General features: G+C 40.2%; 1 protein-coding gene across 3 annotated transcripts; it reads right to left on the bottom strand.

The window, feature by feature from the left end:
- Window positions 1-20,005: 20,005 nt before the first annotated feature.
- On the bottom strand, window positions 20,006-98,661 carry MKX (mohawk homeobox). Of its 3 annotated transcripts, none has more exons than XM_008002636.3 (7): window positions 94,594-98,656; window positions 92,103-92,372; window positions 90,219-90,378; window positions 84,031-84,184; window positions 83,267-83,602; window positions 22,625-22,658; window positions 20,006-22,519 (listed from the first exon to the last, which is right to left on the bottom strand). In XM_008002636.3, exons 2-7 carry the CDS (start codon window positions 92,288-92,290, stop codon window positions 22,333-22,335), a joined length of 1,059 nt encoding a protein of 352 aa, XP_008000827.1. In that variant the 5' UTR covers window positions 92,291-92,372; window positions 94,594-98,656; the 3' UTR covers window positions 20,006-22,332. The 3 variants fall into 3 exon arrangements, with proteins under 3 accessions (XP_008000827.1, XP_008000828.1, XP_037839347.1); XM_008002637.3 differs by lacking the exon at window positions 94,594-98,656 and adding an exon at window positions 93,334-93,449; XM_037983419.2 differs by lacking the exons at window positions 20,006-22,519; window positions 22,625-22,658 and adding an exon at window positions 35,968-36,300 and having other exon boundaries at window positions 94,594-98,661.
- Window positions 98,662-124,409: the final 25,748 nt, after the last annotated feature.

Consider the following 124,409-nt stretch of genomic DNA (forward strand, 5'->3'; position numbering starts at 1 on the left):
TTTAAAAGGAATGTGAAATTTAAATAATAAAATACAGAGATATAGAAATATATTATATATTTTTCTGAGATTTTTGATCTCTCAATCTGCATCCATTCTTCAGGTTATAGCATTTGGAGCAACGACAACAAAAAAAGGAGTTTGCTTTTGTTGGGACATAAAGGTCTTCATCCTCATCGTCTTCATGTTAAGTAGGCTGAGTAGGAGGAGGAAGAGGAGGAGCTGGTCTTGCTTGCTCAAGGGGTGGCAGAGGCAGAAGAAAATCCAATTGCAAGTGGACCTCCACAGTTCAAGCCTGTGTTGTTCAAGGGTCAACTGCAGAGTGTTTTCAGTATTCTTTGCCACTTATATTGTACACTGTGGAGTTTATAAAGTAATGGAAGATCGTTAGTTTGAACATCAGTATATCTAGCTCAGCCAGCATCCTTACATTTCGTAGGTAGCTGCTGCACTCCAGAGCCAGGTAGATCAAGCAGATTTTTCACAGATATCTCAAACTCATCAAGTTCAAAAATGAAACCACCCTTACCCTACTGGTTTGCAATTGACGTTCACTACTTCAGTTCTCCTCTCACTCTTCCAGTCACCCGAGTCAGAAAGGCCTCAGTATGGCCCTCTTTCTCTCCCTGACACCCATACCCAGTCAGCCACCAAGTGCTGTCATTTCTCCTAAGCCATTCGTCCTCTTCTCTCTGTCCCCTCTGCCATCACCTAGTCTGGGATGTCTTTGTCCCTAGCCTTGACTATAGCCACAGCTTTCCAGTATTTGGACTGGCTTCCCTTTTACTTACTGTAGCCAGGGTAATTTCTTGCTAAAAGACAAATGGGATGCTGTGACACGTGTTCGCTGGGTGCCCCTTCCCTCAGCCTAGAGTGTGGTTGAGTTGGCATGCAAGGCCCTCTGTAATCTGGTGCCACAGCTCCCAGATCTCTCAAAACACTCCCAACCTTGTTCTCAACTCTCCACCCACTCCCTGCCATGCAGGCTGTATGTGCACCTGGCTTTCTTCCACTTCCAGACCTCTGCTCGTGCTCTTCCTTCTACCTTAGAGGCCCTTCCCTGCACCTCTCTTGTCTGACATTAGCCCTACTCACTCCTGTCACCTCCTGAGCTCAGGCCCCCTCTTAGATATACCCACACAAGAAGCCTCCTTGGACCACTGCCACCCCTAGGTGGGAAGACGTGCCCCTCCTCCCTGCACAGAGAGGGTCTCAAACTCCATCAATGTCTGCTGGGTCCAAGTGTGAGGACAGATGATGAGACAGAGAGGCGACACCCTCTTAGAGGACTTTCAGCCATTGTAAGGGAGGCTTGAACCACAGGTCCAGACGAAGAAACCCCCTAGCAGTGCTGGGGGATGAGGCCTCCTCAGCAGGAGTAAGCATCTTCTTTCAACACGTCATCTTTTAGGAGGATAGGTCAGGGTAAAGCGCGGGGTTCCAGGAGCCCTGCCAGGCAGTGGTCAGTGCTGGGCTTTTGGAAGTTTCTTAGGCAGCAACATCAGGAAGGAGGCCAAGCAAAGAGAGGCTGACTGGGGGGAGGCTGGGTGGAGGGGCTGGCAGGGTGGTTATGTTGGGGGAGGCTGGGTGGGGAGGCTCGGGGGGAGGCTGGTTGTGGGGGGAGCTGCCCCTGGAGAGGCAGAGGCAGTGGGGCCATGATGATGCAGTCACAGGCCCAGGAGGAGGATCAGTGAGAGCAGCTGGCACTGGAAGGGCAGCTTCCCCTAAAGCAGAGAGGAGATGTGCTGCCAGGGAACCCCCAACTTCCTACCTCATTCCTCTAGTTAATGGATTGCACCTGCTTAGGAATGGCAGGCACCTTCTGAGGGGCATTGGAGAGGCATTCTGTTGTTACAAACACCAGGGCTTCAGTCTACGTCCCATTGCTTGCTGCACAGAAAGCCAATCACGGAGACAATGAGTACTGCCATGGAAGAAGGCTTTTTTGGGTGACAACAGTCAGAGAAATCAGAGCAAAATCTCAAACCCCTCCCTCCCTGCAGATGGAAGTTAAGGGTTTATATAGCTGGGAAGGACAACAAGAAGGGTGAGGAAGAGGAGGTGGTCATCAGGCAGCAGGTGGTCAAGTGAGGGGTCTATCTCATCATAACCACATGTGGGAAAACAGGCATTAGGGATGGTGTCTGTTCTCACTCTGCTGATAAAGACATACCCGAGACTGGGTCATTTATACAGAAAAGAGGTTTAATGGACTCGGTTCCACGTGGCTGGGGAGGCCTCACAATCATGGTGGAAGGCAAGGAGGAGCAAGTCACGTTCACATGGATGATGGTAGGCAAAGAGACAGAGCTTGTGCAAGGAAACTCCTGCTTATAAAACCATCAGATCTTGTGAGACTTATTCACTGTCATGAGAACAGCATGGGAAAGACCTGCCCCCATGATTCAATTACCTCCTACTGGGTCCCTCCTACAGCACGTGGGAATTCAAGATGAGATTTGGGTGGGGACACAGCCAAACCGTGTCAGGTGGGTAAGGAAGAGGAGTGGCCAAGAAGCAGCAGCAGGTGCATCTCATTGTGCAAATGTAAGTTTCTCAAGCTTCAGTTCTATGGGCATTCAGCTTGTTGGAAAATTGGGCTGGTTTCACTTTCAGCCCAAATACTAGGCCAGTAGAGAACACTGATTGTTCACAGAAGAGTGGAGAGGAAGCGAGTCCAGCAAGCCAGCACGATGGAGGTGGCTCCCCTCTGCTTCTCCTCCTCTGCTCTCTCCCTGCTCTGTGTCCCAGGCTCCCTGGCCCGTTGGAGGCTGAGGGTGGGAGGGAGGGAGAAGCCAGGACATTCCCTCTCTTTATCGGAAGGCTCCTTGGGCAGTGGCCATGTCTCCTTCATGGCTCCAGTTCCCTAAGTGTTACCTCTCCCTCTGTGGTCTCAGCTCCCTGAGGCCCGCCCATGGGGGTCCCAGCTTCTTCACGGTGTCCTGGCTCCTGGTCTGTCTCTCCAGTCCTCAACATCCTTGTTTGACCTCTCATCTCCTCCATCACGTCTGCGACCAACTCTCTGTACGTAGCTTCCCAGTTTCGACTATCTAGTGTGTTTTGTTTTCCTGACTCTACTCTGATTCATACAGGTCCTAGGAACAAACTGTAATGTAAGGAGGAAAATATAATACTTAAAAGGCAATGGGAACACGCTTTTGTAAAAGATTTGTTGCATAAAAAAGAAGTCAATTTTAGACAGCATCTGCTATGGGCTCTTACTAACATTTAAGAAAACATGTGGTCTATGAAATAGGATTGAAATGTCACCAAACTGAGATTTTAAAAAATATATTAAATGGAACAAGGAAGGAATACTACAAAATACAAGACGAAATAAAAGATTTGAATTAATATCTCAGAAAACCACGGTAGTAATATGGGGCCTGGTGCAGTGGCTCACGCCTGTAATCCCAGCACTTTGGGAGGCCAAAGCAAGAGGATCACTTGAGGTCAGGAGTTCACAACCAGCCTGGGCAACATGGTGAAACCCAGTCTCTACTAAAAATACAAAAATTAGCTGGGCATGGTGGTGTGCAACTGTAATCCCAGCTATTCAGGAACTTGAGGCAGGAGAATCGCTTGAACCTGGGAGGAGGGATTGCACCACTGCACTCCAGCCTGGGAGACAGAGTGAGACTCCATCTCAAAAAAAAAAAAAAAAAAGAAAAGAAAACTATGTTAGTAAAATGGAAGACAAGCTTAAGAAGTTTTTCCAGAATGAAGAGAAAAGGGAAAAAAATATTCTGAGGGAAGAAGATCATTTTGGAGGTCATCTATGTAAACTTAGTACAAAGTTCTATATTTTGATAAATGAAAGATGGAAGATTTATTATGAAGCCAAGGGAACTTTAAGGAAAAATCAGTTGAATTTTAAGCAAAAGATTTATAAATATATGTCATAGCTCGTATCAGAAATTGTGAAAACCAGTTGTGACTCAGCTTCACCTGAGAACTGTTCAACAAACAAACAAACATTTCCTCAGTCTTATCCTCAGAGATTTTACTGAGTAGGTCTGGGACAAGAAATGAGAGTTTATGTTTTAAACAATTATCTCAGTTCATTTTGACAAAGGTGATTGGGACCAGGGTTTTAGAACTTCTGGTTTTTAACAGTAAAGTTAAAGTACTACGCCACCTGGTGGCAGCATACCCCACTTGCAGATTCTGTGCGTGTGTGTGTGCGTGTGTGTGTGTGTGTGTGTGTGTGTGTGAGAGACACAGAGAGAGAGAGAGAGAGAGAGAGAGAGAGAGAGAGAGGGAGATGGATGGGTTTACTGGCTACAACAGTACATGATTTCTTTTAACTGAGTTAATTCTCTTGAGCAAAAATTAACTGACTGCAAATGTTTTGGAAAGGAAGATGGAGACCATTAAGTGAATTGAGCAGGGAAAGGCCAAAGAAATACCAACTTCCATCACGAAATAAGACCAAGACACTAAAGTTAGCATTAGAAGGATATTCTCCTTTTCCATTCCTGAGTTACTTCACTTAGAATAATAGTCTCCAATCTCATCTAGTCACTGCACAAATCACCACAAAAGAACTTAATCATGTCACCAAACACGACCTGTTCCCCAATAACCTATGGAAATAAAAAGCAAAAAATGGGGCGGGGGGATTCTCCTTTTCGAGAGAAACTCCAAGTCTGTTCTTACCACAGTCTCTCCTCTGTAGGGTCATGCTGGTGGCTTCAAGGACACATGCATCCTAAGACACTCAGACCTAAACCCCGGCAAAGAAATTATTCCATTGGCTAGGTGAAGAAAATTAAGCACAGATGGAGATAACCAGAGGGGAATACATTCTGAAAATATTAAAAATATAGGTGGTCTGCCTTGCAAGGTAGAGCTTGCAGTACAAAGGTCACATCTCCAGGTGGACTCAGGTAGCAAATCCAGTCTTGTTTTGCAGCTTCCTTTTCTAGGTGTCAGTTTGAAAGTGCCGTATTTCACATCCGCTATTCAAGGGTGATCCCCCAGACATTAGATTCCGTGATGTCTGACCAAGAAAAGCAGAGCCCTCCTTCATGCCTGCCTGGGTCCCCGCTCTGGGTTCCAATCTCCTTTTTGAGCTTTGAACTTCTCTCCTAAAGAAGTTGGTCCAGGAGGCCGGGCGCGGTGGCTCAAGCCTGTAATCCCAGCACTTTGGGAGGCCGAGACGGGCGGATCACGAGGTCAGGAGATCGAGACCATCCTGGCTAACACGGTGAAACCCCGTCTCTACTAAAAATACAAAAAAAACCTAGCCGGGTGAGGTGGCGGGCGCCTGTAGTCCCAGCTACTTGGGAGGCTGAGGCAGGTGAATGGCGTAAACCTGGGAGGCGGAGCTTGCAGTGAGCTGAGATCCGGCCACTGCACTCCAGCCTGGGTGACAGAGCTAGACTCCGTCTCAAAAAAAAAAAAAAAAAAAAAAAAGAAGTTGGTCCAGGAATCAATCACACGGTCTTTCCAGAGAGACTTTGCCTACCATTGGGAGATGCAGTCTGACCTTTGTAGCTTCAGCAGTGAAACCATATTGAAACATGACACAATGCTATTTTCATTCTGCAGGTTACCCAAATACGGTAGAGAGGAGTTGCCATAAGAACGTTTTTACATCTGGGATCCTGGTTTTGCTTTTTTGAGCTTTTTGTTTGTTTTTAGTACAAGAGCTCTGATTTCAACTTGGAGACAAATGATCAAGAAGCTACATAAAGAGGAAAAGGGAGAGAGAGGAAAGGGAAGATACAGGGTCAGGAGAAAAGATTTAAAAGGGAGTAAGAAAGTAAAACAGGCGTGGGGGCTGGGTGGAGATGTAATGTGCCTGTGTAGCTTATTTCTGGGAATAATAATGGCAGAAAAGAAAGTGAAGTGTAATTCCAGAGACTTTAGTGCTGAACACTTTCATCGAACAGCGCAGTGCAGGAAACAGCCAGCCAGCTCCGTTCTGTTTTAATGTGATCAAGAGCCTTCCCTCTGGGATGAGATGCTAAATCCACTGGCTCTTTTCTGAAAGGCCTTAATGAGCCAGCTTAAAGCTGAGGTTGTTTCTCCATTGGTCAATGGCAAAAATATGGAAAATTCCAGACAGCGGATAAATAAAAACCTCCCAATGTATTTGGCTTTGGATTGCATGATATACGATGGCCTGGTTTTCAGTAGCAAATTTCCATCCTAATGATGTTTTTCTTAAGCTAATAAGCAGTACCCCTCCATGCTCCTGCCTGACCCTGGCTGCTCAGCCCACTCTGCCTCCTAAGCTTGGCCACTTTGTTTCTCTCCACCTTCACCTGCTCGTGTGAAAGTTCCTCTGATAATTTTTTTTTTGGCGTTTGTTTGAGAAGGAGTCTCTCTCTGTCTCCCAGGCTGGAGTGCAGTGGTGCGATTTCAGCTCACTGCCACCTCTGCCTCCCAGGTGATTCTCCTGCCTCAGCCTCCCAAGTAGCTGGGATTATAGGCATTCACCACCATGCTCCGCTAATTTTTTGTATTTTTAGTAGAGATGGGGTTTCACCATGTTGGCCAGGCTGGTCTCAAACTCCTGACATCAGGTGATCCAGCCACTCACAGGCATGAGCCGCCGCACCCGGCCTCCTCTGATAATTCTTAGCGAATTTGAGCAGATGCATGCAATTATATTCCACTTCTCCAGAGTTCGTGGAGCTCAGCACTGGAGCCTGGAATGATTCGTCATGACTAGGTAATATCACTTGTATTTAGTAACTATATTGGCATCCTGGTTTTCTCTTGCTATACTAGCGTAACAAATGCTGTTGCTGAAAATCAATTTCATGAGGGCAAATTCACTAAAAATCAGTTTGCTTAATGACCAAATTCCGGAATTAATGTGGAATTCCCCCCAATTTTTGGTGTTATCTTGGACTCTGCCCACCTCTATCCTGGACTGCCATTTAGTATACAAATGGGTGGCTTTGCTTCAACTCCACAACACAGCCTAATGTCTTTTCTACTCTGGCTGTTGCCCCTGCCCTGGCATTTGCCTTCACCCGGGCATTTGCTTTGCCCTACCTCTGCTGCATTTAGGGAAAGGACTAACCTTTCCTTCATTTATTTGTTTATTTTTTATTTTTTGATACAGAGTCTCTTTCTGTCGCCCAGACTGGAGTGCAATGGTGTGATCTTGGCCCGCTGCAACCTCTGCCTCCCAGTTTCAAGCGATTCTCCTGCCTCAGCCTCCTGAGTAGCGGGGACTGCAGGCGCCTGCCACAATGCCCAGCAAATTTTTGTATTTTTGGTAGAGATGGGTTTCACCATGTTGGCCAGCCTGGTCTCGAACTCCTGATCTCAAGTGATCCACCCGCCTTGGCCTCCCAAAGTGCTGGGATTACAGGCATGGGCGTGCCAGACCTAATCTTTCCTTTAAACACTACTTAACGCTTCTCCATTTTTGCGGATTGGTGCCATGAGCTGCTCCTGCCCATCCCTGCCTTTACCAGGGTCCTATACCTGCCCCTTACTTCTGGTGGTGAAGCTAAAGAAAACTGTTCTACCTGGTTTGAGGGCTTTAGGGCTGGGCCAGGGGTCAAAGTGGTCACCAGCCCAATTGATGGTTTGGCATGCTGGTTCCAGAGATTTGGCCTGTTTTCCGCACAGGCAGTGGGGCCCAGGCTGTGGCTGACCACGTAGTCCAGGTGCTGTTTTGTTGCTCAGGAAGGGCTGCAGAGTGGGAGGAGCTGTGGGCTCTGCCCTGAAGGACTTTGTGGCAGCACAGAAGTGGTGAGTGTGCTTTGTTAAATCTCAGCAGGTGTTAGCAGGAATGGTCATACTCTGCCTGGCAACATTCAGACTCAGAAGTGAGACAGGGGCCGGACACGGTGGCTCATGCCTGTAATCCTGGCACTTTAGGAAGCCGAGACAGGAGGATCACTTGATCCCAGGAGATCTAGACCAGCCTGGGCAATGCAACAAGACTCTATGTCTACAAAAACATACGGAAAAATTAGCCTGGCATGGTGGTGCATGCATGTAGTCCTAGCTACTTGGGAAGCTGACACGAGAGGATCGCTTGAGCCTGGGAGGTTGAGGCTGCAGTGAGCTGTGATGGCGCCACTGCACTCCAGCAGGGGTGACAGAGTGAGACTGTCTCTAAAGAAAAAAAAAAAAAAAGAAGAAGCGAGGCAGGGGAGGAGGATCTGAGAACAATGGAGGAACGAGTCAGAGGAACGTGGGGTGAGACTGTTCAGGGAGGGAGAGAAGGAGGAGAGCAGAATGGAGCAACTTCAGAGGGTGAAGAAGATAATGAGTTGGACTGTGACCCACTGAGGGAGAGTCAAGGGTCTCAGCATTCTGAACGACTGGGATCCCACAGCAGGGCCCCAGGATGCTCATTTACTCACTGCATCCCAGAAGGTAAGTCTGGAGGAATCAAAAGTCCTAAAGTTACTTCTTGACAATTTTTTTTCAAAGTAAGACATTACTTTACTAAAATAAACCATTTTAACTAATTTTAAGTGTGCAATTTACTGGCATTAATTGCATTCATAATGTTGTGCAACCATCAGCACTATCTATTTCTACAACTTTTTATTATCCCAAACAGAAACTCAGCAACCATGAAGCAATCACTCCCCATTCCTCCTCCCCCAGCTCCTGGTATACTTGAATCTACTTCCTGTCTCTATGAATTTGCCTATGCTAGTTACTTCATCTAAGTGGGATTATAAGACGTCTATCATTTTGTTTGGCTTATGTCCCTTAGCACAATATCTTCACGGTTCATCCATGTGGTCACTTGTATCTGAATTCCGTTCTTTTTTATGTCTCAGTAATATTTGACTTTACTTTTATTTTATTTTATTTTTTTGAGACAGAGTCTTGCTCTGTCACCCAGGCTAGAGTGCAGTGGCATGATCTCGGCTCACTGCAACCTCCACCTCCCGGGTTCAAGAAATCCTCCTGCCTCAGCCTCCCGAGAAGTTGGGACTACAGGTGTGTGCCACCATGCCCAGCTAATTTTTGTATTTTTAGTAGAGATGGGGTTTTGCTCTGTTGCCTAGGGTGGTCTTGAATGCCTGACCTCAAGTGATTCGCCTGCCTCTGCCTCCCAAAGTGCTGGGTTTACAGGCATGAGCCACCGCACGCGGCCAACATCTTTTTTTTAAACCACTGGATTTCCCCTACTTTGGATATCTTTGCAAAAACTCAGAATACCTGATAAGACGCATGAAGCTATGCATGTAATTGAAGCATTTGTTTTAAGACCAAAGGGTTGGTGAAGGAGCAGATGCCTAAGCAGCTCAGGCTGGGGTAGAAAAAAGCTTCTACCTTAACAGATCCATTCTTGGTTTCCAAGGAGGTCTCTACCCACTCGACAACTGACCACATTTGACCTTTTGAGCTTGGGCAAACTTGGAAGAATGCGCTGGCAGGGAGTTAACTATATGGAGAAAGATGACTCAGGATCCATTTTCATCCTTGCCTACCATACCTTAAAGGAAAAGAAATTTTCCTAATTGTGGTTATTTACAGCAGTGTAAATCAAGCAAATGCCATGAAGTGCCAATAAAAATTTTTTAAAAATCAGCCTTAAATAGCTAAACTCTCAACAGCAGCTCATAAAGTGAGGCTTGGCAGTTGTTAGGTAGTTATGGTTAAGTTGACAGTCCTTTGGGGAATTAAGATATCCAAAAAGCAGAGGTAGTTAAGACTATAGTGATAAATGGTTGAGCTTGTTGGTTGAAGAGATTTTATAGCACACAGTTAAGCTGAAGGCCTGTGAGAAAGTGAACAGGAAATAGAGGTTATCACTTCATAGCTATTCCCTTCATTATTGACCTCAGGGGGGGTATTGTGACATACCAGGAAAGTCATGACTGAGGCTGTTTGAAGAAAGAAATCATTTGAAGGTAACATGATAGTGTCAGGTCAAAAAAAAAAAAAAAAAAAGAGAGAAAGTGTTAAGAATTGTAGAAATCTAGCAAAGAAAGTAAAAAAAAAAGTCAGAACTGGATTTTTTTTTTTTTTTCTTTTTTTTTTAAATGAGACACAATCTCGCTCTGTTGCCCAGGCTGGAGTGCAGTGGCCGGATCTCAGCTTACTGCAAGCTCCGCCTCCAGGGTTCACGCCATTCTCCTGCCTCAGCCTCCCAAGTAGCTGGGACTACAGGCGCCCGCCACCTCGCCCGGCTAGTTTTTTGTATTTTTTAAGTAGAGACGGGGTTTCACCGTGTTAGCCAGGATGGTCTCGATCTCCTGACCTTGTGATCCGCCCGCCTCGGCCTCCCAAAGTGCTGGAATTACAGGCTTGAGCCACCGCGCCCGGCCCAGAACTGGAATTTTTAAGACCAGAATAAAGAAAAATAATAAGACTATAATTTGCCCCAAGACTTCTGGTAGGGGACGATAGCATAAAGTTATACTTACCTTATGCCCTTTGCTAGAGCCTTCCACAAGCACAACAAGAAGAAAAACAGAGGGCAAAGTTTTATCTTTGATGAAACTTGGTTGAGACCCAACTACAGCATAAGAAGAGTATCTATACCAGGCAGTGAAACTTTGACTCACTTGAGAGAGAACGTAAGAGTTGGCACATGCCTTTCTACATCTCAAGAAGCGCATAGATTGCTCTAAAAGTAAGTTAAACAAAATCCTAAAATATTCAACTAATAATCCCTGACTTAGAAAGACAAGGACTTGAGTCATGAGTAGACCACAGGAAAAGGGATAAATCCCAATGGGAGTTTAATTTCATAACATGGAATTGGAAGGAAAAGTGGAGCTGAAAGGCTTATTTTTTTCTATCCTCAAAATTGACTAGAAGTGAGGCGGGCTTGAAACAACAGAAAAAACAGTAATCAGATTTGCAATTGCTGAACTGAGTCACGTGAACAAAGAAATAATCTGTGAGAACTACCACACTTCACTGTAAGCCTCTTTAATTCCTGCCTGGGAGATCTGCCCAGCCTGGAGAGGGGAGGTCTATCCTCATGCAGAGACAGAGATTTGCTAAGAAATATGAGCATGGTGTTGTTCTAAGTCCTACCATGGACACTGTGCCCTTCCCACCCCCACAACTATTTTTAAGCAAAGGGTGCTAGTAAGTATAAAGGGTGAAAAGTGAGACTTGAATGTTATTCTCAAGGAGGAGAAGAGCAAACATAACAAAGAAAAAGCAAATGAAGAACCTGCATGAAGAGCAATTCTCCAAGAAAGAGGAAAATTGCTGACAGATATCACTCTATATACTCCAAAAAGTTAAAGACGAAATAGATTTTGAAAAGCAAGCTCGAAGAGGGAATGAAAGAGAGAACAAGCACGGAGGGGAGAATAACAACAGTGAGCCTCCTAAGGACAAGGAAGAAATGGAAGATAATAAACAAACAAAGCCAAAGCAAAATCAAGATACATGAAAATAATACCATGAAAATGTGATACTGCTAAAAATAAGTATGAGAGAGGCAGGAGATTGATCGAGAGAGAATTGTACTGCACTTTTTGTTCACATTATTGAACACCCAACACTTTTAGCAAAGTGCCTGGCAAATGTAGGTATGCAATAAGTAACAGTTGAATAAACAAATAAAGCAATTGGCAACTTTGAGAAAACTAACAGAAAAAAAGGAACTTAGGAAATAATTTAGATCTAATAATTTTTTTCCTGAAATTTAGATATAACAATTTTTTTTTCCAGATTTCAGTCTGTAGATCCGTGACATATCCTGTGTACGTGAGTGAACTTTAGGTATAAATAAGGAATTGTATATGCCCTCAGGCAAAGCAAAGACAAAAACAAAATCAAAGCCAAAACAACCCAGCAGACAATGTATCAGGCTGAGGTCAGAATTTGCCACAGCAACATTCAGTTCGTTGTGGAGCGATGACAAGAGTTCTGAAAGCAAAAGTAAAAGCTCAGACTTCGATACCTAGTTATCAGGAATATATAAGGGAAAAGAAGACAGCTTCAACCTGGGGAATACAACATCCACATGATAAACTTTAAAAACAAAATTAATGATAACATCCATCTAATCAAAAGAAAAATCAAAACAGAGCCCTCAAGAAGGGGAAGCAGCTTATGGAAATATTCTCAACAAGCATCAAACCTATTTCAGTAACTGTAAGAGTTATAGTTTCAGATAATAATTTAAGTAGCATAAATGCTGACAATGTAAAATTAACAAGAAAGTGTTAAAAATGACATGAGAATAGAGGAAGTATCAAAGTTCTAGTTACGTCACCTTTCATATTGAGGATTCAAGGTTTGTAGCTTAAGAAATTGAGATTGGGAAAATGGCCACCTTTGTGTGCCTCGACTGCCTTGCCTCTCAAACCCAGCTCCAATTCAACTACCTCAGGGAAGCTGCTCTTGAAATTGTTAGGCAGAGCTTGTGGAGTTGAACCAAGGACTTGGCTCTGCAAGGAAAGATGTAGGAGAAAGGAGAAGAGGGAGAGAGGGACAGAGATCATTTGTTAGTTTCCCTCTGTCAACTCTAGAACCTGGATTGCTGTAGAGGAGAACCCCAAAATGGGCATCAAGTTGTAAGTTCTTAGAAAAAGCATGGCTTGTGAAAATACAGAGGCCTCTGAGAAGAAGGCAGCACTAGACCGTGTGAAGTCTTGGCCCTCAAAGGGCTGTGGGGTTGCTGAGCAATTGGCCAAGTTCTTCTTCCATTTGCAGTTCTGCAGCCTGGAGAGCAGAAGGGATATGTCTTGGTGCCTTAACAAGGGAGTACAGCTTGTCAGCTGGTCTATCTCCTGATCACAAGGGCTGAAAGTGTCTGCCCCATCCCTTAACTCAGAGGATTTCCACTGCTTAAGATGGACTTAAGTTTCAAATTGAAGAAAGTCTTGTGCATGCAATGAAAAATGGTGATTGAGCAGCCGAAGAGAGAAATAAAACACAATATCCCAGATAGGCAGTTTCTACTGAAACGGAACCATTGGAGAAGAACTATTACAACTTGACCATAAATAATTAATCAAACAAATGCATTTAAGGAGATTCAGTTGCAGCAGGATATTTTTCTGGAAGATGCTTGCTATCACACACACACACACACACACACACACACACACACACACACACCTGACAAAGGATTCGTATCCAGAATGTATTAAAGAGCACTTAAAAATAAGTAAGTAAAGAACAAACAACCCAATGCAAGAGTGGGGAAAAATCTTGTACAGTCACTGATGTAAATCCAAATAGTCAGTATTTATCAAAGAACACACATTGGGGAAATGATAATTATCCAGAATATATAAGTAACTCAAGCAACTCAACGGCAAAAAAAAAAAAAAGAAAAAGAAAAAGAAAAAGAAAAATGAAATAAAATAAAATAATCTGATTTCAAAGGGGACAAAAGACTTTAAAAGACAGTTCTCAAAACAAAACCTAAACATGGCCAATAGGGATATAGAAAAATGCCCAACATCACTAATTATCAAGGAAATGCAAATCAAAACCACAATGAGATACCACTTAACTCCAGTTAAAATGACTATTATCAAAAACACAAAAGAAAACGAGTGTTGGTGAGGATGTAGAGACAAGAGACACTTACGCATTGTTGGTGAAATTATAAATTAGTACAGCTATTATGGAGAACAGGATGAAGCTTCCTCAGAAAATTAAAAACAGAACTACCGTGTGATCCAGCAATCCCACTACTGAGTATATATCCGATGGAAATAAAATCAGTATATCAAAAAGATAGCTGCACTTCCATGTTTATTTAACACTAATTATAATAGCCAAGATATGGAATCAAACTGTGTCCAACAATAAGTGGATGGACAAAGAAAATGTAAGATATATATATTTATACACACACACACACACACACACACATACACACACACAATTCAGCCATAAAAAAGAATGAAATCCTGTCATTTGCTGCAACATAGATGAACCTGGAAGACACCATATTAAGTGAAATAAGACAGGCACAGAAAGACATGATTTCATTCATATATGAAGTCCATTTTTAAAAATGTTGATATCATAGAAACAGAGAGTGGAACAGTAGTTACCAGAGACTGGAGAGGGAAGGGGGAAAGAAGAGGCTGGTCAGAGGTTGGTCACTGGGTACAAAGTGACAATTAGGAGGAATAACTTCTGGTATTTGATTGCACAGGAGGGTAACATGCTTAACAGTAAGGTATTGCATGTTACAAAATAGCTAGAAGAGAGGCTTTTGAATGTTCTCACCACAAAGAAATGATAAATGCATGAAGTGATGGATACACTAACTACCCTTATTAAATCATTCTACAACATACATACATCGAAACATCAAGCTGTATCCCATAAATCTGTACAATTATAATGTATCAATTAAAAAAAACTTGAGGCTGGGCACAGTGGCTCATGACTACAATCCAATCACTTTGAGAGGCCAAGACAGGTGGATTGTTTGAGAACACAAGCTCAAGACCAGCCTGGGTAACATGGCAAAAACCTGACTCTACAAAAAATAAAAAAAAAATTGTAGTCCCAGCTATTTAGGAGGGTGATGGGGGAGGATCACCTGAGCTTGGGAGGTTGAGGCAGTGAGCTGTGACTGTGCCACTGCACTCCAGCATGGGTGACATAGTAAGTCCCTGTCTCAAAGAAAAAAAAAAAAACTTGAACAGGTACTGCCACAATATCCAAATATGACATATTAAAATCACTAATTAAATATCAATTAAATATTCATATTAAACAATATCAGTTCTTAATGTTAAATCATAAGATGCCTCTACAAATCTACTATAAAAGCTAAAACATTAACATCTGAAAATACCAAAATTAGCAAGTCTATGGAGCAACTAGGTCTCTCATATCTTGCTTTGGAGATGTAAACTGGTGTTACCAGCATGGAAAACTGTTTGATAATATCCACTACAACTGAACGTAACTCAAAAAGTCTAGCTCCAGTTTACCAGAAATGCATACATAAATTTACCCAAAGAAACATACGAGAATGTTTATAGAAGTGTTATTCATTATAGCCCCCCAAATGGAAAACCCACATGTCCATCAACAGGAGGTTGTATAAATAATTTGTTTTATATTCACATAATGATGCAATTATATATAGCAATAAAGAGGAATGGATGCTACAAGAATGAATTCATGCAACAAGATGGATGAATCTCAGAAATATAATATTGATCAAAAAGATAGAAATACGAATGTAACTCTATGATTCAATTTACTTTAATTTCACAACTAGGCAGAAGTCAGAAAAATAGTTACATCTGGGATAGGAGCTTCTGGAACACTTATAATGGTCCTAATCTTGATCTGGGTTTTGCTTTCACAATTATATTCTCTAGGTTAAAATTTGTTGAGTTGTACATTTATGGCTTGCAAATTTTTTACATTATAATTTAATAAAAAATGTTTAGGAAAATATTCAACATCCATTTACAATAAAATATTTTAGTCAATCCAGAATGAAATAATATTGTCTTAAAATATGAAAAAGAATAATTCTCAAATCAATATCCATTACAGCATAAATATTTAAACACTAGAAGTGATCTCATTAAAGTAAGGAAAAACACAAGAGAGCTTACCATCTCTGTCATTAAAAATTGTTCTGGAAATACCAGTCAATACCACAAGGAAAGGAAAGGAAAGGAATAGGGTATAAATATTAGAAAAGGATCAGTAAATTTTCATTATTTGGAAATAACATGACGGTATACCTCAAAGTCCAAGTGAAATATTTGGAATATTAATTTTTAAAAAAGAATCCTAATTAAGTGTCTGGCTAACAGAAGTAATATTAAAAAACCAATAGCTTGTCTGCAAACAAATGATAATTAAGATTAAACAAAAATGGAAAAACTACACTGACAGATGCAAGACAAAAATAAACACCAATGAATGAGATTAATGAGAAATAGGAAACAAAACTAAAACTCTACTGAGATCAAATGAAAGAAGAAAACTGAATAATGCAACTCAGCATTGCAAAGTATAAACTCATCTATATATTCATGAACTCCACAAATGCCAACATTATTTTGGGGGCAGTAGGGATTTGATAATATAATGTATCATGTATATCCTTAAAAGATGTAGAAAGAGCCAGGAAAATTCTGAGGAAGAATGATATTGAACGATTTATACTCAGTACTATGGTAAGGGCCTGAGGAGGGCTCAAAAGCAAATACTGAGATCAGTGGATTATCCAGTAAACAGTTTTGAGACAGCCAGCTAGGTTGTCTTTTGCTGGGAGGATCAAAGAGAGAGCCAGATACCTAGCTTACTTCTTAGCCAAAATAAATCGCCAATGGATACAAGATTTAAATATACAAAAATAAATAATAAAACTGATGGTAGAAAACATGGATGAATCTTCTTACAATTTTGGCACTAACTATATGCCAGGTAGCATTGTAAGTACTTTATATATAATTAATTTAATCCTCACAACACTAAGAAGTAGATATTATTATCAATCATCTTTTACAGATGAGGAAACTGAGACATAGATGGGTTAAGTGTGTTGTGCAAGGTAATAGAGCCAGTAAGCACAAGAGAAGTGACTTGAACCTCAGCAGTCTGGTTCCAGAGTGTATGCTCTGGGTTACCACAGGACACTGCCTCTATGATGGCCAAATAGATGCAGTAGCATCCTATGTACCCTAAATATACACACAGACGAGGCTCAACCTTCCGAATTTCAAAATACGGTAAGTGAAGTTAAAAAAAACCCTAGCAAAGTGGGAAAACACTTATAGCATATATTACAGACAAGGTACCAAATTTTCTTTAATATACGAATAACTCATACAAATTACTTACGAATGGACAAGTAAAGGTAAAAACGAAAGAAAAAGAAAAACATGAACAATCAGTTTACTGAAAAGAAATACCAATAAGCTTATGTGCAGTGCCACTCATCTTAAACAAGCACAAGTTAAAACAATGTTGAGACATCATTTTTATCAAACACATTGTCAACTATTGAAAAGTTTACTACTACTCAATGTTTTGACCAGGTTGAGGGAAAACAGGCATACCCTGTTGTTGGAAGTGTAAACTGGTAGAATTTAAAAATACTAATTTGGTAACATTCATCAAAAAATTTAATGTGCTTATCTTTTGACCCATTAATTCCACTTCTAGCTATCTATTCCATAGATGTATAAGTGTCTGAAGACACATAGGCATAAGAATGTTCATTGAATCATTTTTCTTGTTTGTTTGTGGTTTTTCTTTTTCGTAGTTTTTTGTTTGCTTGTTTGTTTGTTTTCTTTTTTGTTTGAGACAGAGTCTCACTCTGTCACCCAGGCTGGAGTGCAGTGGTGTAAGCTCACTGCAACCTCCGCCTCCAGGGTTTGAGCGATTCTCCTGTCTCAGTCTCCCGAGTAGCTGGGACTACAGGCGCCTGCCACCACACCTGGCTAATTTTTTGTACTTTTAGTAGAGATGGGGTTTCACTATGTTGGCCAGGCTGGCCTTGAACTCCTGGACCTTAAATGATCCACCGCCTCAGCCTCCCAAAGTGCTGGGATTACAGGTGTGAGCCACTGTGCCCGACCTGAATCATTGTTATCAGTGCTACTTAATGTAAATCAACTACATTGTTAAGAGCACTGTACATTCAGCTGACTTTTTTTTTTTCTTATAGAAAGACTTTCTTGATGAAGAAAGAAATCCATTTTGGTGCAAGCGCCTTATTCCAGTGTGAAACAGCACTTTGAGTAGCACTAGTTTATAATAATTAAAAATTCAAAATAACCCAAAAGTTCATCAGTGGGCTATCTGCTAAATAAATTATAATAGATCCAAAAATAGTAGATCCTCATGTAGGTGCTTTTTCTCTTTACCCTTCTATACTGTTTACATTTTTCTGCAATTAGCATAAATTACATCTATAATTTTTTAAAACACTTGTAATTAAAAATTTAAATTTTATTCAAAAGTCAAGAATATCTGTCAGATTAGACTCAGTGTAGGTCAAATTTCCAGAAACTGGCTTTGGGTTACAATTTGTTGTAGAAGACCTAGTGAGACCATCTTACATGGGGTGAATTCCCATGGAGTCATTTGTGCAAAATGTAAAAACACCTCAGCATTTTGTTTTGTTTCCAAACTCAGAAATCTGTTTTTCCTCGCCTTGAGAGAAAAAGTTTATTGTGGCCAATTCACTCTTCTCCCAAACCAAAGTTTTAATCCATCTCTGAGATGGGTCTCAAAGCTCGGAGTGGTGAAGTCAGGATTCTATTCCCACAGTGTGGCAATCTATCTTCTAATTCTAATCATAATGGTTACAAAGAAGAACAGGACTGGCTGGGCGTGGTGGTTCACGCCTGTAATCCAAGCACTTTGAGAGGTCGAAGCGGGTGGATCACCTGAGGTCAGGAGTTCGAGACCAGCCTGGCCAACATGGTGAAACCCTATGTCTACTAAAAATAAAAAATCAGCCAGGTGTGGTGGCACACACCTGTGGTCCCAGCTACTTGGGAGGCTGAGGCAGGGGAATTGTTTGAACCCAGGGGGCAGAGGTTGCAGTGAGCCGAGATCGCCCCACTGCACTCCATAAGCCTAGGTGACAGAGTAAGGCTCTGTCTCAAGAAAAAAAAAAAAAAAAAAGAACAGGACCAAGAAATTCTTAGTGCTCACAAGGACCCAATGTTGGTGACCCTAACACATATTTGAGAGAGTCTAGGGGTCCTATATGCTTCATGGAAACCACAGTTTATAGTGCCAAAAAGTGTGAGACATGAGGCCTTTCAGAGCTGTGTGGAATACGGTCATAATCGCAAGTATTTGTACAGTGCCATGCAGTTTGTAAAGTGCTTTCATATCGACTGCCTCATTGACTCCCCACAACAGATCGTTGGAGTAGGTAAATTTCACAGATCTAATTTTATAGGTGCAAACAATAGGTATAGAAAGAAGGCTTATGCTGATTCCCCAAAGGTACTAAGAAGTGAAGTAGCAAAGCCAGAGCATGCCGGCCCAGGTTCTTACCACCACAACACACTGCCTTCCAAGGCATGACTTGCCTATGCCATCCCTGGCAGGACAGCCTGGGGGGCTTGCTCTTCTTCTCTGTGTTTATTTGCATGCTGTGACACCACTGAGCTGGATAAGTTTGAATGCAGGCTGTGGCTATTGCCACTGTTTGTTAAACATTGCTACTTGGAGCAGACAGAGAACACAGGCAGCAGCTTGAGTTTTTCTTAGCCATCTTCAACAGTATCAAGCAGGACAAATAGAGGGAAAGCAATTCTTGGTTATCCCAAAGAAGGACGCGACCGCATATATCGTGTTTTCTGCTGGAATGTCTGTTCTGCCTTAACTTTGCAACGCTTTATGCTTTTTGCCTGGAAATTCAAAGTGACGATGCTAAACTAATCTTCCTTGAAGGCCTTTCTAACTCTGATACCAACTTTCACCATTGCACAGCAGCTTTTCTTGTCAGGCATCTCTCCCTCTCCACAGCTGTTCGTTAAACTACCCGTGTCTTATGTTGCATTTATTTTAAATATTTCTACTTTCTTGTGCATAAAGCCTGGATAGAGGAATTGTAACCACATAATAATATGTTCCAGTTACCAAGCACCTATTATTGGACAGACACTGGTAGGCACTTTATGTATTGTATTTTATCTCAATCTTATTGCAAACTCTAGAAGGTATAGCTCCTTACTCCCACTTTGCAGATGAAGAAACTAGATAAGAATGACTAAGTAGTAAGGGACAAAGCTGAGATTCAAAGGTAGTTCTGTCTAGCTTCAAAGCCAAGGTTTTTTCTCCAGTGCAGAGCACGCCACAAATACTGCTAATTGTATTAGTGAGGGAAAGAAGGTATTATGTGAAAATGCTCATTTTAAAGTTACGTATTTTAATAGTCAGCATCACACTCCCTTTTTGTCTTTAAAAGCTAGATTGGTGGCCTAAGGTGATGAAATTCAAACCTAATACAAATGCAGCACTCCCATATCATATCCCTTAACAGACTAAGGAGAATTGCTGCATATAATGGGCCCGTCTGTTCTACTGCTTCATCTACCTGCTCAGCTCTCAAAGGAAAACAAAATCCATACGATCATTGAGGTCTAGAAATTAACTTTTATTTTAAATCTGTCAAGAACTCCTGGCAGTTATTAATTTTATTAAAATGATTACATATGGCAAAACAAAGAATAGAGGTAATTCTATTTCTCTACAACATAAATTATGAGTTAGATTTTCAGCTGCCGGCTCAGCATTGTTCAAGATTCTTTTAAAGGACTGGGGGGATTTTAATATCCAGAAAATGTTAAAGCAGCAAAAGAAAAAATAAATTAAAAAGTCATTGCAATTGGAGATATTACCAAGGATGTGCTTATTATAAAGTCTTCTTGACATGTTAATTATAAAATCTTCCAACCTTTGGTATTAAAAAAAAATCATGTGAATAGTTGTCCTATATTGCCTTGTCATCTATAATTTATAACAGAGAAGAAATTTGCTGATTTTTTAAAAAAGACGGCAAACATGAATCATGACTCATTCAAATAAAATACAACCAGCATTCATTCATCTAACTGAAATATGTCAAAACAAAAACACTTTTATTAACATATTTAATACCAGAATAACTTATAATAGTATGAAAAAGAGTGAAGTATTTGTCTTTAGTTTTCATTGACATGCTCACATTTTGGCAAAATTGTTTTGTAAAGATTCCAAAGTTTGTATCAGAGATCTCTAACTATTTAAGGATGCAAACAAACCAAAAGAACTCATACTTCATCTGATCATACAGTCATAACTTATATATTTTGCTTTGCGCTTACTGTTACTGCAAACAGCAATTTAGAAAACAAAGTAAAAATATATATATACACAAAATATTTTTATATCAAATTATCTTCATTACACTAAATAAATCCAATCCCCAAATGCTATGTTACATGAAAAAGTGTCCTACAATTTATATCAAGACTGATACTGTCCGTCAACTAGAGCAGCCTTTGGTTTTAAAAGCATTTTGCAAAATAAAGAAAAATGTCACCACTTGGCTACACTATTGACCCTCATTCACACTGACAAAAATGCTTTCCAGTTTAAAAAAAAAAATAGATTACATACCCAGAAAAAAAAATCCCATCATAAAAGAGTCAAACCGTTTTTACTTCTCTGTAGCACATACCCTCTGTTATATTTGGCATTTCCACTGTTTATTCAAGTTTCAAGTCTTCCCAAGCTGATTAGAATATTATTGTTTAGTTGAGAAAGATAGTCTTCTTTCTTGATATTGATTATTCTCACTCAATGGTAGTCTAATTTAGAAACAAAATGTTTTCTTTCAATGCACGATTTCACTTCACTTTTACATTAATGTCCAACTTGGCAAAATTCAAACTGTTCAATGTTTTGTTTTCCATATGTTTTAAATTTAAAAATCAATTTTCTTTCATTCTCTTGTTCTCGCTGCAATACAAATTGTCCGTCAGCAATTGTAATTTGAAATGAATCAAATAAAAGATTTTTAGTCATACCATATGAACACAGTTTCCATCACAAAAAGACAGTGAGCTCTAATGCAAACAGGATTATGTTTTAAAACTACAGGTTTAGTTTTACACAGGAAAATTTTGAGTTATTTATATAATAAAGTTTTTTTTTTTTTTTTTTAAACTTCAGCAGAACTTGAGAAAAAAATCCAGATTAATTCTAAAGGGCTTTGTGGTACTTTCCAACAGTGCTTGAAAAAAAGTTTTCCTGATCACCATGTATTCATTGAAATTTTAAATTACCTTGAAGGAATCACTTCTTAAATGTACAACGTTATGTGGATCGCTGCACCTTGAATTTTGGAAGTTTGTAACATATCAGATATGCAGGCAAGATACATGCATAAAAGTCTCACTGTCACTCTGAAAAGCACATTGAACAATTTTCAATACTGTAGACTTTTTTTAAAAGGAAGATTTCATTTGGGCTGAACAGATATCCAAGTTTTAACTTGTGAATTATTGAATGTATTTCAAGGGCTTTCAGCGATTCTGGTTTCAGTCCTGGAATGATTAGGTCCGTCTGGAATGATGCACACAGGCTAATAAGCATATGGCGTTGGCATTTTGAGGCATAGCTGTTCAACTATGCCCACGTTGGAGCTTATTTTTGGGAAGCAAGGCACTTACTGTAATGGTAATGCAGACATTTTATGCATAGTTTGAGTAACATAAAATAAGTTAATATTTTTGATTAAAATGAGTTTTTTATAATTTATATGTCTTTTACGGAAGCAACTAAATGATATATTTGGGATAATTAAAAATAAGAAGAGGTTTGGGAGAGAGTCATTTTCATCCCTGCTTCGGCTCTTAGGATGAGGGTTGACGAAAACACTGGAAAGAACATCCATTGGATCTGAAAAGCAACAAGCTCTTAAAACTGCTGCACCAGCGGCACTTTGACAGTCTTTACTTCTGCTATATGGGACGACTTCTGGATGATGCAGCTGGTAGTTCCCTGCAGTTTGTCCTTTCCCTGTGCAAGATTTGTTAAGGCCATAGCTGCGTTGATCTCCTTCCAATACGTGTCATCTTTGCTCGGTCCCTTTCTGTTAGCTGCACTGGAGTTAAGCAAAACAGAAAGTAAACGATCAAACTCACTGCAGTTTGCATTGAAAATGTCATCGCTGAAAAGCAGGCACGGCCAATGGGAACATTTTGCTCACCTGTCACCCTTATTGGATCCGTTTTCCAGAGTGTCTGTAAAGAAAAGCAAAATTTCAGTTATTTTTATTTTTTTCCTTTCTTTTCTCATCTCAGGAGTTTCATCACTAATGACCAGAAGTAAAAGTTCTTCAGGAAATACGGTTGAAAATTAGTTAGCTTTTAATAAAGATAAAGCAGTTTATATTAAGATGAAAAAAATTGCAAAGGGGCAGAAATAAGATGACAGTGGGTAGTAAAGAATAAAAGGGAGCTCTCATAGCTATACAATAATCTGAAGTTATTTACTCTGAGAAATTGGGGCCTTTTGGATCAGGAGACAAGCAGCATAAGGAAAAGAGTGCTGACTGTGCCTGGGGCCAGGTTCTGGCCTTGCCCTACTACCCACCTGCAGTGTAACTTGGGGGCAGATTATGACCTCCCACAATGTCTGGGATTCAGTTCTCTAACTATCAAATCAGGGAGTTTTGGCTGGGCACAGTGGCTCATATCTGTAACCCCAGTACTTTGGGAGGCCAAGGCAGGGGGATTGCTTGAGCCTAGGAATTCAAGACCAGCCTGTGCTACGTCGTGAGATCTCATCTCTACTAAAAATAAAAATAAAAATAGCTGGGTACGGTGGGTGTTCACCTGTATTCCCAGTTACTCAGGAGGCTGAGGTGGGAGGATGGCTTGAGCTCAGGGGGTTGAAGCTGCAGTAAGCAGGGATTGTGCCACTGCACTCCAGCCTGGGCAATAAAGCAAGACCCTGTCTCTAAGAAAATTAAAATAAAAAACTGGGGGTTCTAGGCAAACTTGGGGGTGCTTCTGGCTCAATGATTCTATAATTTCATGGTTATCAAATTTTCTTTTTTCTTTTTTTTTTTTTTTGAGGAGGAGGCTTGCTGTGTTGCCCAGGCTAGAGTGCAATGGTGTGATCTCGGCTCACTGCAACTTCCACTTCCCGGGTTCAAGCAATTCTCCTGCCTCAGGCTCCTGAGTAGCTGGGATTACAGGTACCTGCCACCATGCCTGGCTAATTTTCGTATTTTTAGTAGAGACAGGGTTTCACCATGATAGTCAGGCTGATCTTGAACTCCTGACCTTGTGATCTGCCTGCCTCGACCTCCCACAGTGCTGGGATTACAGGTGTGAGCCACCGTGCCTGGCCAGTTATCACACATTTATTTCAGACAAAGGATGGGCAAATAGTTCCCTCTGCTAGTTAGCAAATGAGTAACAGACTCAATGGTGATAGCAATACAGGATTTCCTGGCATATTTATTAGAAGAAACAGGCACCAGTCCTCAATTTCCAAAAGAACGCCTCCTCCTGCTGCTGCAGGAAATGAAAGGATGCTAGCTTTTGCTTCTACACTCACATCTTTGGTTTAGATTTGCTGCTTCACTCAGAACACGAATGTCTCTCAACACCACATAAATATAAAGAACCCACAAAAATGGGTTCTCGAGCTCCTTAGGCTAAAATTAGAATCTGGTATGAGTAACACAAAAATTTCCCTACTGAAGGGAAAGATGTAGGGGGGTGGTAGATAGGCTACTGGCATGGCGTCCTAGCAAAGGAGTAGGGTTGAGACTCCAAAACCAAACAGTGGGTAAGCCCCTCTTCATCACCATCATCATCCACAACAATAATCAATATTACTGGGGAGCTACTGCACGTGGCACTGTGCTCCACACAGGAAACTTGGAAGATGCAAGGCCCTCTGCTAGTTCTATGGCCTTTACAAAACTGTCTTTTCCTGCCCTTAGTCCTCACCCTTCCTTTTACCCCACCTCCCGTCCCCGCCAACCCAATATTTCTCACAATTCCTTTTTCTCTACACTGCTTAAGGATAGTTAGGAAATGCATCCTAATGTCCAATTCTGAGCTCTAAGAGAGTCACAGAACTAGAAGAGGTTTGAGAAGAATAACGTCAACACGGTTGTCATATAGTCTAAGCAGGGCAAAATTTCCCAGGGAAGAGGTGGTCAAGAGAAAACAAATGACATGACCATGAGGCAGCCAAGCTTCAATACCCTGTCTGAAGGAAAAGAATGGGGAAAGCCTGCTGACATATCCTGAGTTCAGCCTTAAGGTGTAGACGACGAGACAATCATGGGTCACTCTGAGCTCTTTTCACAACCCTTCACCTAAGGAACTTAAATAAACAAGGCAAACAAATAAAACAAAAGCATTTAGTGAACAAATGGCAAGGTGGTTGTGAAGAACACATGAGATCATGTGTGTCTGGCCCAGAATGGAACAACGAGTGTTAGTTCCCTTGGTCTCCTTTCACTGACTACTCAGGCGGCATTTTATAAGGTTTTAGGGATCCTTTGGGGGAAATAATTGGATCTGTGAACAGTTAGATCGTTACCTTCTGCAGTTCTGCCAGCTTCTGGCTCTTACAGGGTCAGCCTGGATGCTTAGCTATACCTCTGCTACTTTCCATAGTTTTGCAATTATAAAGTAATTCATGTAAATGCAGGAAAAGAATGATCATTTGTAATTTACAGAACTCTGATACTACTGATTTACAGATCATTTACTATGTGCCAGGCACAATTCTGAGCACTTCGTGGCCTAATTTATTTACGATTACTGACTTTGTGTGTGGATAGCAAGTCTCCACGGTATCTGTGAAGTCGTTTTTTATCGAGTTCTATTCTCCTATCTGTAAATCTTCACTCAGTGAGGACAGAGACAAGGTGCTACCAGAACAGAGGACAAGTCAAGGCTTTCGTCTGGGAGAAGGAAAGCCAGCAAATTGCACATTTCACAGAGGAAAAAAAAAATGAGTTAGGCCTTTGCTCCATTTTGCCCACAAATCGCAACAATTCTGTTGCCAAAGTGAAGCAATAGGTTATGGAGATATTTATTCAATGGAAAGACTTGGCAAAAGCAGAGTAAGTTCCATGAGGCTTAAATAACGTTAGGGAAATAACAAAACATAATTTAGAGAAGACTATGTAACTGACGCTCTGGCTCCCAGATGAAGCCATCTCACATAGGCGGAGACCAGAACCCGGTTCCCTACCTGAACTGTCAACCTCAGAGTGGTTACTGCACACACAAGAAGAAAGCCTGTGCCTATCAAATACGTTATGGGTTACAGAACCTGTCAGTGCATCAATGCCATCAATGTATGGAGCCTGCACGTGGAAGGAGAAGATGTAATTCATGGCTCAGGTCCACGGAGAGCCTCTATTTAGGATGAGGAGTTGACTTCATGTCTTCCAGCATCGTGAGCGCCTGGCTGTGGCTAGCACTCCGTGTGGCTGACTCCTTGGACTTGTTCCACTGAGAAACATGTTTACTACAGCCAACTGTGAAATTATAAAATTCTGCTTACTCTTTGGGTGTATGTGTTTGACACTTTGGTGCCTATGAAAATACCTTTGAAGTGCAAAAACGTAGACTCAAATCCCCGTGCAGGTATTCTTAATTAGGTTTTACAAATCTCAGCAATGTACTACACAGGATTCAATACACTGAATTCTGTATTTTATTTTTCAGGCAGATGGGCACATTCAAAGTCACTAGGTATAGATTGGGTTCCTTTCCAGTAACAGAAGAAAATTGTTTTACATCACACACCGGGGCCTTTCGGGAGGTGGGGAGCTGGGGGAGGGAAAGCATTAAGAGAAATGCCTAATGTCAATGACAGGTTGATGAGTGTAGCAAACCAACATGGCACATGTATACCTACGTAACAAACCTGCACGTTGTGCACATGTACCCTAGAACATAAAGAATAATACAATAAAAAAAGAATTTCTATTTAAAAAAAAGTAATGGAGAATAGAGACGTGTTGCTTCTCTATCAGTAGTCAGTGTGAACACTGCATACAACAAAGCTCAATCTCAAAGACCGAAATCCACCAGGAAAAGCTGCTTACCACCACTTGGGAAGTGCGGGGGGTGGGCAGTCTCTGTGCCCAAAGTGCTTTTAGTTCAAAAAATGAATTGATGTTAGAAGGGCACGCTTTTCCTGAGGCTGTTACTGGTGGGCTGCCCAGTGTCACTTGGGTATTTTGTAGTCCAAGAGCCACCTCCTGTGGAGTAATGTGTGCTGGTTCCCAGAAAAGCCAAACCGGCAAAAGGAAGATAGCAAACAGAGCCCTTTGACTCTGAAACATTTGTGCTTTTTTTTTAGGAAAGCAAGGACTCGAAAGATCTGGGAGACTGGGGAGAATTTTTTTTTTTTCTATTTGTTGTGCTAAGATGAAATCTGGAGAAATGTCGCAGTTTTTAGCGAACTGATATCATTTGAGGGGAATTCAGAAAATTTACAATCTTCTCATTATACTAACTGGCTGTATTAATGTTGTAATTTTTTTTTTCTTATGCTCTTTCCCTTTGAAGTAAAAACTTATCAGCTCTTCTCTGGCTCAAGTGTGCTGTGTCTTGTGTCTTTTCAGCTCATGGTCAGTATTTGAGGTGCAGTGGGTCTGTGTACCCCACCCCTGGTGGTCATGGGGGTCCTGACACGTCTGTCCACTGCTGACAGGTGGTCTCACCGGCTCCACTCGAGAAGTGGCACCTAGTAGCTCTAGAAACAATCAGACAGGAGAGGGAAGGATCGTGCATGTTGCTGAAAGAGGGAAAATGCAAGTTGGAGCTAGCTCCTGGTATGTAGACTCTTGAGAGCAGTTCATTAGCATGCACAGACTGAGGGTCTGACTGCCCCACATTTGGCTCGGCTGTATCTCTTACTCTGCAAGTAGCTTGGCTCAGCCTCTCCAAAGTCTGAGCTAAAATGCCTCTTTAGATTCCAAGGTTCCAAAAATCAGCTACGCTGTCAATTACCATAAAAGCAACTGGTTGGCAGGAACGGCTTATTGAACCAGCCAAAAGAGCGTGTTTTAAGACGAAGAAAGAAAAGAAAAGAAAAAAAAAGAGGTGTGTAGTTAGGAAAATCTTGGATGCTGCAAAACCCAAACCATGTTGAAACTTAAAGTGGGGCTATCCTCAGTTTGGACATGTGTTTCCTTCTACAGTTAAGTAGAGAAAAAAATTATACATAAAACCCAGTTCCAATGCAACTCGAGATATCTAAGCAAAAAGCTCTGCGGCCAACTGTAAAAAATGCAACTCAGAAGCACATCAATTTTGATATATATTCCCGATGTTATATTTGTAGCCATAAAAAGAGACAAAAATGTGGCCAAATCTTTTTCTCTGAGGTTTTTAAAAAATTTAATAAATAGGCCCTAAAGGGAAAAATGTTTTTGTGTCACATATGCCACTGAAATGTAAATAAAATGAGGCGAGATTAAGAATTCAGGTTTTTAAATTAAACAATCAAAAAATTATATATGTTTCCCTAAATTAAAATGGAGGAAGTAGAAGAAAAAAAACTTTTGAGATCACGGAAAGGGAAGTAAATGAGTCAGTGAGAAATCATTACTGAAATAGCTCAGCCAAGGGGGAAAACAAAGACAGTCCACTAGGATTATTTGAGTGGGAAGAAGAAGCCACTCATATTTTAAAACAATAAAAGAAGGTACAGTTGTGCACCACCTAACGATAATTCGGTCAGTGACAAACCAGACATATGACAGTGGCCCAGAAGATTAAATGGAGCTAAAAAATTCCTGTCACCTAGTGACATCATAATGTGGTCGTGCCACACATTGCTCATGTGTTTGTGGTGATGCTGGTGTAAAGAAACCTACTGAGGCCGGGCGCAGTGGCTCACGCCTGTAATCCCAGCACTCTGGGAGACTGAGGCGGGTGGATCACTTGAGTTGAGGAGTTCAAGACCAGCGTGGCCAACAGGGTGAAACCCTGTCTCTACTAAAAAATACAAAAACTTAGCCAAGCATGGTGTTGCATGCCTGTAATCCCAGCTACTCAGGAGGCTGAGGTGGGAGAATCGCTGGAACCCAGGAGGTGGAGGTCGCAGTGAGCCAAGATCTCGCCATTGCACTCCAGTCTGGTGACGCAGCAGGATGCCATTGCAAAACAAACAAACAAACAACAACACCTACTGACCTGCTAAATGTATAAAGTATACCACATAAATTATGTACAGTACATAATACTTGATAATAATAAATGACTATGTTACTGGGTTTATGTATTTACTATATATTTTATTATTATTTGAGAGTGTGCTCCTTCAACTTATATTTCAAAAGTTAACTGTAGCCGGGCATGGTGGCTCATGCCTGTAATCCTAGCACTTTGGGAGGCCGAGGTGGGCGAATCACTTGAGGCCAGGAGTTCAAAACCAATCTGGTCAACATGGTGAAACCCCATCTCTACTAAAAATACAAAAAAATTAGCTGGGTGTGGTGGTGGGTGCCTGTAATCCCAGCTACTTGGGAGTCTGAGGCGGAAGAATTGCTTGAACCCAGGAGGCAGAGGTTGCAGTGAGCCGAGATTGCGCCATTGCACTCCAGCCTGGGCGACAGAGTAAGACTACGTCTCAAAAAAAAAAAAAAAAAAGGTTAACTGTAAAACAGCCTCAGGCAGGCCCTTCAGGAGGAATTCCAGAAGAAGGCATTGCTATTATTGGAGATGACAGCTTCATGCATGTTATCGCCCCTGAAGACATGGAGGTGGAAGACAGTGATATTGACGAGCCTTACCCTGGGCAGGCCTAGGCTAATGTGTGTGTTTGTGGCTTAGTTTTTAACAAAAGTGTTTAGAAAGTAAAAATAAGAAATGAAAAATTTTAATAACAGGAAAAAGTTTACAGAATAGGATATAAAGAAAATATTTTCATACAGCTGTCCAATGTGTTTGTGTTTTAAGCTAAGTGTTATTACAAAAGAGTCAAAACGTTTTTTTAAAAAGCTTATAAAGTAAAAAGTAACAGTAAGCTAAGATTAATTTATTATAGAAGAAAAAAATTTTTAAATAAATTTAGGGTGGCCTAAGTGTTGAGTGTTTATAAAGTCTACAGTAATGTAGAGTAACGTCCTAGGCCTTCACATTCACTCACCACTCACTCACTCACTCACCCAAAGCAACTTCCAGCCGTGCAAGCTCCGTTCATGGTAAGTGCCTTATACAAGTGCATAATTTTTTTATTTTTTACCAGCAGTCCTAAACCTTTTTGGCACCACGGCCTGGTTTTGTGGAAGACCATTTTCCCACAGACCAGGGAGGGAGGCAGTTTCAGGATAAAACTGTTCTACCTCGGATCATCAGGCATTAGTTAGATTCTCATAAGAAGCGCACAACCAACCAGGTGCAGTGGCTCGTGCTTGTAATCCCAGCACTGTGGGAGGCCGAGGAGGGTGGATCACAAGGTCAGGAGTGTGAGACCAGCCTGGCCAACACAGTGAAACCCCATCTCTACTAACAATACAAAAATTAGCTGGGTGTGGTGGCAGGCACCTGTAATCCCAGCTACTTGGGAGGCTGAGGCAGGAGAATCGCTTGAATCTGGGAGGTGGAGGTGGCAGTTAGCCAATATCTCATCGCACCACTGCACTCCAGCCTGGGCAACAGAGCTAGATTCAGTCTCAAAAAAACAAAAAAAGAAAAGAAAAAAAAGAAAGAGAAGTGCACAACTACACCCGCAGTTCACAATAGGGTTCGCGCTCCTGTGAGAATCTAACACCAGCGCTGATCTGACAGGAGGTGGAGCTCAGATGGTAATGTAAGCGATGGAGAGCAGCTGTAAATACAGATAAAGCTGCTTATGCAGCTCCTGCTATGGAGCCTGGACTGCTACCGGTCTGTGGCCTAGGGTTGAGGGGCCCCTGTTTTATACCATATTTTACTATGTCTTTCCTATGTGAAGGTATGTTTAGATACATATATATATATATATATTTTTTTTACTTCATTGTACTACTTTTCTACCCTTTGAGAAAACCCAATTAATACGTAAAACATTTCTTCTAGTGAGTAGGAATTACTTTCTATATTTTTAAAGTATTCATTATTATAAGATTCCCAAAGGAAATCAGGTCCCATTTCTGTTAACTTTTTTTTTTTAAATTGTACTTTAAGTTCTAGGGTACATGTGCACAACGTGCAGGTTTGTTACATATGTATACATGTGGCATGTTGGTGTGCTGCACCCATTAACTCGTCATTTACATTAGGTATATCTCCTAATGCAATCCCTCCCCCCTCCCCCCTCCCCACAATAGGATCCAGTGTGTGATGTTCCCCACCCTGTGTCCAAGTTATCTCATTGTTCAATTCCCACCTATGAGTGAGAACATGCAGTATTTGGTTTTCTGTTCTTGTGATAGTTTGCTGAGAATGATGGTTTCCAGCTGCATCCATGTCCCTACAAAGGACACGAACTCACCCTTTTTTATGGCTGCATAGTATTCCATGGTGTATATGTGCCACATTTTCTTAATCCAGTCTGTCACTGATGGACATTTGGGTTGATTCCAAGTCTTTGCTATTGTGAATAGTGCCGCAATAAACATACGTGTGCATGTGCCTTTATAGCAGCATGATTTATAATCCTTTGAGTATATACCCAGTAATGGGATGGCTGGATCAAATGGTATTTCTAGTTCTAGATCCTTGAGGAATCGCCACACTGTTTTCCACAATGGTTGAACTAGTTTACAGTCCCACCAACAGTGTAAAAGTGTTCCTATTTCTCCACATCCTCTCCAGCACCTGTTGTTTCCTGATTTTTTAATGATTGCCATTCTAACTGGTGTGAGACAGTATCTCATTGTGGTTTTGGTTTGCCATCTCTGATGGCGAGAGATGATGAGCATTTTTTCCTGTGTCTGTTGGCTGTATGAATGTCTTCTTTTGAGAAGTGTCTGTTCATATCTTTTGCCCACTTTTTGATGGGGTTGTTTTTTTCTTGTAAATTTGATTGAGTTCTTTATAGGTTCTGGATATTAGCCCTTTGTCAGATGAGTAGATGCCAAAATTTTCTCCCATTCTGTAGGTTGCCTGTTCACTCTGATGGTAGTTTCTTTTAGATACATATTTTTAATGCTTACCATTGGCTCTGATTGCCTACAGTAGTCAGTATAGTAATCTACTGTACAGGTTTGTAGTCTAGGATACATTGTAGTCTAGGATACTGCCTGATGATACATTTGCATTTCTTAGAGCACATCCCTGTTGTTAAGCAACACATGACTATATTCACCTTGCTCATGAGGCCTGGCCTAGTGCCCTTGCAGAGCAATTAAAAATCTGGGGCCTGTGATAATGATCCAAAGCAAGTCAGAGCTCCAGATGCTTGAAAACTGTGCTTCTGCACACCTGTTAAGTTTGGGGACCATTACTTTGATAGCAGGTGTGCAGAACCTGCGTCTAGTGTGTTATTGACATCAGAAATCCAGAGAGCCTCTGTGGGTACCAGATCAGTTTCTGGAGTTATTCACATACTTGGAACAACTGAGGATAAGAACAAGACTCTGGTGAGTACGGCAGGTATAAAACCTCACTGAAGATTCTAAAATACCAATTGCTGTGAAGTTGCAGTGCCTTACCAAATGACCCCCAGGGCTCACAAGCAATCCCCAGGGCTCCCTGCTCACATGGCTACAGTCTCCATCTCTACTTTTCCATACCTGGAGACTGAAGCTGGGCTTCCACACCCCTCTACAAATTGGTTCTACAGTGACTATACAGTTCTTTCTTTTTACAAATAGCATTCATTGGTTGGATACAGCAGCTTATGCTTGTAATCCTAGCACTTTGGGAGACTGAGGCGGGAGGATTGCTTGAGCCCAAGAGTTTGAGACCAGCCTGGGCAACATATATGGTGAGACTTTGTGTCTATTAAAATTTTTTAAAATTAGCCAGGCATGGTGGTGTGTGTCTGTAGTCCCAGCTACTCAAAAGGCCGAGGTGGGAGGATCACTTGAGCCTAGGAGGTCAAGGCTGCAGTGAGCTGAGATTATGCCACTGCACTCAGACCTGGGTGACAGAGTGAGACCCTGTCAAAAAAAAAAAACCATATATATATATACACACACACACACACACACACTCACAGAAATATATAGCATTTGTTGTTTTTTTAAAATAAGAAAGTAATACACCTTCCCTGCAGAAAATCTAAGAAAAAGTGTAAAATAGAAAATAAGGGACAATCAGGGATAATTAATATTAACATTTGGATATATGGCCTTCCAAACAAGTATTATACACATTTTTAAAAATGGCATCATTCTGGACACATGTTACAACCTGCTACTGAACTTCCATGTTCACTTTACCTTCTGTTAATAAATAAGACAGTAATTTACCCTTTGGCCTTTCCCAATGTGGCAGTGGGTTTTGCCTGTAAAATAGAAACAGCCTGAAAGAATTCAAAATCCAGCTCCATCCAACTTAAACTTGAATATTAAGCAGTGCAAATGTTGCAAGAAGGAGTTATCTTTAAAATAATCAGGGACTGGTTTTGTAGAAGACAGTTTTTTCACAGAGCGGGGAGTGGGGGGTTTGAGATGAAAAGGTTCCACCTCAGATCATCAGGCATTAGTTAGATTCTCGTAAGGAGTTCACAACCTACATCCCTTGTATGCACAGTTCACAATAGGGTTCATGCTCCTATGAGAATCTAATGCTGCTGCTAATATTTATTGTATGCTTATTCTTACGCCAGGCACTATGCCAGAAACTCTACAAATGTTATCTGATTAAATGCCTGCAATGACCCTGTGTGATAGCACCACCACCCTTATTTACAAATGACACTGTAGCTTAGAGGGGTCCCGGAACTTGCACCTTTGCAAGCTGTGAGACTCAGCGCAAGGTCCCCTGGCCCTGAAGGTCTTGTTTTTAACCCCTGCATGGCACTATCCAAGTAACCTCTGTCAATAAAGCCACCTGCAAAGACAGTGGCAAGACTTAATGCATCGTATACATAGAAAGCCTATGGCAGTAGAACCTATTAAAAACGGATTACACTTCTCTGTACTTTTTGCTAGGATTTTAGACCACAAAGAGACCAAAACCAGATTTTTTTCTTCTTATGATTTAATATGTAATATCAAGGAATCTGTCCAAATTGTAGAATAGGGAATTCAAGTAAGTTGTCTTGAGATCTTCTTTATACTTTCAGTAGAGTGATTTCTTTTGGATTTTTATTTTGTTTTGCTTTGCTTTTTGTTTGTTTGTTTGTTTGTTTGTTTTTGAGACGGAGTCTTGCTCTGTCTCCCAGGCTGGAGTGCAGGGGCGTGATCTTGGCTCACTGCAACCTCTGCCTCCCGGGTTCACACCATTCTCCTGCCTCAGCCTCCTGAGTAGCTGGGACTACAGGCGCCCGCCACCACGCCCGGCTAATTTTTTTTGTATTTTTAGTAGAGACGGGGTTTCACTGTGTTAGCCAGGATGGTCTCGACCTTCTGACCTCGTGATCCGCCTGCCTTGGCCTCCCAAAGTGCTGGGATTACCGGCGTGAGCCACTGCGCCCGGCCCAGTAGAGTGATTTCTAATCGATGTGTGTGTGATATCCCTATAACTACTTCTCTATAGCCCTGAGTGAATGACTGCTAAACAGTTCCTAGGCGTCACTTTTAGAGGAAAAGTGCTGTGTCACTTTTACAGGAAATTTTTGTGGTTATCCTCTCTTTGGGACAGTTAGAGCTTTTGAATGAGTAAAGATAAATCATTCTAAGTGATATTTGCCAGAAAAGGAAGTAAAGGAAAACCACCCAACAACCCATAACACTTATTTGTTGATGACCAGACTGCTTCTACTAGTCCCGCTGACCAAAGTGAGTTTGACTCTAAAACTCTGGCATGACAGGAAGAGACTGCAACTAAAGCCTGGTGAAAGTCAAGGCTACTGAAGATAAAAGAGTTATTGGAAGCCTGGATTTTGTGGGTCTGGAGATAAGAGAGCTTTGAAAGCTTTCTAAGTGGTGAGAAGTGAATAATGAATAATAGATAAATAAAATGAAACCCACCCCATATTCATGGATGGACTTAGTATTTTTTTCTTCTTGTAATAGACTAGCTGAATTAGTTATCCTGGGGGTATAAAGAATGAGAGGCGTCTAAAATTATTTCAAAATTTGAAGAAAGAAAGAGAGAGAGAGAGAGAGAAAGAAAGAAAAAAAGAAAGAAAGAAAGAAGAGAAGAGAAAAAGAAAAGAAAAGAATAGAATAGAAAAGTCTTTTCTTTCTTCTGAGACTGTCTTACTCGGTCACTCAGGCTGGAGTGCAGTGGCACGATCTCGGCTCACTGCAACCTCCTCCTCCCGGGTTCAAACAATTCTCCTGCCTCAGCTTCCCGAGTAGCTGGGATTATAGGCGCCCGCCACCATGCCTGGCTAATTTTTGTATTTTTAGTAGAGATGGGGTTTCATTACATTGGCCAGGCTGGTCTCAAACTCTCAACCTCAGGTGATCCGCCCACTTTGGCCTCCCAAAGTGTTGGGATTATTGGCATGAGCCACCGCGCCCGGCCAACTCTTTTCCAAAAATAAAGCCAATGTTGCCTCCAGCCATGACTTCCATATTCTGGCCAGAGATTCTTTTCCTTTCTGCCACGGCTTATGTGGGCTGGCCCCTCTTGATGGCTAATGACACCCAGATGTCCTGGATCCACAGGGTCCTTACCTTCAACTGCCTTTTTGTCAATGCATAGTCCCCTCAACTAGCTACTGCCAGAAAATAAAAATTGAAAGCCACACCTGTCTTTTTTTCTTTTTCTTTCTTTCTTTTTTTTTTTTTTTTGAAACGGAGTCTCGCTCTGTCGTCCAGGCTGGAGTGCAGTGGCACGATCTTGGTTCACTGCAACCTCCACTTCCTGGGTTCAAGTAATTCTCCTGCCTCAGCCTCCTAAGTAGCTGGAATTACAGGCGTGCACCACCACGCCCAGCTATTTTTTGTATTTTTAGTAGAAACAGGGTTTCACCATGTTGTTCAGGCTGGTCTCAAACACCTGACCTAGTGATCCACCAGCCTCGGCCTCCCAAAGTGCTGGGATTACAGGCATGAGCCATTGCGCCCAGCCCACACCTCTCTATTTTGAACCAATAGTGAAGAGCTCCCTGGTTAAGATGGGGCTATTTCATCTCTCAAAGCTCTCAGGCTAGGTTATAATTCCATTAATAACAACGATAGGACATCTTTCTTTCTGCAGGAGTACCAATGCTTTGGGTAGACCTGTGAAAGTGCTGCTTGGCTCCTTATGTTAGGGAGCTACTGCCCTGGCTGGTGGCTCTTTAGTCATTTCCTGATGTTTCTTTTTTCTGGTAAAATGCACAGCTCTTCTGGCCTCATCAGTCTGGGCCAGTGGAGGTGCAGGAAGTGGGACTTGTAACTTAAAAGTAGCTGTTCAGAATAAACAGAACACCACCCAATGATCATGTTTCAATTCACTTTTAATCTTTTTCACTAAGCACATTAAATATTCTTGATGCTAAGTCATTCAGCATAGTCCCATCTTCCAAGATTGCTCCTCTGTGATCTCAAAGGCTCCATCTTCCCCAAGTTTAAAACGTTCAGCCTGAAATTTCACTTTGAAGATTTGAATGTAGTCTATGGGGAGGCCAGGGTCGGCGGGGGTTCAGAAAGGGGATCTGGAAATGTTAAGTATTCTCGTTTCTATTCTTGGCTCTTGGTATTCTCCACGAGGGTGGTCTGGAGAGAGCCTTAGAGGCCGTGTAGTGTAATGGTCAGAGCCCAGACTCTAGACCTAGACAGCATGAGCTGCACCTCTGCTCTCTCACTTAACATCCGCGTGCCAAGCTGGCCAGCTGCTTGACTTCTCTGTGTTTCATCTTTATCACCTATTAAACGAGGATAATAGTACCGGAGTCATAGGGTAGTTATGTGGACCACATGAGTTCATATTTTCTAAAACACTTAGAAGAGAGCTTGAGCACATATAGCAAGCACTATAGAAGTCCTTGTTAAAAAAAAGAAAAAGTTTACCTCCCTTCTCACTTTAATTTTCTACATCTAGAAAATGGAATTAAATGCAGTCACCAGAAAAATTAGTGTTATTCGATGATTTAATATGAAAACCATTTTGTAAGGAGAAAATATTTTAACTCTGGGCAAAAGCCCGTCAGCTCAGATTAATGGATTAAGTGTGCAGAATCTATCATCTTCAAAGACAAAAATGGCTTTTCTGATGGTCCTTTGTGCCAAAACGCCACACCATGCCAAGACAAAGAGACCTGGAGCCACATTAAAGAATATCTATTAGCTTTAAGTATCTAATGGATTTTGTTACTTCATTTTCTCAGGGGGAATATTGGAGATGTTACCCAAAGTGTTTCATCCATGAAACCTAGATTTCCAGCCAAAGTCTCAGAAAATGAACTCCTAACGATACATGAATAAGTTCTGTGTGTGCTTATATGTTGCAAAGAGCATTAATTGTTTATAAAAGCACTCCTTTTTACATGCAGGTTGGGCTACTAGTTCTGAAACCTAAATGCATTTATAGTGCTTCTTAGCTAAACCTTAATTTTATCCCCACTTCTTAATATTGATATTCATTCTTTCAGTTCTATAGCACAAGGTTTATTTCTCCCAAGATTCACTTTACAGTTACCACACTGCCGTTTTGGAAGGGTTGACTTGTTAATAAATATACAGCTGAGTGGTGTTAGGCTACAAAGGACTAATATGACTTCAGCAAAAAAAAAAAAAAAAAAAAAAAAGACTCTTTAAACGGAAAAAATGTGCATTCATGATCTGGAAAGTCTGGCTCCTCCATCTATTTTCAAACTCCTCAGTATCTCTAAAAAACCATCAAAAAGTATTTTTCCTTTGATACATGAACTGTAGTGTATCTTTGAATTGGCTCATATTATTGCCATGCTTTACAAATTCTTCAAATTACCGTCTCCAGAAATGACACTTCAGACTAGGAGATCTCCGTGTTAAACCTGTCTGAATGATTAACACCAGAAATGACACAATGAGAGAGGTGACGCTCACAAACTTCTTGGCTCTTTCACAAGATCAGCAAATGGCACTTTCTCTACTCACTGTTCATCTGCTGTATTTACTACTAGAAAAAAACCCCCACATTTTAGATATAAGATGAATACTATTACCAGTCTTTCTTCTACATTTCAAATATGCTTCAATGTTCTTAATAAACTTAAACCTTAAAACTGTACTTGGCATGTCAGTGTTCTAGGTTCACACATTTCTATGTTTAAAGGTTCTGCAATTTTCTGCTTTTAATTTAGGAACAGTATTTAAAGCCTAAACTAGGGTGGAGGTATACTTTGAAATGAAAATGGGGAAGATTTCTGCTGATGGTATTGAAGGGCATAAGTTAAAAAAGAACTGTGAATAAAGGCGGGGTAAAAGTCCTTGTCCGTGGGAAGGTGGCTGGAGCTAGGTTACAGAGCACCCCTAGTCTAGCGGTCCTCCCATGACCCCTTTTGACCAAAAGAACACTAAATAACTCTTCTCCACTTTAAATCTTGCTGAGAGATCTACTCTAAATTTTGCCCAGGGATATACATCCCAAACCAAGAAGCAATGTAACCTCCAAAAAAAAAAAAAGGAAGAGACTGGTCACCTCTACTTTTCAATGAGAACCACTCTGCTCCTAGAGAAAGATTCCCTGCCAAGGAGAACCAGTTCTGGCTGAAGGAAGCCACGTGTGGGTGACTGCGGACAGCTCTTGCTAACTGGAAGCATCTGATTATGTACCTTTCCTATTAATCTATTAAATATACACTTACTAAATTTCAATGGCATACAGATCCTTTTTCTACGATTACCACCTAAACAGAATACAAGAGATTGCTAGAAAAAAGTTAACTGATAAATTGCTTAAACCTAATAAGTCGGTTGGGCGTGGTGGCTCACACCTGTAATCCCAGCACTTTGGGAGGCTGAGGCCAGCAGATCACGACGAGGTCAGGAGTTCAAGACCAGACTGACCAACATGGTGAAACCCCATCTCTACTAAAAACACAAAAATTAGCCGGGTGTGGTGGCATGCACCTGTAATCCCAGCTACTCAGGAGGCTGAGGCCGGAGATTCGTTTGAACCTGGGAGGCGGAGGTTGCAGTGAGCCGAGATTGTGCCACTACACTCCAGCCTGGGCAACAGAGCGAGATTCCATCTCAAAAAACAAAAACAAAAACAAAACCCTAACAAGTTGATCTTTTGGGAGGAAAATAAAAAAGCATTTCATAGATCCAAAACCACCTGCTCATACAGTATTTGTCTGAGGCACTGGATTCATCCTAGGCCCATGGGAACATAGTGGACTCACTAAGTACATGACCTTGGACGAGTTATTTACGCACACTATATCTAGGTTTCTCCACCTATAAAATGGGGATCACTGTAACACCTACTTCATACGGTTGCTGTGAGAATAAAATGAGGTATTAAATGGAAAGCTCTTGACACAGTGCCCAGCACATAGGAAGGGCTGTGGCACTATGCTTCCTCACTTGAAGAAGTCAGGGTGCAAATCATCGTTTGTTAGCCAAGGGGCCACTCCAAGCTCCACAAAGGTACTAAGCCCCCTACTGGGTCTCTCCTGTCATACCTTAGGCCTTGATATAGTTCGCCTGTGTTCCCAAATCTCATCTTGAATTGTAATCCCCATAATCCCCACATGTCGAGGGAGGGATCCAGTGAGAGGCGATCAGATCATGGGGGTGGTTTCCCCCATGCTGTTCTCGTCATAGTGAGGGAACTCTCATGAAATCTGATAGTTTCATAAGGCAGTTTTCCCTGCTCTTGCTCCCTCTTCTCTCTCCTGCCGCCTTATGAAGAAGGTGCCTGCTTCTCCTTCCGCCATGATTGTAAATTTCCTGAGGCCTCCCCTGCTACACAGAACTGTGAGTCAATTAAACCTCGTTTGTTTATAAATGACCCAGTCTCAGGTAGTATCTTCATAGGAGTGTGCGAATGGACTAATACAGGCCTCTTACTCATTTTCTTAGGATGCTCTAGAGAAGAGAATAAAATTCTCTGGGGAAGTCTTCAAAGGGGAAGGTTCCTGGATCCCATCTCTGAGATTGTGTTCAGGTAGGTCATGGCTATGGCACTTGAACAAGCTCCTCAGGTGTTCTGATGCTGACGATGAAGGGGCTGCCCTATGAGAACTATGGTGTGAGGCATTAGAAATGGACTGTTTTAGTAAAGAACCATGCTGGAATTCCTGGTGTTCACTCAAGTATAGCAGCACAAGGCACTCTTACCTTGTCATAGTAAAATATATATACATATTATTGGATTTCTAATATTCCAGCAAGGGTCAACCAGCCATCTTAAGCCTGTATTGAATGAACCAAGATTTTTTTTGTAATAATTTCAATGACTATTTTAAATTCAGGAGGTACATATGCAGGTTTGTTACACAGGTATATTGTGTGATGCTAAGGTTTGGGGTATGAATGATCCCGTCACTCAGATAGTGAGCACAGAACCCAATAGGCAGCTTTTTAGCCTTTGCCCTCCCTCACTCCACCTTTTTGGAGTCTCCAGTGCTTATTGTTTCCTTCTTTGTGTCTATGTGTACTCAATGCTTAGCTCTCATGTATAAATGAGAACATGTGGTATTTGATTTTTTGTTCCTGTGTTAATTTACTTAGGATAATGGCCTCCAGCTGCATCCATGTTGCTGCAAAGGACATAACTTAACTCTTTTTTATGACTGTGTAGTGTTCCATTGTGTATATGTACCTCACTTTCTTTATCCAATCCACTATTGATGGACATCTGGGTTGATTTAATGTCTTTGCTATTGTGAATAATGCTGTGATTAATACACAGATGCATTTGTCTTTTTGGTAGAATGATTTATTTCCCTTTGGCTGTATACCCCAGTAATGGGATTGCTGGGCTTAATGGTAATTCTGTTTTAATAAACCAAGTTCTTGATTCTAATTTAATATGAATAGCAGACACAACACTTTTATAAGAAAATATCACTCAGAAATCGGTAACTCCAACTTCAAAAATACTATTTATTGTTTATCTTTGCTTAAATATGGATATAATACCTCTAAAAATGCTTTTTGTCAGGTAAGGTGGTAAAACATCTCACTTTACTTGCATTACTTTTGCCCAGTTCTTGCAAGTTTTACTATGCTATGACATATAAATCAAGGAGAATTATTACTAATACACACTTGAGAACAAAGGAATCCAAGATTTTCATTGTGATGTATTACAAGATACTTCAGAATATGCAAATCATCCTCCTTCTTCTAACTGAAATAGCCATGGTAATGATATACTGTCATGAGATCTGTGTTTTCTGTTTTGAAAATAAACATGTTGGCCCAGTGCAAAATTGCTGTGCTGGTAGGGCCTTTTATTTTTATAAGTCGTTGACTTTTTTTCTTAATCTTTCCTTTGGGAAAATAAGGTGACAAATAGTATTCCACATTGGGTCATCAAAAACTAATTATTCAACCTAACATAGAATTTCTTTCTAGGGTAGGATAATAAGCTTTTATAAACTAAGGTGAACTTAGTTTCTGCTGCTCTTGGAATATTTTATTCAGGCCTGCCTCAAAAAGAACAGAGCATTGTTTTATTATACACTGACATAGTGATGAGGTTTTACGAACAGAGTATTTGGTTATTTTTAGTCTGTTATTTCTAGGGCAGCCCTGCGAGGTAGCTAGAGCTACATGGTCTCTAAAGAGGAACAGGGACTGGGGTAGAGATCCACCAGGCAAACAGCTTGGCAACTGCTCGACCAAAACCACTGAGGCAGAGAACAGAGGTTAGGATCCTGGATTGAATTGTGATGGAGGATAGAGAGGGTCCTATCTAGGCCTGCTGATGGCTTTGCTTTTGAACAGCTGCAGAATGTCATAGCATCAGCTTCTGGAACCATAGGGCTGAAAAGGACTAAACTTCTAACGTTGGCCATCTCAAAGGCACCTATATGTCTAGGGACAGAGCCTGAGATCTGAGAACAACTCTTGACTGTGTGTATGCTGAGAGATGAGCTGGGCTTGTGCCTCCCCCAGAGTCTGTGGGGTCATTCTGTGCTGAGACGACTACTCCCAAGGGCCAAAAATTAAACGTAGCAGGTCTAAAACAATGAGGATCTATACTACAGAGTTAAGAAGTGTAATATGCAGGAGAGGAATTTTTGTGGGCATCACCAGACATTCAAACTACAGTACTTAAGCATGAATCAAAGAAGTTATAAAGAAAGAAAGGGAAAGAGAGAGAGAACAAACACCACGATGATCTTACATTCAAAAATATCCCCAAGCAAGAACTGAATGACTACCAGGAAAAGGCAAGAGCAAGTAGAATACACAGAAAACTTTTTGCAAGGCCATTTCATGGAAATTTAAGTACAAAAGAATGGCATGTTCACATGATTCAAATGTATTTAAATGCCAATCGACCATACATATTGCATTACAGATGTCACATATTGTTATAAGTAAATAAGACACCTATAAATAAAAAAGAAAACATATTTTAGTCACTAAAAGTTACTGATTTAGAGAAATGGCCAATGAATCTAATACTTCTGGGGGATTAAAAGCAATTTTCTGCTTTCTTATCTTTTCTCCTCTTTGTTATATCTTTTGATGACTCATATGGTTTGGCTGTGTCCCCACCTAAATCTCATCTTGAATTGTAGCTCCCACAGTTCCCATGTGTCATGAGAGGGACCTGGCGGGAGGTAATTGAATCATGGGGGCGGGTCTTTACCATACTGTTCTCATAGTAGTGAACAAGTCTCACAAGAGTTGATGATTTCACGAGGGGTTTCCCCTTTCGCTTGGCTCTCATCTTCTTTTGCCTGCTGCCATGAAAATGTGCCTTTTGCCTTTTGCCATGATTGTGAGGCCTCTCCAGCCATGTGGAACTGTGAGTCCATCAAACCTCTTTCTGTTGATAAATCACACAGTCTTGGGTATGTCTTTATCAGCAGCAAGAAAATGGACTAATACAATGATTATAGAGAGAAACGTAATATTTTAACGACCACTAACATACTCTTACCAATTTAAAAATAAACAACAGAAACAGAGAGAAAGGCAGAAAGCTGTACAAAAGAGAAAAGGAAGCAAACACGACATTTCCAGGACAAACCAGATCCATTTATCTATACCTTTTGGGTTTGGTTTTGGAATATACTACACATACTCCAAAGTGCTTTAAAAATTAAATCTCCAGGCCAGGCGTGGTGGCTCATGCCTGTAATCCCAGCACTTTGGGAGGCTGAGGCAGGCGGATCATGAGGTCAGGCGATTGAGACCATCCTGGTTAACATGGTGAAACCCCGTCTCTACTGGAAAAAAAAAAAAAAAAAAAAAGATGTGGTGGCAGGTGCCTGTAGTCCCAGCTACTCGGGAGGCTGAGGCAGGAGAATGGCATGAACCCAGGAGGCGGAGCTTGCAGTGAGCCGAGATCATGCCACTGCACTCCAGCCTGGGCAACAGAGTGAGACTCTGTCTCAAAAAAAAAAAAAAAGTTTAATCTCCCAATTCTAAATTCTCTCCAGGCATCCAGAAGTAGATAGTGAATGAGCAATGAGAAACAGATAGTAGTTACTGCCTTGAATCAAAGGATCATACAAAAAGCCTGGCACTCCTACACAAGAGTAAACAGACTACATAGTTTCATCATAGAAGCACAAACAAATTGCCCTCTTTTTTTTTTTTTTTTTTTTAACAACAGCCAGGAAAACCCTCCATTCCTTGCAAGAGTCCCAAGCTCCTGCAGGTGTGTGGTAGTTCTAGTTACTTTTCCACCACTCAGAAGGTGGAAGCAAGAGAGGTTGTTATAGCCCAGCCTTGCATTCAAGGGCAGAAGGTTTCTCACAGGAAACCAGGAACTGTGAGGACCTCTGAGCCTCAAAAGGTGCCCCAGCACCATTGCTCCTGACATCCTCTATTATTTTCAGTGTCTGCCCAGTTAGACCCCTCCCAGTTAATGACCAGCAGTAGTGTGCCACTGTCTGTGTTGCATGTGGTTTGCACATGAGTCCCAACCCAAGGGAGCTGAAGATGTCAACTGAACATACAAGGAGAAACGCTCCTTCCCAGGCCACCCACAGTGGAAGCTGAAAACAAGGCATGACACAACACACAGGAACAAGCGAGCCACTGTCGCAGTCCTCTGGGCAATGTTAATTATACCGCCCACAGCACAAGACAAGAATAGGAGATAAGAAAGCATAAATGCTCGGTAAGGCTTAACAGAAAAGAAAAGAATCTCATATTTTCCAGCACTCAGTAACTAGTTCTATTATCCAGCCAATTTTCAGCTTAATTTAGGAGGTTTATAAAAATCATCCTACAAGATAGATGGTTTGTTAGGCAACTTAATATATAGACTCTTATTTGGACAGGAAGATGCACATAAAATGAAAACTATTTTCAATGTGAAAGGAGCAAGGAGTCTGTATTTGTGTTGACTTTTAGGAGCTCATGGAGAAGAATAAAGACAGGAGAGATGAGGGATGAAGAAGGGCCCTACTAAAGGTAAAAATGCATTTAATTAATTATTCACATGACTAATCATAATGATAATAAAGAAAATAGAAAAAGCAGAAAGTGGGCCAGAGTTGGAAAAAGATGATTATTTTTATACTGAAGAAGAAAAGGGTAATGAGAGTTGTGTGGGACAAGGGCTGGAAGCATGTATCAAAAGGTTACTTTAGAACTGGGAGTTTATGATTAATTGAAGAAGTATTCAAATGGAAATTCCACACTAACTTTAGTAGTTATAAAGGCACACAGAAAAGTAATAACCTATTAGCTATTTGAATTCCTAAAGCGGCTCTCTCGTAGGATTCATGCCTTTTTTGTCATTGTTGTTTATCTTGAATTAAACACACCTGTTTACTGCTAATCAGTACAAATTTAACCACACTCTATTCCTCGAACATTAAGTTGAACTGGAAAGGTAATAGATTTGGGACCTCAGAGACTAGGGTTTGAATCCCAGTTCTGCTGGGATTTTATTCAAAAAGGTTTGGGGCAAGTTACTTAATCTCTCTGAGTCTTTTTTTTTTCTCATCTGTAAAATAGATATAAGAGTAGCAAACAGTTGGGACTCTTGTGAAAATTAGAAGTAGTCACTGTCAGACACCAGGTACCCAGTAACGTTCAATGAGCTGCAGCAATAATTACTCCACAATTGCAAATACTGTTTTTGTAGTGACAGCAAACTTTTAAGATTTATCTTGAAATGGAACAGAAAACAAGTAACGCAACAATCCAGAATAGTTTTTGTATTTGAATCACCTAAGCTGGGTCAAGGGCAGTTATGTTATGTCTATGATTGATGGTCGAGTGTGGAATATTATCAAAAGAGCACAAGCTGCATATTACAAAGATTCCAGTTTTAGAGACTCCTTGGAGAAGGTCACTTAAATTGGTTACTAGCCATAATATGCAAAACGTTAGGATGGAATCTTCACCGAGAGTGAGAACGTGCGTACCAAGGCTAATTCCAAAATTATGTCAGCAGCTAGTCTTCTGCTCTTCTCTTTTAGAGCTGGTGCATGAACTAGCATCATATGTATATCACCCACTCAATCATATAGGTATGTGACAGTGTTTTACTCTTAGTGGCTTGGAGAAAAGTTTTAAATGTAGAGGTTCTTACTCAAGAAGAGTATGGCATTTGAATGTGGGGGACACCTTTGGAAATTCCCAATTTTTAAAAGCTACTTCTCTAATCTGTTAGTAAGAATTTTCTGTGAGGATCTAACTGTTATACCCATCCTTTTCACAACTGTTATACCTATCCTTTTCACAAAGTGACCACGTGTTACCTAAAAGACTTGAACTGTATCACTGCTTCATCCTTAACCAGTATACTTGGTATCCTCAAATTCTCAGATTTACTGCTGCAAGAATGTATATACGTTTTCAAATAATCCTGGTATTTTACAAATAGGCAGACAATCCCAAACCTTCTTCGCCCTGCCTTGCTGAATGGGAAGAATATTCGATTTTCCTTGGAATTATTGTTGTCATCCTTCGATGCCTGGCATTTTGATAGGGAACATGTAATCACATTACAATGTATCTGAAGTTATTCAAATGAAAACCAAATTATCTTTTTGTGAGTGTTGTATGGAAAACTATACTTTGCATGCAGAATATTGCCTCTTTCTCCCCCTTTTTGATATAACAAAGGGCCAGGACACCTTAATATAACCTGTGATGATAATAACAGTATTTAGTGAGTGTTTTTCAAGTCACAAACCTGCAACTTACCTCATTTCTTTTTTGTGCACACTTACATTATTTTCAAAACAATCCCCAATTTATAATGTGGAAATCGAACCTCAGAAAAGCCCATTGACAGGTCCAAGGCCAAATTGTTAGTCAACAATAGGGCTATCACTAGAAGTCAGATCTTCTCATTTCAAGTACAACAGAATTTGCTCTTCTCCATACTGTCTTTGTTTACTTATTCACAGGTTCATTGGTTTATTCAGCAAACATTTACTGAATGTGTACTGTATACCGAGCACTGTGACAGGCCCTCAAAATACAAATTGCAAATGGATCTCATCACAAAGAAACTCACTTTGTGATGAATGAAAGGCAATAGCTCATTGTCGTAAGTATGGTGGGAACAGAGGCAGGATGGAGCAATGGCAGGGATAAGGAGGCAGTGGTCATGAAAATTGCTCTAAAGAAGATGACACCAGTGGGGCAGCAGGGAAGAGACTCCAGGCAGTTGCTTCCAGCAGCAGGCAGCCTGCCTTGGTCTTGCCAGTGTTCCCAACCAAGGTTATCATTATCTGAGTGCTAAGACATGGAAAAGATGGGGATGCCTCAGCCTAAGGTCAAGGTGAACAGGAGTTACTGAGATGAACAGATGGAGAGGAGCAGCCCAAGGAGAGGGACGAGCTGTATGAAAGTGCAATGTCTTGACTCCTCTGGGAAAGTGTTTGAGTTTTTATTTGAGCTGAAAAGAATGAAGAATATGAAAGGACAGCTGGAAAATGAACCAAGAGAGATCAGCAGAGACCAGACATTGAGGGGTTTGTGGTTCTGTGTGCCAAGATAAGGAAAGTGAACTCTATCCTGACAGGCACGGGGAGTCACTCGCTAATATTTAAATAAGAGGATCAGATTTGGATGTTGGAAAGATTCTTCTTGCCCTAGTGGAAGACCAGATTGAAGGAGCCAGGTGGGATCATGGCAGGAGCCCAAGGGAGACGTGAGGAGTCCTGGGGATTAAGGGAGTAGCCAGGGGGGATGGAAAGGCAAAATTCGAGAGATATTTACAGGAGAGACTTGCGGACTGACCACATGGAGTTGGGGGAATGGGAGCTGGGAGTCTGAAATGTTTCTCAGATTTCTGCCTTGGGTGACTGGGTGGTTGGCAATGGCATTGTCTGAGGAAGAGGGGCAAGGAAGAAGGCCAAGCTTCGCTTTGAAGGATGCAGGACATAAAGTGTTTGATTTGGATGTGTTGAGAGTATGTGGTGTCTTCAGGACCTTCCTGTGGAGCTGTTGATGTACTCAGAGATGTCTGATGCAGCTCTTTGCAAAAAGAAAACCATGATGCGAAATTACTTAGCAACATATTTGGAAAGACAAGGTGTTTTGATATTTTCTCCTCAATGCATTCCTTTTAATGTGGAAAGTCAGTCGCATATAGAAAAAAAGAGGTATGTAAATCAATCAATCAATAAGAGTTTTATATAAATCTAACTACAGTATAATATCTTACCACATAGATCAAAATATTTTTCCATATGCTCAGCTAATATTATTCAACATGTGATTTTTAAAAAGTGTAAAATGCCAAAGTCTTGAAAGATGAATTATTTAAAAATATTTATTAGTCACACATCCTTAATACATACTCTATTTACTCTCAGAAAGAAATGTACACCCAAAGGGTGAAGCAGAAAGTAATAGTTTCCTTAAGTGAAGAAACAGAAAGAACAGAGGATCTGTCTGGCGAGCTGCCAGTCAGAGAATATTGAAAAGCTAGAAGTCTCAAGGCAAATCTCTACTAATCCATCTTTTACCAAAGTTCTCACTTAAAGTCCCACCTTTTGACATGAAATATTTAATAGGAGTTTTATTTTAGCCACAAAGTGCCCTTAAAAATTTAATATTGGACTCCATACTAGACTAAAAGAAGGAGGTATTCAGTGACTGAAAAGACACATGTATGTTAAAAAGAAAAGGAGAAGAAAAAAAGGGACTTGTGGAAAGCGCAGAGAAGTTAATGAGAATTTCTATTGAAAACCAAAAGTCGCACGTTGTGCACATGTACCCTACAACTTAAAGTATAATAATAATAAATAAATTAAAAAAAAAAAAAAAAAGAAAACCAAAAGTCAATGACAACATAAAGCTCCTTTCCTATTGAGGACAGATGCTTCATGAAGAATGAATACATCGATAAAGTTCACTTGCTATTGGCATATGGAACCACAGTTGTAATCTGTCGAAATGGCACAAAGACAAAAAATTTTTTTTAAAAACCCACAAAATGCAAATAAACAGCAACAAAAAAGGCTTTCTTATAGAAAGAAACTCCATTTAATTGGCTTCCACATGCGCCTTTCTAGTTTAAATTCAGCTCCCTGACATGGGAATAACTCCCTCAGAAAGATGGTCTTTGGGGTGCATGCGTGATGTTCATTTGTCTTTCATCTAAAAATTAGAACGTAACAAGCTTCTAATCATCACTTGTTAATTTGAAACAAAAAAAAATTCTTCTTTCCATGGAAAGCAGATTGTAGTAAGAAGTCAGCATTCTTCAAGGTCATATGCTATTGGCAAAGCTCAGAAAAACCTTGTAGTCCAACTTGCTTATGTTCAGCTGTGTTTACTTAGACTTAACTTGACAAAGTCTGCCTCTGATTATAGAGAGCAGTCATCTGCCCGCAGATAAATAGATGTTACACAAACTTTTGGAGGGAATGACATTTGGCCTCCATAATTCTGGAATAATTTACTATGTACCCTCAACTTAAAACAACAAAATGGTTCACAATATGTTTTTGGGATTGAAACATAAATATTTCATTTTACAAAGGGAGCAGTCTCCATGACCTTTATGGATTTTAGATGATTTACTAACAAAGTATGGTATTACTTTGGAAGGTGTGGAGTAGCCCTAAAACAGGCAGTTTCAGGCAACATTTATTTCAGTCTTTTCAATAACCATCAAGATTTCAAGGAATTTCTGTAAACAAACTGTCACTTAAAGAAAATAACTTTCCATCAATTTTTGCAACAAGTCTCCAAAGAGAACATGCATATAAAAATAAGAGTTAACTAAATTATTTCCAGAGACTACATCTTGGAGTAATGTTTACACTATCGGTAAAAAGCAAAAGCTCAATGTTTTACCACTGTATCTTACACTAAATGCAAAATTGTGCCTTTGGAGTAATGTAAACCATTTCCGTTGAATAGAGCCTGTTCCTCATTACCCAAGAATCGATTCTGGCCCTTCATGCTTTCTTTGCTTGCTGTTATAGCTACATAACAAAAGATAGACATACTTTCCTCTTTAAACTAAGAGTGTTTCAAAGGTGGAAGTACTTATTATATTCCCCAGTGATCAATCAATAAACCGATCAATCAACAGATTTTCATTGCATTTCGTTAACAGCTAGTAATACAGTAGTGAATAAGAGGAAGGTGGTTTGTGTCCTCTGAAGTTTACTTAATGAGAAAAATCATCCATTAAGCACATACTCTCATTTCCTAGGTTGTTCATTTTAATTTATACAATAATAAAATATTTTCCCCTACCACAATTAACACATTGTCTTCCCTGACTCCTGTTCTATAATTTTTTAAAAATTTTTAATTTTTGTGGGTACATAGTAGGTGTATATACCTATCTTATTATTGAATAAACTTAGGGATGAAGCCCTTCATTTGAAGTAGTGGTCTGTTAAGGTAGCCACAAATAATTTCCTAGGCTGGATGCCTCTAGCAGTTCAGGCTATGTCTACAAAGGGGTTAAGTTTTTAATGGATTCACTTAATTGTTTCTATTTTGACTTTTATTCTAATTTACTAAATCTGCTTTGATAAGCACTCTGTGAAGTTAGCTAACATAAACGATGGCACTGCTACTGTTGGTACAATTGCTACTTAATGTTTTAACAAGCAAGGGTTTTCAAAGGACTTTCCCTCTAAAGAACTGAAGCAGTGCACATCACGGCATACAGCACATTCTCACGAGATTTTACCTCATTATGTTTGAGCTTTGAGAGTCACAAAAGATGATTTTATATATATGTGTATAAGATTATAAAATATAACAGATTTTGCTATATATAATATATATAAAATACATAAGTATATAAGCTTATATTATATATAAAAGATGTATAAATATATAATATATAAAAGATATATTATATATCTAATATCTTTATATGTTTATTTAGATATATAGATATAAAATAATGTAATAATTTTATATTATAAATACATTTATACATATATAAAATCATTGTTTTAATATTTAAATAATTAATAATATATTTATATATTATATATTGATATGTTATTTTATATTTATATTTATATTATATATAGCACATTTATATAATATAATACATGGAATTATATATTATATAGAAATTATAATATAAATATATAATATAAAAAGTTTACAGAGTTATTTTGTGTGTAAACACACAAAATACACACACACAAAAAAATATATACACACACACAAAAAAAGAAGGAAAATGTTTTCAAATGTGCTTTCCTTTAAGGTCAGTAAACGAATCCACAGCCCATCTGGAGACTAGAATGTCCTCCTCCTACCAATCTCCAGGAGAGAATACATTAAGACCTCATTAACTTTCAATGCAAAACTGATCTCCACTCCTTCCACAAAGGGCAAATTCCTCCTATTCAAAGTTAGCTGTAGAACTGAATCCAGGAAAATGAGGGAGTACGAAACTCTCTTCTGACGCCAGGCATGGACAAAGCCAGAAGCATCTCCCAAAGCCACTGATAGGCCAGGAAGCCAAGGGAAAAGGCGGCTGCTGCTGGAAAAACAACTTTCCCAGCTGGATGCGAGGTCCTAAGAGAGAGAGCTGTCTAAATAGGAAGGTTAGTGGTGTTAGGAAACACAGGGACATACCAATGACCACACATATTACTTTTCAAGCTAGATGCCTGCATGGGAGGTGCAGGGTGGGGGCAGTTGACATGTAACTAAAACCCTTGAAGGAGTGAAGCCACTTGCTGGGTGGTTTCTTACAAAGGAAAAGCAAATTTGCAAATTTTATCAGATTGGACCAGGACATAAAACTATGCACAGAAACTAGTTATGGAAGCTCATTTTTCAAAAGGAATACAAACATCTTACATACCGAAGTTATTATACATTCAGTCAAGGCTATCAGGCGGCAGTGTTGTGTCTAAGGGTGAAAGAAGAACCACTGTCCTATCTCTAGACATGCAGTTCATTCTCGACCAAATTTAACGCAAGAGAAGGAAAGAGAAGGAAATTTAATGCAGGATCACAGATCAGAATTAGTTTGCAGAAGACTTACAGCTGAATCAAACTTGCATGGCCTCCTCAGTGTTAACCAAAGTGGATCGGTGGGCGGGGGTGAGGGAAGTTTTTCACAACCAAAAATCTCGAAAAATCTGCTATATTTTCTGGTTTCATTTTTCCCAGAACTGAAACACCACAAAATAACAACATGCCAGTGCACTCACTTCCAGCTCAGTCAGGAAGTGCCGAGGTACATAAACATTTTTTATTTCACTTTTTTACAAGAAGGTGACCAACATTTTCTTAGGCTTCCAAAAAGCTTCAGGTTTGGAATACATTTTGGTTAAATGTCAGCAAAGGAATTTGCTCATCGTTCAAAAAACACTTTTCCTTTCCAGCCTTGGAGTATATGTAGAAAATGGAATTACAAAAAGGCGCAGGACCACAAAGGGAAGTTCAGTTTTATAATTCCTAAAAGAGTGCTGTAGAAAAGCATTCTCTGTAGGAGGAAATGGGAATAACAAGGAACTCTTATATAGCACATTTACTAAGTGCTTTCTCCATCGTTATCATATTGGAACCTTGAAACAACCCTGGGAGGTAGGTATTTGTATTGCCTTCTTCATTTTATAGAGATGAATGTAAATCAGAGAAGTTAAATGTTTCACCTAATGTTTTTCAGTGAGTGGCAGAGAGAAAAATTGGAACCCAGGTCCTCCAAGTCTAAAACCATAATCTGAGCAGGCATTGATTGAAACCCAAAGGCCAGCAACTTACATAACACCACTAAGGTCAATGGAAATATAATTCAATGTAATAAGCTAGAGAAAGACATCTATGGCAAAAAAAAAAAAAAAAAAAAAAAAAAAAAAAAAAAAAAAAAAAAATCAAAGAGGTGGTAAAATCATCACTCTTTGCAAATATGATTGTATTGCTAGAAAACATAGAAAAATCAACTAAAAGACTTCCAAGCTGGCAGGGCTTGGTGGCTCACAACTGTAATCCCAAAACTTTTGGAGGCTGCAGGCGGGCGGATCACTTGAGGTCAGGAGTTCATTACCAGCCTGGCCAACATGGTGAAACTCCATCTCTACTAAAAAATACAAAAATTATCCAGGCATGGTGGTATGCACCTGTAATCCCAACTACTCAGGAGGCTGAGGCAGGAGAATCACTTGAACCCAGGAGACGGAGGTTTCGGTGAGCTGACATCGCACCACTGCTCTCCAGCCTGGGTGACAGAGCAAGACTGTGTATCAGAAAAAAAAAAAGACTACCAAAATGATAAGCAGATTTGTGAGGATAGTAAAATACAAGAAAACACAGAAAAATAAACTAAAAGACTACCAAAGTGATAAGCAAATTTATGATGGTAGCAGAATACAATATTAATATACAGAAATGTGAAAATGCGATGGAAGAAAGGACCCACTTATAACAATCAAACAGATAAAATACATAGGGATCATTTTATGAGAAATGTTCAAGGCCAATTTAGAACATCTTAAAACCCTATTAAAAGTGACACAGACATACCAAGTGTTTGGATAAGAGGATTCTACATCCTAGAAATATTGATTTTTCTATAATTACTTTGTAAATGTAACACAATTTCATTAAAAATAACAGAAGGATTTTTTAAATAGACAAGTTGTCCCTAAAGTTAATATGCAAAAATAAGCAAGACTGGTTAGAAAAACTATGAAAAAAGAACAATGAGAAAGAATAAGCACAACTAGACATTAAACATATTCTAAAACCTCCATAATTAAAACTGCATAGGACAGAAACATGAGTAAAAAGAAAAATTAATAGAAGAGAGTAGAAAGACAAGACTAACTCAATTTAAAAGACGATATTTCCAATAAGGGAGGACAAGAAAGATTGGCCAATAAATGGTGTTAGAATAATTGGGTGACTGTGTGGAAAAAAATAAAGTTGGACATTTTTGTCACACCGTATTATACTATACCTCAAACTAAGATATTCCAAATTGATGAAAGATGTGAAGTGAAAATTGAGACCATAGAAATCCTTGAAGAAAACTTACAATACTCCCTTTAAAATTTTAAAATGAGGAAGTTCTCACTATCACTTAAATTCTAGAAGCTATAAAAAATAATCAGTGTAATGACATTTCAAAATGGCTACATAAGGAAAAAAATCTTCATTAAAATAAATATATACAATGATATATAACTAACTTGGGCAAAATATTTGTTAATGAATATTAAAGGCTCATCTCCCTCCATAAAGAGCTGTTCAAATTAATAAAACATTATCCATGAGAGTCCTTATCAAAAGCAGTATGAATATGTGTGCACAGGAAAATGGAATTATGAACGACCCTTAAACATATAGAGATGCTCAGACTCATTGTTTACCAATCAGAGGGATAAAATAATTAATGAGTTTCATGACACTGCATCTAGAGGCTGTAAGGAAACAAGGATTCTCACTCTTAGAGTGCAAACTGATTCCGAACCTACAGAGAGCGATTTGGAATTGGGATTGAATGCTACACGGCTGTAAGAAAAAGAATGTGAATACTCTCCATGTGCTATTATGGAAACATCTCTAGCATACATTATTAAATTTAAAATCTCAAAGTAAAGGGATATATACCTGTTTTTTTTGTTTGTTTTGTACAGAGTGACTCTCACTCTGTCACCCAAGCTGGAGTGCAGTGGCACGGTCATACCTCACTGCAGACTCAAACTTCTGGGGCTCAAGTGATCCTACTGCCTCAGCCTCCCGAGTAGCTGGGACTACAGGTGTGCACCACCATGCCTGGCTGATGTTTAAATTTTTTGTAGCGACAAACTCTCGCTATGGTGCCCAGGCTGGTCTTAAACTCATGGCCCCAAGCAATCCTATCACCTCAGCCTCCCACAGTGCTGAGAATACAAGTGTAAGCCACCATGTCCAGCCATATGCTACCTTTTTTAAAAATGTAAAACAAAGTAATTTTTTTATTGTTAGTATCTCGACACAGTATAAACTGTGGCTATCACTATTGTTTTTTCTGGCTATGAGATAAATACACTAGTCATCATAGTCCAAATCAAAGACAGATAATTCTAGCCCATTAGCAGCCTGTGTGATCTGAAATTGCTCTGATGAAGGCTTTCTTTAAAAAATTGTGGTAAAATACACATAACATAAAATGTATCATTTTAACCATTTTTAACTCTGCAGTTCTGTGGCCATCACCACTATCCATCTCCAGAAATGTTTTCACCTTCCAGACTGAAACTTGATACTCATGAAACCATCACTCCTCATTCCTCCCTCCCCCAGCCCTGCGTGACCACCATTTTTTTTTCTGTCTCTATAAATTTGACTATTCTGGGTACCTTATACAAGTGGAACCATACAGTATGTGTCATTCTGTGACAGACTTATTTCACTCAGCACAATGTCTTGAAAGTAGATCTATGTTGGAGCGTGTGTCAGAGTTTCCTTCCTCTGGCCGGACCCGGTGGCTCACGCCTGTAATCCCGGCACTTTGGGAGGCCGAGGTGGGCGGATCACGAGGTCAGGAGATCGAGACCATCCTGGCTAACACGGTGAGACCCCATCTCTACTAAAAATACAAAAAACTAGCCGGTCGTGGTGGCGGGCGCCTGTAGTCCCAGCTACTCGGGAGGCTGAGGCAGGAGAGTGGCGTGAACCCGGGAGGCGGAGCTTGCAGTGAGCCGAGATCGCGCCACAGCACTCCAGCCTGGGTGACAGAGCGAGACTCTGCCTCAAAAACAAACAAACAAACAAACAAAAAAGAATTTCCTTCCTCTTTAAGCCACATTTTGTTTGTCTATTCTTCTGTCGATGGACAATTGGGCTGCTTCCACCTTTTGATTGTTATAAATAACGCTGCTACAAACATGGGTATATAAATATTTGTTTCAGTCCCTGCTTTTAACTCTTTCTGGTATGTACACAGAAGGTGCATTGCTGGATCATATGACAACTCTAATTTTAATTTTTTGAAGAAACACCATACTGTTTTCCATAGCTGTACCATTTATAATCCCAGCAGTGCACAAGGATCCTGATTTTTCCCCATCCTTGCCAACCCTTGTTAATTTCTCTCTCTCTCTCTCTCTCTGTGTGTGTGTGTGTGTGTTTTAACAATAGCCATCCTAGTGGGTGTGAGGTGGTATATCATTGCAGTTTTCATTTGCGTTTCTCTAATGATTGGTAATGCTAAGCATCTTTTCATGTGCTTATTAACTATTTGTATATCTTCTTTGGAAACATGTCTATTCAAGCCCTTTGCTCATTTTAATTGAGGTGTTTGGTTTTTTTGTTAAGTTGAATAACCTACCTTTTATATAAAAGAGGAGAAAAGAAGAAACTATATTGATACTTGCTCTTAAATCCATACAGAATCTCTGTAAGAACACAATAAAAGTTAAATATTTTGAAGATGTACTTAGATGAGATCTCTCTGTCCCGTGCCGTATGCACGCTGCATTTCTGTGTAGCATTTTGCACCCTTCCTTGTTCTGTGCTCGTCTACCACAAAGTACCGTTTGTCCTGGTCACTGCGTCAGCCCCAACTCACAGCAGAAAGGATTCTTAATGATTATTTGTTAGCAGATTGATGAACCGATGGGGAGATATTAATTTAATACTTTAGCATACAGCATGTTATTAGGATGCTAAACTGTCAGATGACAAAAAAGCAGTCCCTTTGGAAAACAAAAAGATGTGCCCCAGGGGATTAAAAAAGTGGGGTCAGGCCTGCATTATGACTTTCATAGGCTCTAGTACTTGTGTTTTGGTGTGCCCTTTCCTACATAAAAAAAATTTAAAATGATATTTTACAAATGCATTGGTATACAGGTGCATATAATCCAGGCTTATGATGTATTCATTATTATTATATTCATTTTTTGTCTGATTAAAAAATTGAAATTGAAACATTTTCGTGGACCCTAGGCACCATGCTACTATGCCTAACTTGGAAAGTTGGCCTTGGGTAAGGTAACCTAGGAAAAAGTAGTGGATGTGGGTATCTGTTAAAGAAATCAGGTCTGTAATGCCCAAGGTCGTGGTCCTGGGTAATTAGGGGGCAACATGAGGATGTGGGAACCCAGCACAGCTGTGGAAAGGAGAGGTATTAATAAAAGCAACATAAAAATTCAGCCGCTCCCAGGTTTGCCGCCCTGAGTCCACATGGCTGCATCCTCTCTGACAGTTACTGGCGGCAGCACTTAGCATCCACTGGTACTAAGTATGGGTTAATTCTGCAAAGCTAACTTAGTAAGTTTTGAATTTCAAAGAAAAATGAAAATAAAATAGAACTTTCCTTCCACCCAAACTGAAATGTTCCTCTAGCTAATCCATTTGTGTTTTTAAGGGCATTTTATATTTTAAAAAGCATATTTTTCTAGATGGAAGCTTATATCCTCTAAACAAAAATGCTTCTGTTTGAAAGTACAGTGACTTACGTCATACACATGCAGATGAAATTAAACAGGTCTCTGCATTATTCTATCAGAAATGAACAGGTTAAACCAAAGCCAACTTTGTATCCTTAAAATAATGAGAGAGTGGGAGATGGTAACCTTTATATATTTTCTAAATAACGTTCTTCTACATTTTATTCCTAAAAAAGGAAACTGTTACCTCTCTTAGTTGATTTAATTTAAAAAGAAAAAAAAACAAACTAAGAAATCCTTCCAATCAGAGAATACTGAAATATTTAACAGCCAGTATGGCATTCACACCAAACAATCACAACAGATGCTGGCTGTAGAGAACTCAGAGCGACCACTGGTGCATCCTGGCAAGTATCTCACCCCTTGTAAAAAGTACTTTACTTCTCACTGCACACTTTTTTCCCCTGGTTTAGCTCACTGACCATGACAAAGCCTTCTCCCGTATACCTGAGCCCACAGAATTAATAATGGTTTATTGTGCACCATTAATTTATTTGTTCATTTATTCATCTATACATTTTCTATTTCTTTAACACATCAAAAAACAACTATAGGCCAGGTGCGGTGCCTCACGCCTGTAATCCTAGCACTTTGGAAGGCCGAGGCAGGCAGATCACAAGGTCAGGAGGTCGAGACCATTCTGACCAACATGGTGAAACCCCATCTCTTTTAAAATAAAAAACTTAGCTGGCCATGGTGGCATGCACCTGTAGTCCCAGCTACTTGGGAGGCTTAGGCAAGAGAATCACTTGAACCCAGGAGGCAGAGGTTGCAGTGAGCCAGGATCACGCCACTTCACTCCAGCCTGGGTGACAGAGGGAGACTTCGTCTCAAAAAATAATAAAAAAAAATTGACTATATGCCAGATAATACGTCGGGTACCAGGGACGAATGAGACAGAATCTATACAGTTGGAACTCCATGTCTGCATCTGCAGATTCAAACAACAGTGAATTGAAAAATATTTGGAAAAAAATAAACAATAAAAAATAGTAATACCGGTTGGGTGAGGTGGCTCATGCCTGTAATCCCAGCACTTTGGGAGGCTGAGGCAGGTGAATCACCTGAGGTCAGGAGTTCGAGACCAGCCTGGCCAATATGGCGAAATCCCATCTCTACTAAAAATACAAAAAATTAGGCAGTTATGGTCGTGGGCACCTGTAATCCTAGCTACTTGGAGGCTGAGACAGGAGAATCACTTGAACCCAGGAGGCGGAGGTTGCAGCGAGCCGAGATCGTACTACTGCACTCCAGCCTGGGCAACAAAGTGAGACTCTGTCTCAAAAGAAAAAAGTAAGTAAATAAATAAATAAACAACAATACAACAAAAAAACACAAATAAAAAAATACAGTTTACAATACAAAAAATATAAATTAAAAATAGCAACTATTTCCATAGCATTTCCATTGTGTTAGGTACTATAACTGATCTAGAGATGATTTAAAGGATACAGGGGGATGTGTGCAGGTCACATGCAAATACTATGACATTTTACATAAGAGACTTGAGCATCTGTGGATTTTGGTATTGGTGGCAGAAGCAGGGTAAGTTCCTGGAACCAAGCCTCCCAAGATACGGAGGGATGACTGTACTGTAGGGTAGTCGACATTTAATGAGGGGAACAAACCAGTTCTTTGCACTGATTTCTGGTAGGACTGGTAACAATAACAAAACAAGGGTGAGCTGATCTGAGGATGTGGCTCTGTTCCTCATGCGTGAGTGACCATGAAGACAGCAGGGCTTCCTGAAGATGAAGATTCTGTGCCCCTCTGGAGTGGGATTAAAGGGATACCAGCCAGTTTTAAGCCAAATGAAACTCTGACTTCCCTCTCAATGCCTCTTCTTTGAGTTGGAATAAAAGCCTTTTCCATAAATTTCCTCCCACCACCACTATTTGGCAAGCCCCATGACTCTAAGGCAGCGCTGTCAATAGAATTATAATGTGAGCTACATGCAAACCATGTAAGTAATTTAACATTTTCTAGTAGATGCACTTACAGTAGAAAGAAAAAGGTGAAAGTATTTTTAATAAAATATTTTATTTAACCCAATATATACAAAATAGTATCATTTTAACATGTAATTAGTATAGAAATTATCAATGAGATATTTTCCATGCTTTCTTTTCTCATATATTTAAACGTATCTCAATTTGGACTAGTCATATTTCACGTGCTGGGTTGCCTCATGTGGCTATTGGCTACCATATCGAACAGCACAATTCTAAGGGCTCTCTAGGCAGAATGAACAAGTGAACCACTCTGTGGGCTGTTCCTTAAACCTCATAGTGACATAGTGAATTCTGAGGATGCCTCAGAAGTACAGAGATATCAGAGTTTCCTATAGAAATCCTGTGGAAGCAGAGATTTCTAGAATTGTCCTGCAATGAAAAAGTTGAAGATGAGCTAGGGCTTGATTTGTGGCCATGTACTTTGCTTCCTATTCTTGATCTCTAGTTTAAAGGAAGTTCCTCTTCTAGATTCATTACTGACTGGTCACAAGGACAGGATTCCTCCTCTCACCAGCTTATCTTCAGTTTCTGCATTAGCATGAGAAGGACACACTCCCCGATGTCCTCCAATAGATCAATCAGAGTGTAAGCTAAAGCCTAAGGCTCACAGAAGGGACTCCTCCTCTGGGGGCAGCATGGGCAGGGCCAATTCCCAATTTGAGAATTTCTACATTTTCCACACAACTTCAGAATTAGCAATGGGTCTAATTCCATTTCTGGCCTATCTCTAACTCCATACTTCTGCTAGTTTTTTATTTTTTATTTTGATTGATTGATTGATTGAGATAAAGTCTTGCTCTGTCACCCAGGCTGGAGTGCAGTGGTACGATCTTGGCTCACTGCAACTTCCACCTCCTGGGTTCAAATGATTCTTGTGCCTCAGCCTCCAAGTAGCTGGGACTAGAGGATGAGTCACTACACCCGACTAATTTTTGTATTTTTAGTAGAGACGGGGTTTCACCATGTTGGCCAGACTGGTCTCAAACTCATGACCTCAAGTGATCTACCTGCCTTAGCCTCCCAAAGTGCTGGATTACAGCCGTAAGCCACTGTGCTCAGCCAGTTTTTGTTTTTTAAACATTTGTGCTTACCAATTATATTTATAAGTCATATCATTGGACTGGCAAGAGTTTCCTTTAGAAACGTGTTCAACCTTAGCCTAATCATGTCATTACTTTTCAAGTAAGATGATAATAATTATTTTGTACTATCCAATCACAGGTATGAACAAAACTAGATGTGCTAGAATACTCAGACAACAGTACTTTAAAGTCAGAGACCATCAACAAGAAGAGAAGCTTTATCACTGGGAAAAGAATGCATCTCTCAGAATAACACAGCTTCAAACTTGAATCAAATTAAAAATATACTAATATTTTAAAACATTTCTTTCCTAAAAGCACGATCTACTTTTAAAATACTATTTTATGTCATTATCTATTCTTATTTCATAATTTTCACTTTTCTATTTTTTATTTTTTCCTTTCCTCCTTTCCTTTTTTCTTTCTTTCCTTTCTTTTCTTTTTCTTTCTTTCTTTCCTTTCTTTTCTTTTTCTTTCTTTCTCTCTCTCCTTCCTTCCTTCCTTCCTTCCTTCCTTCCTTCCTTCCTTCCTTCCTTCCTTTCTTTCTTTCTTTCTCTCTCTCTCTCTTTCTTTTTCTTTCTTTCTTTCTTTCTTTCTTTCTTTCTTTCTTTCTTTCTTTCTTTCTTCTCTTTCTTTCTTTTTTCTTTCTCTTCTTTCTTTCTTTCTTTCTTTCTTTCTTTCTTTCTTTCTTTCTTTCTTTCTTTCTTTCTTTCTTTCTTTCTTTTTCTCTCTCCTTCCTTCCTTCCCTTCTTCCTTCCTTCCTTCCTTCCTTCCTTCCTTCCTTCTTTCCTTCTCTCTCTGTCTCTCTCTTTCTTTCCTTCTTTTCTCTCTTTTTATTTTCTTTTTTTTCTGGGTCTTGCTTTATTGTCCAGACTGCAGTGGCACAGTCATAGCTCACTACAGCCTCGAACTCCTGGGCTTAAGTGACCCTCCTGCCTCAGCCCCTCCCCAGTAGCCGAAACTACAGGTGCCCACCACCATGCTCAGCTAATTTTTAAAACTTTTTTTTTTATATAGATGGGGTCTCGGTATGTTGCCCAGGCTGGTCTTGAACTCCTAGCCTCAAGCAATCCTCCTGCTCTTGGGTGCTGGGATTACAGGCATGAACAACTGTGTCCATCCTTCACTTTTTCTTATAAAACAGGTGTCATTTTCCATAAAGGACAAGAAGCAGGTAGACTATAAGCATGAACCAGGGTAGATTTTTGCTGGATCAACTGACCTGTTTTCTTTTATCCTAGAAGCTTCCATACTACTCCCTGCTTCTAGACTGGCCAGGTGAAGGGGACAGGCAGGACCATAAGCATGGGATCCCGTGGTGCCCCACACCAGCTGTCCTGGCTTGGATACAGCTCTGGAGTGCTCAAAAGAGCGCTCTGTCCCTAATCATCAACTCTGCTCCAAAGAGGAACCTGAATAAAGCTCTAAACTCACAGATCCAAGAAAACCAGTCACTCCCATTGCTGTCTTCGAATGGGATTCTAAAGCCAGGGGGGTGATGTTTTAGGGAATCCTTGAAACTCCTACAATTATAAACAGGTGTGTATGAAGAAAATAAACTACCGTTTAATGTCCCAAACGCCTTATAAAGAAGGGGAAGGGGACCTAGAAAGCCCCTTAAGTTTCTTAAGTTTGCTTAGCATCTCAATAAGTGATCTGAGCATGGAACAGACTTTGGGAGTTGAAGCTGGAGAGACCTGGGTTACACTACAGGTAAAGAACATGGGATTTTGAGGCAACTGGGGATTAGGAGGTAACAGGAAAGGGTGGGAGGGAGAAGAGTAGAGCCAGTGAGGTGCTGTGAGGCTGGAGACCCTGGGAGATGAAGCAGGCAGGGAAGAGTCCCATATTGGGGTGGCCAAAGGACACTAAAGAATGAAGACAAGTAGTGCTCTGTAGGAAATCATATAAACTGCTGTGCCCAGGTACAGTGGCTCAGGCCTGTAATCCCAGCACTTTGGGAGGTTGAGGGGAGAGGATTGCTCGAGGCCAAGAGTTTGAGACCAAACACAGCAAGACCCCGTCTCTACAAATAAAAAGTTAGCAAGGTGCAGTGGTGAATGCCTGTGGTCCTTGCTACTGGAGAAGCTGAGGTGGGAGGATAGCTTGAGCCCAAGAGCTCAAGGTGGCAGTGAGCCATGATCGTGCCATTGCACTGCAGCCTGGGTGACAGAGAAAGGCTCTGTCTCTTAAAAAAAGCAATAATAAAGTCATACAAATTGCTGTGATAAAAGGTCCTCCTTCACTCCCTCTGAATTTTCCTTCAAGTGTACCACAAGCACAGGCTTTCTGAGAGTGGGGATCTTCTGGCATTTGAGGAAGGGAGTACATTTCACATCTGAATCCACGCGATGCGGAACAGGGAGCACATATGTGCAATAGCAACACGACTCATGCACCAAATGTACCATATGCTTAGAAGACAGAGCCCTTGGGCATCTCTAGAAGTCTTCAGAAGTGTCCAACCTTCCATAGTGTGCAATCAAGTATCTATGGGATTGCTATTTAGATGGAAAGGATCAGAGATACCCTTGTTGCCATCTGGGCTACACAACAGTGTCTGTGTGTTTATAGGGGTTTAAGGGGGTGGATGTGCATTTTTCTGAAGAAGGATCCAAAGATTTTTACCCAATTTTTAAAGCAGTCCATGTACAAAAGGAAGTTAAGAGTCACTGCTTTAGAGAGTTCTATTCTGTAAATGATTTTTTTTAAATTTTATTTTGAGTTGACTTAACCAGGATGGAAAACACAGTAAAATCGAGTGGAAAGAACCCGAACCAGGAGCTTAGAGACTTAAATTTTCTTTCTGGCTCTGCCATTAAGTAGCTGTGCAAGAGTTGATCACTCCCTCCCACCCTGCGTGAAAGCAGGAATAATTATCCTTATTTTTACCTCATAGAGTTATAATGAGGATCAAATAAAATAACAGATGTTCAGGTACTTTCTACAGTACACAGTGCAACACAACATAAGATATTATTAGATCTAATCTGGCATTAGGTTTGCTAATCTAATACCAGAATAGTAAGTACAAAAATGACCTTAGTAAAAATATTTTTACTATTCAACCGTGGATATTATCCCCTCTTCTTGCCATAATAAACAATGGTGTTCTGCTTTAGATGATATTTTCATCATATAGCCAACATTTGGGGTTTCACTGTGTTCTGGCCTCACTTTACAACTTCTATTTTGTGACTTTTCTTACCTCTCGCCTGCTCCTCCATAGGCGAGTACAGCAAATTTGTGCAAAGACAAAAAAAAAAAAAAAAAAAGAGGCTTTGCTTGCTTTTTCTCTGCATGGCAACAGGCATGACATTTGATCTGACACAGGGATTAAGTCATTCATGAGTAGAGCCCAAAGGGAGGAACAGCTCCAAAAAAACAACCAGGCTCACTGGTACTACAACATCCAGAAATTCATAGTCGCTTCTGCTACAGTTATAATTTGCAGTCTGTCTGGCACTGAGAAATCTAACTGCAGTCTCTGTGGTTTAAATAAAATGTATGTAGAGCAGCTTGGAGCCATGTTTTAAAATGTTCCATGTTATTTTAGCTCAAGGACAAGCTTTTAAAAATTAAAAAAACCTTTGGCCTTAATGATGGATTAAAAGTGAAAGTTGTTTTAAAGGAATGTCATTGAGTCCCACTGTTGGAGAAAGCACTTGACTTTTTAAAAATTAATTATTCTCTTAAAGTAACAATCTTCATTAATACAGGATGATCAAAAACAGAGTATGCACTTCCTCATCAAGACAACATTTTTGTGGTTTTCAAACTATAGTAGTCACAGTTCGCCCACTTAGTATTATATTTTCCAGTGATTTCAGTTATATTTTACAACCAGGATGTAATATTTTAGTAGCCGTTACTGCTGACACAATGACAGACTCAACCAAAGGAAGTTGATATTGCTGGTTAACATTAAATGTAAGAAAAACTCAGTATCTGAGAACCTAAACTTATGAAACAGAAATGGACTTACGCTGCACATATAACAAAACGATTTATGGCAAGATTAGTTTAAAACACCAAGTGTCTGGGCTGTCCTTAAACCTTGATTAGACGTAAACCTTTTGTTTTTGAAATGTATCTATTCTGAAAATCAAGGCGCAACTTTATTTTCTGTGGATTTACAGAGTGATGTGAAGTAAAGGGTGTAAGTCAAATTTACAGGCAGGGGCAGTGACTGAGGGCCTGGACCCCGGACCCCAGGCAGGGTCTCTCTTCCTTTCCTGCCTTCGGCATCCTGAGACCACTCAGATCTTTAGGCCGTAAGAAAGAATTCGACTGCAGTCCTGTTTTCTTAACAGACTTGCTGTCCCTTTCAAAGGAGCAGTTCTCCCTATTAATAAGGAGCCTGTAACCCTTGTTCCATGCAATTGCTATACTTTCCTTTATCATAGTTTTGGCCTCAATGGCCCTCAGGAGAATTGCTGCAGGCAGATGCTTGCTTTGTCCTGGACAATCTGTTATGTTCCTGGAGTCCCTTTCCTCTCTACAGAGATATTCAATGTCCCCTCCTGGGATTCTAAGACGAAAATGCCACTGGCCTGTGCTACAGAGAAGGCTCGGTCCTAATGGCATTCTCTCCAGTCTCAAATGCTCACAGTGGCACTCTGGGAGAAAGGATCTGAAGTAAGACGAAGGAAGGATGAAATAAATTCTAGACTGAAGGCTGTTACTGAAGATGAGGGTGCTATGTGGCTGATCCTAATCTTCTAGAATGAGGAAAGGATTAGGGTGGCCCGGAGAAGGCAAGGAGTCTCCCTGCAAACTCTCTCACACAGTTAATCCCCTCAGAGATTTAGAAATTCTGCTTTCAAAATTCCCTGTGGGAAATGAGGATAATAAGGTACCTACTTCGTGGGGTATTATGAGGATTGAGTAAGAAAATACATGTAGGGTGCTTAGTGCAGTGCCTGGCACAGGGATCCCCAGCTATTTTTGTCATTATTATGCCCTGGCATAAGCTATTTTGATGGTGCTGTTTTCATACTTCACTGACATCAGCTGCCTGAGATGAGGACCTGTCGTTATCGATTGACAGATGGAAAAGCACTTACTCCGGAAGACTGAAGGGCAGACAGAGGACCTATGGGATGGGCTGGGGGCTGGGCATAGCATAAAGACATAGGTTGCTCTGGGCATAGTGGGAAAAAAAGGTAGAGGAAGACTTATAACAGCAGGTAGAAGGATCTGTCAAAAATAAATTGCCATCTTTTCCCAGGATTGGGAAAAAGTAAAAGATAGTGCTGAAGAAGGTTTTAGAGTCAAACAGATATGAGTTCAAATCACGGTTCTGCAACATCTCAGCTTACATGAGCACATTCTGCTATTTAAGTCTGTTCCCTCGTCCTTAAAATAAGGACAATAATATGTACATCATAGGCTTATTGTAAAGACTAACTAAAATAATACCTGCCAGTGTAGCACATAGCACAATGCCAGGCACATAGGAAGTGCTTGATAAATAGCAGCCATTATTATGTATCATAAACATTCATCATGCCATGGGGAATAATCTAGCCAGATACCTTAGAAGCACATTGTCAGGCTACTAGGGAGGCTGAGATGGGAGGATCACCTGAGCCCCAGGAGGTTGAGGCTGCAGTGGGTCATGATCATGCCACTGCACTTCAGCCTGGGTGACAGAGTGAGACTCTGCCCCCTCCTCCAAAAAAAAAAAAAAAAAAAAAAAAGCACATGTCAATTGCCTGATGCTGGCCTGCATGTGAAAATGCCTACTTCATGTCATGAGATAAAATACAAATAACCTTAAGGAAAGCAAGATTGACTGAATGGATAAAGAGAACACGTGTTTTCTGTGCTCATGTGTAAATAATTATGTAAATTTCAGCTAACTTATTTAGACAGGATTTGATTACTCCATTTACAGATTAGCCATACCACAAGCATTTGAAGCAGTACATTTTTTATACTTTATAATTATGAGCTCACACGCATCATAATGCTAATTGTCTAAACATTTGTGGTTGTACGGGCAAAACCTTACCCAAATCCCGCTGCCGCATGATCTATGCTGCGGTAGAAGAATTTTGCCCTCATGACTTTTCAACCTGGTATTACATCTGTTAATATGTTACATTCCATGTTAAAAGGAACTATACAGATGTAATTAAGATGATCAATCAGTTCACCTTAAATAGGAAGATTATCTGGATGGGCTTGATGTAATTACATGAACTCTTAAATGCAGAGCTTTTTCCTGGGGGAATGCAGGGGGAGAAGTCAGAGAAATTCAAGCCTGAGAAAGACTCAACATGCGGGTGTTGGTTTGAAAGTGCCAGGAGGCCACAGGGAAGGGAGCTGGGCAGCCTCTAGAAATTGAGAGGCAAGGAAATGTGGATCTCAGTCCCATAACCACAAGAAAATGAGCTGTGCCATTGGCCTGGATAAGCTTGTACATGGGTTCTTTCTTAGAGCCCAGAATGACTGACACCTTGATGTCATCCTGGTGAGACCCTGAGCAGAGAACCCAGCTATGCCATGCCAGACTTCCGACCTCCAGAACTGTGGGCTTATAAGTGGGTGCTGTTTTGAACTACAAAATTTGTGATGATTTGTTATGCGGCAAGAGAAAACTAATACGTATGCATAAAAACTGTTCTCTGATTTAAAATTCTAGTCATCAGTTTTCAACCTGACATTGTTAATGAATTCAGAAACCACATACTGCATTCCTGACTGTTGCATGCAAGCTGTCTGTTCCTGGCCATGTAGGTGCCATGATCTCAGGCCGGACGTCCGGCACTTCTTTTGCCCTTCTTAGTTGCAGAGGCTTCACTTAATATGTTCGTAGAATATGTGTGTGAAGATGACGCTGCCCATCACCATCTCCAATAGGATACACAGAAACATTGGAAAAGAAAACCCTTCAAATTCCCATATTCCCCGGGAAAGCCTGGTGGAGGAGTATGCTGCAATTGTTTGCTAGAAATTAGGTCTGGACATTTGCTGTTTATGATTTTTGCCCAGTGGCGAGATCAACTAGTGATGACATGTAAAACTCGAGCTCATCTGAGTGATTTTAGCACCTTAAAGGATGAACCAGAGAACTAACTCTATAATTCAGGGAAAGACCCGTGAAGCATAACACAATGACGATAAATGCCCTGCAAGCAAAGAACTCTAGAAATGTTAGTTACTCCACTGAAAGCTTGCTGCTCTTGGAAAGATCTTGGGAACAGTGGCTTATTTTAAATTCGTTACTATGTAAGCATCACAGTTTCCTCCTGCTGACAGATGAACAATCAAACTTATTCCTGAAGGAAGAAAGAAAACTCATAGAAAAATAGTCTATGGTCAGTTCACCACTGCTCAGGGACGTAGAAGTATTGTGAAATACTCAGTCAGCTCATTCACAGTCGAACAAACCAAGGAAGAATCTAATGCTCTGAGCAAAGACAACGCACTGTATTATTATCAAGAAGAAGAAGAAATAATGACGAAGGTATTAGGGGAAAGCAAAACTATATTGACATTTTCACAATAAGCCAAATATGCAAATTTAAATATGTACTTTATTGAAATGTTTTCAAAATATGATAATCTTTTCCCTGCCATGGTTTTGCTTTATTTTGATGTATAATTTTAGTCAATTATAGCCAATTATAGTCAATAATATTTAGTCAATTTGTAGCACTAGCTGAAAATTATTAAAATAACCCAAGTACAAAAGGGTAAAAAAGCAATATGAAGCATATGATATTTAACGCTCCATTAATTGATAATTTTGCTTGAAGGAACTATTGGCAAGAAGGAGTGAAATTCTTAGCTCCTTGTTTTACTTTAAAAAATCCCAGCAGTCCGCACTCAAACAAAACACCAAGTTTTCCACTGGAAGGACAAAAATAAAAGTCAGGTCTAGCGTGCTACATGCTTAATGACACGGTAAAACGGTATCCACCTGGACTCCAGTCACGTTTCAAAAGTACAGTAGAGATTAGGTGCACAACTGCCAAGTAATAATACACCATGTTATAATTATGGCATTTTTAATTTAACTAAATTATATTTATCTCTTTATTCAAGCACCATAGTTGAGGAAGTCTTACCTATCACAATGCATCACGTTTATGTACATGAAACCTACCAGGAATGTTGCAACAGTTTCCACTGCTCCATTGTGTGCACAGTTACTCTGTATTTATTATTCATTGATATTCAGAATCTATGCTTAATTTTGAATGTGTGCAAATTCTCCATAAAACCTCTCGGAAGTAAGGAAAACATCTTTTACCATAAAATCATTTGCTAAAAGTCTATGTTATGGAATTACCCTTTAAGAGGGGGTACTGAATAAGCTTTATTAATTTCTCCCTTGAAATCTCATTAAATTGCAAAATGTAAATTTGAAAACAAATACATGCTTAATGGGGCTCAAAAACAATAAAAGTTACCATTGCCAAGTCAGAAAAGTTGAGAAATTCATGGAAAGGAAAATACATATGGCATCAAGTTGGTGGGGAAATCCAAACAGGGAACCACAACTCAAAACAGGTGGAGGGCAAGACCGTGGAGAGCGTGAGCTGCCTCTCCCAAAAGGGTACACAGTTCCAAGTGCACAGTTCACAGAGAATAAGTGGCCTACCAGGGGAATCAAGAAGGTTATCAGATACGAGACAGCTGTCAGAAGAGCTAGGGCATACCTCTTCCTCCTCTCTGAGTCCACAGAGAGCTTTCCGGGTCACCTAACCCCAGGATAAAGCTGCTACAAATACTCTTTAAATAGGTTAGGGGACCTGTCTAAGGGGGTTCCTAAAAAGGCTTTAAGGCCATTAAGAGGTACAGAGTAGAGATTCTAGTAACTTCTGATCTCTACAGGGATCATAGCTGCTATGACAAATGAGTGATAAGATAAAAAAGATGTTCTTGGAGAATAAAAATAAGATACCCAACTTAAAAGAAAAACTGCAGTAGAAAAGTTGATTTATAGAGCCAGGCATGCTGGCTCCCATCTGTCAATCTCAGAACTTTGGAAGGCCAAGGTAGCAGGACTGCTTGAGGCCATGAGTTTCAGAGCAGCCTGGGTAACATAGTAAGATTTCCATCTCAACAAAAAAATTTAAAAATTAGCGGGGCATGGTGGCACATGCCTGTAATCCCAGCTACTCTGGAGGCCCAAGATAGGAGGATCGTTTGAACCCAGGAGTTTGAGGCTGATGTGGGCTATGACTGTGCCACTGCACTCCAGCCTGGGCAACAGAGGGAGATCCTGTCTCAAAAAAAAAAAAAAAAAAAAATTAGAGAGAGAAAGAAAAAAAAAGTTGATTAAAGAATGAATGGGGGAAAAGTTAAAGACCAAATTATTAATAATAATCTGGAAGATAAAGCAGAAACTGTTCAGAAAATGTAGAAAGATGAGAAACGTAAGAGGAAAAGTAAAGAACCAAGGAATCTCAGGCTAAGATCCTTTCACAGGTGAATTATTTTAAACTTTCAAGGCATCAGGAAGAGCTAATCCTTACTTTATTTAAAATTTCCTGGAGTAGAAAAAGATAAAATATGTTCCAGCTCATTCCATAAGCCTAGCATAACTTTAATACTAAAACTGTGCAAGGAGACCATTAGGGAAAAAAAAAAGAAAACTAAAGATAAATCTCAGTTAAGAATTTCGATGCAAAATTATTAAATGATATGTTAATAAATGGAATCCAGAAATATATTAAAAGAATATTATATTGATATGGAATAAAAATTTTCCCAAGAATTCAAGGATGATTAAGCATTAGGAAATGTACTACTGTAAATAACTTAAATAGATGAAAAGAGGACAACTAGATGACAATCTTAAAAACTATATAAATAGCAGTTTGTCGTAAATGCAATGACCTATTCAGTTAAGTGTATGGTTAGGGAGATATCTTATTAAATAATCTAGGAATGGAAAGAGAAAGCCTTAACTCAATAAAGTGATTACACAAGAAACCTTCTGCAAACACTATACTCAATGGTAAAATATAAGACAAATTCTCATTAATGTGTATTATTACTGCTGTGAGTCAATGACATTTTGTAGGACCTGGCAAACATGATACAATAAATGGAGGGAGGAAGGAAGGGAAAGAAAAAGAGAGTAAATACACAAAACTTACTATTTGAAGATGAGATACTTGTGTACTTGAACAATGGAACTAGACATAAGAAAAATATACAAAATGCAACAGCTTTCTTGTATATCAATTATAGCTATTATTGAAAAGAACTCATCTGCAATAGAAACAATAAGAACAACTAATAAAAAAACAGAAATTAACCTAATGAGAAATATGCCAACCCTATATAAAGAAAACTATAAAAACTAACGACTGTCATAAAAGATGACCAGAATAAATGGAGAAATCTGCCATGCCCTCAGTGGGAAGACTTGATATAAATATCATGGACAAAAATATTCCCCAAACTAACATATAGAGTCAATGAAATCCCAAATTAACTTCTAACAAGATTTTTAAAAATAGAATTATCAAACTTATTCTAAAGTTCTACTAGAAAAATAAATTCAAGGACCTAGATGAGAATATGTTAAAAAAAAAACCTGAAAGTAGACATACCCTGTCATACATCAAAATGGACAATAAAACTCCAGTCACAAAAATGGTATGCTATTCTATTCACAATAGCAAACACATGGAACCAACCCAAATGCCCATCAATGATAGACTGGATAAAGGAAATGTGGTACATATACACTATGGAATACTATGCAGCCATAAAAGGAATGTGATCATGTCCTTTGCAGGGTCTTGGATGGAGCTGGAAACCATTAGCCTTGGCAAACTAATGCAGGAACAGAAAACCAAACACAGCATGTTCTCTCTTATAAGTGGGAGCTGAATAATGAGAACATGTGGACACAGGGAGGGTAACAACACACACTAGGGCTTGTCATGGGGGGTCCAGGGCTAGGGAGAGCATCAGGAAAAATAGCTAAATCATGTTGGGCTTAATACTAAGTAAGGGGTTGACAGGTGCAGCAAACCACCACGGCACACGTTTACCTACGTAACAAATTTACACATCCTGCACATGTGTCCCAGAACTTAAAATAAAAAGGAAATAAAATGTTATGCTATTAATATATGTTATAGTTGGATAGAATACAATAGAGTCCAGAAATAGGTATACATATAAAGGAAGTCAGTATATAATAGGGGTAGCATTTCAAATCAATGAGGAAAGGTAGAAGTATTCAGTAAAATGTGTTGGGACAATTGGCTGTTCATTTGGTGGAGAAAAAAGTAGTCTGATCATGATATCATATAATTTACAAAAATAAATTGTAGGTAGATTATAAGTATATAATATGTACTTAAAATAAAAATGTCAGAAAATATACTTCTGATAAAAATTATCAGAAAAAGTAAAACATAGCATACTTCTATAATCTTGGGAGAGATCTCCTAAAAATGACACACGACATAAGGCAAACATTGCCAGATTTAAACACGTGACATCTACCCTCTTGGCCTCCTACCCCATGCTCAGGGCCCAACACCCCCGCTGGGCAGAGTCCTTTATCTGCCACCAGAGAGGTTTACTTGTGCCATGCTCCCCAATGCTCCTTTGCAATGTCCCTGTCTTGTGGCTCAGAGCCCAAGTTCTGTTCTAATAGAGACATTGCGATATGCATTTAACTATGACTTTCTATAAACTGTGGGCTTCCTTGTCTCCCTGTGCATTGCACAGAATTGCACTCTGTCAGAGGTGTAAGGTACTTATGGATTATCTTGTCATACATCTTCGTTTTACAGCTAAAGGAACAAAAGCCATAATTAATAAAGGGACTTGCCTTAGAACACATACCCAGTTGCTAACAGATCTGGCCAACACACAGAGCTGCTGATTTCTGAGGCACTGCTCTCTGCTCTATCCACATTAGAGCTTCCTGTGGTCTCATCTACAGGTGGAAAATTTCATGTAGGTAAGGAGGCTGGCTGGAGAGAAAACTGGGGCCCTGCAAAGTCATTTTCCAAATCACAAGTTGACGCAGCAAGAACTTTACTATAATCAAAATATACATTCGATGTGTATTGCTTCAACCCAGCCTCTGCCCAGACCTTTATGCTGTCATTTTTATGAAAGCAGCTGAGAGAAAAGGTGAAGTCAAACAGCACAGGCGGGTCATATGCCTCTATGGTTCTTCTCTGAGCTTCCTATGAGCATTTCACCGAGTCTGTGTGTGTTAGGGGGTGGGGATTAGAATGGAATTTAAGGGTTGGTAATATGTCGTGAAATCATAAAGTTGAGCTTTTTTATATTTTCCTAATGAGAGGAAAGTTATTGTAACTATAAACTAAATTTTACTGCTTCAATCATAGTAACCATGAAATAGTCCTCGAACACCTTTCAAGATAGTTGAGAATTACTATTCCAGATGATTTATGTTTATACTTTTCCAAGCACATTTTAAGAAAAATATATACATACAAAATCTTCTGAAAGAAAAAAGTACACAGTTGAAAGAAAAAAGTACACAGTTAGATAAGCCAGAGTCCCCATGGGTTGCCGCATAAATATGAATTGGTGCCATATTTCTAAAAAGGTCTAAAATAAATGAACCCAGGAGACACCATCAAAACTAAAACAAGACCAGTTGCACTAGTGACAAGGTTATGAAGAAACTCTTGACCCATCTGGATAGATTTAGCACTCAGAAGAGAATTCTAGGAGAATAAAATACAGCAAGATTAAATGCAACCAAAACAATGATAAGAAAAAAATGGAAAACAATCATATCACTCAATCTTGGCTGCAAATTAGCAAAGGGTGTGTGGATTCCAACAGCAGCCACAATATTGCAAATATCCAGTTTCCTGCTAGGCTCAGGCATCACAGCAAAGACACTTGGCACCAAATAGCTTCTGGCTAGGAATTTTACATTTAGAAATGTAAGCCCCAGTAACATTTAAGGAATTCTCTCCCTTGCCAGATAGCCATCCTCTTGCTCTGAAGCCATGTGACATACCACTTTGCCTTTTTGTGCATCTGTTGTCTACATCAGTGTAGAAACTGGGCGGAGAGACTCTGAATTTTGGCCCTTAGCAAAAGGGTACATTTTAGTATCATGACAGTCTTGGCAGAACAGGGCATTCTTACTTGAAATGTCTCTGCCATACTGGGAGATTTGTTCACCATCACCTGAGACTGGCTCGGCTGAAGGGACTATCAGTTCTTAATACACAGGCAACTATGTGAAAACTTAAGAAGCAAGCTGCTTCTTGGAAATATCACTTTATGAATGGTTGTCTCTGACCCCCTTTCAGCATTTTAAAAGGTTTCATTTTCGTTTGAGTTCTGCTTTTCCATTTTAATTTTGTATTACTAAAATATTCCTCTCTAAATCACGTTGTAAAAAAGTTCTCTTTATTTAAGTGAAAACTGATCAAAATTTTCATTTAAAACAAACACAGCACACACAAAAAACAAATTTGTGTTTTTGGACCAAAAGTGATCAAAAAATGAACACAAAGTGACCAAAAATTGAACACAGTGTGTAAAAGATGTATGTCTTCATCACTGTATCAAAGACACTCAAAAGTACTGAAGTCAGTGGGCAAGGGGCAGTTTTTACCCCTATCTGCAGTCCAGCAATTCTGAAAGACATGAAAAAAGTGCTTAAGAGAATCATGGCCCATTGCTAAGGTGCTACCCAAATCCGTGAACCTGTGAAATCTAAACTTCAATTTTGCTTTTTTTGGTTGCATGACCTGAGCAAATGCTAAAAGTGAATTTCACCCTGTAGCACCTCCTACTGGGCTTGGAAAAAGTTACTGACTCACTTTGGGGAAGACTCCAAACTGTTGAAAGTAGAGTGGGTGTTGCTGCTTGAAACTGAGACTAATCTATCTCCCCAAAACCACTTTCCAACTGGGTTGTTATCCCTCAAATTGTTTCTGGCCACTTCCTGGTAATAACTTCAATGTCTCCAGTGTTATGTACAAGGCAGAGGGGAGATGCCACCGATCGTCTTCCAAAGCGACCTTGTTTTTCCAACTATGCTCAATTTCTATTACTGCTACTACTACTACTACTACTAGACACACACACACACACACTCATACACATACACACCGCAGAAACCTTTGGCCACCAGTATTAATGGTGTGGGATCTTCTGCAAACCATTTCTATTTCCCATAATAACCAAAGATGATCTCTAGGTACTGTATCACTATTACAACCCACAATTTATAATATCAACTTGTGTAAAAACCTTTCCACTCTAGCTATTACAACAGAGAAATTTTTAGAAAGGCATACACAGCTACTCCAAGTTCTCAAAAGTTCAACACTAATGATTTAAGTATTTTGTAAGTAAAAGTCGTTTAAGTGCCTGAAGCTGCCAAAAATTGTTAGACTTACTATACAAAGGATCAGGATCACATCTCCAAGCAACAGAGCAACTCATGGCCAAAAGTGAACATTTTCAGGGCCTTGTATAGAGGCCAAAGCCATTTCCTAACCTGAAAAATATGGGATTGATCTGGAAGATCCTTTAAAAGCTGATTGCTGGATTTACAAAAATCCCTGACTATTTACCTGTTTAGTGCAATGAAACAGAGAAATTGGGTAACAGAAGCTGTCAAAGAGGAAACAGAGAAAAAGTTCATTACGCAGCTGTTATTTAAACACACCATCCTTCATTTAAACTGAAAACTGAGAAAAATATTCAAATTTTGTGAAGGAAATTGGGCAAAGTGAACACATTTATTATTATATTTTTTCACTTCCTCAAAACTCACAATTAGAAATGATATCATTTATAATGGAAAACAAGAAATCAGTCTTCCAAAGTTAAAAGTACCAAAACTCTGGACTGGAAGAAAGCACATATTTACCCTGTGTAAAAATTCTGTTACATCAACAAGACAAATTTTAACCCAGAAAAATACCTTCTTAATTTTAGAAACAAAATAGGGAGACAGAAGGGAAAAAACTAACTGCAACTAACAAAAAAAAAAAAAAAAAAAAAAAAAAGAAGAAGAAGAAGAAGGGAGAAAAGAAACCACTTCTATATTCATTGGGCTATATTCATTAAATAGAATGTCTTCTTGTTTTCACAGACAGTAAAAACTTTTTGAAATTCTTTTTACTCTTAGGCCACAGAAGCATCAATGGATCTTATTTGGTCTCGTCAGTGTATAAAGCGTTTACAAACCTAACTAAATATAGAATTAATGGTAGTTAAGCATTTATATTCCTTATATATAGGAGAAGAAAAAAAAAGGGCCCCTTTATGCCAGCTTTGAGTTTGGCTTGATTTTTTTATGACTTATTTAGAAGCCCTAGGGAATGAGAAAGTCTCTCAATGGAAATACTGACACAGTCTTAAATATAGTGACATGAACAAGGACTTCTATGAAGCTGCCCCAGGATGTGACTGACCACTGAAGCAAGTCTGAAATGCACTGAGTATCAGAAAGTCAAATATGATCGATTTGCTGATAAATATCAGTAGAACGGTAATGCCAAAATACAGAGAATGGCTTTGCAAGATCAAAATTTCAGGTTGGTAACTTGTTCTTAACAGGAAAATATCAAAAATGTACGGGATCTTTGCTCCTGCACATGGACGAGAGAGAAAGTGTAAAATTTCTGTATGGACTTTCTCCTAGTCTCATATGCAGCTAAAAATAGTCATTCTTAAAAAGTCACAACTTTGACTCAGGGTTCTTGTCAACCCTGACAGTAAAGGTAGCAGTAGGGTTTAAATGAGTGGATTTAGATCTGTGCTTTATTTCTTAAGTCTCACCTCCAAGGCTATGTATGGTACTAGGTAAACAATAAATCCCACTACTTAGTGAAGTCAAATTTGTAAAAACTCCATTTGTTTCTATTTGTCTGTCAGCTGTGCTTTTTATTCTTTGGTGGATTTTCTTTAAACTAGCTAATTTTTTCCATTTTTCATCCTTGCATCTCTCTGGAAGTTACTCTTTTACTTGAAAATCGATTTAGTTTCATTTTATTCTTTCTAGGTTTTCTTTTGACTCTCTTAAACATTTCATTGTTTTCAGCTTCATTGTTTAACTTTTTTGTTTTTACTTTACATTTCTCTTCTTTTTAAAACTTTTTTAAAACCAATTCAAACTTATTCAGGACCCTTCCTCTTGTTCTGTTCACAAACACAGATCAACATATACTTAAGTAAATTTAAATGTTTTTTATGATTTAAGGCGCAGACATACTAAATCATCAAAACATGAATTCATTCACTTGAGAAACATTTATAGAGTAAATACGTGAAAGATACGGTAGTAAGCGCTAGGGGAATTATAAAAATTAATACAACACCATTTCAGGGCCTCCAGGAACTCTTAATACACACAAGGCAGTGAGAGCCAGTACTAAAGGAAAGAGATAGGATGCGGCTGCATTTCGGAAAACAATCTGCCCATATTCAGCCGAATATGAAATCGGCGTTGCTATCTTTTTTAGGTACCACAATGTAAAAAGACAAAAATGTCAGAAGCTAACACAACCCTAAAATATCTGTACAGTTTCTAGGCTAAACTGCCTCATACTTTCGATTTGTTTGTAAGCCATATAGTAGGAAAGTGCGAGTCTCAGCATCTATCTACATGTAGGATTTTTCAGGCTCTCATGTGACACCAAATAACAAAGAAAAGGGAATGGAAAGCCACCCCTGAAGGAGCCAGCACACAGCTCATGTTGCCAATATTTCTTCTTCTTTTCTCTTCTTGTCTGCCATTAATCTCTCAGTTCTTCACAATGGGTGAAACCCTGGTACAATTGCATTTGGATTTTTGCAAGTGAAGCCGGAAAGAAATGATTTTCAAACATCAAATTAATTTGAACTTCAGAAAGAATCCACGTCGATGTGTTTTGCTTCTACCATGACTCATAAACGTTTACTAAGAATCTATGGTATTCTGAATAGTGCTTAAGTTTTTATAATTCTATAGTAAGCCCATGTATATTCAAAGGGTCAGCATTTGTATAAATCTCATTTTTAAAGATTCTGCTTAGAAATAAGTAATTAGAAAAGTTCCCTTTTTAAAAAGGCTGTCAGGAAGACAAGGCTCGTTATTCAAAGGAGTGAGGGGCAAGTTTCCGATTGTGATTAACCCTGAGGTTACTGACTTGAAAGGGTGGAACAGAATATAAGGAATACAAGGAAGAGGAAGTTTAGAGAATAGAAAGATCATTAAAGTACCTCTCCAAAGCTGTGCTGAATAGTGTAAGTTTAGAAGAGAAGAAAATCATCTATTTTTTAAATTGGTCCTTAAATTTCTGCTATCTGGAAATTGGACTTATGTGGAATACCTCATTCCCAGATGGCCTTTGTTAGGTAAGGTACAAGACAAGGAATTGGACAACCTTTCAAGTATCCTTTAAATGTCACTCGCTGGACTGTTGATAGAGGCTTTTATTATTCTCTGCTGGAGTACATCAACAGTCATTTGCATGCCAGGAAAAGAATGTCTGGAATAATCCAAAAAGGCAAAGCTTAATTATTTCACTAAAACCAAGAAAGTGACAGCAGAGAAAGGGAAATAAAATAAGAAAATAAGTGTGTGAGGTAGACTTACTGGTAACAAAAGCCCAAAAGAGAAACCGTGCATGTGCACCGAGGCACTCAACGCAGGGCCCTTAACACAGATGGCTCTTGATGCCACCGTAAGACTTTTTTTAAGCTACCCCCCAAAACAAAAGCTGAAATGAATGAAACAGATATTGTTGGGGGAATATTCACTGCTCAAAAAGATCAGTCAAGGCATCTTTTTAAACCTTTCTTCTGGTTCATTTAAATATGTTTTCATGGATAGAGTGGCCAGCACCAAACACAGGCCTCCAGTGAGTCTAAGCCAGAGCCTTCATGGAGTGGCTCTTAATTATCATTTTTGCATGTGGAATGAGTGCACATAGGAGTAGCACCTCATATACCAGTGGATTCTGTCCCAGAAGGGTCCTTGTTACATTGGTTGTTTAGAACAGAGAGTACATTTCTCCAAAGAAACCATGCCATAAATTAAGCTTGAAGCCCAGGCAGATCCAATGGTTTATTGAACTCATGAGCATATCTAGATTTTACTACTGATATCAGCTTAAATTCTGAAGTACACAGTGTGCAGGAAGAAAGAGAAAAAGAAAAAAGAACATTTTCTCCCCTGAGGGTCATTATGAGCCAAGAAAAAAGGTTTGGAGATGGCAGTTGGACTTGTTATCCTCCCAAACTTTCTACGTCCTTGTTCCTCTTTCCCCAGTAACCAAAATGCCTTGTTCTCTCATTTCGTTCCACGTCTCCAACTGCAGCAGGACATCCAAATGGATCCTACCTCCCAAAGTGTCCCATGCACCAATAAACGACTTCTTTTTTCTCTCAATCAAAATCTTCATTTCTTCCCAGGGATATTCACCTCCATCAAGCGATGGGAAGTTAGCCCAATTAATTCATACTAACATGGAAATGACTCCTATCTGCCTAGATGCTTTGGTTTATACCATATGTGTCTAATTAAGAGGGATTTTAGAGAGTTTAACAAGATGAAGTTTAAACATTCAGCCTCTTGGGAGCAGGATACATTTATGAAGCATATACTGACAGAGTCATGGGGCTCATAGAGCAACCATTCTAATGCAATAGACTTTTTTGTTTTTGTTTTTGTTTTTGAGACAGAGTCTCATTCTATTGCCCAGGCTGGAGTACAATGGCATGATCTTGGCTCAGTGCAACCTCCACCTCCCAGGTTCAAGTGATCCCCCTGCCTTACTCCCCCTAGTAGCTGGGATCACAGGCACACGCCACCATGTCTGGCTAATTTTTTTGTATTTTTTAGTAGAGATGGGGTTTTGTCATATTGTCCAGGCTGGTCTCGAACTCCTGACCTCAGATGATCCACTGGCCTCGGCCTCCCAAAGTGCTGGGATTACAGGCATGAGCCACCAGGCCTGGCCTGCACTAGGCCTTTATAAACTAATCATCTGTGATCTGTGAAAGGGAAAAATGCAACAGGGACTTGTCTTCAAGTCGAGCAAAACAAAAGGGGAACTCCACAGGTTTTATTTCAAGACTTGCCTGATTTACTCCTTCTTAGAAACCTCTTTCCTCTTCAGTAGAGAAAGAAATGCCATAGGCTTGGTTCTGAGGGTAAAGTCAAACTCTAATCCAAGCTAGGAAAGGTTCCAGTGAGAACCCACTCTGTAAGGCGGCAAAGACGGTTCCATCTGGAGAATTTGAACCTGGCTCAACAGGAATGAAGGTGGATATTACACTAGGGGTCCTTATCCTGGCACCTCCCAGAGCAGATGACCCCCAGGTCTAGAGGCTTGGAGGTCAGTTTGTAAGGAAATTCACTCAATCAAACATCTGAAAATTGACATTCGCTAAGCTCACATGATAAAAAGAAATTATAATTTTAATTTAGATGACTTAATTCAATGGATGACACTGAGTGACTAACTTTCCTTTGAGTATAATTACATTTAGATGCAATGACCTTAATAATTCTGATCAATTGTGATGGTATAACTACTGCTGTCAAAAATGTTTCAACCCATCTGTATTGAGAGTGTGCTATGCACCTGGCATGAAGCCAAAGACTGGATTACAGAGAAATAATGTCTATGTAAAATCAGTAAAAATATGTATGCATTTGCTTTGATGTTTCTAGCAATATCTTCAATTAGGATTACTACTTTATAATCTATAAGACTTCAGCCCCCTAGAATTTAATAAAAATAAGTGAAATAAAATTCAGTGATACATTATCCTTTCTCACACCAACTTTCAACTAGCCTTTTTTTTTCTTTGAGACACAGTTTCACTCTGTCACCCAGGCTGGAGTGCAGTGGTATAATCTCCTCTCACTGCAACCTCTGCCTCCTGGGTTCAAGCGATTCTCGTACCTCAGCCTCCCTAGTAGCTGAGATTAGAGGCGACTCCCACCATGCTCAGCTAATTTTTGTATTATTAGTGGAGATGGGGTTTCACCATGTTGGCCAGGCTGGTCTCGAACTCCTGATCTCAGATGATCTCCCTGCCTCGGGCTCCCAAAGTGCAGGGATTACAGGTGTGAGTCACCGTGCCCGGCCTCAACTGGCGTTTTGCTTCCATGTATTTAATAAAACTCATTACAAAACAGCCACTCTAACAAAAATGGATGAATAAATGGATAAAGTTCCTTAGCAGCTGGGTGCAGTGGCTCACGCCTGTAAATCCACCACTTTGGGAGGCCGAGGTGGGCAGATCATGAGGTCAGGAGATCGAGACCATCCTGGCTAACACAGTGAAACCCCGTCTCTACCAAAAACACAAAAAATTAGCCTGGCATGGTGGCGGGTGCCTGTAGTCCCAGCTACTCGGGAGGCTGAGGCAGGAGAATGGCGTGAACCCAGGATGAGGAGCTTGCAGTGAACCGAGATAGCGCCACTGCACTCCAGCCTGGGCGACAGAGCGAGACTAAGTCTAAAAACAAACAAACAAACAAACAAAAAAGTTCCTTAGCAATAAATTGTAACAAAAACAAATAAATTGTAAAGTGTTCTTTCAAAAAATTTGAAAGTTCAGAATCTTTGTACTACTGTAGCACTGGGGGTGGGGGTGTTAATACAGACTTAGAAAATTTCTATTTAGGTGAGGGAGGAAAGAAAGATATAACCAGATGGAATTGAAAGAATTCAGAAGAAGGTTGTATGCCAGAGAAAACCACAGCAGTTGCTCAGAAAGTATTTCTTGAAATCCCCGGTTTTGCTATTTATTCATGCCTGGTAACCCAGCTACAACTGCAGCAACGCTGTCACTCAATTCCCACAGAAGACAGCCATTGATTGTTTTGATCTGAAACCTAGCAGATCAGTCTTAGGCTGCTAGTCTTTCTTAATTCTCCAACCATAAACACAAATCGTTTAGTCTGCCCTTTTTAAGTTGATGCACATGTGTGTAAAACCAGAAGTTTACATGTCTAGGTTGCTTTCTCTTTGCTTCCATAACTAAAAAAAAAAATAGGCTTTTATTTAAAAATAGAACTGGCAAATGAATAGTCCATACATTGGACAAAGTGCCTTTGGAATGCTTTAATAAAAATAAGCCTCTGAGACACTTAATTTTGAAAAGAATCAACTGCACAGGCGTGCTATTCATTCTGGTTTTATATTTTGTCACTTTTGAAAAGAGCATGCATTTTCAGAAGACTCACCACACTGGGCAAATTGCATAGTCATTAACCTATGTTTTTACTAGGCAATGTTAAATATTTTATAAGAAAAATATTTTTAAATAAAAGATTACCAATTACCAATTACTGTGTCTCATTAAAATTAATGTATTTGTCATTTTTTTTGTATTTGCCTATGCACATTTGTACTGTTATAACTGTATTATACTGTTCCCACAATTTTGAATTGTTTTTCAATTAATACTACATTATAAATATTTCTCAGGTATTTTCATAGTATCAGTATTATAAATAAAGATTTTGACTTTTATGGAGTCTTAATCTGGTTTGGAAATAAGATAACATTTATATTTTTTTAAAATTTGATATCTTTATACGTTCCAGAAAAATGCATAAAATACAAGCATTAATTCTTCAAAGTTTGAAAAAAAATGAATGAATTAAGTCATGTGTTTTCGGAATTGGATTGACTAAAAATCTTAATTTTTTGTGAGTTATTGGCCATTTAAAACTTTTCATGTTTATGAACTTTTGTGTGGAGAATGCCAATTTATTTAAATATACATTTACATATAGTATATTGCCAAACAATTGTGCATAGTACTTCATCATAATTTTTTAAAACCTTTTTTGTTTAATAACTATTTATTGATTGCTGTTTCCTTCCTTTGTAATTTCCAATTTTAATTTGTGTCGATTTTTACTTGTTTATTACTGTTTTAAAAGAGTCAACTCTTATTTATTTTTCAGCTTTCCATTTGACCTTTATTTGTTTTATTTTTATTACTTTTTTTCCAATTATCTGTATTTGAACAATGTGATTTCCTTTCTTTAAAAATAAACCTTCATAAAACTCTGAATTACTTTCAAGTTCTCTGGTTACAATAGTTAGATGTTAATATGTAGTGTCTTCATTTTCTTTTTTTTTCTTTTGCAACAGGGGCTCCCTCTGTTGCCCAGGCTGGTGTGCAGTGGCACAATCACGGCTCACTGCAGCCTTGATCTCCTGGGCTCAAGCAGTCCTCCCACCTCAGCCTCCCAAGTAGCTGGGACTGCAGGTATGCACCACCATGCATGGGTAATTTAAAAAAAAATTGTAGCAATGGGGGTCTCACCATGTTGCCTAGGCTTGTCTCAAACTCCTAGGTTCAAGGAATCCTCTTGCCTCTGCCTCCTAAAGTGTTGGGATTACAGGCATGAGCCACCATGCCCAGCTTCATTTTCCTTATTGGCTAAATTTCCTTTTATTTTTTCTTCTTCCTAGACCCAATTATTGTTTACAAGATGATTTCTGTATTTCTGAGTGTTTAGAGTTTGTTTTTATTGTTAGAGTTGGTGATGCAAAGAGAAAATGAGGTTGATTTAAGTCTTTAGAAATGTATTGCTATTTTCTCTGAATCTTTGTAGATCATTTGTCTCATAGTAGATGTTTGAAAATCAGATTGCTGGTGAAATGATCTACAGGGTATATTAACAGAGCAACGTTAGATTTCTTAATAAAGCCCTACTATTCACAGACCAAGCTTCTTGATATTATGAAGAAAAGATGTAGTAAAATGTGTATACTTTATACCATAGGGTCTAGCATACCGTAACTACTGTATACATGATTGGTAGTAGTAGGGATAATAATAGTGATTCTAGTAGTGATGTTCTTCCTATCTCTTGTGCAGACTCAGATCTAGAGGAGAGTACCTACTATGTGTTCTTGGTCTGGGTTTTCTTATCTGTGATGTAATGTCCCTGTTCTAGATGCTTTCTGAGGTTATTTCCAGCTCTAATATTCTAAATCCTATTTGCTGCCATTTTCAGGACCCAGACTCTGTCTACACCAGATATAGATGTAGGTCATGCATATTCCTTATTCGAAAGTCACCTCATACACTTCTTAAGAGCAAACCTCTCTGGGAACTGAAGTCAAGATAGAAATTTTTACCAAATCTACTACTCTATCTGAAAGTTTTGGACAGGTTGGAATCAATTCTTTATTTCTGGAAGGAAAGTAAAATTTTAAAAGCTATCTTTCAGCCCTGCTTATGCTTTTCAGGAATGAGAGTAAAATTTCCAGAGCAATGGAAGCCAGACCTATACTTTTCTTTCACAAAAGCTTGGCACCCCTATTAATTTGTTTTCATTTACCATCACTATTTAGCAATCAAAGCATTTAACAGAAAAGACATAATATAAAGTATTTGCAGGACTGGCCACAATCTGGCACTATCCTCTATTATGAATTATTCATAAAAGCCAGTATATACCTCCCCTAAACACTGTTATTATGAAGATTAAAATTATCATTAAGAATGAAAATTCTTCCATCTTGAGTTAATTTTTGTATAAAAACAAAACAAAAATATTAAAAAATTAAAATTAAAAAATAGAAAAATAAAACTTCTTATCTTTAATATGAAAACTGAAAATTTCTCAATAAGACCATAATCTACTAACAAATGTATCCATTGGCAATTATAAACAAAACGAAAGCTTTAAAACTGAATTATGGGCAATATGTGAATAATCTGATGCCTTTATACCTGCTAAAATAAACCCCTCTGATGCAGTTTTAATTGTGCTTGAAAAAGGTATCACAGGAATTACTACAGAAAACATGGGCTTACCTGTGCGATAGACAAAGTTGCCTTCGGTTTCTGATGACGATGGAGACACTAATTCTTCCTCAAATTCATTGGAGCTAAAAGATCCCGAGTGGTTTCTTTGCCTTGTTTTTCCCATCATGGTAGTGTTCGTGGCCATGACATGTCTCAAAGAGTCATTAAGGTAACGGTTCAACAAGCTGCTCTTGTATTTCGGGGGTGCCACGTAGTCCTCACTGGCCCGTGACTCTGGCCTCACTCCTGCTTTGATGACCGAGCTCTCACTTTTAATCACGGGATGGTGAACTGGGGTATTATAGCCCCCTTCATTCATGTGGTTTCTTGGAGGATTTTCTCCATCTACAGCGGAACAGTATCACTAAGTTGGATGGTAGGCACACTTTCCCCCAGCCACCCAACTCTTATATTTAATCCTTAAAAATATATAAAGGAAATATATTTAAAGTATATAAAATTATCTTTGATATTCAAGATTAATTTTTAGGCAATGAAAGCAAATATTTATGTCATCTCTCACTTATGGTATTTTAATTTTAATGAATTTCACTGAATATGTTATTCTGACACATGGTATATCTATAAACAAGAGGAAATGGCCATCATTCCTTTGGTCATTTATAGTATTATAAAAGTGAAGTTACTTCATGCAATAAAAAAGAACCGTTATGGCACCATCATATTTTGTGAGAGCAACCTTAAAAATAGCAATTATGGTGAACTTGCTATAGAGGCAAAACAAAGAAAGCAAAATAAAAATATTAACAAACCTTCAGAACACGAGTCATCACTGCTTACGCTAAGCCGTTCAGCATTGCCTTGAACATACTTGTTGTATAACTTTATTCTCAAAGCCCAGCTTAAATCTGGCTGTCGAACGGTATTCTTAAGCCGACGTCTTGCATTAGCAAACCAATTTGACACCTAAAATGGTATTATTTTTCAATTAACAAAACTTGAAAACATTATCCATGGTGCAACTATTTTCTCATAAAGGAGCTAAGCCTCTCTCAGTACCTCTGATCATTAAATATTCTCAGGACATAAGAATACTGGACATTCATATCCATTCATTCATTCGACAAACATGTTGCTTACTACACTGAGCACTTAGTGTATTTGTGGAATAAGGAAAAATGAAGAAGCCTTTACCTCAAAAAATTCTAGTAAGAGAAAAGTCCAGTCAGAGAAGTAGGAGGGTATACAAATAGCTAATATAAGAAAGAATGTGATGAATGGCATACAAGACATTAAAATGATACAGCAGTCCAAAAGAAAGAGGGGTTACTTTCATATGTGACTCCAGCCTTTTTGAGGAATTTAAGTGAGGCTTTGAAGAAGGTCCAGAATAGGTCAGGTTGAGAGGGAAGGGAAGTGCATTCCCAAAAAGAGGACACAGGAACAAATCGAAGTGAAATTCCAGAGAAATTGTAGGGGCTGAGGAAGAGGGAAGAGTTAAAGATGACCTTGAGTCATCAAACCTGTGTAACCAAGAGAAAGGTAGTGCATGTGGGGAAAGAGATAAAACTTTTTGAGGATAAAATGATGTGTTTGGCTTGGGCAATGTCTAGTTTGAGGTGCTAATACTGGTGACATGTCTGGTAAGAAAATAAAAGTGGTATCTGAGATTGAAGGGAGGGGATGACCAAATTCAAGAGGAAAAGGCACAGAGGTAATTGTCAAAGCTGCAAGAGTAGAAAGAATGAAAGCAGGGTCAAAGATCAAGCTTTGGAAACCATTAGAGATGAAAAAGGTGGGACCTGTTTGCTTCCAAAAGACGAGCTAGCAAAACAAGCAGAGGCAGAGCCATTGGTGAAGAGGAGGAAAATAAACAAAAGAACTCCTCACTTTAAGCCAAAAGTCAAGTGTTGCTTAGACAAATAGTTGAAGGCAAAGAAAGAAACATTTCAAGACAAAGAAAAGATACTTTCATTCTTTTTTTGAAGATGCCACTGGATTTGTACTTGAGGTTTCTTCTAAAATATCAGGCTATCATCAGTGCAGAGATTTTTAGAAACTCAAAAGGGCAATACTTGCCTTTAAAAGAATGAAACATGGGAAGAGAATTAAGTCTTTCTGCCAGTTTGGTCCAGAACATGACCAAACTGAGGAATTTAAGCTAGGCTTTGAAGAAAGGCCAGATTACTATAATGGTTTGTGTGGCAGTGTTTGTACTGGAAATTTCTCCTTTTCTTTTTCTAGATTTATACCATAAATACACATTTTTTGTGCATTACTCAAATCCTTATTATTCTACTTTTAAAAAACCCTCAAATTATACTTTTTCTCCCTGTCCTCATGGGTAAACACATGCTGGGTTTCCCATATGTATTTAATATTCAATATAGTCAGTACTATCTTCTTTGTACCTGAAGCAATGATAGTTATCCTTTCAAATTTATATGCAATGACATATAATCTCACTATGGCATTTCAGAAGTCAGTCTTCATCAACACTTCTTCCTGCTAAGCTATGTTACTATTACTATGATTTGGTCTGGCTTCAAATTCTCAGTCTGAATTCAAATTCTCAGTCCTTCTCATTCTCTACAGACAGACAACAAAATTACGGAGTGACTATTGTACTTTAGCCATGGGGTGAAGTTCTAGGAATGAATAAGCTTTGTCTTCTGCACTCCCAGAAGGACTAGCAGAAAAGAACTACACATAATTAACTGGGATACACCGGTGAACATTAGCTGTGGAAGCACATGGAGTCTGATCCCTTTCTTCATGAAATTTCTCAATCTTCCCTTGGATTATTCAACTCACTGTCAAGATCTTTATCCAACTACTTTATCCAACTATACTACTAACTGGGAATTTGAAAGCATTTCTCTTTCTAACTTCCCTCTCTTCCATTCTGTTCTCTTAAATGGATCTTAGCAACTATCATCAAATTCAAGAATTGATGCACCATTTTGATTTAATCACTTCACTTCTTCAAATCCTCATAAATGTCCTGTTATCCTATAATCACCATACAATGGAAAAGGACCTGGCTTCCTGTTCTGAATTTGCCAAAACCATGCGGTATGAATTTGGATAAGTTATTCAACTTTACTGAACTTTGAATCCTTCATCTCTAAAATGGATTTGATGGTTCCTAATATCCTTGTTAGCTCTAAAAATTAAGATGGGCAAATACAGCCCAAGTTTCCCTACAGCAATGTTAATTTCCTTTATACTAGGTACTAACCTCCCTCTGTTGACCAGTACTGTCTCCAGCAAGAGTATTTTTGTCCTTCTTTGCTCCTTTCACACAGAATACAGCCTGCAACTTCCCCTAGATCATTCATATTTACTAGAATTCAACTCCAAAACATTTTTGTAACTTTCTTTACTAAACAGTATATAATTCAGACTAACCTTAAATCTTCACACAGCAACCACACATAGTACAGTGTAAAATCCAATTCTTATGAAAGTCTTCTTATAATGAAAATGCAATGGCCTTCTAATTTTTAAAAAGTAATACACTATCCTTCTAACAGACAAAAATGGGGGAACATTTAAATGTCATAGGGGATTAACTAACTTTTCATACATAGGAGTCATATCTCTTTTATGTTTTATATACTCATAGTCTTTTATTTTTTACCATATTATAATAGTTACACATTAGGTGATTTTCCAGAAAGGTTTGTTGATGTCTAATATAGACTGTTTCAAAACTGATTTCATAAATTGACCACCACCCAATCTGGTAATATATGTATTCTGCTGGGGTTTTTTGTTTTTTTTTTTTTTTTTCAGTACAACCTAACAGATAGATACACTCCAAGGTCTTTAATGTGTATTTGCAGTAGGTCCTGCAAACAGCAAATAGCTGGTTAACAAATTTGCATATTCTTGTTTTGCATTTCTTTCTTGATGAATTAATGCAAATTCCATCTGTTTCACTGAAGGTAAAAATATCGGTTCAAATTTTCTACTTTTAATCTACTATGGATTCCTTCGGGTTGTCATTCATATTCTCTTCAAATTGTATTTTACATGAAACAGGTCTCCTTACCAAGGATAGGTTCTGGAACAGAATTTTAATGTCAAACTGAATGCTATGTGTGTATATATGTATAGATGTTTGGGCCTCTAAGTTTTCACTATAAAATATGGGAGATAGTTAGATATGACTAATTTATATAATTATATTTTATATTGGTATCTATCTGTCTATCTCCCATATTTTATAGTGAAAGATTAGAGGGTCAACTATCTAGAAACTGGGAGGGAAAACTAAATAATAGTCATCCTATTTTAACAAAGGTGTTTACATTCATCATGTTGACAGAGCAATTGTTATAGTACACCCAAAGGGATAAACTGGCATCTGTCCATCTTTGAACACACTAAATTAACAAACTTCTGAGCTATTCAACTGAAATATTGAGCATTTCATTCCCACACCATGTAATATAACACTTGGAATAATGAATAAGGACTGATCTGAGATTTTGTTGAATATTTAACAGTTGTTATAAGCCTTATAGCTGATAACAGCATATATATCTCAGCAGGCACACTCAGTACCAACGAGAAACAGAGTTATGTCAACAGTGGAGACAGAATCTTGGAACATAGTAGTTTTAACAAATTGTATGTGGACAGATCACAGGAATATGAGACTTCCATTATTAGAGGAGGAAGCATTAACATCTACTCAGTGTTCCTTGGTAAGTTCCATATCCTGCAATAATACAAACCCCAATCACATACTATTTTATACTATTCCACAACAAAGCTGTTTATATTTTGAGAGTACAGAGTGTATTTCTATAGCATTTGAACAATGATCAGCCATAGGATCAGCCATAAGATCCATTGGTAATTCTATACATTTTAATTTTTTCCATTTATCACTTTAAAGCTTCAGAAACCAGCTTCATTAATAATAAAATTTGAAATCATTATACAGTTGTCATTTATTATTGTAAAAGTTATTTTACCCCACTTAAAATTACATATGTTTGTGCATTTTTATTTTCTGAGGACTAGTGTAAGAGAAAAAAAGTGTTTTGAATGAAAATTTCATGTAAAGCATATTTTAAAAATGTAATAGCGTCACCAAGATCTGAATGTAAAAAGCATTTTTATTTGTATTTGAACTATCATTACAGGTGGCAAATAATTTAAAATTACAACTACTTGTATTGCAACTCAACGAAAGTGCTACATAAGAAAGTTTAAATGGCTCTCCTAATGACAAATGCTACTTCATAATTTAAAAACGTCCTAAAACACGTCATAAATGTTCTGTTGCTTTCTGTATGGAAGAATAGCCACTCTTAAATATAAAGCTCTATATCAACCAGAATAACATAGTGTTTCATTGCTGACATCACTGTGAAATATTCAAATAACTCTATAAATTAGTGTATTTTAAAAATAAATAGCATACGTATTTAAACGAAATTTTAACATAGGTTATTTATTTTCATAAGTCAGGTTTTTCTGACGGGAATAATTTATTTAGAAACTACTTTGGTAAATCGCTAAAAGATTCACAGTTCTATGTTAAACAGTTATTAAGCCAAGAACACTAAATTAATTTTCCCCTCCACTGCTGCAGCAAATCACTATTAATACCATTGCCTGATAATATGAGAGAAACAGATGTTTTTGTATATAATTATATTCTGAAAATAAGCAGAAATTACATATTCTAGTATTGATAGCCTGACTATAAGTCAAGTTTCACACCTTGTCAAACTTTCCAGTAATTCCTAAAGGGAAATTTTAAATACTCCGGAAAGCAATTTTTATTTTATCCACTAGTTCCTTTTTTTCTTTTTGGAGCTCCTGCTTACTGTAAATTTAGTGGAATGGCCAAATTTTCACAATCAGGTAATGCTATTGTAATGTGCAAAACTTCTCACCTGATGTAGCTCCTCCTCCTCTTCTTTCTGAATAAATTTGCTTGTTTGCATGTAGAAAGTTCAAGCCACCATATTTATTTTAAAAAAAATTGTGACATGATGGGAAAAGCATTTGATCTGGAATTATTTATTTCCAGGCCTATCTCTGTCTTTTACTGACACAACTGCCCCAAGTCTTGGTTATGTCAAGTGTAAAATTCTGATAATAACTGCCTACAACATCGTGATTTTGTGAACAGTAAGATTCAGTTTTGAAAAGCTAGTCAAATGTAAAGTAACGCTATTCACCAGAGAACACAAACTTTGCACCATTTCTCCACTCTTGGCAAAGTAACCCAACCATCTGAAATCTGCCTCCTCTCCTTAAGCCCAGCAGAAAAGCATCAGGAGCAAAATGCTGTGGATTGCAGCTAATGCTTAGGATGCTTCCTATTAAAAAAAAAAAAAAAAAAAGTTTTTCGGGGTGGGGGAGTGGGGGGGGGGTGTTGATCCAAACATCATTTCTTATCTTTCTATCCCCTACTCCTAGCTGTCAGTAATGGTAATTTTGAAAGTTACTCTGTACCTGAGCTTTAATACTGGGCCTTAATATGGAGTGTCACACTGCACGGTTCTCAAAGTGGGGTTCCTTCCTAGCCTCAGCTGCAGCAACACCTGGGGCCTTGTAAGAGATGCAAATGATGGTCTCACCCCAGACCTGCTGAATCCGTAACTGGGAGGTGGAGTCTAGCGATTTGTGTTTTAAGCCCTCCAGGCGATTCTGATGCTCACTAATGTTGAAAATCACCGCAGATGGCATCATCTGGATTCATCTATATGTGGCTCTTGAATCCAGATTCCCAGTTACCTTCTCATAAGTCTGCAGTTGACTTTTCACTTCCCTCCCTGACAGCGCTTCCTGCACCGAGCATCTGCACTGAACTGAGGGATGAGGGTGAGAAGTGATTCAGAAACTCCCACAGCTCGACTCCATCCCTCTCCAGGTAGAAGCGCCACGTGGAGAGCCTCACAAACCCTTAAGCGTGCCCGCTCTTCAGCCCCTCGCCGGGAAACGGATCAGGGGGTTAATTAGTCCTGATTACCTGCACTAGCGTCATCTGCGAGCCGAGGGCCAAGAGTATCTTCTCGGTCTTGGTGGGGTACGGGTTGTCACGGTGCTTGTAAAGCCACTGCTTGAGGGGCCGCGCCATGTCTTGCAGGGCCTGCCGCTTGTGCCTCACCTTCCCGCCATTCTGCCGGGCGCTGGGACATGGGGAGAGGAGGAGGCCCTGGTGAGCGACACGATTGCCCGCCCGACTCCTCCACGTACCGGCCGAGTCCGAACCCCACATCCAAGCTGCGCAGTCCTGCCTTGCGCCCCTGCTCTGCGCGCGCCCAGAGTTTGGGAGAGGCAGGGAGTGGGAGCCACAAAGTTTCTGGATGGGGAGGTCATTTCGCTAGGTTTATCTTGAGTAGGGGGATATTTTGAACTCAATACCCCAAGGTTAGAGGTTTAGGAGATGAAGGTCAAGTGATTTGAAGAAAACGGCTATGCCAGTCGCGGATCTGGGCAGCGGGGCAAACTGCTCCCCTTCCCTCGCCCGCTGGCGCCGCGCCCTCGAGTGACCCTGGCCTGGCAGGCCTGGCAGGGTATGTGGCAGGCTCTCGAAACTTTCCTCGGGGATCTCTTGTCTGCTCCCAGAGGCTTTCTGTCGCCTGTGGTCAGGGGAAAGGTCGCCGACTGGACAGAGGGAATAAAGCAAAGGAGCACTGCCTCCCCCGCTCTCTTTAAGCTCTCTATTTCCTTTAATCTTTTAGGAAAAGGGGGAAACTTTCCAAAGGAGGTGGTGGTTTGTGGAGGAAGGCTGCAGAACCCAAAAACACTGTCGGGCCGTTTCCCGACTAAGGGAGGGTTAAAAGTACGGCAAGCTCTGTCACATCAGGTAAAGTAAAAAGACCTCAGGAAAAGCATATTCAAAGGAGGAGGAGGCAGAGGCAGCCACGGGCCTGGAGCCGGGAGCCTGGAGCTCAGAGCTTGGAGCGTGGCCTGGGGCGATGCGCTCCCGCACCGGTCCGGGAGGTGTCGCGCGCGGCCGCCGGCGCGCCCAGCCGCTCCCCGAGGCTTGCGCGCCTGCGCCGGAGCGTCCTGGGTTTCTGCCTCTTTAAACACTTTGAAATGCAATTCCACCCGAAGCGACTGGTAGTAACATTTTGACGAAACCGAATCTCTATTTTACTAAGCAGCGACGCCGCAGAACAAGCAGCTGATGTAATCGTTCAGGTGGAGGCGGCCAGGACTGCCACCCTTCCCCAGCGGGGCGTCCGGGAGGCCGCCGGGATCCGGCCGGGCATAGCCTGCCCTCCACTCACCGGCAGTCTGAGCAGCTGGCCTACCCGCAAGCTGCCGCCCCCCAGCATCCCCCTCACCCTGCTTAACCCAAAGCCTGCCCCGCAGGCCCGGAGCCTCCCCCTCCGGGTTCGCTGCGGGCCCCGCCGAGCCGCGCGCGCGCCGGGGACTCCCTGCGGGGAGGCGACCTTCCCGACTCCTTGGGCCAGGCGAGCCGCGGGGCCCTGGCGAGGGGCTGGGGTGACCGAAGAGAAGTCCGCGAAGTCTGAGCCGGGACTCCCCGACTACTTGGCTTCGCCTGTTTCTCTGCACCCAGCTCAGTCCTTTTTCCTCGCCCTCAGCCGCGCACCGGCACCCGCAGTCCGGAGAGGGGCAAATAACCCCCAAATCCGAGGTCCAGGCAGCAAGGACCGAGGGGCAGCTCCTGGCGCCCTCAGTCTCCACCAAGCTCTTTGGAGCTGCCCCGACGAATTGATCCCTCATGTTGTCAGATAGGAGCCCGTTAACATGAGAACGCGCGAGCCCTGGAGAGGCAGACCTGCACACCCAGGGAACTCCGGGCCCTTTGCCCCCAACCCGCCCGCGTTGTAGCGGGACCCCAGCACAGCTCACCGTCCCCTCCCCCCGGGAATGCGCATACCCTGTCCTCCGGTGTCTCAGGCCGAGGTTGTCCTTGAGGGGCGGGCCGTCGGGAATGCCCACCTCGGGGCGGGCGTGAGGACTGTCCAGGACACTGCTGTAGGGCCGGCCACCCCGCTCCCGCTCCGGGGCGCCTCCGTCCTCAAACAGCACCGCACCGCTGAGCTTGTTGAAGACGATGGTGTTCATGGTGCCGGGTGGCAGGGACGCGCTGCGTGGCCGCAGAGCCTCGGGGCTTGGCCGCCGGGAGCTCCGCAGCAGGGCTCGGCTTCTAGGAGAGGAAGGTGCATCTCGTTACTTACTGGCTGAGAGTGCTCAGACCCCTGCAGGTCCTGGGCCTTGAACTTGGCCGGGTCGCCGGGCTGCAGAGCCGAGGGGAGGAGCGGCGCCGCCGCAAATGGCAGGGACCCTGCGGCTCTCCCCAGTTGGCTACACGCCCCCGCCCCTGCAGGCTCCCTGGACAGGTACTTGCCCTCTTCCTTGCCTGGGCGATCGATCCCCCCTTCCCCTCACTCCCCAGAACTACAACCGGGAATCATTCACCCGCAGAGGCAAAGGAAACGAATTCCCAAACGAGCCTCTGGGTTTCAGTTTGTGTCTGGGAGAGGCATACTCCGGACTGCGGAGCCGGGACCGGCGTGAGGCCGCGCGTGGTTCTTCAATCACAGCAGAAGACTAAAGCCTCTGGGACCCCCAACTCGGGGCGTCAGGAGGGACTGGATGGAAGGGAAGAGTTGGGGTAATGTGCCAACCGCATCCGCAAGGCCCAGTTCGTGAGTCCCAGGCCATACCGGAATTTGGAGGATTTTCGTGTTTTCTAGATCGTGGATGGTTTGGTTGAAACCCCCGCATCTTCTGCCCGATAAGGTCCCCCGGGGTGAGGTTGGGTTCAAGGACAGGGAAAAGTTAAGTGGCGTCAGGACGAGAGCACCACTTCTCCCCCTTCTCTCCCCGAATCTTCCTATCATCCCCCAACGCGCCCCGGGACGTGCATGGTCCTAAGGTCCAAGGCGCCAGGACCCAGGTCCCGAGAGCCCTCAATCAGTGCCATTCTCTTCCGCAGCACGGGTGTCAGTCGCGGGCTCGGAGCCCCTTGACACTCGCTCCTCTCTGGGGTCTCCGGGGACCCTTTCAGAGGCTGTAAAGGTGTCAGAAGCCCAGGTCAGGAGGCAGCTTGGTCGGCGCACCTCCCGGGCTGCGGCTGCCACTGTCGGGGAGAGCCAGCAGCTCACCTCTGGGGTCGCGGAGACCCTGAGCCTTTGCCTGCAGCGCACGGGCTTCAGGGGCAAGTCCGCGCGGCCGCGGAGCCTCAGAGTTACAGCCCCAGGGCGCGCGGCAGCCCTCGCCCGCCCCATCTCCCGGCCTCGCGCCTCGGGACAGCTCCCGTTTCCTCCGAGCGGCCTCCGCTTCGCTGCCAGCGCCCCCTTTGCCCGTCCAGTCGCGGCATGGGCTGCTACTCCGCTAACACACGCGCGCGCGCATACACACACACACACACACACACACACACACACACCCTCTGCCTCGCCGAGTGCCCACACTCGCTCCCGCCCCCGCCCCGCCCTCCGGTCACCGCAGCAGAGGCCACGCGTGACATTTAGGACTGTGGCCACCGCGATCAAACTACGGCTACGGTCTGTGTTCGTAGGGAAGTGAAGTCAGACCTCTGCTGGATGCCGCGTGTCCCTTAGGACTGCGTCCTCCCGCGCAGACAGGTACGTGCCTGGGGTGTGCACACAGCCTCGGCAATAAGTGTCAAAGAGAATTTCCGCACTCGCAGCCCCTGTTCTACAGTCAAGACTAGCGTTGCTGTTTTCTTTTAACGTCAGTGCCCTTGGGGATGTGCGTTCATGCTGCTTTATTTGTACAAGACACCTTTCCCTGGCCCGGCCTTCTCCGCGCCACCCCAGTGCGTCCTCCTAGATGAGACGACGTGTTTTTCCTAGCGAAGTCACCACGAGGTTAGCCACCTCGGACCCTTCCCCGGCAGCCCCAAGCCCACGCAGAGATCGCAGACAGAGACAACAGGCGCGCTCTAGGTCTGCAGGCAGCAGGCTCAGAGGCAAGCGATGGCAAAGGTCCGAGCGCCGTCCTGTCACAAGGGGTCCGGGGGCGTGTGAACCACACTTCCTGACCCTCCCAGGACTCCCGCGCGCGGCCACCCGCGCCTCTTCTCAAATCACTTACCCGGATTCACTCCAGACTGTGGCCGGGGAGGTCACTCCCTGCAGAAGTGTCCCCCTCCCCCCAACGCCGGCGAATAATTTTAAAGCAAAGGAGGCGCGGCCAGGTGGGCTCCCAGGCTCCGCGCAGGCCCTTGGGTCAGGCTTGGCCGCCACCCGAGCGCGTCTCCACCAGACCTTGGAGGGAAGTTGGGGGAAGGGCGGGGAGAGCACCAGCGCCCGGGGCACAGGGAAGGTGGGGCGCAGGGGCCAGAGCGAGCCTGGCGTTCCCCGGAAGCCGGCTGGGACTCGGCGACGCGGGGGCTGTACCTGTGGCTGCGGGGCCGGCGGCCGGCTGCAGGGCGGCTGGCTCTCCCGCCTCGAGACTAGGCGCACTCCCATCCCCGCCGCATGTTCTCCACGCGGGCTCCGGCGCGCTCACCACCGCCACCGCTGTCGTCTCGGCTTTATTTACCCAGCCCGGCGCGCGCGGCCCGGGAACAGGAATAGCGAGGCCTTCTCATGTTTCCTGACTGCGCGGCCCAGCCGGCGAACATCCTGCGGGCGCAGTATCCACGTTCCCGGGCGGGTGGAGAGGAAGCGTCCGCGCCCGCCCGGCCGCGGGGGCTGCTGTTAACCCCTAGCAGAGGAGCCGCTGCCGGGGAGCCCCGGGCCCGCCGAGTCCTGCGGAGCCGGGCGCGGCTCTCAGATCCGCCGGCCTCGCAGGCTTGGAGCAGACGGGGCTTATCCCTTCGCACTTTAGGAGAGAAATTGGAGAAGCTGCCGGGAGCTCTCGGCTCCGGCTCCAGAAGCTGGGAGACTGCGGTGCAAATCCCGTGTCTTAGCTGGCCCGATTGCCGGAAATTTCACCGCGCGTGGCTAGGCGGGAGAGGCCACTGTGACGCGCCCTGTATTTCCCTCCAGGAGGGAAGTTAGAGCTTGGTTTTGCACCTACAGCCCTGGAGCGTATTGTGGAAAGTGCTAGCGCCCAGGAGCCTCTTTTCTGCTGTCACTGGGCTTCTGGGGTCCTGGTTGTCTCAATCAAAGCCAGGCACACGTTCACCTCCGGGGCAAGAGTGGTGAGGCTGCCCTCGCCGCTGGGTATAGTGATGGGGGAAAGCAAGGATGGGGTGAGTTGAGCCCAGGTGGCCAACCCGCGGTGACCCGAGTGTAGAAGAGGAGGCGCGCCAGAGCCAGGAATCTGCACTCGGCAAAGGAGATGGAACTTAGAAGAATCACAAGCTGGGACACAGGGCAAAGAGAGAATGGCTACCAGATTCTCTAATTGATGATACTTTGCTTCCTAGCATTACTGCAAATATAAGTAGCAAAATCGGCGGTTTAGGTGCAACTGCAAGCTCAGAGCTACTGGCAGCCCAGAAGATCCCCAAGGTGCCAACAACGAAGCTGCCTGCGCTCTCGCCGCCGGCCCTGTGGTCCCAGGGAACTTTCGCCCTTTTTAAAGAACAAACTTAGATTTCCCCTCACCACGCTTAAAGAAATAGCACCATTTGTCCTTTTCCCCTCTAAATGTGGCTGGCCAGAGCCGGGGCAGTGGCCCACTTTAGCATCTTCTTTTTGTGTGTGTTTAGGGGGCGGGGATGCCTAGAAGTGGTTAAAATATTTACTAAAGCTATTATTTTAAAGACTAATCACACCCTCAAATTTCATAGGTATCATCTATCAAATTACGCGATAGCAAACCGTTGTGCAGTGGTACAATGTAAACCATAAAGGAAGGCCGGTTTACATTTTTGCGCACCAGGAAAATACAAAGTATCACTGGAACACGTTCTGATGTCCTCGGCTCTCTTTTGTTATATAACTTGCTGTTGCAGCGCTTGCATCTTGTCTTTGGCGCTGCCCTTGTGGTGTGAGTTCAGTACAGTCTTCTTCTGGTCTACAGACCTCGCTGTAGGAACTTAAAGACAGGGGTAAATCCTAAGGTTTCAGCCATCAATTTTCAGCGAACAAATTTCACCACAGAAGCAGATCTAATTGATTTCATAAGACGAAAGAGCCATCTTCTCTTTTATGGTCTCTATCAGTGGTGCTGTCACCAGGAATCGTAATGAAATCAGCTCTAACACACCCCTGCAACATTTTTTTTGGTCAGCTGTCCCAGGTAAAGCAATAGGCATGATACAGTTACTTGCAGTTTCTCAGTATTCTACTAACTTTTTGAGCTATATGCTATAGTACATGTTAGTATAGGACAAATGAATTTTGTTGTTTTAGTACTTAACTATATTTACTCAATTTAAAAATGCATTTAGAGCGCTTTTATTTAAGATATTCTTACAGGTAATATTTGTTTTCTTAAATTCTGAAATGAAATATACAGCAAAAGTCTTAATGCAAAAATAATTTTCATTTGATATAGGAATAAAATACGTTTGAGTAAGCCTCAATTCACTAAAAAATTGACATATGGTAATTCCCTTAGACTATGATTTAATAATTAAAATCCATTTAAAAATGAAAGAAGAGGGAAGGATCCATTCTAGAAGTGAAATGGTGTGAAATATCCCTCTGTAATATACAAATGAGCATTTATTTTATTTTTACAAGTTTTATCCTCTATGCAAAAGGGAAGTGTTGTCTTCATTTTAACCCACAGTTCAAATACATTCATAATTAAATTACACCTATTTCTAAATTAAATGTTACTCAGCTTCTTGTGCTATATCCAATGTCAGTATATGAAATGCTATTTATAATCCTCAGAAGTAAAACCTCCAGTTTTAGAAAGTTTTAGAAGATTTAAGAAAGTATATGTAGTTTGTGGAAGATGGCCTTATGCAGCGGGGAAAAAAACCCAAAACACCTAAAAACTTAGACCAGAAATCAGAAGGCTTGAGCCCTGATTAACTAGAATTAACTATCTTAATTCTAGTTAATTTGATGTTGGTTTAGCCTGAATTTACTAAAGTATAAAATGACAATAATAAGTTTTCCACAAACTGCCTTACACTATTATGAAGGTTTTGTGTGTGTGTGTGTTTTTTTTAATGTGAAAGTAAGATATTGCTTTGCTAAAGCTAGAAAGACGTTAAGTAAGAACATTTGGAAGAAATATTAATTCATTGTATTGGACTCTGCAGTTCTAAATATATGTCATTACTACTTTCTGGTAAAGAAAAAGAACAAGTCTTCAGTTTTAGCATTTTGATATTTTACCAAGGTACCCTGACATTTCAGAATAAATATTGGTCAAAGTGTTTGAAAATAATGAGTGTTTTAAAACTCCTTTTTCCAGGTATTACTTATAAGCAATAAAACAAACTACAAAACCAGAGAATGACTACAACTTCCTGCTCAAATGGTATAAAATAGTAAGTTAATGAACAAACAGCAGGTTCAGCTCACACGTGGCCAGTTTGATGGCAGAGATACATACTGGAGTGCGTAAGGGGAACAACAGAACAAGTGGTGACACATATGGCTGCAGAAACACTGAGCTAAGTAGTAGAATGGGTGGCCACGAAGTATCTCACAAGATATTTCTGCTTTGTTTATAAGTTAATTTTAGTTCCATAAATAATGCAGAATGAATAACGCCTTACAGGGAGGGTCTTTTGCATAAATCCACTCTCAAACGAAGAGGAATACAAGTGAAAATGCCTCTCAGTCACTTCCACCCAATCACATTCTGCAGAGGAATCACCCAAAGCTGGCAGTTGCAGGTTGGATATGCATCTGTTTAAGTTTTTTCTATGCACTTACATACATGAATAAAACAAATAAATTATAGTTTTGCTAAATGAGACTGTATATAAGTGTACATATACATACCCAGTATTAAACTAATTCTTGCTTTTTCATTCCGTGGTGTCCTAAAGAACTTGTGTATTAGTAGGCACACATGTAACTCCTTCTTTTAAACTGTTACATGAGACTCCACAATCTACTTAACGATTCTCCTATGAACATGTCTGTCTTTCCAATTTTCACTATTGTAAACATCAAACATCCTTGCATATGAGTATTTCCATATATGTATACGTGTTTCTCGAGAAAACAGTTACCCAGATATAGAATTTCTGGGTTGAAGGAAACATGGTTTTTAAATGTTGATAGATACTTGCAAATTTTTCTCCAACCTATACCACCGCTGACACATGTATGCTCCAATTTCCTCACATGCCACACAGCATTGCATATGTTCAATCTTCATGTTTGCCTAAATGATGAGTAAAATAATGCCACACTGTTTGAAAACCTATTCCTTTATAAGCCATTTGCATTTCTCAATTGAATTTCCTTTGCTTATATCCTTATGAGATGCCTTATTGATTTACAATGCTTATTTATAAATCGTTTTTTCAGGATATATATTTTTACATGTTGCAAATATGTTACCTGGTCTGTGGCTTGCCTTTTACCTGTTTTGTCCTTGTCTTACAGAATGATTAAATGCAAATAGATCAGTATGTCAATCTCCTTCTTTGAATTCTGGTTTTTGTGTCTTGCTTAAGAAGGTTTTTTTTTTTTTTCTTTTTGTATTTTCATCTAATACTTAAAAAAATTGTTTCTACTTGGCTTCTTAATAAGTTATGGTTCAGATTGAGATGGTTGATTCAGTGATGTTCTAGGATGAAGTCATTTATCAGCTTAGAAGCAGGAGAGCAGTTTCCAGCAGCTGTATTTTCCACAGCACAGTGTGACTGCACATAGCTTTTCAAAAACATCATGTAAAAAAGAAGGGATAACCTATCACAAGGAATATAAGGTTATTTGTAAAAGTAATGAAAAAGCACCCATTGTTTGAAAGTAAAATGTATTTCTCTCCTTGCTTAACTTTTCATGGAATGGGAATTAATTTTTTTTCTTCGCAAAGCAGCTAGTCAAGATAGGAACGTTTGATAATGATTATATATAAGTCAAATTCATTCTGGCCAGAAATGCAAGTACTGTATCACCATGATTTTAAAAACCATTACCTATGTATAAGTGCAGAAAATACATATAATAAGCAATCAATAGAACTGAGATCCAAGTGGGTTAATGTCTTGGTCTACTCCAGGTCTTGCTTGAGACAGGACCTGATGTGACACTGACCTCTAACAACTTATTTTTTCTCTTGATACCAAAGTATCTTCAGTGACCTCAAATTAGAGTCCACTATATTATACACAAGAAAATATACTATACATTGGGGCTTTGACAGGAACTGGCGAAATATTTCATCCTGAAAACGTTCATTTACACTTAAATACTAGAATTACTTTCAGAAGACTCTTCTAGCTTGAGAATCAATTTGCCTTTCTGTCAAGAAGTGTCCTTTTGAATAAAAATAGTGAAGACTTTTGTCCCTAGGCCAGTAGGGCTCTACATATGAAGCCTAATGGACTTCAGGAAATCAGTAGATTTTAAATATTTAATCACAATATGTGCTCCAAAATGTGTCATGCTTTTGGTTGACCCTCCCCAAATCCATCTTCTCTGTTTTCATTTTCGATCTATGTGTAGGATAACTGAATAAATTCACCAAAGGACTGAATGTGAGCAGGAGTGATGTGTGCAACTTCTGCTCAACAAGCTTAGAAGGAAATCGCTGCCTTTCTCTCCCCTTTAGCTCTTCCTGTGTCCAAGGGTTGGAGCATGGATGTGGCAGGGTATTAGTTCACTCCAGCTGCCGTCACAGGATATCACAGGCTGGGTGACTTAAACAACAGAAATGTATTTTCTCACAGTTTTGGAGACTCAAAGTCCAAAATCAAGGTGCTGGCAAGGTTGGTTTCTGGTGAGTTCTCTCCCCCTGGGTTGCAGACAGCACCTTCTTGCTGTGTCCTCACATGACCTTTTCTCTATGTTCAGGCTGGGGTCAGAGAGAGGGGAGGAGAAAGAGAGAGAGAGAGGAAGAGAGAGAGAGAGAGAGGTCTGCTACCTCTTCCTCTTTTTAAAAAGGACACCAGTTGTATCAAAATAGGATCCCACCATTGTAACTTCATTTAACTTTTTCTTTTTTTTTTTTTCTGAGACAGAGTCTCATTCTGTCACCTAGGCTGGAGTGCAGTGGCACTTTCTAGGCTCACTGCAACCTCTGCCTCTGAGATTCAAGAGATTCTCCTGCCTCAGCCTCCTGAGCAGCTGGGATTACAGGTGCCTGCCACTTCGCCCACCTAATTTTTGTATTTTTAGTGGAGATGGGGTTTTGCCATGTTGACCAGACTGGTCTCGAACTCCTGACCTCAAGTGATCTACCCACCTCGGCCTCCCAAAGTGAGCTAACATGCCCGACTGACTTCATTTAGCTTTAATCACCTCATTAAAGGCGTTGTCTCCAAGTTCAGTCCCATTGGGGGTTAGGGTGTCACATATGACTTTTGAGGGGACACAGGTCAGTCCATAACAGGCTGTGACCCATGTCAGCTGAGCAGACTGAACAACCTAAGAAACAGCAGAGTCACAAGATAAAGGGAACCTGTGGCTTTGAATGGACCACTCCAGTGAGAGCTGTCAGGCTAACCTAATCTGGGTCCAAAAACCGTTTTCTGTAAAGGGCCAGATAGCAAAGCCTTTCTGGGCCCTGTGATCTCCCCCATGGTGACTGAACTCCATCTTTGTAGTGCAGAAGCAACCGTACACAAGACTTGACTATGAATGAGTTAAGGAATGAGGGTTGATGTTTTCCAATAAGACTTGATTGAATGGCACTGAAGATTGAATTTATGTCATTCTCATCCTTACAGATATGGTTTGGCTGTGTCCTCACCCAAATCTCATCTTGAATTGTAGCTCCTATAATTCCCACTTGTCATAAGGAGGGAGCCAGTGGGAGGTAATTGAATCATGGGGGCAGGTCTTTCCCGTACTGTTCCTGTGATAGTGGTGATAGTGGTGATAGTGAGTATGTCTCATGAGATCTGATGGTTTTATAAAGGGGAGCTGCCCTGCACAAGCTTTCTTGGCTGCCACCATGTAAGATGTTCTTTTGCTCCTCATTCTCCTTCTGCCAGGATTGTGAGGCCTCCCCATCCATGTGGAACTGTGAGTCCATTAAACCTCTTTCCTTTACAAATTACCCAGTCTCGGACATGTCTTTATTAGCAGCGTGAGAAGAGACACACACACACAATAGTGTTGTTCCTTTTATTTTTTATTTCCAACCAGTTAAAGATGTAAAAGTGATTCTTACCTTAGAAGGTGGAACAGACATGAGCTGGATTTTGCCAGAGAGGGGGCTGTGTTTGCTGACCTGTAACTTACACTACTCAGCTCTCATTGCAGAGGAGACAAATGGCCCTTATTTAAGTCACTGTATTCCTTGCTAAAGGAACTTAGTCTTTACCCTAAGTAATAGACGCTTGTAAAATCTGCAGAGGAGACAAATGCCCCTTATTTAAGTCACTGTATTTGGGGGCTTCCTTGCTAAAGGAACTTAGTCTTTACCCTAAGTAATAGACACTTGTAAAATAAAAAATGATCCCAGTGGCCACAGGTGGGCTTAAGAAAAGTGCTTTCTAGATGCCTAGAGGCTGCTACACCAGGGCGATCTGGAAAGGAGATGGGAAGAAAAAGTGCTTCCTCCCCTTGCCTCCTGAGACTGTGTTCCATGTGTTTAGAGAATCAGCCTAATTATTTTTACATTTATTTTGTGTTATGCTCATTTTAAAAATCTTAATTTTTCCTTTCTTTTCCCCTTTTCTTTCCTCTTCCCTTTCCTTTCCTTTCCTTTCTTTCCTTTCTTTTATTTCATTTTTTCTTTCCTTTCCGTCCTTTCTTTTCCTCCTTTTCTTTCCTCTCTCTCCCTTTCTCCTCCTCTCCCTCTTTTTCCTTCCTTCCTCTCTCTCCCCCCTTCCTTCTTTCTTTCCTTTCTTTCTCCCTCTCTCTCTTCCCTCCCTTCCTTCCTTTCTTCCTCTCTGTCTCCCTTCTTTCCATCTTTTCTTCCTCTCGTCCTCCCTCCCTTCCTTCATTTCTTTCTTTCTCTTTCCCTCCCTTCTTCCTTACATGCTTCCCCTCACCCCCTTCCTTCCTTCCCTTCTTCTCTTCCTTTCTTTCTTCCACTTCTTAGTTATTGATATGATACGATATGCCTTTGTTATTGATATGATATGCCTTTAGGTGCAGTATTGGTACTTGGATTTTGATACTTATGTTTTATGTAATCATGGAAAATGCTGATTAATTTTCAAGGCTTGCTATTTTCTGACCGACACCCCACCACTACCACCCCAAAAGACTCACAAAACTTGAGCTATTTTTTATTGTTTTCTTTTTAATAATCAACAATAAGTATTTATGGAGCACCTGCATGCAAAGTTTTGTGCCAAGAACTGCATCAAATCTGATTTAAAAGACACGATCCTTGCCTAGCTTACAAACCTGTTAAGAAAGCACCGGAAAATAAATATACCTCATCTAAAATGCTTTAGGGTATCTGATATAAAGATCGCTCGAATCCAGTAAATCTCTAAGTCATCTGTAGCAATGCATGAGGGAGCTTAAAGATGATAGAATGACCATTTTATGTGTCTGCTAAAAATTTTGTAACCATATTACCAACATCCTTCCCGAAAACATGCAAAAAGAGAGCATTATTTTAGAAATTTGAGCCTGATTGAAAAACAGTGTTTTCACCTCTTACATCAGGCTGTTTTGAATGTTATGCCAAAAACTTCTGGGTTTCAAGAAAGATTTTTAGGACTTCCGTTGAGAAAAAAAAATACAGTAATGGTAGACACAAAGAGGTTAGCTTGTGACTTTTCTTCCTGTGCATGCCTTTATCTAACCTACCTCACTGCACCCCACTTTGATAAAACCCCTGTTTTGGAAAAGTGCTAAAGGGAAAGAGGTATTGGAACAGAGGTGTTCTGTGCATAAACTTGTTATGGGTGGCAGTGAAGTCATTCCTGGGGTTCCAGTCATTCTCTGCACAAGAGAGATTAATTCTTGCCAAAGTATCTGGGCCAGGGAACCTCAGGCCAGGCAGCAGGTGTGAGCATCTTTTTGTTCTGCTTTTCACTGATTTTTGTGAAAAATGCTTTGATGGAGTAGGCTACCATAAATCCTGCTGAGAAAGGAGTTTGGGCTAGTAGAAAGGGAAAACAAAAAAGGCATTAGGCCAATTAATTGCATACTATGTATTTATTAATGTAAATTCTTCGAGATAGGATCTTGCTCTGTTGCCCAGGCTGTAGTAGAGTGACATGATCGTAATTCACTGTATCCTTGAACTCCTGAACTCAAGAGATCCTCTCATCTCAGCCTTCCAAGTAGGTGGGATTACAGACACATACCACCACACTCAGCTAATTTTTAATTTTTGTTTTGTAGAGGTGGGATCTTGCTATGTTGTCCAGACTGGTCGCAAACTCCTGGCCTCAGCTTCCCAAGTTGCTGGGATTGCAAGTGTGAACCACCATGCCAGGCCTAATTGTATAATTTAAACAGCCTAAAGTGTAGGATAGGGGAAGTCTTGCAATATCCAAATGTCACAACTTTTTCTTAGACCTGCAGTAGCAGGCAGCTCAAGACATATGTCCTGATACTACTCTTCCAGACTCATAAATGGTGACATAATAAAGTATATTTTAAAAATACATAATACATACAAAGCACTTCCTATGAATCCATACACTATTCTAGGCAATTAACTCATGTAATTCTCACAGCCACCCTTTAGTACCCATTTTGTAGAAGAGGACATCTAGGCATAGGATTACCCTAAGTCACAAAGTTGGTGACTAGTGCAGCTGTGATTTGAACCAAGTCAGGCAGACCCTAGAGCTCATGTGCTATATCACTTAACTCTGCCCCTTCTTTGAAGGTATATAGGAAGGGTAGACGGAAAGAACTCTACACCCTTGTCTCCATAATTGCAGGCACAGCTAAACATGCAGCTACACACCTTCCGACTCGTCACTTCACAGGTAGAAACTCAATGCCAATATGTTCGCTTTTCATTCTGTATATGACATTTTTTCTAGGTGGAGAGCAGTGGAGTGTCCGTGTCATCTGGAATAGGATGATTTTAACAGCTTCAGCATCATGGTAGAAAGGCTCCACTTCATGTTCATCTTCATGTGTGGGCTTACACCCAGAAGCCAACTGCTGCTGAATATTCTGAGGGTTCTCAAAATCTGGAGAACACCTTTTCCACCAGACAATGAAAAATAACATGCTTTGGAATAGCCTCAGTGACCCTGAAATGTTGTTTTCTTGTGGGAGTAGACACGATTATAAGTGGCTGATTCCAAGAGGGGTGAAAACCAGTAGCTTTGAGGAAGAAGGTGGCAGTGGCCCTACAACTTCATGATCCTCGTTGGTTATTTTGTCTCTGTTTTGTTTTGTTTTGTCTTGCTTTCATTTGTTATCGTCATCAGGCTTACCCCTAACATTTGTGAAGCCTAAGGCAAGAGTACAAATGATGCCCACGTACCATATGTCTAAATATTTAAACCCTATAAATCAAGCTAAAACACTTAAGTAACATATGCCCCATCCTTCTACCTTGACGTACATACCATCTCTCTGGAAAATCAAAAACTGTATAGAAAGTTAGGACTTTAGTTAGAAAAATGTTAAAGGCAATCAGATTTAATTGTTATTGCACATGTCTGGATATCTTGCTGTTAAGCTTGCAATGTTTAGACGAGTAATAAAATATAAGAAATATAAAATATATTTATTATATTAAATTTAATTTTCTTGTCTTTATTTCAGCAAAAAACATTGTGTTATTATAATCAATATTTTCTCATAATTTGTGTTCCAAAGGATTACAAGTAAATGCAATTCTATTAAGTGTTTAAAATCTGAATATGTTTTTATAAAGAATGTACATTAAAGTAAATATGGCAGGTTTCAAAATTAAATTCATTTTCATGTGTCATTTATGAAGTGCTATTTTTATTCTAAAATAATTATGTATAAAATTAAAAGAGAAAAATAATGAATATAAAATTTCAAATAAATCTAATGTTTTATTTAATCTTTGGAAAATTAATTTAAAATATCTTTATGCAAATGAAATTATTTGCATTGCTAGTGTTCAATACATGGCTGGTTTCAATGCAAAGTATTGACATCAGATTTCTGACTGATTTGTCAAGATTTATACAATTACTGATTTAAGTGTGATGAATTATTTAATATTGCAAAACGTTCTTTTGCTACCAGTTGCAACTATTGCAAAGCTTTGCTAAATATTGAATACCTCCAGAACCACGTGTTGGATGAGCAAGAAAAAACGATGCCAGGCACTACTGGGAAACAATATTGCATGAGGCAAAGATATATTGCATTCATCCTCTCTGAAAAGAAGGATCTGTTGAGTTAACTAATTGGTCTTTTCTCCCAGCTGTCAGAAGCAGTGTTCACTGCAGTGTTCACCTCCAGTGTTCTCAGCAGTGCAACCCAAACCTTTACAACATTTGAATGTGATCACCTTTTACTTTGAGGACATAAAGCAAACAATGTGTAGAACAATTTCCGTGGGCCTGAATGATGTTGTCACAATAGCAGACATTTAGGTTTAGATTGCACTATGCCCTGTTTGGCACACAATCCCAAATGGTAGAGTGTGCGTGTGTGTGTGTGTGTATGTGTTGCTGACCTTTTAAAAGAAGGATTCAGGGCAGTAGCCTTTTGCCTGGGTTTAAGGGTGGCATGGTTATTTGAAGTGTTTATTTATCGACTTATTTTTTTTTAAACTATTAAACTTGGCTCTCTGATTAATGAAAAAGAAATTGCAGTAACTGAAGCCTTTCCATGAGTTTATCCTCTGATGATCCCACAATAATTAACACATAATTCAGCCCCTGGAATTGCAATGGCAGGGCCACTGTCTTAGTTCTTTTGTGCTGTTATAACAAAATACCTGAGGTTGGATAATTTATAAAGAATAGAAATTTCTTTCTTACGATTCTGGAGGCTGAAAAGTCCAAGATCAAGGTGCTAGCATCCGGTGTCCAGTGAGGGCCTTCTTGCTGCATCTCACGTGGCAGAAGAATGGGAAGGGAATGAACCCACTCATTCAAGGCCTTAACTAGGAAATAATGTCCTAATTCCATCCATGAGAGCTCCACCCTCATGACTTAATCACCTCCTAAGTGCTCCACTTATCTTAATATTATCACACTGGCAATTAAATTTCAATATATGAATTCCAGAGGACTCATTTAGCTTATCACATTGGAGAATAAGTTTCAATATAGGAATTTGAGAGGACACACTCAGTCTGTAGCAGTCCCTATAAAGCCCTATGTGGGTCACATACATTTTTTACGGCGCCAATTGTTGCAGAATCATCCTTTAGGAAATAATTGCTGAGGGTAAGAAGTTTATACACTTAAGGTTGGACTTGCAAATTCAGTAAGACTACTAAGGAGACTGCTGACTGTGGACACTGTATTTAGCCTATGGCTGTCAGTAGAATGTCTTATTCCTAGGCACTCATGGTCTGCACGGAATGCTTTTTATTCCCTCAATGCTAGGCTTTTCAAGCTGTTGAACCACCTTAAGCAGTGGGTACTTGTTAGAAATGCAGATTCCACATCCCAACTATAGATGCTCAAAGCCAGGTTTTCTGGGCTTCAGGCTCTATAATGGTGCTGATACAGTTATTTATCAAACTGTACACTGAGGAAAATTGGTCTGGAGAAACGGCCCTCAAACTTTTTTTATTGTACACTCTTATCAGTAGAAAATATTTAGGGGCAGCCTGCTCTAATACATATGTAGTCATTTACTGGTAATGGATGGTACAGATGTACACCTGGGCTAATATATTTTATAAATTGTAAAACATTCAAAATTGGAAAGGTTTTTAAAGAGGCAACAATGAGATAAACAATATTTTAAAACAAATTTTTCTATTAATGATACAAATATATTTTTGTTACCACCAAAATATTATGTCAATAAATAATTATTAATATTATCAACAAGGCTACTTTTAGTGAAAGCAATGTAATTTGAATTGCTTCATGCTTAAAAAATAGTCACACTGTACCGATGTAATTTGAATTGCTTCATACTTAAAAAATAGTCACACTGTTTTCCACAATGGTTGAACTAATTTACACTTCCACCAACAGTGTAGAAGTGTTCCTTTTTCTCCACGATCTCATAAGCATCTGTTATTTTTTGACTTTTTAGTAATAGCCATTCTGACTGGTGTGAGATGGTATCTCATTGTGGTTTTGATTTGCATTTCTCTAATGATTAGTGATGTTGAGCTTTTTTCATATGCTTCTTGGCTGCATATGTGTCTTCTTTTGAAAAGTGTTCATGCTTTTTGCCCACTTTTTAATAAGGTTATTTGCTTTTTCCTTGTAAATTGGTTTAAGTTCCTTACAGATGCTGGATATTAGACCTTCATCGGATGCATAGTTTGCCAAACTTTTCTCCCATTCTGTAGGTCGTCTGTTTACTCTGTTGATGGTTTCTTTTGCTGTGCAGAAGCTCTTTAGTTTAATAAGATCCCATTTGTCAGTTTTTGGTTTTGAACAACTTAACTTTGATTTCATAAAAGCTCCATGATTTTACTCCCATTTTACGTTTATGAGGTCACAATTTACATATTTTTGTGTTATGTATCCCTTCACAGATTGTTGTAGCTATTGTTAGTTTTAATAATTTTGTCTTTTAACCTGCATACTAAAGATACATGTAATTTACATACCACCATTACAGTATTAGAGTATTCTGAATTTGACTATGTATTTACTTTTACCAGTAAGTTCTAAACTTTCATGTTGCTCATTAGCATCCTTTTTTCTTTTTCATTTTTCATACTGCTGTCATCCCTAAAATCCCAGATATCTCAGGATAAGACATAGATTCATACAGAAGAGGTGGATTTCTGACTATATTTACCGCCCCATCCACAAATTATACAAAGGGGCTTGCTTGAGATTATGCTTTTAAGTCTTCCTTGATATCAATCAGTTCTTCTTATAAATTGTTAAGGAAGTGTGGCACTTCAATTTAAAAAAATGACTATCATATTCCCTGCAACTTTTAAAGAGATTTTAAAGTAGATTTGAAAATTCCTTTTCCAAGTTTTTAAGTAAAATCAGAGTTTTTCAATAGATAATACAAGTTATTTTCAGAAACAAAATTATGGAATGAAAGGCATATTTCTAAATCCTAAGTGTCTTTTGGAAGGCAGTTATTTTCTCAATTACTGTTAAATGTCATCTTTACCTGAAGGGGGCAGATGAAGAGTGTTTTATATGTGTTTTGCTTTTATATAACTATAAAGTAGATATCCTTGAGGATGATAGTCACGTCCTCAAGAAGGTGAAAAAATTATTGTGGCTTAAGGCTGAAGCTTAGGATGCATAACAGAAAGTGAAATGAGAAGACTGCCAATAAACGGGCAAATGCTAGATGATGGAAGGCCTGTATCTTATGTCCATTGTTTTGGTTTTCTTCCTATAAGAACGGAGCAGCCACAGATGCCCCTGGGTCATTGTGGGAGGAGTGAGGGAGCCTCCAGGATGGCCTGCAGCCCTAAGTGACTCAGGGGACAATGGAATCCTTCACTGTGAGAGAGAACAATCACAGGAACAAGAGCTGATGTTTATGGAGCTCTTAGATGCTAGGCATTGTTCTAGGGCTCTCATGTGTATCTGTTCATGTAAGGCAACACCCTAAGCACATGGTCTCATTATCAGTTCTTTCCAGATGAAAATCTGAGCTTAAGGTCATATAAAAGCCAAGAGTCCAGCAAATCTGGGCTATGCTGACAACTTCAGTTGTGGACACGAAGAGTTAAAGTGCTGACCTGGCTCTGGACCTGCTGATTATTACTCAACTCTGTTCTGCTAATCCAAATTCTCTATTTAAAGTCATTGAAAATGATTGCAGTGATCAGCGCTAGGTCTCAGAAAGGTCTAAAACCCTAATGTCATTGAACTGTGGCACTCCCGCCCTCAGCACACAATTCTTTCAGTTTCTTAACCAATAAATAAATTTTATTGTTACAGAAGCCATATATGTGCAATAAGAAAGCTAGAAAACAAGATAAGCAAAAATAAGAAAATAAAAACACCGTATTCCTACCACCCAGGAATTATTTCTGTTAATACTATTTCAATGATTCATTCAGATGATTTACATATGTTTGTATTTTAATATAAATGAGAAAATACTTTGCAACTTGTTTTGTAACCTGGTTTTCTACATTAATGAGCTTTAACTTTCAAATTGGATACATTTTTATGTCATAATCTATCCGTATTTGAAATCTTCATTGTCTTCAAGGCACCCTTCAGAACCAGTCTGTCCAAACTAGAGTCAAATCTAGGCCCACATCTTGAATCTAGTTGTATTGTCTCCAAGTTTTTTTCTAATCAATCACCATCCCTAATGATTTTTCACTACACACTGACTTGTAGGATGGACTGCACTAATGACCCCACAGAATTCTCCACCTTCTTCATTTGTCTGTGTACTTTCTGGTGCTGTTACTTGACTTTCCCTCATGTCATTGTCTTACTTTCCCTCATGCCCTCTGTTTTCCATAAACAGAAGTTAGATTTGAAAGTTTGCTGGATTCACACTGAGCATTTTCGTAGAATATGTCTCAGGTGGTGGTTTGCATTTTGTTGTGTGTCACAGCAGGAGACATGATATTTGATGGTTGCACCATAAATGAGGTTAAACTTGACCACTGGCTTCCGGTGATGAAAACCTGGTCCTTCTATTGTACACTTACATTTCTCACCTGTGACTAGCAAGAAAGCTTTGGTATTACTTTGGTACTTTGCGAATGTCTGATTGTCCATTCATCTTTTTTAAGATCAGCTGCTTCCAACACTAGTTGATAATCTTGCCTGGGTCAATAATTTCATTAGGGATTGACAACGATTATCATAGTGTTCAGTTTTTTATCTCTCTTCATAGATGGTATTCTCTTGTAAAACCCCACTAGATGAAGTGGGGGTTTTTCGGTTGGCCTGAAATATAGTCTTACTGGAAAAGCAGACTAAGTGTTCGTTTTCCCATTAGACATACATTTTTAGAATAAGGAGCTTAATTAATAACTGCCTCAAATGTGTATGTGGGGTGGGGCTTTCTCCTTTTTGAATACCGTTATTCAATTATGAGTTTTCATTGTTTCCATCTAAGAAAATCACAGAGTTTATTGGCTTTGTAAAAATTGCCACTTCATCCTGAAAACATTTTGGATCCAAGAAGTTATAAGTTGAACAACTCAGCATCAGTTGCTTTTACACTGAAGTGTTATTTAAAAGAAGCAGATACAGCCAACTTCACAATTTTATGAACATTTTTAAAAAATGAATTGATAAGAAAGTGAGAATATCTTTTGTTACACACGATGAGCCACTCAGCCCAGAGAATGTCCTCTTCTAATGGCAGCATGTAAGGCTCTGTCTATCAGCCTTGCATAATTAAAGATGAATTCACTCCAGAAATATGGGTTTATTAAGGCTGGAAAGGAAACACCATTTCAAAAACGGTTACCAATACCATCGTCAAGACAAGATGTCTCTATTTTGAGAAGTTTTCTTTTTATTTAAAATGCAAATACTGAATTTTAGTTTTTACTTTTCTTAAAGATGAGCTGATAAATGGCTAACTACTGGTTTACTTGCACCCATAGCACATAGATTGGACAAAGTATTATATTTGGTCGTTATCCTCTAAAAGGATGTTAAACACATGGAAAAAATAATAACAATAAATGTATCTGAACACACATACTTATACACACATACACATCCACAGACATAAACCCACACACACACACACCGTGCACCTCCACACAGACACACACACGCACAGAAGCACACACACCCCATAAGCACTCACTAACACACATGCAGATACACACACACTCTGAAAAATATATTGCTAAGTTGTAGTGTGACCAACTGTCTCGATGTTAGTACTGAAAATCATGTGCCCCAGTAAACCCTCCACGGTTTGGCAACGTGGCGGGGATGGTCCCTACAATTGGTCCTTAAAATTGCCAGATAGGAAACCATACAGGATTCAACCAACAGGTCTCTAATGAATCTTCTGTTCTTGACCTAGACATTTAAACAGGACTTTAATTCAGATATGAGCTGATATATCAAAATGGCAAGAAAATACGTTTTTAAATACATAGGATGTGAGTTCTAAGAGTTATCAGGAATGTACTAAAATTCTTTAAAACTCCCAGCACAAAAGGGCCCAAGAATCTCACTACCTGTTGCCAATATTTCTGAATATTTCAGCCAAAGTTTAGAAAATAAAATGGTATAAGGTACAATGTGCTTGGGTTGATTTTCACTATGCAATTTTATTTATAGCAAATACTATTTGTACAGTGACTATTCATTGAAAAGAGACCTTGAGAAGCCAATAGAATCGATCTTTCCACATTTAGTCAAGGCCATAATTAAGCCATCATGGAATTCTACCCAATATATTTAAAAATATCCCCAAAAGGGGAGTATCATTCTTTGACAAAGGTTAGAAATTGTCTTTACTTTTCTTTTCAGTATTTTAGTTCTAGAAGCTGTTAACTTTTCTTCAAAGTTTATATTTTAAACTTGTAGTTACACGTGAGGCTCTCCTCCAAATACCCGAAGCATAGATTTGGATATATTAAGCAAGCAGGACTGCAAGCAGAGATTTTCTTTGGGGGGAAAAATACAATTTCTACTTTGTAATACAAGTTTTTATATCCTTGAAATGATATGAAACTGACATATATATAGTGGAAATAGTATTAAATAATAACCTATTGTTGCAGACCTGTAATAAAATTAATGTCTCAATAAATAAAACTATTAGTTTTATTTATCAGAATTTAACAGACTCTGTAGGATCCCCAAGAGATTCTACAGGTATGGCATCTTATTGTTAGAATTTATCACTATCATTTTATCATTTTCAGCTGAGGATCAGAGAGGAGCCTAATCCTAGATGCTTTCTAGGAAGAAGAAGTGTTTTGAAATGAAAACATACTCCCTTTTCCCCCAGTGGGAATGTAGGTGATGCTATGAGACATATGTTTTAATTTTAGTCCTTTTTTTGTTGGGTAGTTTAGAAGTACAGAAACGTTTTATGTAGGTTACTAGTATTTTTGAGATTGAAAGAGCTGAGAGAAGTTAAAGGGTATTTGTTACTTAATGTCAGTACAGAAGAAATGAAAAGCAGTATTCTCAAATATTCACAAACTTCAACTTGCGTGCAATTCACGTTGGGATCTTATTGAAACCAGATTCTGATACTGTGTGGTCAGAGATTCTGCATTCCTAACAAGCTTCTAGGTGGGGGTGATGGCCCAAGGACCACACTTCGAATAGCAAGGGTGTAGGGTGGTTTATATACAGAATGAAGTATTATTCAGCCCTAAAAAAGAACCAGATCTTGCCATTTGCCACAAAACGGATGGGCCTGGAGGATATTATGTTAAGTGAAATTCTCCAGGCACAGAAAGAAAAATATTGCATCATCTTACTTATATGTGGAATCTGAAAAAATTTCAAATATGCAGAGATGGAGCATATAACAATGGTTAGCAGGGGTCGGGGATGGGGGGAAGAAATGGGGACATGTGGGTCAGAGAATACCAAGTAGCAGATATGTAGGATAAACAAGTCTAGAGATCTAATGTACAAGAAGAAGATTATAGGTAATACAACTGTACTGTATTTGAGATTCATGCTAAATGAGTAGATTTTAGCTGCTCCTGCCACAAAAACAAATAAAAAAGTGAACAATTATGTGAGTTCACAGACATGTTTGTTAATTTGTTTCACTATATTAAACTTTTTACTCTATATATGTATCCCATAACATCATACTGTATAACTTAAATACACACAACGTAATTTGTTTCTTTGGAAAACTTTCAGCTATAGCTTAGTTTCGTCTTTCTCTTCTTAACTTAGAAAAACCAGCCTGGGCCGGGCGCGGTGGCGCAAGCCTGTAATCCCAGCACTTTGGGAGGCCGAGACGGGCGGATCACAAGGTCAGGAGATCGAGACCATCCTGGCTAACACGGTGAAACCCCGTCTCTACTAAAAAATACAAAAAACTAGCCGGGCGAGGTGGCGGCGCCTGTAGTCCCAGCTACTCGGGAGGCTGAGGCAGGAGAATGGCGTGAACCCGGGGGGCGGAGCTTGCAGTGAGCCGAGATCGCGCCACTGCACTCCAACCTGGGCGACAGAGCGAGACTCCGTCTCCAAAAAAAAAAAAAAGAAAAACCAGCCTGGGCGATACAGCGAGACTCCGTCTCAAAAAAAAAGAAAAAAAAAAAAAAGAAAAACAAATAGAACCCAATGAGATACACTCATTATAGAGAGGGGTAAGGGCATGGACAGGGATTAGAAAAACCACCTCTATGGGATGATTTATTTGGTGTAGAGAAATATTTGTATGACTAGTTAGGAAGCTATTTCTGTAGCACAGTGACTAGAACATAGATATAAATCTGAACACTGTGTTGGTAGTTTAGCGTACAATTGCTGAGTGTTTTAATTACAATTTTTTAATTGTTTATTTTTAGAGACAGGGTCTCACTCTCTCTCAGGCTGGAGTGCCGTGGTGCCATCATAGCTCACTGTAGCCTTGAACTCCTGGGCTCAAGGGATCCTCTTGCCTCAACCTTCTGCGTAACTAGGAGTACAAGTGCACCCACCATCCCCAGCAAATTTTGAATTTTTTCTCTGTAGAAACAGGGTCTCTCTGTGTTGCCCAGGCTGGTGTCAAAGTCCTAGCCTCAAGTAATCGTTGGGCGTTGGTGAGAATTACAGACATGAGCCACTGTGCCAAGCCCCTAGTTAAAAATTTTTAATCTACATTTTATATCTAGATGTAGATTTATTTTAATCCTCTTCAATAAAGTTTAGTTTTCTCTATTTTATATCATGAAAATACCAAATAACTTTATACAAAGATACTTCATATACTGAAATTTGGTATTGCAAATATATAAACCAAATACCTTTTTGTATTTTGTACTTCAAGTTGATATTTAGATCTTTGAGACAAGCCCCAATAGCCTTATTTCATGTGGTGCATACTTCAATTCACAGTCATTTATTAATCCAGCAAAAATGATGTACTGAGCAGTCCTCATTCATTTACCATGCTTTTTGAATTTTTGCCTGATCTGTTAAGATTGTTTGGCCATAACAGAAAAACTCCAAATCAAAATAGTTTAAACAAGATGGTTGCTTACTTTCCTTTCATATTCAAGAAACCCACCTGACATTCCTATATGCCAAGGACCTAGTTGCTTTCTATCTTGTTGCTTCCCCAATGCAAGGCTTTCTGTCTTGAGATAATTATCTGGTCTAAAAAGGCTATGGGGGTTTCAGCCATTATGACCACATTCCAACCAGGAGAAAAGGAGAACGAATGGGAAATAGAAATGCATGCTTCCTTGTTCCCACACCTAGCTGGAAGAAAGGCCGGGAAATGCAGTCTTTACTCCAGGTGGCCATGTTCCTATCTGCAAAATAAAAATAAAGGATACTATTACTATAGAAGAGGGATCAGCAAACTATGATCTGCCACCCCAATCTGGCTCACTGCCTATTTTTGTAAATAAAGTTTTATTAGGAAGACATAGCCATACCCATGTATAGAATATCTATGGCTGCTGTCATACTATAATTGTAGAGCTAAGTAGTCCCTAAAGAGATCACACAGCCCATGAAGCCTAAAATATTTTCTGTCTGGCCTTTTCAGAGAAAGTGTTTGCGGATCTCTGCAATGGAAAAAAAAAAAAAAAAAAAAAAAAAAAAAGCAGGGAAAGCCTCTGTCATATTTCTTTCTTTCTTTTTTTTTTTTTTTTTTGAGGTGGAGTTTTGCTTTTGTCACCCAGACTGGAGTACAATGGCACAATCTCGGCTCTCTGTTATCTCCGCCTCCTGAGGTTAAGTGATTCTCCTGCCTCAGCCTACCGAGTAGGGGGTACTACAGGCATGCACCACCACATCCCGTTAATTTTCGTAGTTTTTGTAGAGACAGGGTTTCACCATGTTGGTCAGGCTGGTCTTGAACGCCTGATCTCAGGTGATCTACTCACCTCGGCCTCCCAAAGTGCTGGGATTACAGGTGAGAGCCACTATGCCTGGACACCTCCATCACATTTTTTGGGCCATTTTCTTCTCATCTCTCATCTTTAGCCAAGTTCAGCTCATTTATGAAATCCACCAGCTTCTACAAAATGCTAGGAAGTAGGGCCCACACAAGAGTGGCATTTAGCCTGCTACAGGATGAGGGAGATGATTTGAGCAAGTTACCAAGATGTTCCCACATATTACTATCATTTTCTTTTTCTTTTTTTCAAGGTGGGTCTTGTAGCAGTTAGGGCTTCATTGGTGCAAACGGAACCCACTCTAGCTAGTTCAATGAGGAAAAGATTGATTACAGGACATGAAATGATGTGGAAAACCACTAAGAACTTAAGAACAGGAAGAAGGGAAGTGCTTAATTAGTAAACTCTGGGTACACTTGGTATCACCCTGGTCCAGGTCCCTTCTGCCCACACGCAATAAATCAATCACCGTGATACGTGTTTTGCAAAAGAGAGAGTTTATTCACAAGGCAGCCAGATGAGGAGGTGGGAGAGCAGGTCTCAAATCCACCTCCTTGAAGATGAGGCTTATAGCGATATTTATGGGTTAGAGAAGCAGGGTGGTCTAAGGCGTGGGAAAAGGTGATTGGCAGTAGGGAAAAATGACGTAATCAGTGATCTGCACAAGCATAGGCAGGGTGTCTGGCATTTCACAGGACATATGTTCAGAAAATGGCATTGTGAGCATGATCTGTGGGTAAAGTTTTGGTCCTCTCATGTCGAAAGGTCAGCTCTTGGGCATTTGCACAGGCCCCGTTGAAGGGTGGTCTCAACCAGTTTGAACTGGATAGGAGCTGTCCCAAGTTCCTGAAAAACAACTGACGTGACCATTACCGTGGTGACTTATAAGTGTTGTCAATAAGGTGGCCAGTGAAGGTGACATTGTAGCATTCATCTCATGGCCTTCAGATTCATGGAAATAAAAATGACCAAGAGCAAGAAGGCGGCTACATCTGGCAGACCTGATCAGGTTCACCCCTCAGTTCCAGGTTTTTCAGAAATGGCTTCCTAAGTACACTGCAGAGCAGAAGTACTGAAAGAGCTTCTGCCTCCTCCCTGATCCTAACTCCAGAGCACCACCCCACTGTGCCACAGTCAGGAAGTGCTATGATCAAGAAACCACCACTGCTGCTGGCGCCAGGACTGTGACTCCCATGAACAGCACCGATGGCCTGCACCTCACCTCTGACACCCATGGAACTTGTATGTGGACACCAGAAAGTCTGCCAATTCTGGAACAAAAACCTGAAATGTCTCCATGAGACTGACTGCTGAAAGAAACAGAAAACCACAGAGGTGAGGCCTCCACCATACTTCCAAATGCTGTATCGCACATGGAATGCATTTGATTTGTCAGATCAGTCACATTCAGAATCCAATTTGCAAAGGAGTTTTGGAAACATAGACCTGAGTTTTCCAGTCTCTGTCAGACGAGAAAGCTAAAAAAGATTGGAAGGGATGATGGACATTCATATTTCACATAAATTCAACTTCTATATATGTGATGATGTCTTCTTTCTTTTTTAAGATTTATTTTATTTTCTTGTAGAGACAGGGTCTCACTTCGTTGTCCAGGCTGTACCACAGTGGTAGGATCATGGCTCACTGCAGCCCCAAACACCTGGACCCAAGCAGTTTTCTCCTCTCAGCCTCCTGAGTAGCTAGAACTACAGGCACACATCACCATGTCCAGCTAATTTCTTTCTTTCTTTTTTTTTTTTTTTTTGGTGGAGATGGAGTCTCACTATGTTGCCCAGGCTGGTCCTGAACTCCTGGGTTCAAGCAGTCCTCCTGCCTCGACCTCCCAAAGCACTATGACTACAGGCATGAATCACCATGTTCAACCTCTTTTTTCTTGATTCTGACAAGTCGGTACATCACTCTGTTATCATCAATCTCCCTCAACTTGATCAAACCATGAAAGCACCAATTTTATATTCTCCAAAGTATACCTAAATTGTGCCATCTTAGATTTGAAATAGTCATTTTTCTTATTAGATCAGTGCCTTAACACATGTTTTTCTTTTGAGCCAGGAAACTCTTCAAATAAAATCTCCCTTGGAAATATTACACACAAGTAAAGAAATATACAAATCACTGCTCTTGTTGGAGTGGGGGTAAGGTCTTGTAGCAGAAATCATTTGTACTTGCTTTGGATCCTAGGTGCCTCCTGAGGTTTCCTGGGCTCCCTGGAAGTTAGACAGGGGCCATGTGACTTCATTCTGGCCAGTGGAGACTGCCACGTCCAAGCTGGCCCTAAAATCCTCCATGGACCCTCCATTTCTCCTTTCCTATTGCAGCAACAGCAGTCTTTAATATATAGTGGCATCACACGATGGTGGCAGATGGGTTTACCAGATGAAAGAGAAGGTTTTTTGGTCTATGCTGGTTGTGGAGCAAGAAATAGCATTTGTGGTGTGAAGCCACTGAGATCATATGTGATCCCCACATAGCCTATCTCTCTTGCAAATATGAGCCTAGGGGGTCCTGCCCAGTCACCATCTCCCATATCACAAACTCCAGCCTCCCTTTGCTTTGATTTTTTTCCCCCTGCTTTCTACACACATCCTAAGGCAACTCCAGACAACTATTTCTAGGGAACAGTTTGTAAACCATTGTGTTAGGCTTCTAAAATATCCTCTCTTCTGGTTTTGGAACGTAGAAGACTGTATAAAAAATGAATATTCCAGTTACACATAAATCCAGTGATATGGTTTGGCTCTGTGTTCCCATCCAAATCTCATCTTGAATTGTAGCTCCCATAATTGCCACATGTTGTGGGAGGGACCTGGTGGGAGATAACTGAATCATGGGAGTGGTTTCCCCCATACTGTTCTCATGGGAGTGAGTAAATCTCTCATTCTCTCTCTTGCCTGCTGCCATGTAAGACATGCCTTTCACCTTCCACCACGATTGTGAGATCTCCCCAGCCATGTGGAACTGTGAATCAATTAAACCTCTTTTTCTTTATAAATTATCCAGTGTCAGGCATGTCTTTATTAGCAGCATGAGAACAGACTAATACATCCAGGAAGGACAGAAATTAATTCTGTCATTGGGATGGTGAAGGAATGTGCTGATCGCCCATCACAGTTCATGGATAACACTACTGAATTTATGTTTTACAGATAGAACCTCCACTGCTCAGAAACAGCATGAAAACCATTGTTTTCAGACTTTTAAATTATTATGTATAGAATCCAGTTTACTTTTCTGGAAAAAGCAATGTTTGCTAAAGTGATATAATTTGATAGAATTTGAATCTGATTTTTCCAAAGAAAAAATGTTAACCTAGGGACTAAGGATGTTGACTAAAAGCCCAACTTCTGAAATAAAAATGACTACAGACATTACACTTAATTAGCTAGAAATAGAATATGTGATTAGCATATCAAAATAAAATAAATAAAATAAAGTCACATTATTCAAATAAACAGGAAGATGTATTAACTAGTCACAGAACATTTTATTTTATAAAAAACATGATCATCATACAGTGTAATAAACCCATCAGCCCATGAAAGGCAATCTCAGCAAAGGTCACGAGTTCAGAAGGACTTCTTTGAGAAAAGGTTAACAGCCCTTTTTGCAGGGAAATTTTGGCCACAGACTTTTAACATAGGTCCCCCAAGATTTGATGACTTTTTTGGCTCATCCAACATAAACGCTGTAATAATTGTAGGTATCTGATATCAAGGGCTTGATCTTCCTGATACATTGAGCATTGGACAATGTTTCTGTCAACTTCTCTGGGGTCTGTGCTTGTTCATGCATGCCTCAAGGATCAGGAGCAAAAAGATGACTGGACTGAATGTGTATTCTGTTTTTGCAAATTGAGCTTCTAATTCATTCAGGCCTCAGTGCAGAGCCACGTTTTCAGGGAGATAGTTCCTAACCATCTTATCTAAAATAGCTGTGCCCTATTTCCTAATTGCTTTCCAGGCCGGCCTGCCTTCCTTCCTTCCTTCCTTCCTTCCTTCCTTCCTTCCTTCCTTCCTTCCTTCCTTCCTTCCTTTTCTCTTTCTCTCTCTTACTTTCTTCCCTCCTTCCCTCCCTCCGTTCTTCTCTCCTTCCTTCCTTTCTTTCTCTTTCTGTCTCTCCTTTCCTTCCCTCCCTCTCTTCCTTCCTCCTTCCTACCCTCCCTCCTTCCTTCCCTCCTTCCCTCCTTTCTTCCGTCTTCTTTCTTTCCTTTCTTTCTTTCTTTTCTTTTCTTTTCTTTCTTTCTTTCTTTCTTTCTTTCTTTCTTTCTTTCTTTCTTTCTTTCTTTCTTTCTTCTTTCCTTCTCTTTCTTTCCTTCCTTCCTTCCTTCTTCCTTCCTTCCTTCTTCCTCCCTCCCTACTTCATTCCCTTCCCTTTTCTTTCTCCCATTTCTTTCTTTCTTTCTTTCTTTCTTTCTTTCTTTCTTTCTTTCTTTCTTTCTTTCTTTCTTTCTTTCCTTCTTTCTTTCTCTTTCTTTCTTTCTCCCTTTCTTTCTCCCATTTCTTTCTCTTTCTTTCTTTCTCCCTTTCTTTCTCCCATTTCTTTCTTTCTTTCTCTTTTTCTTTCTTTTTTCTCTCCCTTTTCCTTCCTTCTTTCCTTTCTTCTTCCTTCCTTCCTCCCTCCTTCCTTCCCTTTTCTTTCTTTCTTTCTGTCTCCCCTTTCTTTCTCCCTTTCTTTCTCCCATTTCTTTCTTTTTTTCTTTCTTTTTCCCTTTCTTTCTCCCATTTCTTTCTTTCTTTCTCTCTTTTTCTTTCTTTTTTCTCTCTCCCTTTTCCTTCCTTCCTTCCTTCTTTCCTTCCTTCCTTTCTTCTTCCTTCCTTCTTCTCTCCCTCCCTCCTTCCTTCCCTTCCTCTTTCTTTCTTTTCTTTCTCCCTTTTTCTTCTTTCTTTCTTTCTTTCTTTCTTTCTTTCTTTCTTTCTTTCTCCCTTTCTTTCTCCTCTTTCTTTCTCTTTCTTTTTTCTCTCTCCCTTTTCCTTCCTTCTTCCTTCCTTCCTCCTTTCCTTCCCTCCTTCCTTCCTTCCTTCCTCCCTCCCTCCTTCCCTTCCCTTTTCTTTCTTTCTTTCTCCCTTTCTTTCTCCCATTTCTTTCTTTCTTTCTCCCATTTCTCTTGTTTCTTTCTTTCTTTCTTTCCTCTCTCTCTCTTTTTCTGGCTTTCTTTTATCACTCTCCCTTTTCCTTCCTTCCTTCTTTCCCTCCTTCCTTCTTTCCTTCCTTCCTTCCTTCCTCCCTCCCTCCCTCCCTTCCCTTTTCTTTCTTTCTTTCTTTCTTTCTTTCTTTCTTTCTTTCTTTCTTTCTTTCTTTCTTTCTTTCTTTCTTTTTCTTTCTTTCTTTTTCTTTCTCTCTTTCTTTCTCCCATTTCTTTCTTTCTCCTCTTTCTTTTTCTTTCTCCTCTTTCTTTCTTTCTCTTTCTTTTTTCTCTCTCCCTTTTCCTTCCTCCCTCCCTCCCTCCTTTCCTTCCTTCCTTCCTTCCTCCCTCCCTCCTTTCCTTCCTTCCTTCCTTCCTTCCTTCCTTCCTTCCTTCCTTCCTTCCTTCCTTCCCTCCCTCCTTCCTTCCTTCCTTCCTTCCTTCCTTCCTTCCTTCCCTCCCTCCCTCCCTCCCTCCCTCCTTCCTTCCTTCCTTCCTTCCTTCCTTCCTTCCTTCCCTCCTTCTTTCCTTCCTTCTTTCTTTTTTCTCTCTTTCTACAGGAACTTGCTCTGTTGCCCAAGCTGGAATTCAGTGGTGTGATAATAGATCACTGCAGCTTCCAACACATGGGCTCAAGTGATCCTACCACATCAGCCCCCCCAGTAGCTGGGACTACAGACATGCACTACTATGTCCAAAATTTAAAGATTTTTTTAATAGAAATAGAGTCTCTCTATACTGCCCAGGCTGGTTTTGAACTCCAGGCCTCAAGCAATCCTCCCACCTCAGCATCCCAAAGCACTGGGATTACAGGCATGAACGACTGTGCCTGGCTAGGCCTTTCCTTCTCTTAGTCTCTGCATACCACTTACCTCTAATTGAAATTTTGTTGCTTATGGTCTTTTTTTTCTCTACTACCACATAAGCTTGATGAGAGGACAGCTTTTGTTTAACACCACTGTGTCTTTGGCAGATAAGCTATTGGCTGGTATATAGTAGGCACTCAGTATTTTCTAGGTTTCCCTTAGAGACTTATACTTGAAATATCATCCGAAACTCACACTTCTTTCAGTTGTATTCCCCTGTGTGATACAGGAGCTCAACTGGTGTGAAGATAAGGAGTCAAGAGGGGAGGCTTCCTCTAGACCTGTGGGGAGGTCTCAGTCTTGAAATGAGCCTGTGGTCCCCCACCACCACCAAGCTGTGGTTAGACAGGAAGGTTAGATGGGGCTGGAGTTGGAGATTTCCCTCCTCTACATCAGTTGGCTTCTAGCAAAATCTCAGTAGGTTAGGCTCTCACAAAGCAGTTTCTCTTTGGGGTAGTCTTTGTAAGGAGAAGAGAAAGCTCTGAATGTTATTTCACAATGGCTACTTTCCACACACCCTGCTGGAAACAGGAGGGGATTTTTCTGAGATGTTAACTGTGAGAACCTTGAGTGCTCTTGGAGGTACAATTCCTGAAAGTGCTCCCCATTCCTTCTAAGACCAGGTTCCCCGGGAGTTTTTAATTCTCAAACTTGTCCAGACTGAGCCTCCAGCGATTTGTCAGTTAAGCTTAGGCTTTCCTACCCTGGTTCTGGTGCCCACCGAGGTTTCTGCTTGAACTTCCTTCCTTGTGTGATGGAATTTTCTGTATCCACCTGTCTATCTCTTCAATTCTGGGGGCAGTATTTTTGCTCTGTGATCTCAGTTCTCTGATGGATCTAAGAAGAGTTGCTGGTTTTCAGTGTGTGGAGCTTATTTTCCTGAGAGAGATGACATCCAAGCTCTGCATATGCTGGACTAGAAGTTGAAAAATTTTCAATGTGTTTTAAGGTAAGTGAATGACTGCTATGACATAGCGCATCTACCAGCTTGTTTGCTGTAGTTGCTCTAGGAACTCTTGTTTGCTTTAGTTTTGAACATCTGAACTTTAATCAAACATAACTGTACAGAAATTAATTTTCCTATCAGTGAACAGTAATTTCCAAACATGACCTCCAATGAATTTTTTTACTGTAACAGATTTTATTTTTGCACAATACAGAGAATAGTATATATGTTATATTGTCCATTAGTCAATAACTTCTTAAATTGAAAGCAACATTTTATTTAAAAAAAAAATTATTTTAGATTTGGGAGGTACACATGCAGGTTTGCTACCTGTGTATATTGAGTAACGGTGAGGTTTGAGCCCAAATCTCACTATTATTAATGTCTATTGTTTCCATTTTTATGTCCATGTGTACACATTATTGAGCTCCCACTTATAAGTGAAAACACGCATTATTTGATTTTCTGTTTCTGAGTTATTTCATTTAGGATAATGACCTCCTGCTTCCTCTATGTTGCAGCAAAACACATGATTTTATTCTCTTTTTATGGCTGCATAGTATTCAATGGTGTATATATACATTTTCTTTATCCAGTAATCCACTGATGAACACTTAGGTTGACTTTATGCCTTCGCTATTATAAATAGTGCTGTAATAAGCATATGGGTGCAGGTGTCTTTTTTATAGAATAGTCTCTTTTCCTTTGGGTACATATCCAGTAGTGGGATTGTAGGGTTGAGTGGTAGTTCTATTTTTAGTTCTTTGAGGAATCTCAATATCATTTTCCATAGAGACTGTACTAGTTTACATTTCTCCCAATTGCAAATTGTGAATGCAATTTCTCTGCATCTACACCAACATCTGTTTTTTGACTTTTTAGTAATAGCCATTTTGACTGGTACAAGATGGTATCTTGTGGTTTTAATTTGCATTTCTCTGATGATCAGTAATGTTGCTCAAGGTTTCAGTTGTTTGTTGGCTGCATATATATCTTCTTTCGAGAAATGTCTGTTGATGGTTTTTTGCCCCCTTTTTAATGGGGTTATTTGTCGTCGTTGTTGAGTGGTTTGAGTTTCTTGTAGATTCTGGATATTAGTGGTTTTTGCAGAGGAATAATTTGCAAATATTGTCTCCCGTGCTACAGGTTTTCTGTTTACTCTGTGGATTATTTCTTTGGCTTTGCAGAAGCTTTTTTAGTTTAGTTAAGTCCCACTTGAGTATTTTTGGTTTTGTCGCATTGAAAGTGACATTTTCTAGGTGTATTGATTATGGTGTAGGCTAAGCTGCAATAGCAGATACTTCCATACATCGCTGGTTCAAACATAATAGAAGTGTACTTCTCTCTCATACAGTCTGGAGAGAAGTGGTTAACCAGCTTGGATGGGCAAAAGACTGGGTCGGGACCTGAGTTCCTTCTACGTTATTGCTCCTATGATGTTGTTCTCATCCAGATGGTTGAAACTGGCTCAGGTTATTGTCCATAATTTAGCCTACCAGAAAGGGATAATAAATGAATCTAGAGAGCAAGCAATTTTCTCTTAAGCACCTGCTGCAGAACTTGCACAATCACTTCTGCTCACTTTCCACTGGCACAAACCTAGTCCAGTGGTCAACTAGCTTCAAGGGAGGTTGATAATGCAGTCTCTAGCATGTGGGCTAGAGGGAGGAGGAACGGAGGATCAATTAGCTGTCTTCCACACTATGTGACTCTATATGCGTGTATAAAGTAAACTTGCCTAAAAGTTTCGAAATGCATTTTGAAGTCTGACAAACAGTGAAACACAAATGATATAAATATTATTAACTTTCCATTCTTGGAAATAATGTTTATATGAAAATCTTAAACTAACTACACAGAACACACTGCAGAACATGAACCTAGTAATTTTGTCAAACTTTATATAGTAATAAATATGTAATCTTGATGCTGTTTAGTTGGAAGGACTGTATATAATCCAAATACAAAGAGTTTTTGTGTGCGGAGTGACTGTGTGTGTGTGCGTGTATGTGTGTGTGTAGAGCAGTTGTTCATAGGAATAAGTCTTAGTATAGTGTCTCACCTGAGGAAATCTAGACTCCAGCAGCAAAAAGTAACTTAGTCAATTTTGTGCTGCTAACATCGAATAGCAGAGACTGGGTAATTTATAGTGAACAGAAATTTATTGGTTCA

The sequence above is a fragment of the Chlorocebus sabaeus genome, chromosome 9, assembly GCF_047675955.1.
Source record: "Chlorocebus sabaeus isolate Y175 chromosome 9, mChlSab1.0.hap1, whole genome shotgun sequence".
Taxonomy (NCBI): Eukaryota; Metazoa; Chordata; class Mammalia; order Primates; family Cercopithecidae; genus Chlorocebus; species Chlorocebus sabaeus.

Excerpts from the sequence above, each read along its gene's own strand:
- MKX (XM_008002636.3), bottom strand. The coding sequence starts at position 92,290 with ATGAACACCATCGTCTTCAACAAGCTCAGCGGTGCGGTGCTGTTTGAG. Across the intron at positions 22,659-83,266 it reads CAACTTTGTCTATCGCACAG|ACACTCTGGAAAACGGATCC; the intron begins GTAAGCCCATGT and ends TTTTCTTTACAG. Across the intron at positions 22,520-22,624 it reads GGATCCAATAAGGGTGACAG|TGCAGCTAACAGAAAGGGAC; the intron begins GTGAGCAAAATG and ends GCTTAACTCCAG.